Source organism: Amblyomma maculatum, chromosome 11 (genome assembly GCF_055883805.1).
Source record: "Amblyomma maculatum isolate TAMU_Amacu chromosome 11, ASM5588380v1, whole genome shotgun sequence".
In the NCBI taxonomy this organism is placed as follows: Eukaryota; Metazoa; Arthropoda; class Arachnida; order Ixodida; family Ixodidae; genus Amblyomma; species Amblyomma maculatum.
In genome coordinates, this window is record NC_139354.1 from 18,765,454 (window position 1) to 18,907,148 (window position 141,695).

Genomic DNA, 141,695 nt, shown 5'->3' on the forward strand with positions numbered 1-141,695 from the left:
GAAGGGTCAGCGATTATATCGCTGTTTTTTCACGCCGCGCGTGACCTAGACTTGATTGTGACGTCTCAGCCATCTCTCGGCTGCTGAAGCCGAAACAGGCGAGTAAAGAAAATTCGAATAAAAATTTTTAGCGACCGTAGGCGGAAACCCTGTAGTGATCCATATACAGAAATGTCCTACGCATCATTAACGAGAAGAAAAATACGAGAACCTATTTACGTACAAGCTCTCTTAGTGCAGCCATCAGTCAACCGTTTTCAAAACAATCTACAATTTCTCCATTTCGCTTTATTCCTGGAGCCAATCATTAAAAATTGTTGTTGTATATATAATGTGTAAATATATTTTCCCTCTTCGTTCAAAATCAAGAGTGCCTGACTTGTCATATTATTCCTTCGTCTGCCGAATCACCCTTCTGAACCTTCGGGATGCGACACCTATATTCATGACTGTGTCCCTTACAAGAATTAGGGCTGGGGCGGCCCTTATCCCGTTGATGGCTTGCCGATGGGCTCTGAGAAGGTACAGTGCCGAGCATATGCCCTAAGAGCCCAAAACCGGCAGCCGAGGTGGATCTTCGCCACCTTTTATGGACATGCCCAGGGATGCAGCCATCAAGAATAAGACGACTACAACAGGTTGGACTGTCGGCTGCTAGGGAAGAAGACCTGCGCTTGTGGCTAACGAACAACATTAAGCCGGAGCTTGCTCCGGTTTCTTGAAGACAATATACTCCATGATTATTTTAATTTAAAAACAGCCTCATTGTATGCCACATGGCATGTCTTCGAATAAAATTAGGGCTACGCTAGGGCTACCTCGTCGGAAGTGGTATCGAAGTCGGTCAGTTTCCACGGCACTGATCAACTTTTATGTTCACACCAGAGTGTTTACAGCGATATTTCAAACGGTAAACAACATCGACTAATCATGCGAGTATGCAAGACGAAATAAATCGCAACGAGTACTGGAAATGATTTCTGATATCACTTGATTTAAATTGAGAACACATATATATTTTTTTTAATATTGGTACAACTTAGCTTCGCACGCACGCACGCACGCACGCACGCACGCACGCACGCACGCACACACACACACACACACACACACACACACACACACACACACACACACACACACACACACACACACACACACACACACACACACACACACACACACACACACACACACACACACACACACACACACACACACACACACACACACACACACACACACACACACACACACACACACACACACACACACACACACACACACACACATCCGGTGTCGTTTAAGTGTCCAGGCTATAGAGTAAGTAGACCCTATAGTCGTGATACATTTTTACAGCAGCTTCAGAAATAACTTTTTCCACTGTTTTCTACGGGCTATAATTGTCATGTGGTGATGGTAATACCACGGGCACATAAGAACCGACAGGTGTAGTAGCACTGAAAGGAACTCTTTATTTGGACTTCAGCGGCGGCGGTGATAGCAGCAAACGTGCTCGCTGGTCGCTGAACTACCAATGCCGGTTGCACTCACCAGCGCTCAATTTAAAGTCGGCGAAGAAAAATTTAAATAACTCAGCAAAATAATAAGATCAAGTAGTCCTTTTTTCTGCGTTCCAAAGGAATTCCGAGAATTAATTATGTACAAAAAAAAAAACCGTGGCGGGGTGCTTGCGCACAACTGTTCTGCAGTTCTCAAGCGTGGGAATTTTGAACAAGGTCGCTTGCAACGACATTGTGGCCACGAGGAAACGACTGGGCGTTACGTCTGATACCTTAGGAGGACCCTATCGGTTAGGAGGATAGGGGAATGACAAGACGCGAGTGAGCATGTCCAGAATTTAAGCCGCACTCCTTGCCCTCTTAGCTCAGCTAGCATTCTGCGCGTGTGCATTGTCGCCCCTCAATTACCCTATCCCTCTAACCGATAAAGGCCCCCAGCTATTGTAAATCTCGCTCGAATGAGATCCTATATTACTGAAGCGCGACAAAGCGTCAAAGACTGCGAAAAAAAAAATAAATCACGGACGATCAGTGAGACTCATGCGACATACATGCGAGAGTGTTACTTTTCTACTGTTTATGTTATCGCCGATAATAAATGACAGACATTATCGGTTGTTTCCGAATATTTTTCTTTTTTTGTGCGAGGACAATTTAAATTTAGGCTACCAAGGCCGCACGCGATGTACTGCGGCCGCCCCTTTCTAGTGAAAGTTTCCAGCTCAGTTTTATCGTGGTATCATCATAGCCTCGTGATCACAGTAGTGGAAATTCCTATGCCGAGTCCCAAAGGCGCGTGCTAACGATTATTTGAGGCGGCGAGGCTTCAAACTGTGGGGAGGGGTAAGTGCATGCAAGGTTACCGTGTGAAGCATGAAATTTCTCCAACCATCACTTTTTTTATTTTACAAAACACGACATTTCGGAACCGGCTCGGCTCCTTCTTCAAGGGTGCATGACGCGGGGCAAGGATCGAGAGCGAGAAGAAGGGGGGAGGGGAGGGGGAGGTGAGATGGGTGTGAAAGAAATGAGAAGCAAGGAGGGGGGGGAGGGGGGCATTCCACGGGTTCCTTCCTTCTCTTTTTTTTTTTTCACACCCATCTCACCTCCTCCCCCTATTCTTCTCCCTCTCGATCCTTCCTTTACTTATAGCTGCACGAAGCCTAGCGCCATGCACCCTTGAAGAAGTTGGGTTTTATAAAATACAAAAGCGATGGTTGGAGAAATTTCATGTTTCGCACAGTAATCTTATGCACTTACCCCTCCCCACAGTTTGAAGCCTCGCCGCCTCAAATAATCGTTAGCACGCCTTTGGGACTCGGCATAGGAATGTCACGGTGCCGCAGGTGCAGGGGTGCTCGCTGGCGTTTTTCTTATTTTCTTCTGTGAAGTGGCCAAGGAGCGAAGATCTTGTAAGTATGCAGCAGGAAGGTTGCCCATTTTCTGATTGATATTATTTGCGCTCGACTGTATATGCCATGACTCGAGAAGGCGTCTTTTCCGGTAATTGGTCTCGGTCTCCAGGATGAACGTTTCTCCGAAATTTATTCTGTGGTCGGAATCTTTTGAATGTTCAGCTACGCGGTTGCATTCGCTTGAAAAAATTCGTACATCATTCTTGTGTTGCCGAATTCTTTCTTTTAGGTTTTTTGTTTCGCCAATGTAGCTAGCATCACAGACGGCGCAGGGAATTCTGCGGGCAATGTCTTGGGCTCTTTCTCTTGGCGGTCGATCTTTGGTAAAGGGTAGCACGCTCCCCAAAGTGTTTGAAGGCTTGTGCGCTACTCGAACTCCTTATTTTCCTAGTATAGGCAACCTGCACTGCCTGGGTGGCGCTGCAATTGTTCCTCAGCGCGCCTCGAAAATGCTGCTGTTAGCCACTTGGTTCGCGATAAACGACCGAGCATATTCAGCACTATTATAGATGCACGTGAGACAGATAACGTCCTTGCTCAGGCGCTCTCGATGTAGCCCAGTTATTTGACACGCGCCGTGCAAAGCTTCGACAGAGTGTGCAATCTGATCCCACTAAGTCAACGCACGTGGCGTAAAAACGGCCTGCGAGAGCGCCTTAAAAGTATTTGCTCTTCTCGCTAGGATATGCGTTACGGCGCGTCGATCGACACATCAAACTTCATTGCTGGCGCCTCGGACACAGGGAATAGTGACTTACTTTTGAGATGCAGTTGCTTGCTGTTGGTTATTTTCTTTCTGGGGCCTATCATTGCGTTTTTGGAGGCGAATGATTTTCCGGATAAAATGTTTTTGAATAGCCGTTCCTTGAATATCAGGCGTTTTTGTTTTGCTTTGTCAGGTTCTGTGGTGCAATGTGTTTCCATTCTTTGTAATAAGGTCTTTACAACTGGCGTTTCCGTGAGTGTATCCGTGAGATGGGTCGGTTGCAGCCGCGCACAATGCAAAATCAGGTGTTCAGTGCCGACATCCAGTATGCGGCGCCATCTATCGGCTTCAAGGGGGGCCGGGTACGCGCAGTCAACGCGCGGTGGCGGATCGCGGATCACGGTAAACTACGTCTACCATATCTTGAGAGAACGAAGGTCAAACTTCACATCCAAAGGTATGGTCGGAAACTGCTGGCTGATGTGAAATTTATATGCTTTGGTTGCCGTTTTAGTATGTTGTCGTTGTTGTTGTGGCTGTAGGAAGAAGGAAACGAAAATGCACGGGCCTGCTACTGGCTCTGTAGCTGAGCCACCTCCGCAGCCTCGTGCAGACAGAAGAGAAAATAGAGAAGAAAGAAAAGGAAGAGGGAGAGAAAGACGCGCGCCGCAACAACAGCCATCGTCTACCACCGAAGCGGTGGTGGGTGCAATGACGGCCTACAACAGATAAAAAATCGGTGGCAGGCTAGATCCCGCCGCAAGTGGCGGTGACCTACCTGTCCCAGCCCCATCATAGAGAAACATACATACGTAAGTATGTTTCTCTATGGCCCCATCAGGGGACGCTATAGTGCTCTATATCTACGCGCTGCAGTGGCTCAGTGGCTAAAACGGTCGTCTACGGTACAGGCGTGGCTTGGTTCGAACCTGACCTCGGTGGCCGCGTTATGATGGAGAAGAAACGCAAAAGCGTCTGTTTGCTAGGCGACGTCAGTATTATCCCTTGCTCGTATGTTGTTGTGGCTGCAGGAAGAAGGAAAAGAAAATGCACGGGCCTGCTACTGGCCCTGTAGCTCAGCCACCTCTGCTGCCTCGTGCGGACATAAGAGAAAATAGAGAAGAAAGGAAAAGAAGAGGGAGAGAAAGACGCCCACCGCAACAACAGCCGTCGTCCACCACCAAAGCAGTGGCGGGTGCAATGACGGCCTACAACAGATAAAATTCGGTGGCTGGCTAGCCTCCGCCGCAAGCGGCGTTGACCTACCGTCCCAGCCCCGTATGGCCAGGAACTGCCACCCTTCACCACCTCTCCTCCCTTGCTCATATAAATAATTCCGGAGTCCTCTATTACGGCACCTCTTCCTTCTTTCAATTCCACCTTCCCCTTCCCTTACGACGCGGTTCTCGTGGCAATCGAGATGAATTTGCATTTACATACTTTTCACTTAGAAGCCAATCATCAGCGTAATTTCTTGGCATATTCGCTATCTATAGATCTTTCCATGGGACGCTTATAGTTCTTCTGCAATTTATTGTCATATACGCAACCCACCGGTTTTCTGCGAAGCAAAGGATGCAAATACACATACAAATAATAGACACGGCACTGTATTTCTTGGGCTTTCTTTTCCAGCATGTAAAGCTATCGAGATTAAAACTCAAATTCAATGCGTGTAAGGCTCTTTTGTAGAACCGGGCCATCCGCCTAACAAGATTCACCGACAGAGACAACTTATCCTGCGATATCAAGTTGCAGGGAAAAAAATGTGTAGCCTCTTCAGGGGTTCGTATACTTTTCTTGTCGTTCCAATCCGCGGGTTATGCGGAAATGACATTAATGATAGCAATTCAAGAAGAAAAAATTCTGTGCGTACAGCAGAATCAACAGCAAACAGCATCACAGCATGCAAACACGTGAAGCACTTGCGTCAATGCACAGCCTATCTAAGAGCTTAGATACGTATGGTGTTCATACGCTGCATTGCCTTATTCTTTCCAACGCATACACTGAGGCTGTGTTCAGTTCTCTTCGCTGTGAAACGTGGCAAAGTTAGCGACAATACAACTCCTCTTGAAAAATAACGCGTAACAAAATATCAAGCAAGACTCAGTAGTTGATTGCCGTTTATTGCGAAAGCAGTCATCCAGGTATGCCTCTTCTCAAGGTCACCTTGTGTGCAATCGGCAGGGTCTCACCTAGCGACAGAAGGCGCGCAACTCTGACGTCAGTAGTCGCCATAGCAACTGTGATGCCAGCCTTGTCGATCCAGCGAAGCGCCGAGTGAGATGACGGCATGCGCAGCAGGTAGTACCTCTGTGGCAGGTACTGTACGTCCTCCTTCACTTCTTTCTCGTGCGCAATTTGATCACACTGAATCACTAATGTACTTTCACGTGGAGCCAGGCTTCCCCTCAAAATTGTGGGGCAACGACGTGTGTACTTTCAACTGTACGACAGCCAGCAAAATCTATTGACCCAATATTGGTACTATACCAGCAATATTGACAATATGGCAATATCGGTACTGTGCCCGCGCCAGTGCATTGTCAATGCAGTACCATGCATGCCGATGGTTCGTATCGCCTGGCCAAACTCTGTGCCAGTCCCTCAATGCTAAACCAACAAGACAAACCGTCAAGCGGAGTCCTTGGATCGTGAAGATGTGGCTAAGCGACAAGAGAAAACGTGGGAGACAGAAGATAGTACTGCGAGGTGCTGAAACACAAGAATAATGGGCTGCGATACTGGTACAGCTTTCGCACTACCATTAATTTAACCATGCTTAAATCAGCCTGACATTTTTGTTAAGACAATGCGAGTTGGAAATAACAATGACAAATTACTTTTCTGATAAGTCACATTTCAGGGGCTGTAAGTGACCGCTGCAATCAGGTACAGTAAAAACTCGTTAATTCGAACTTCACGGAATCGGGGAAAAAGTTCGGATTATCAAATGGTCTCGAAAAAAGACGAACTATTTGCATTAACGGTGAATGTACCGTGTTTAATAGCGTAATAAACCCGCCCAACCCCGACTTTTGCTTAAGAATTGCAAAAAACAAACATCCCATGCTGTCACATCAGTCGTTAGCGCTTCCCGCCTTTTCGCGCCGTCACTGTCCACGGCGCATTTCTTGGCAGTGTGCCAAGTGCTGCGCAGCGATAACGCCATGGTGTGTTTACCTTTTGCCTTTAGCTCTAGCAAGGGGGGAAGCGAACTTTACGGTAGAGCGCCAGTGCATTGTCCTGTTGTGCAAGCCTCGTTTTCAGTATGTTAGCCTTATCATGTCGACTGCTAGTGCGATAGCAGCAAACGCCTGTTGAAGCGAACGATGCTAAAAAGCCGGCGTCATGATCGCGGCTGACCGCGTGCTGCCGTTGACCACTGATGAGGGGAAGGATGGACGATTCTCGCAAAAAGAACAAAAAAAAAGTTTCCCTTTTTTCGCGTAATTCGTTGCGCCCGTCCGAAGTCATAGCCTTTCATGGGCGTTCGCTGGGACGGAGCCAACAGAACTTATCCGTATTTCTGAATGAACAGGGCTCGAATTAACTATTTAGTGGCGAGTTTAGGGGGTTGCGCTGAAGCTGCCACCGCTAAAGAGCCACCCCGGCTGACAACCTAGCTCTGCCCTCCGGCGCCGCCACCGCGGATGTGGTTTTTTCTTTTTTTTTTTTTTTAAGGGGGGGGGGGGGGGGGGGGGGGGGGGCTCGTGCTGTGTGCCAAGCCGCCCAGTCTCGGCTGTGCGTAGTTCGAATTATCCGCAGCGGAACCGACCCGCGTTAGAATTATCGGGCTTTTTTATACGCCATGTACTGAATAGGGCTTGGCCGGACCAAGTAGAGTAATTCGAAGTTCAAATTAACGAGTTTTCACTGTATACATTTCAATTGGAGTAATTGTAACTGCAGTCGGTTACTTACTTTCTTTAGCGTGTACAAGGCAGTTTTCAGGAGCAAGGCAGGATCACGCGCACTACCACAGCCTCCTGGCACTACAATAGGCAATTGTGCTTCTACGCGCCTCTCGCCCCCCAAATTGGCGGGCGTGACAATAGTGCGCGGGGGCGAGAGGCACTTAGGAGCACAATTGCAAGGGCTCCTCTGGAAAGTGAAAGTTGGTCCCGAAACGTCTGGTTCTAAAAAATAATTTGGTTGGTGATAAGTGTTTCTCAACTTTTGGTATTGAGTTGACAAATGCAGTCCAGGATTCTGAGAAGTCCGCCCCTGACAAGGGCCACTTCCACACTGGTTTTAGTTCTTGGGATGTCATGAGCACTTCTGTTCGACGAAAAGCTGCACTCTTTTGCGTTCGTCAACAATAGGGACAATTTCCTTGTGGTCACCCCGGCGAGCGTCAGGCAGGTAATTAGGTAGTCGTTTCCCGGGCTTCCGACCCGGCGAGGTGAATGACCGTCGCAGCACGTGGCGACGATGTAGCCTGGCGATGTTGCCGTAGCACGTGGTAGCGATGGCACAAAAGAAGTGTGTTCGTTTCCAACGGCGCGAACGCTTGTAAGTATTTTTTTAATTGGTTCGCAGAAAAGGAAAGGCGCAGTATCTGCCACGCTTGTTCCGCTGCTACAAAATGCACCAATTTATGGCAAGATCGAGCGACGTCAATGCGTGCATGCGTACCTAGAACTGGTAGTACAGTGTTACAGAGGGAAGGCGGGAGTGAAAGAAATAGAAAAAGGGGGCTGTAGAGGAAGGCTACGGAATAACTTGAAAATCCTGAGGATCTACAGTGTGCACTTTCATCGTGCAGCACACACGGACTCCTTTGCGTTCCAGCCCCCATCGAAACGCGGCTGTCGTAACTCACTTCCAACTGGACATTTGGCTGAGCATGTTGTAAGAAGTCTCAGTCACAGAGCACGATATCATTCTGCGTCGCCCAACAGCGATATCAAGATGCGACGTCGCTTATTAAGCCGGTGACTAAGACCGGTGCGTCATCGCACTGCCGCGCGCTCAAAAATCGTCCCGTCCAAGAAACTAGCCTTATCTTGGCGCTCGTCACTTTCTGCCACAACCACATGGCGTTGCTTCGCGCACTAGTAGAGCTCGATTGACAACCAATGCGCATCCCAGTGGTTCGCTCAGGAAAAGTGCGGTGAAAGCAGAGGGCGTTACTGGGCGTCATTTTTATTAGTCAAGCGCACGGTGATCGCGCAGATCACTTTGAACTGATCTGCAGAGGGAAAACGACGCTCCTTCTGCGGTCCGCACAGCTGTGAGCTTGCATCGCGCGCACAGCCTTGCTCGGCACCGCAGTATCGTTTACATTGTGTGCGAGGGATGCAGCGAAGTCTACAGTGCTGCATGCCGAGTGGTCGACGCCGTGCTCTGAAAGAAGACAACGTTGGCGCTACGCGGTATTGAACGCAGCCACCCGCTAGCAAGCGCCCGGTGCTCTACGTTCAGACGCCATCGTCGGTCCCGCCGCATGAGAGGATTGCTGCAAACGGCGTGATTGGGACAACCGGAAACGACGCCGCAAACTCGCCGAGCCTCGACAGCGCCGTGAAAAACACTGCGTTTAGCCGCAGTCAATGACCAGTCATCTAGCACTGGTCGACGCAGAATACCTCTTCGTGCTTTATGTCGACCACCATGAAACGTAAGAGGCCTCAGAAGGATCAGGTCGACCAGGAGATGAGGACGCCGACTAACGAGCGCAGTCTGAAGACATACTTCAGGCACTTCGACCTGGACGTGAGGAAGCCGTGCACTCACACTAACTTCTCCGAGACCGTGAACGGTGCAGGGCCGTCGAAAAGACAACACGGCTGCTGGCTTATCAGGAGAGTCGACATCTGGAACCACTTTTTCGAGAACATCGGCATTGAGCTCCGCCAAAGCCAGCCAGGTAAACTGTCAGTCTCCACGTTCGCCCCTCAGAGTGACCCGAGCCTCACTGACTATGGACTGGTATGTGCCACACTTCTGGGAGAGCTGCTCGCGATCCATCGGTGCATCTATTACGTGCACTGCGGCTACTCGGGGCACCTGTTCGCGCTCAAGCGGAGGATGGTAGACCACCTGGTCCCCAACGCCGCACTCGAGCAGTTTCACTTGGATGGACAGATGATGGCAAGGGATGAGGCATACGGCCTTATTAGGACCATGGTGCGCGGAAACCTGCTCGGCATCCAGATTTCCAACCTTCAGCTGCGCCACTGTGACCTGCCGATGCTGTCGGATTACGTCGAGTCGACCGCGTCGCTGAAGGAAGTGGTTCTGGTTCATGTCGGCCTCAAAGTGGTCGACATCGTCGCGCTGTTCAAATCGCTCGAGTGCAGCAAGACTGTGGAACTTATAAGGCTGGAGAGCAACACGGTGGGCATACGCGGTGCGCAGCAGTTCGCGAAGCTTCTGAAGCGGAACAAGGTCCTGAGGTCGGCGACTCTACAGAGGGCGAGACTCCAGTCCAAAGGGGCAATGGCCATAGCGTCTGCACTCACGGAGAACACCACACTGACTGCGTTGCGGATTGCAAGCAACGGCATTGGAGCCACCGGGACTCGGGCGTTGGCCGACGCATTGAAGCTTAACAACTCGCTCACGGTCCTGGACTTGCGTGACAACGCCATAGGCGCGGAAGGAGCTCACGCGGTTGCTGAGATGCTCACCGTGAGCACCAAGCTCGAAGAGCTGCACGTGTGTGGCAATGCTATCTCCGACTCTGGAATCGTTGCAGTAGCAGAGTCCCTGATGCACAACAAAACGCTCAAAATCCTGTCAGTATTTGCGAACGGTTTTGGCGAGAATGGAGTAGCCGCATTGGCTAGGCTGCTGGCTAGCAACGAGACTCTACAACGGCTCAACGCCACCCTGGAGTCCACCTTCGGCGGCAGGAGGCCCCTGGACGCCTTCGCAGATGCCCTAGCATCCAACAAGACCCTCCGCGGAATGCAACTCTTCGTCTGGGGCTCTCACGCGATGAGGCAACTGTCGCACACGATCCGGTTGACCGAAACCCTCCAGTACCTGTGCGTCTGTACGTCCGGCCCGGAAATCGAGCAGCTGTGCTGTGCGCTTGAAAAAAACCAGTCCATCCAGGAGGTCGAGATCAACTGCTACCTCAACATCGAGGGTGGTGTCGCGTTGGCGCGTCTTTTCGAGGCGACCACGACTATCAGGGCGGTGACTATCACCAAGAGGGTGACCACTACATGCCTCATCCGCATGTTCCAGGGTCTCGCAAAGAACAAGAGCATCTGGTGGTTCAGTGTCCAATGTGGATTCCTCAGGATGAGCGCCTGTACGGCCATCGCCGCCGCTCTGGAGGTGAACAGGACTCTCTACTACGTGACCTTTGGCAGACCGTCAGTCGACGAGGCGAGCATGAAAGTCCTCTGTGCGGGCATTGCGAATAACCCTGTGGTTCAGATGGTGGGGCTGGGTTATACGACTTCCAGTAGGGCGGCGTTCAAGATCAGGGAACGCCTCCGCCGCAACACGCACTTGATGATGCAAGCCATCGAGTTTGTGTTGGCTCACACGATTAGCAAGCTTGGAGCCGCAGCGTTCGAAATGCACAAGGAGAGCACCTTCTTTCGCCAAGAACTGGGCAAGGCTGGAGAAAGCAGGGGTCGTGAGTCGTCTGCACTGGCCTTGATAAGGGAAGCCGAGCTTTTCATTGAGGATAATTACTTCCTGATTACGGGGGTAGTGAAGGAAGAAATCGTGTGCGTTCGGCCAAAACGCAAAAGGAAGAAAGTAGCAATGTTCGATGTTCTCAACAGGGACTGCTTAAAGGAAGTGCTGTCATATCTACGGGTTTCTGATGTTATCTGATGTGCGTTCGTGAACCCCCTAGCGACCAAGCCGCCTACCTCGAGGAATCTTGAGTTTTTTGTGAACTGTGCCATATTTTGTGTTTTGCTTTTGTTACATAAATATAAAAACTTTCTTCCTTTGGACGAGTTTCATTTTCATGTAGCGCCATTAAAGGAATGAAACGCTCGAATCTTTTGTTCTGAAATTTGGCCTCTTTTCTTAGTCTTTGCACTATTTGGTTGTCATTCAATAGCTGCATTGTTGAGCGCGGCTTCGCGGGCCTCGATGAATCTTGAGTATCATGTGAACCTCGCCAGTTTTTGTCTATTGCTTTTACTGTTTTTTTTTCTTAAAGTTTATACGTAAGGACTTTGTTCATTTGGACGAATTTCATTTTAATGTAGAGCCATTAAAGGGATGAATCGCTCGTTGCAGCTTCTATTCTGAAACGTGGCCACTTTGCACTACGTTGTCATTATCATAAATAGCTGCACTGTTAAGTGCGGCTTCGCGAGCAAAATATCAAACACGTGACGACTATAGCGAGCGTGGCGGATCCGAGAGCACCGAAAGCGCCATACAAGAACCAAAACATACGGCGTCACTATCATCGCCATTTATGCGTTGCGCGGTCGTATACGGTCAGGCCAAGCCAATGCGTAGCAGGGGACAGGCAGGGCAGGCACGAACTGTAGCGCGCGTTGTGCTGCTTTGCTCGCTTTATAAGTTGTAAGCGTAATGATTTTGTCATGTCATCGGTAACATTTGGCCAGAAAGTCTTCACTCCTAAGCCGCCCGACAAAGGGAGTTTCCCACTGGATCACGAAGGTGAGAAACTCTTCCGATTCGTTTGCGCAGGTGAACAGGTATGGAACTGCGCCGACATGCGAACCGATCTCGAAATGATTTTGAATGACCATGTTCTCTGTGGATTCGTTCATTCTAGGCGAGTGCAAGAAGGGAGTCCTACAGTACCTTCTCTGCTTGAGGGACAACAACGGCAACGCGGAACCTTGCAGGCACCTCGCCCAGGACTATTTGAAATGCAGGATGGACAGGTGAGTGTTGCCGAGTCACTTGAGAAGATTCGGTTAAACGAACTCCGAATAACATAATGCGGAAAACATTTTGCTGGAGGTGCCAGAATTTTCTGGGGAGTGTGTGACGTAGGGGGGGGGGGGGGGGGGGGTGCTGGTGTGGCAAAAAGAAATGACAGTAAGAAGGAATAATAATAGGCATCAGGTAAGTGGCGTCGAAAAAGTTTTACAAAGCTTAGTGAAATGCAGGAAGTAAAAAAAAAGGAAAATGAGCACATGAGAAAACGCAGAGTAAAAGGCGTGACATCAAATAAAAAAAAAAAATAGCAAGGCCAATTCGCTTTGTAAAGTAAAACATGACATTTCATTTATTTTTCCCTGGCACTAGTTCCAAGGTAAATTCACCATGCTAGTTCCATTCTGGCGCGCGTACGAAGCGCTGGCTGAAAACTTTCCATTTCGCTTATATGAGATTGGGTTCTTGAAGCAAGGTGCGCGAATGCAGATTCGTAAACTACTTGCAGTAATAATGCGAGATTTGCGTCCTCCAGAATAATACCGGCGGCGAGCTTTGCTGGGCAGGGCATACAACAATGTACTACTAACAATACTGCCATTTCGCAGTGTACAGTCGTGAGCAAAAGTGGTATACAACACGCAGCCAATGGCGGAGCTCGGGAAAACTGCATTGCAACGCCATCAAGGAACAACTATCTGGGATTGAGACAATCTCGGCAGCGCCCATTTTATTGACATGCATGTGTTGCTGGCTTTGTCACTAGCAGAATGGCGTTTCGATGCAGTTTTCCCGAGCTCTGCCACCAGCTGCGTGTTCTATACCACGTTTGCTCACAACCGTGCCTTCAAATGCATGGGACATGATAATGTGAGCAGATTCAAGTGCATTTCACATTCTATAAAACACCACAACAGCTGTCAGCACTTCTAACGTCGTAACCATTACTCTGAAATACCCATTCTAGCAATGAAAGGTCTTAAAGGACTAAAGACACCAAATTTTTGGGCTCGTGTTTTAGCATTTGTAATGATGCCTAGGATATTACTTTACACGGATCACCATGTCACATTCACCTACTACTGCTGAATAATTTATAATCGAATTTCATTCCTCACCTGTTTTGGTTTCGGTTCAACAGCCAAGCTATGGCTCTGACGTCACATTCAAGTCTAGGTCAAGCGAGGGTTGAAAATACAGCAATATAATCATTGCTATGTCATTTGAATTCACTACAATGGTAAAGCCAGCCTGCCCTAAGAACAGGAATCACAAGTGAAGAATGAGCGATTATATCGCTGTTTTTTCATGCTGCGCATCAAGACATTATTGTGATGTCACAGCCATCTCTCGGCTGTCGAAACCGAAACTGCTGAGAAAAGAAAATTTAATTATAAATTATTTAGCGGTAGTAAGCAAAAACTGCGTGCAGATTGATATACAGTAATGACTTACGCATTATTAACAAGAAGAAAAATGCCACCAAAATTTGGTGTCTATAGTCCTTTAACTGTCCTGTGTGCTTCAGAAATTTCAGTCATTATTTGCTATCTCGGTATATTTCAGCCATATTTTAGGACTCCACCTATCATATCTTGGGCATTAGAAAAAAATTGGTGACAGAATTTAGACCTCAGTTATCAGGTAGTTACTGCACATAACTGTGAGGGTTGTGGTGTAGTGTGGAATACTTTGATAGTACTAGCTGTGTTGGCCTCTTTTTATTTGAAGGACAATGCCATGCTGAACCATGGATGCACGGTTGAACTCTGGCTGTGGCAGCCGCAATTGGATGGAAATGAATATCCATTTGCTGTATGATTTCAGTGCATACTAAAGAACCTTATATGGTCTAATTTAATCCAGATCTCTGTAATATTCCTTGTAGTCATATGCGGTTCTGGGGACGGCAAACCCCACGTAGCATTGTGTATGCTTCCCGAGTGAAATGAGCAGTAGAGATGCTTCATGCTGAACAAGATTCAAGTACTGCTAAGTGGCTGGAGTCAAAACCCAGCTTGCAAAGTTGAGCATTCATGAAACAAGCTTATATTTTTGTTTGATTTCAGGAACCTGATGGCTAAGGAGGAGTGGTCGAAGCTGGGTTTCAAAGAGTCAGCTGAGGGGAAGTCAAACTAAACCATGTGCGACGCAGAGGGAGAGGCAAAGGTGGAGTCGGGGTTTGACGAGCCAGAGAACAGCGACATTCCACTTCCCGACGATGGGGCGGATAAAGTGCTGTCATTTCAGGAAGCTATGGCCATCGCTGACAAAAAAATACATGCCCTGATCAGGTGAGGCAGTTGTTTGGGGTTTTCGTATTTTTATTTCTGTACATGTTTTATTTTAGTCCCCCTTCAGACACACACATGCACATGTTACAATTGTCGTCCTACTGTCAGTAATCTGCATTAGTGATTGTGCTTACCAGTAGTGTACAGCGATTCATGTTTGAAAAAGGGGCACTAAAATTTTAGAACATGATAGCCAAACAGGTCCGAAAAAGCAAACTGATAATTTGTTGGAAGTTTTTGAAAATTCCTCCTTTTGCACTACACATTCGCTCGAGTTGCATCCTCTCATTGCATCCTCTCGCGCATGTGATTTCAGCCGTGGAGACTGCTGCAGACTACTGTTATGCGTTCGCCAGCAGCCCCGCCGCAATGGCGCAGTGGCTAAGATGCCCGACTACTGTTCCTGTTTTTCTCACTTGAGTTGTTGTGTGAGTGGAGAGGGAAAATGCAGAGGCTACATCAGCGAGATCGAAAACTTTTGTGGGAGGATGATAGACGATTCAGTATTTACCAGTTTCATTGGCTTCTTTGCCCTCGCTGGATCCCTTTTAGTGCCCTTTTGAAGTTAATAATCCAACAAAAGCAGGGTGGTTGTCATGGTGGTAGTGCCTACATGTGCATTCTTTATCTGCCTGAACAACGTCCTGAACAACGTCCTGCTCAAAGTAATGTTATCTATAAAATGTGGCATGGCTAATCAGTGGATTCTCCGCATTTTTTCAACGATTGGGAAGAAGATCCTTGGCTGCTTTGTGCACGCTTGCCATGGCCTCGCTGGAGAGGGCTGAAATGCCTTGATGCGGAGCGTTTGGCTATGTGCAAAGAGGTGGTTGAAACTGTCATTGTAAAATGGGTGAATGGGGAAAATTTATTTTGACAATGTCAAAGCTGTTGGCTTGTTGCTTTCTAATCTCCCTGTCCACACTGTTCTCAGAAACCGCAGTTGCTATGTTCAACTGAGTGCCATCCAACATGAGACGTTAGCTATCTTGAGAAACTCAATGCAACTAGGTTCCTGGTGCGTCTGTACCCTCATCAAGTGTTCTGTCAATTGAATCATTATGCCTTGACTTGCTTATACAACTGAGCAATGCCTGACGGCATGTTCTTATCCTTAGTGGGTGCAATGGTTCTTTTCAGTCCCTTTGTATCTTTATCCAGCAATGTTGTTTTTTACTTGGCGCATAGCAGCGCTGACTTGACAGCTGATTTGGTGAAGAAAAAAAAGTGACTCTTCGTAATTATGGCAGTCTATGTATTCAGAGAGTATAAATGGTTTGTGCAACATTTGGTCTTTTGCGAGAGGTGTGGTCCTTGCTGTTACATTTAAGCTAGAGATGATTAAAGCTCTCAAGAGTTCATATAAGCATTGTTTGCGGTTGGCTGTGGGATGGAAAGATTGATAGACTGTCAGCAGTCCGGACTATCCCAAGAGAGCCTCAAAGAGAAAATAGTTCAAACACCCTTGTCAAAAAAGACCCCGCGCAATGCCAAACTCTTCATTGTTGAGGAAATGAAAGCAGTAAAATTTTAAGACATAAAAAATGGTCAAGCCATATGAAAGAATGCCTTTGGCTGCTTTTCAGAACCTTGGTGCTTTATAAAAGAGCTACTCCAGCTAGACCAAAGTCAACAGTATGAGAGTCTAGTTAAAATGTTTAACGTCCACTTTCCATTTACTGTTCGAAGAAATAGTGCCATAAATGTGAACAAAATATGCCCTAGGGATATCTTGGAAGAGTGTTCCAGTTGCTTGTTAATATCTCTGCCGCGTTGTATCACTTGCAGTAGTGACCCCCTACTCAACAACCTCCACCCTGAGGTGACCACCGATGAGCTCAAGTCCTACCTGGCACTCGAGCACGGCCAGGCCATGTCCCTGGTGGTGCACAAGGCTGACAACGACTACTACACGGTTGTGGTCGAGCAGAAAGCGACGGTGCTGGACTTGAAGAAGGCCCTGCGGCGTCACGTCACGCTGCGCATGGTACGTTCGCGGCTGCTCTCCTACTTTGCGCCCCTTCCTTAGCTGGGTACATCACGGAAAAGCAATGGTGAATACCCCTCAGAGGAGGTGTTCACCCATTGGCATGAAGACGCTGTTAAGCATGTCGTCTGCCTACGATGCCATACTAGCAGTGTTAAGCATGTCGTCTGCCTGCGATGCCATACTAGCAGTGTGAAGCATGTCGTCTGCCTGCGATGCCATACTAGCAGTGTGAAGCATGTCGTCTGCCTGCGATGCCATACTAGCAGTGTGAAGCATGTCGTCTGCCTGTGATGCCATATTAGCAGTGTGCAGCATGTTGTCTGCCTGCTATGCCATAGTAGCAGTGTGAATGATGTCGTCTGCTTGCGATGCCTTACTAGCAGCTGCAGTAGAGGCTGATGGCCGCGATGCCTGGAGGGCCTCCTCGGATGGGCATTTACCATGTCACTCTTCAGCCATGTCTGTCTATATAGTGTGTTTTTATTTCATTTTAAGCTTTTAAGAGCGTATAGACATCAAATTTTTGGGTCCGTGTTTTATCCTCTGTAATGATGTTTAAGACATTACCATACCTGCCAACCTGAACATTTCAAAGTTCGTAAAACCTCCGCGACCGGGAAAGGGGAGGGGGGGAGGGGGGGGGGCTGTGTGTTTTTTTTTCTTTTTTTTTTACTTTGCAAGAATTCATCTTTAGCGATACCCTTGCTCACTCACCCACAAGCAAAATACGTGTCCCGTAGAGTAATGAGCGAAAACTCCATTGTGTCACGATTTATATTTGCAACGCTTTTGCAGTTGCTGACTTCGCCTCCTTCAAAAACTTCTCTGTGAAGGCTTGCTCAAAGCAGGTGCCACTCTGGTGTCCTTTCACCATCAGCAGACTTTCTAGAGTTTTCTCGGAAACAGATGAGCGAAACTCCGTTCGAGTTTTGTTGACAGAGCTGAATATTCTCTCACATTCAGTGTTACTGTGGGGAATGGAGAGTATGCCCAGCACAACCATTGAGATTCTGCGGAATCTGGGCGAACCATCGACACCTCGAATGCTCTCGATCACTGACTTGAATGCGAATGAATGCTCTCGATCACTCTCGACATCTCCATCACTGACACTGAACGGTATGTTGTGTTCAACTAAGAACGCCGTGAAATGGCATTCTGCACGAATCACACCGAGGTCGCTGTCACTGCGATCAAAACTTGTCAGGCTCGGCTGGCTCTTTGCGGCTCGCACGTATCCTTGGTGCTTTTTCGAAGCGATGTGGATCTTTATGTCGGACTTGCCACCATGTGAAATGTTATCACAGGCACCACGTGGTGCAAAATCCGAACTTCTCTCCTTTCTTAGACGGCACGAAGCACGGAAATTCTGCCGCGTACGACTTCAAAAACACTTGAAAGTACTGTCGCGGCTTTGAGCCCGCCATTGCACTGCGAAACCGCTACTACTAAAACTTCAGAGTCGCACTGAGTCGGACGTGGCCGCAGATCACGCAAAAACAGAGGCCAACACCAAAGTTGTCCAAACACGTGACCAAAGGAACAGCCACTAGCCTGGCGGAGGCGGTATCGAGTTTTGAATATGGATTCGTGTTCCCCCGAGTAGACGATAGAAGTCACTACAACGTTTGCAGCTGCTGATGATGATATCACAAATATGTGTTGCCCTCTCATGGCCGCCAAACGTACCTTAATAGTGTTAACATGGCCTCCGAAATTACCTTTCCGCGCGTGTGGTGTTATCTCGGAGGCCATGATGTTAATAGATGTCCGCACTTTTTTTTTTTCCGAAAATAAAACATTTTCCGTAAAATTTCCCGCAGGATTCGTAAAATTGTAAGACTGGTCAAAATTCGTACATTTTACGGAAAATTCGGAAGAGTTGGCAGGTATGACATTACTGTACATGGATCACCACGTGATATTCGCCTACGACCGCTGAATAATTTATAATCGAATTTTATTTCTCATCTGTTTTAGTTTCGACATGCGAGCCATAGCTGTCATGTTAGGGATGCTATTCTCATACTTGCTTTGTTTATTGCCTCGGTATGCTTTTACATTCGATCTGATAAATGTGACATGACAACCGATAGTCTCTGACCTTCCAGACACTACAAATATGCCATTTTTCGATATATTTTTTTGCGGTGGAGACGAAGACAGCTTGAGAGTTACAGAAAAAAAAAAAAAAAGAGAGAAATAAAAATTATTGCCCAAATTGGTCGTTTTATTTTCTGCATCCCTCCTTGAACTTATCATTTTCCATTGTATCATTTTCTTTTTGTCCCCCCAGTTTAGGTTGAGTCTATTTCATTAGCCTTTAAGGTGGTGGACAGTATGTTGCTACAACGCTGTTTTCACTGTCAGGTGTTTTTTAGCTTGAGTGCTGGCATTAAGTGTGACAGTTTTATGAATGCATTCTCATGTTAATACTTATTTCTATCACCTATTATTCATATTTGTTGCTTCTCATTTATAAAACTGCTGAAGATTTTCCAGATGTGCAGTGCAGAACTTTGGCAGCCTTCTTTTTTTTTGCTTTGCAGCCATTAAATTTGCTTGCACAGAATGAAACAAAGCCTGCCAGCAGAGTTCCATTCAAGAAAGTTTTCAGGATTGCTCCCCAGTAGTCGGAAGTATTGGAATCCAACCAGTAGGCTTAGGAACATGCATCTTAGAGCATGATAGGTAGCTGAGCCAGAAGCGATGGCAAACTGAGCGGTGGAAGTTGACACCATGTGAACCACTATTCTTATTTGCCGATCTTTTTTGAGCAAAAACGTTACTTCACGACCAAAGCTGCAAAAGCCGGGTGAGGTGTGAAGCCTGACCTTGAATTTACCTTTCGAGCAGCGAGAGCTAACATGGAAGTGTAGTGGTTTGTATTTTGTACCATGCCCACCCATGAGCCAGCATAGTGACCATTGTCCACCATGGTGGACTAGACTGTTGATCCGCGCAACTCCTAAAATTTGACCCGGGTCTCCGGAAATTGACCTCGGCTAAGTTGTACCGAAACTGGTATGCGGATATAATGAACCGGATATAATGAATTTGGCCTGGGGTAACCGATAATTGACCAACATAAATGCACTGAGTGTACCGTGCTTTCCTATGAGTTACCACTGTAACCACGTTAAACCTCTGTTTTGTTTTTTTCCATTTGTCTAGGCTCGCAAGGGAGTGAAACGTGTGCTGAGCTGGAAGTATGTGTGGAAAACCTACTGGCTTTCCTTTGAAGGTGAATTACTTAGGGACGACAAGGCGCTTCTGCGGGACTTTGGAATCCGCAACAATTCTCAGCTGTCGTTTGTCAAACGACTGCGTGAGAGATAGGCATAGGATGAACTGTGACCCCATTTTAGTAGCTTGTGAATCTGCACGAGAATAAAGAAGCGTTCATGATCTCTGGTTTTGATAATGCTGGCCTGCTTTTGACGAACCTTTGTGTATGGTCCTGAAAAAGGCTGTTGCCAGTGACATATCATAGCGTATCAATCAGTGAAGGGACTCTAGGGACCCTCCCTTGGGAATAGCTCCCTAGAGACTCTAGGAGTTAGGGACTCCCACCTATTACTCCCTTCATGCTGTATAGCTTGCCCATTGAGAAGAAAATTACCACCTCGCATGCTGACGATACTCAGTAGTTGCTTACTCATAATGGTGCTTACAAGCATGCCAGCTGTGATGTCGCAGCTATCACAGTTATGTCAGCTCTAAAGTCTTCCTTCACGCAAGCCTTGTGTTTCGTGACTATTTTGGGCCAATGCTTTGGCCCATGTAGGAAAGGTGGCGAGAAATTCCCACCAGAGTCAGTTTCATGCACTTGATTTCATTACTTATTAAGTTTCCATGTAATTGGCATTGTTCTGTAAATCTGTTGGCATTATGGCTATCATTTGCCTTTTGCTTTGGCCCATGTAGGAAAGGTGGCGAGAAATTCCCACCAGAGTCAGTTTCATGCACTTGATGTCATTACTTATTAAGTTTCCATGTAATTGGCATTGTTCTGTACATCTGTTGGCATTATGGCTATCATTTGCCTTTTCATTGTCCAAAATACACTGGGTTCCGGACAGGCGAGTTCAGTGTTCGAACAGACCCTTGAAATTCTCTAACATCCTTGATTTTAGAAAAACTTTCAAGGGCATTTGAAACTTATTAAATTCCTTGAGAAATTTAGATTGACTGATTGACCTTTGCTCTGGCCGATTTTTAAAAAGTGTATTTGAAACTTATTGAATTCCTTGAGAAATTTAGATTGACTGATTGACCTTTGCTCTGGCCTATTTTTAAAAAGTGTGGTTCCGTACGCTTATCGGGAATGCCGCTTGGGGGAGCATGGGGGCTGATTGAGGATGGGGCATACACCAATGTGACTGCGTGGCACTTAGCGAGCCCTAGCTCAAGAGTTGCCAGCTTTTTTTCATCCCCCTTTGTGAAAAAAATTTTGAATAAATCAACCTGGAAGCAGAGCCTATCCTGTGCATCATTTCCTTGACTATTTTTTTTTTTTTTAAGAAGAATTTTGGGTGCCGGGGGTGCTTGGTTTTCCTAGTCCTCTCTCAGTCTTCCACTGTTCCCTCTAAGGGACACTCTCAACAGCAGTGACTCTGATTTTGAAGTCGTCGGGTGCAGTCAACATCACTGTACAGTTTTACCTTTTTGCAATGTGATGTATATTAGAATGCCATGCCAAGTTAAAAATGCAAATTTCAGGCTGCCGCCACCCGTGGGAAAATGTATCGTGTTTTAACGATACTGCTAATCTCACAGATGATTATTGCAGGATGGACACACAAGTAATGCATACAAATTGAAACAGAGTGAACAAAAATGGGTAATACCAGATACAAAGCAATGTTAATTGAAGCATTCAAATGTGAGCAAGGGGTGCGGTTAAATGCCAAAACTTTGGGAGTTACTAAGAACAATAACTTTCGTCATCAAGGCCCACAGTTCGTCAAAAGGTGAGGGAAAAGGATGCAGAGATGGTCATTGTGGAGAGGTAAATCGGTGCTACCAGATTCACCAACTATTTAAGGTTGTGCAGCGCCAAAGTACTCTGTATGGTCAGCTACGGCTTAGTTGCACAAGCACTGAACGTACTGCCTTCGCAAGATTAAGGTTTGAAACTAGCCCACTCATTCTTTACATTCTCAACTAATATGGAAGAAGCTGTCAAAAGATGACTGGACTCTTGTCATGCTGTCGCATCGATGCATGACAGCCCAGCAGGCAATATGGCAATGGCCAAAGGTGGCCCGATTGGAAAGTGTCGATAAATATGTGGCAATAACTGTTTTATTGTAACAATACATTACCTTACATACGGCACAAGCACAAAGGATTTCTACACCTGGATGTATGCAGGTTGCTGTCAACCCCACTTGCTAGGATGGATCGACAAAAATGGGTTCTTTATTAATGCATTGGTAGCATCTCCTGGATCATGACAAGGCCTGTCATTTGCACATTTCCTAGAAGTATACGCATTTCAGCCGAGTTCAGAATAGCTTTGCTAGATTTTCACATTTCAATGAGCGTGTAAAATCCTCTGGCAAGTAGCAGGACTCCGCAGAGGTATTCCCTGTTGATAGACGTCTCTTTGAAGTAGGCGCTCCTCAACTTGCCCTGGAGGTTCAGCGTCCCTTCATCAACCAGCTTCCTCAGGGTCTCCTGTCCAGATACTCGCTCGTTGCCAACGTTGAGGTCGAAAAGGTTTGTTATTGCAGACGACTTTACGGAAACCACCTGCGAGGATGAAAGATAGTTGGAGGGATGTCCAAGTATGACCCGAACTTTAGCATAGGCTGCTTTTACACAAGGGATGCAGAAAAATGCATTTAGGGAGTTCTCGGTCACATGGTGCAGTCAAATAATGAGTCTTGTGGATTACATTACGTGACCTTGCTACATTATGCTACTTCATGCAAATGACAACTACAAAAAATCTCGAGAAAGGGGGAATGCTTGCTTGCGGTATCCGACACTATAAAAGGAAAAGACTATTTATTTATTAATAATGCTTTTTAGAATGTATCAGCTGGCCTAGCTATTCCTCATCCTCGAAAAAAAAAAAAAAACTTGCTCAATCACGTGACTGAGACTATGAGTGGGCATGATATGACCAGGCAGTTAGGAGATCAGCACTGCAGACTTCGCAAACAGGCTTAAACTATCATTATAACGGATTTTGCAACTTGCATTAACCATTACACAAGAAAAGGTCTTCCATTGGCTAACTGTGTAAGGCATACAATGTGTTTTCAGGGTGCTATATTTAGACGTTACAACCCAAGACCTGGCGTTAACATTGCTGGGAATCGGCCAACGATTGGCATGTTTGAAACCCCGCGACAAACCTTACAGGACTTTTCTTAAACCGACTTGTAGCAACTGCCAAATAGAGTTACAGCAAAACTCTCACTCCAAATGAACATCAAGAGACTCAAGGAAATAGTTCATTAAAGTGAAAGTTTGCTAACCTGAATATTTGCTGAAATATGGAGCAGCACGGGGCATGATATGCATTAAGTCAACATTGTGAAATGCAGCTTAACGAATTATGTACATTAATTCATGTACTATGTGCATTATTAGAGCTACAGTTTTTACAGTGTAAGGAGTTGTGTACATTGATGCATAACAGTGGCGTTCCTTCTCATTTCGCAAAAAAAAAATAATTTTCGTTTCCACCTTTAAAGTGCAAAAATTAAGAAAGTGTCAAGCTTAGTCAGTTTTTTTCACACTTCCTCTGGCACAACTTGTTGCTAAGACATGGAATCTCTCAACTTTCCAAGGCATCCTATAGCCTCTGTTAAGAGTTACAGGGTCTGTTGCATTGTTCTCCATGCCCACTTTCACCGTACAAAGGGGAAAGGCCAGATTTGGGCCAGCAATTCCTAACTGTAGCTGGTGTTACCATGCCAGCGCTCTAGAGTACAAAATGTTAAACTGATGACAAAAGTAAGCCTGGGTCTACCGATCGAGTTAATTAAAACTGAAATTTTGCTGTTCAGAAGTTCATTTAACTGAAACATTTTGGGTAGAATTCATAAGAAAATTGCCAAGGATTTTTTCAAATTTCTTATTATGAAACATTCATCCAACTGCGAGTTTACTATACCATGTTTAAAAGGCCGCACTTTTACGTGAAAGCACAGTAGTCATGCAATGAATCATTTCAAAGGACATTTCACTGCATAGCTTAAGAACCTGGCATCAGTGTAGTGCATAAGACGGAGACTGAACAGTAGAGCCACAGGCATAAAGTACCTTATTTCACAGTGCCCTTTGGAGTAAAGTATTGAAACAGTCGCTCAAGTCGAAGAGGCTAGACTGTAAAATAGGCTGCCAGTGCAATGAAGCAGGTCAACTGGTGTTAAAGTTGTAGAACGCTTGCAAACATCCAGACTGACCAAAAGTAGGCAAGTTCTCTACTAACATAATCTGCCAGCTAGGTAAAGAACATTCAGAGAGGTAGGAAAGTGAAGGGATGGGGCCCAGACTAGATAGCCTGACCAATTCGCAACCTCTTCGTTTTCAAGAGCGCAGCTTCAAACTTGACTCACGTGAAAGTATGCCTACATGGGTCAGATCGCGAATCAAACGAGCATGCTTTCCCACTGCAGTCCGAAGTACACGAAAGCGATATCCTGTACTAAAACGACAAAATGTGGTGCCGACCAACTAGCACCAACATCTCGGTACTGAAAGTGGTAAAAAAAGTAACTTCAGCACCGGGCTGGTATTACAAGGACGGTAGAGCTAATTACAAGAATATTCGACTTTAAGTCCCTTGGACCAACTCATCCGCATGACAGTCGATAGTGGTGACTTGCCTGTGGCTGCACAAGCTTGCCGTGGCTGAGCAGTGCTACTAGCATGGCCTGCACGGTCAGCTGGCTCTGGCTGTGCGCCACCTCGCCGCTCTTGGGCCGCTGCAACTTCTGTTCTACTACGTACAGGCTTGCCGTCGGCAGCAGCTTCAGCACCTGCTGCACCTGAACAGCGTGCAGGCAGAGAACAATAACAAGGAAGCGTGAAACGCTTGCACAGTTGTGCTAGGATAAAAAGTAGGGTGATTAGGCGGCAATCATGTTCAAAGAAGCATGAAACGTAACTGCACTGTAGGAGAGACGATGTGGCGACCACAAGCTACGCCAACAAACTACACCTGGTCAAGCCTCTATCATTCAAGAATGAAAGTCATCCAGTCGTGAAGAGAGCTTTTTTTTTTTTTTTAAGTAATCCTATGTCATCTCCACATTGGACATCACACGCACACCTTCATACTTCTCGGACAAGAAAAACATACATGTGAGGCATGCGGTGAACAGCTGACAATAAACTACATTTTAATATTGCGTACGAAATTTGAGGAAATCTGGAAGAAACATTTTACGTGTCTCTATAATGAACATATCCAATTTCATCCAAGCCTCATGCTAGGAAAAAACGCCATTGCTAAAATTTCTTTCGCTTTCGATTTTTGAAAAGTAAGCCGCCTAAACTCTTATTTATAAGAAGGAACTGTTTTACCCCGAGTTTGGTGCATGATGGCCTTAGTTGCCTATGTGCCATAAAACCCAATACAACACAAGATCTCGGGAATAACCTGGTTAGGTCAACTGATGCTGCAAGAAAGAGAACTGTTTTTTACAGGATGAAGAACACATACCAGCACTCGTGCAACTATGCTTCAGTCCTAAACGCTGTCTTGTGCACTTTGATACCTCTTCCTTGACATATGATGTTACTTTATGTGGATGATGTTGATATATAGTTGATATATGACGCCACGATTTGACCTAGATGGAGGCATTTGCACGCTATTCCCTATACATCATTGCTTGTGGTAAACTCGACATCCTATTGATTACTGCAGTTGACTCCTAATTGAATCAAATGCCTCTCCACACACAATCTGAGGCACACCTATGGAAGTGTCCCTAGCTATGACAACCATTCCGCCCCAGAAAACACTAAAAACTGACAATGTGAAACATGGCCACACTAAACTATGCCATTAAAATCACCCTTAGATGAAAGAAATGCATATTGCGGTAAAGGCTTACCGCATCGTAGTAAGCGTACAGGTGAGGCCGTGCTTTGTCTTCTAGGAATTTGACCCTTTCAAGGGCAAGCACACAGTTGTCCCTGGTCACGTGCGTCCACGTCAAGTATGGAGGGCTCACGTCTATGGCCACTATGTCGCTGACGCCCTGAAAGTTGAGAAGTAAGAGTGGCCGCTGGTTATATCATCTGCAATGTTCTCTTTCGAATCATATTTAACTGGCTGCGACAGCATTAGTCGTGCTCCACATACGCTCGCTGACGCGCTAAATGTTGAGAAGCAAGAGTGGGCGCTAGTTATATCATCCGCAATATTCTCTTTCGAATCATATGTAACTGGCTGCGGCAGCATTAGTCGTGCTCCACATACGCTTTACAAACTTTAAGGCTTTTTTTTCAGGCCTCCAAAACTCTCGCACTTTACTTTCCTGGCTGAATGACGAAACGCAATAAAATCGCAAGCACTTTTTTTTTATCACGTTAAATAAGTATCAAGCGATACTTTCCCAATGATCTGCATTCAAGAGTGACTCTTTTAAAGTCCAATGTTTTTATGTGGCGGAAGACTGCGGAAATGAACTAGTGGAAAAAAGTGGTGCAATATCCTAAGCTTGTTTTAAGCACTAGGACAACAACAACTTAACAGACTAGTAAACAAATATCAACTAGCCATTGACAATACTGACAAATAAGTTTTTGGCTCTCATCTTCCTTTGTTAAGACAGAATGGACAAACTATGGTGGCTGTATGTGGGGTTTATTTAATATCTTAAAGCCATGCATGAGCTATCAGTGACACTATAGAGGAGGGTTCGAGAATAATCCTGAGCATCTGGTTTAATTTACCATGCACCAATGCCGTAGGTTGCACTGACGTGTTTTGCATTTCATCACCATCACAGTGCATTTATTTTGCTTCTGGGGGATATTCAACCCTTGGACATTTCAGCTCTTCAAGCATAGTTGAGCAATTGGACTGCTTCTTGGATCTGCATTCCGTGTTCGCGTCATTGTCGAAAGTGTCACTATCTCCCCGACCACAAGTCAGCTGATTGGTGGAAACGCCGGAACCGGATGTTGGTACCAATTCTGGTTCTGGCGTCTCCACCAATTAGACGACTTGAGGCCAGAGAGATAGCGACACTTTCGATAACGCTAACTCGGAATACCGACCTTGTCTGTTTAGGACAAGAAGCCTTATTGTTTCTAAGCCCACGAACTCACTGCCATATAAAAATTGGCATTTTACATTACAGCATTCGATTTCGATTTCAGCATGGCCACGCTTGCCCTGCAAGATATGCACATCAAGAGGAAATATGATAAGGCTTTGTCCTCACTGTTTTTTATGCTTTTCATAGATGATCCTTTATTTTGCACACTAAAGAAAAACTTTTGAAACACTGCAGAAAAAATGTTGCTTTATATAAGTCTCAGTGCTGTTATATTACCCAGAAACAATAAATAATAATATCACTTATTTACCATAAAACCCCATATAACTAATTAACCAATAAATATACGTAAAGCGTAACTAACCAACCTGCTCATTACAAAACTGTTATTAGTTGCAATGCAGAAAAAGGTGCAGTGAGGGTGACAGGCAGGGTGACTTAGTAACTGGATGCAATTAATAACATGCAATGCAATACTAGACAATATCTAAAGAACAAACCATTCAGGGACAGCCAGCAAGGCAACGGAAGCCAGCACTCATGACAGCAAATCTAGTAGTGGTTTCAACTTTACCTCATAAAGCACATAAATCACGTTTTCATTATGTCTGACAGCAATGATGCCATGTGTGCTTTGCCCTGCACTTCGGCTATCTGCTGCAGAGCTTATCAAGCCAGAAGATCCCGATTCAAACCCAGTCATAGCCAACAAGTTTCAACACTGGTTAAATGCATAAGGTACCTGAGCGCTGTGCAGTGCCAGTGCATGTTAAAGAACCCCGAGTGGTCTAAATCGATCAGGAGCGCTCCACTATGGTGTCCCTCATAGCCCATGTGAAGCTCTGGAACGTGAAACCACACAACTCACAATTTTTATGCCCTGGTCTTTATCAAGCTTGAAAAATACTTGTTAATTTTAAAACCGCTTCATATTATTTCGCTTAAAAAAAATACAAACAAGAAACTTAGTTTCAGTTGAAATCTATAGCATAATACGGCAAGTGGAGTTCAGTGTTCCAAAGCTGTATGTGGGCCGAAATGAATACCACAGGGCAGTGGATTTCAACCGCCTCTGCTTCTTTACCGTCCATTAACATTGCACAGCAAACAGAGTTTTCAGCTTTTCTCTATCAAAATGCAGCTTTCATGGTTGGAATTTAATCCCGTGACCACTAAAGCCGCTAAGTCACCATGGTGGGGTGCGCAGGGGTGCATCATTTTTTTTTTTTTCTTCCTGCTTACTTTTAAATCAATGTTTTCGTTTTTGTTTTGTTATTACACCGCGCTCACTTCTGGGCGCACAGGAGTGCAACAGCTGCGCCAACTGCGCCATTTTGATACAGCTGCATATTTCTGCGTCAAGCTGCACCATAATTGGTTAAATTTGCGCCTCGCCACGCCAAAATGCCCCGACTAGACGCAAAAGTTTGCCATTTTCAAGGGCAGCGTTCTGCAGCCATGATATGGACAATTATACATTTCAGACACTGCAGCATGCGTCACTGGCATTTTAGTTTTGTTTTGAGATGGCGTCATGCTGTTTTATCGCTTACTCATAGTTTTCTCTCTTGCATCCATGTGCTTCCTCCAATCTCCAAGCACGCTGAAACGCTGCTAATTAAGAATGCTTCACCGCACGGGTCACAGTACGTACAGTGAAGCATCCCCATAATGCAAAGGGGTCATTTGTAACGAGACGCCACTGCTACTGTGTCGCACTGCGAAAAGGGCCGTGGTGGTACTTGTGATTTTGAGGCAATACTTAAGCACAGTGTTTTAAGCGCCGCATGCTTCAATTGGATGTATTTCTAGTTTCTCTTTTTTTCTGCATTTTGCTGGGCTATTCATGTACAGTAAGGCTGCTTTTATGCTGTCTCGCTGATAGATTGATAGACTGACTTTCCCGTCGTCACATAGTATAGGAGGTGCATCAGTTATGGCTTCTATGGTTGTGCTAATATAACTTGAGGTGGTACATTTGAAATTTATTTCAGGTGTTTGCAGGCTGGGAAACATGCAGCAGCCTTTGATATTGAATTCCATAACGCCGCAGTGGAGCCCAAGATTGCCAAAATTAACATTCGGATGATCGAACATCGTAATACTATAAAGTCTGCTCTGTGCACGAAACATATAACCTAATATCCCCAGTCATCTCCAGAAAGGATAAATGACGCACCAACTAGCCCGGCAATACGCTCTTCTCAACGCACCAAAGACGCGCTCGCTCGTGTGTTTTCCTTGCTTACGACTTGCTTTCTTATCTGTCTTCAGCATTTGCCCTTTCACCTTTTGGTCGCTGCTTTTTTTCTATGCTTACCTTTGAATCAACATTTTGTTTTTGTTTTGTTTTTATACTACACTCGCTTTTGGGCACAGGCTGATCACAGTCACGGCTTCGAATTGGGCTCTTTTCTGGAACTGCCTTCACACGACACAAGCAGTGGATTTTGCAGACAGTAATACATTGTTTTATGAGTCTTGGGAGTAAGTCAAGATCTCGTGACTAAGATTGTCAAACCGCGCAAGATGCAAAAAAAAAAAAAATGCATATCCTCTAGCTTTTTTTCATATTTGTTCGGTCCCCTAAGTTTGAAAAAGTTTTATGGCTCGCATTCTTTCCTTTTATTGTGATAGCATGGCTTGCAGTACAAGAGAGAGAGAGAGAGATGGCAGAGAGGTTAACCAGGAAAGCTTCCGGTTTGCTACCCTGCACTGGGGAAGGGGAATGAGGAGTTTAAAGGAGAAAGATAGAAGAGAATGATAGGAAAGGTAAGGCGGCGAGGAGCACAGTCACAGTTTCTCAATCAAGTTTGTGTCTCTCATAAAATACATAAGTGCTTTGAAGGCTTTGCCGTTAGACGCCTTCTGTGGCCATGGGCCGAGGATTTTCTCCTCTGTGAAAGAAGTACAAGATGCTTATTTACAAGAATAGGTATATGCCAAGGTGGCCCTTGCTAGATTTCCTTTGGATCCCATTGATACGGTCCGATATACCCATTTCTTCATTTTTTTTGTACCGAAAGTAAGATTTCCTCCCATTTTAACAGCTCCAAAATTTTAATTCGTGCTGCAAAGTGATTTTTTTCCTGTGAGCTGCTCCAAATATGGATTTTACTGTTCCAAAACTAAGATCTTGCAGCTCCAAAAATTGCTACATATGCTATTTCAGCTTTTGCACCCCTGGGTGTGAGAAATCTAACAATGCTCCGTATCTCTCAAAATGCAATTTTTTTTCCAGACACATGCACAATTGTGGGACTGTTATTAGCTACGGTTAGACTAGGCCCAGCCCAGGCGTTCGATTTAATGCGAAGGTGCACTAACAAAATACAGAAGGGACGACACAAGGCGACACCCCTACGTTATGACGCATGACCAACTAAGCGTTGCTCTCCACTTACAGCAGCAGTCCTGATATCCAGTTCATTAAGTGCAATCACGAAAGGCGATGTGAAGCGGCACCATCTACTGCTTCTATTTAGAGTTTACGGTCATTTCCGCATCTGGCAGGAGGGCGCCCTTGCATCAGAGGCTTACCTGCATCCTCTCCAGTGTCAAGGGCGGGATGATGCTACTACCACGGTCAGGTAGCCTCTTCTCCTGTGGCTTTTTCCCATAAAGGATAGCCTCGCAGATGCGTGCTAGTCCCCGTGCTTGAATACCACTGATGGAGCCAACGTGGTCCATGCTGTTGAAGCCACAGTTCTCTTCCCGGTGGTGCAGGATGCGCATGACATTTGACGGGCCAATGGCAAGCTTGCGGAGCTCCTTTTCTGATGAGTTGTTGAGGACCTTCAGGATTTGGTCCTGCTGCTCCCGTGTGTACTGTTGACCGAAGGAGATCCACCGGACACTCTGCACATAGTGGTCTGACATTGAGCCACAGGTATACCAACCATTAAGCTGCAACATTGGCATGCAATAAATGCTAATTTAGCATCCTGTGTCTAGACAGTTGGCCAGATTGGCCGGTGTGTAGTTCATGGATGTGATGGATGTGCCTGACAGAGAGCCTGCCCCATCTATGCAATGAGAGTTGCTGCATCAAGAATGCTTAATATGTGCTCTCATAATAAAGACTTTGCATGAAATGAGATCCAGTAAGTGATACAAGTGACAAGAAGGATAGTATGAGAATAACAGCTTTGTACACGTTCAGGTTCTAGTAACAAGGATTTTGGGCGGTTTTATCAGTTTCGTTTCTTCAAGAAAGGCTACCTGTGAAAAAAGAAAATAAAGATTACAGGATAATGGCCGAAATGCAAAATTATTTTGTTTGCGCTCACTTCTCACAGCGCACTTGTATCAACACTTTCCCATGCCTGCGGAGCAGGTGTCTGGATAGAAGATGAACATATTGCCTAGCGCAGGAGCTTATACTCTTGAGCATTTATACGGGCAACGACAAAGAAAGTTATGCTGTGTAATTGGTGGATGAAAGGGGAACGAATTGTAGAAATAACTACGTCAACGCTTGACACAAAGCGCTAAAGAAAAGGCATCGCCCACGTCAAACTCTGCAACACGGAGGAAGGAATGGTCTGCAGTCTAGTTGTCAACACTCTTGCTAAAGACAGTGGTGCCAAGAAATGAAGCGAGATAATTCCACCTCTAGACAACCAGTGCCACATCACAGTTAGTGCACGATTACTCAGTCTTTCATATGTGAGATGAGAGCGCATTAGAAGTTTTACATCAAAAGCCCCATTAAGATTCCAACCCGTTCCAAGACAAGCACTTGTATAATGTCAGCTGCACTATCACCTCAGTTCCGCGTGACAAACTATGTAGTGAGAAACATTTGTACAGACCAGCATAAAGTCTTCAAGGTGATGTCACGGAACAGAACGTGAAGCAATCTAGTTCTCACAAAAGAAATAAGCTCCAGCAGAGCTATTTCTGAGAGCAGCCAGACATACTACCGAAGCATTTTCGCGGCAATTGATGTTCGCCGGCGATAACTGCATACGAACGCTGCTGTAATTGTCGATCACTCTCATGGGCCTTAAGTGTCCACGTAGCGGCATGTAGTTCAACGCTGACAATCAGAATTTTTAAACAGTTCAAAACAAATTATCACCCATTTTCAATTCATTCACACTCGCAAGGTCGTGAAGCACCGTTGACGACAACCTAAACTAGGTGCATTAATAAACGAACAATATGGTTTCCTTGAGAAAAGAATGGAATTTCGTAACGATCACTTACAACTTGAAAGATGCCGGCATCCTGAACTAATCTGGTCGTTTTCAGCCGGTTTAAGCGGTTAAAATACTGCGCTGGACATCGCAAGCTCTGCAAATACATGGTACCATGTTATTTTGATGAAAAAAAAGAAAGAAAGTTCTACTTCCGCCATGAGAAAGTGAGTGAGTGTGTTAACAATGTGGATAAATGCAACAATTTGCCTATATGAGTATGTAGTACTGTGCTGACATCTGTGTGCAAGAGGTCATACGTCCAGTTAAACCTACCACGTTTTTTTTCTATTGGTGCGTGTTTACAATGCACGCCTTCCTATTGGTTTTTCCCCAGACACGTGAATCGTTGCGTCATCAGGCGCGTGATGCGCACAGGCAACTGATCGTTGTTGCTGCACTTCGCAACCTAACAGCTGTTTCGCGGCCTTCAACGCTGGCTGAAAGGCGATGATCACCGCAATTTGAAGTTTCAGTGTTTGACACGCTATTACTCGGCGACGTTCAGTGGCCTCGGCGGACATGTGGGTCTTTGGCTACGGTTCGCTCATGTGGAAAGCGGATTTCCCATACAACCGAAAACTCGTCGGCTACGTCAAGGGATACGTGCGTCGGTTTTGGCAAGCCAGCGAAGACCACCGCGGTGTCCCTGGCAAGGTGAGCTTAACGATGTTTACTTTCACACCTAGAAGGTCGTGTGAGCTATCCGAGAGATTCTGGGTCAAGGTCAGTGATGGCTTGCAAACATAGTAGATGCAGTCATGCATGTGCACTGCAGCAATTATGTTTAAGCAGGCAACTTCAGTGATTTTATAACGAACCGTACACATGCTGAATATGTAGCTAAGCTCAATGCAGATTGAGGGTGAGGCGGTAATGTCTGTGATTATTTCAATGTGCTTGTGAACTGCGGCGGGAAAATGCGTGGCTTCGTGCCAGCTTTGCTAGTTTAGTTTTCTTGTGGATTTTCTTATCTGTAGCAGCAAAATTATAGGCAAGTTTCCTTCATGTGGGTCGTGTTAACGGTTTAAATATACATCACCCTTCCAGCCCGGGCGAGTGGTGACCTTGGTGCCATCGTCAGACCAAAATGTGAGCTATCTTTTATCCTTCGCTTAGCTAGCTGCAGTCTATTCCTGGCGTGTTATACACGCCTGCTTGTTGACAGAGCACTTGGCCAACGGTTTATTTTCTTTCTCGGCACATTCTGTATTTTCTTCTTCTTTCAGGACTGCGTTTGGGGCATTGCTTACGAAATACCCGAGGCCGAGAAGGACGAGGTGATAGGTCGCCTCGACTTTCGAGAGAAAGACGGCTACGACAGGGTACGAATATATTAATAGTAGGCCTTCATTCAGACATGACATGTGCAGAATGTACGGACAAGCGTACCATACACTCACTTCTTTCGACATGTCCTCTCACAGCGGTGGTTATGCATGGACAGTTGCTCTGAATGTGTCAGTTTAAAAATAGCCAACTACATGGGTGATAGAAGACTGCTATGGCAGGGTACAAGTGTATTATGAGTAGGTCTCTATTTCGACAGGTGCTGTGGCCTGCCCACTGGTTTGACCTTTATGTCAAACCAATCGTAGATCGGATAAGAAGTTTCTCACCAGACTTGAGCTGGTTGGCAGCACATTACCGAAAACTGATTAGCTTGCATTTTGGTATGACTCGGCAGTTTATTTCTATTTAAGCTAGCAACCTTTAACTGAACTTTGGTTGCTGCACAATACGGAAATACAATGCTACTGATAAAGCGAGGAAAGAGATGCACTAACTGTGTTGCTATGGAAGTTAGTAACCAAAATGCAGAATCGGCCCGCTCATCACAACAATGCTTCTATATCACCATTTCCACCTGAAAACAATAGCAGAATTTATCTTTTTTTTTTTTTTGGCATACAAGGCACAGCATTGACCCAAAAAAGAAAGCCAAACCTGGTGTTTGATGCAGAATGAGGAATGGTTGCTTTATAGAGAGGTCACCAGGTGATTAACGTAACACAGTAATGATGATGAATAAATACAGTAGGGACAAGCCAGATCCATGGTGCAAAACCAACACTTGAATCTAGAGAATACAACAAAATTCTTTGATTTCAAGATAAATTTTGCATACAAAGAAATAAATTCCTATTCATGTTATCCATAGCTTATTATGTGCATAAGATGTAAGCTGCTTGATGTCTTTAAAATAAAGTGCTTCATTTTTATGCTGCACATACCAGGCCATGTCATAGCACAAGCGTGTCAGACATTGGCTTTCTATGGCTAGTGCCTGTGTGTTTTGAGTGTCACTTATATAGTGCCTTTCTGTCCTTCCCTTTTTTAAAATGAACTCCCAAGACCCTTGCTGTGTCACCAATCAGTACATATTTCTATCAAGTGGGAAGATTCCTAAAACTTTCATGCTGCCAGTGCTGCCAAATAAGGGCCGCATTTTACCATCATGCCAAATCTCGTTTTCGGTCTTACTACCACTATGATCATTTTCTTAATCAAGCAATAATAGTCGGAAGCAGCCCAATCAGCTGTGTACCATGAAAGGACAGCTACGCTGCCACTGTCTTGATCATATATGAGAAACAATAAGTTATGAAACATTATGTGTGACAGGAATATTAGATAGCAACTGCGAGCTGGATATATACATAGACGGAACATGTAGTGAGCAAAACACAATGAGTGGTCTGTCAGTAAGGCAGTGTGAGCACCAAGGTAAGAAACGTAGCTGATAGCAACCGTGACTAATGTGGCCGCAGCTGGCACAATACTTGTTCGCCTGACGAAGAGCCAGAGTGTGTGTTTCTATTCCAGGGCTCACACTAACACCGTGACAATGTGTGTTCTTTCAAAAATGCCAAGGTAGGAGTAACTTAAAATCCCAACATTAGCAATAACAACATTTTGCACCACAAAAGAATGTCTGCACTGAAGTTGAATATGTTGTTTGGATATTACTGTTCACTGGAAAAGTATTTGAAACAAAGGAAAATGCATGCTTTCGCTCAGTCATACTGAGGAGATAATAACAAAAAGTGAACTGTGTTTTACTTTCATACTGTCACTGCCAGTGTACAGTTGACGCTAAAAGTTAACAGAAGAATGCAACCATGACCAGAATGATGCAGTGGGCTTGGAGGCATCCTTACAGCCACAATGTAACAATATTAGCAAGAGTAACCACGAGAAGAGAAGGAAGCCTCCTGGGGGGCCTATTGCAACCTCAGTACTGACTAGCACCTCCGCTCATCAGCACTCTCCCTCACGGCCATGGTAAAGATGGACTACGAACATCTCAAAATGTCTGTACACTTATACTGGTCTCAAACTTACGCTTACTGAACCATCATTTGTACAAACCAAGGCAATTGCCATTTTGAATTTCAGGTGGAGGTCATGTTCAACCCGGCCAAAGATGATGAAAAGCCATTCCTGCTCACCATCTATGTGGCACAGAAGGAGAACCCCTTCTACCTGGGCCCCGCGAGCGCACTGGACATCGCCCGTCAGATACACGATGCCGCGGGCCCAAGCGGCTCCAACCGTGAATATCTGTTGTCGCTCATCGAGTGCATGCGAAACATTGCTCCGCATGTGCGCGACCAGCACCTGCTCGATATCGAGCGAAACTTGCTCAACCTGGAGACCTCAGAAAAAAAAAAAAAGTCACCCCACCCGCAGGCACAGCAGTCCGACGACTATCAAAGGCTTCAGTGTGATGGCAACCGGCAGCGGACAAAGGTTGCGTGATGTCCCCCGTGCACGACAAAATTGCGGCAAGGTTGCGTCCTCTTGGAGCTGCCTTCTCTGGGTCCCTGCAAAGGCTGCTGCGGTGCATCTCCTCGAGGACCGTGGTGATTTCATCAGAGAAATTTAAAGGTCATTAAGAAACTGGTGTGAAACTCCGGTGCGAGGAGGAGTTATGCAAAACTTTGTGGTCTTTTAACGTGCAAATGTGCAATTCATTGACATCGCCCCTGGCAACTTTAACCGTGGAGTGGCTAGCATACACCTTCGAAATTAAACTGAGCTTACTAGGGCACGTCTACAAGGACTTGAAAGATTGAGTCTTGTCTGTAGTGAACCTGCTCTTGATGCACTGTCAAATTTTTTAATTAGTGAACTGCACTACACTTGCTTATTTGTAGTTCATTGAAAGGGTTCTTGTCCACTGCCTTTAACCAAACTGAATGGCATACCGAAAAATCATCACACTTGCTACGTCTCACTGCAGTAATCAAATGTTGCCTTTGGTTAAGTTGTCCATAGGCAGGGTATTTCAAAGAAACTAGCATAAAAAAAATTGCGGCCAGTTTAGCTTAGAGTTCACCAAATATGAAGTATGTGCGAAAATGTTGCAATTCATCTAACTCCCGGTCTGGTGCTAAGGTTTCATTGTCAGGCTTCAGGCAAAGATCGGTGACTGGGTATTTTAATGGCAGTGACCATAAAATCCTGAGACTGTTTAACGCACCTTAAGAGGGCAATGAGATATCTGTGTTTGGTTCCATTGTGCAAAAAAAAAAAAAGACAACATGCAATGCACGGAAATTCCTATGTTCGAGTTCCCTGTGACAGATATTTTTTAAAATTTCTGCGAAGGTCAAAGGCCACGGCTTCCCAGACACCTCACAGTTCTTTTTGTTTACACCATGAATAGCACTCTTTCACTAAAGGGCAGAAAGTGAACGGAATAAAAGTATACTGTAATAATGCTTTTTGTATGCAGCACTCAATGGAGTAGAGAAGATTCTTTGCAGATTTGAGGAAGAATAACAGCAAAAAAAAAAAAAAAAAGGCAGCATTTACCCACATGAAAATTTATGGCAAATACTGCATAGCGCTATGCTGTTGTGGAGCACTGAGGTGGGCCGCGGTTACGACCGATTAAGTTTAGAAAATGTGCAAAATTTGAGAACGCCAAACAAAAAATATAGCTCGCAAGCCCTTTTTTCTACATGCGAACAAATTGCACATTCTTCTTGCCTTGAAGTCAGTGTGCAAGTTATGCCTTTAGCTATGCAAGTAATAGCCAAACAGTGTATGCTTCCACTTATTACTGCCATTTGAAATGAAAGCATAGAAAATACGCTTGGTGACACAGCAGGTGCTTCTTGTGCAAGAACACAGAAGAAACAACAAAACGTAATGTAGATAGGTCAACAGTGTTATTCGGAGGTTGATGAAAGGTGCTTTTACTTTGTGGTAGACATAGTTACAGTGATGAGTGAACACACACTAGTGTTTGACGTTGCGTAGTCCTTGTTCACCTAGCGATGAACGCAGAATTGGCATAAAACAACTTGACGGTATGAGTCATGCTCAGACTATACATCATCTTTGCAGTCTAAGCAGTTTCATGGGTGCACTTAGGCTGATACTGCCAAACAGCAACATAAAAATAATGAATATGGCCGACTGACTTTTTTCTTTTTTTGCATCACAAAAAGAAAGGGGGGGTAACAGTTCTCCAAACAAGGCATCTAACAGGAGTGAAAATTACTTGAGCTACCAAATCGGATGCCCTTTCATATAAAAGTCAGACAACAGCTCCAATAATAATAATTGGTTCACAGGAAGGGAAGGCACAGTATCTGTCACACTTCTTTCTGTGAACACCTGAACCGCGCCGTAAGGGAAGGGGGGAGGGTGGAAATGAAAGTGGAAAGGAAGAAAGATGAGTCCTAGTGGAGGGCTACGCAGTAATTTCGACCACCAAGGGATCTTTAACGTGCGCTGACATCGCACAGCACACGGACGCCTCTTCATTTCGCTTCCATCGAAACGCAGCCGCCGCGGTCGTGTTTGAACCCGCGTACTCGGGCACAGTGGTCAGTCACACTATTGAATTACGAAACAGTGTTTCTGGACCCCTTTCAAAAATTGCCGCAGACAACATATGCTCTCTCAATCAATCCACTGAGAACAACTGAAGCACCCTTTGGCAAGTGTTCCAGCATGTACACAATTAAACCAAGGTAACACAGAGCCTTTACAACGAAGAACAAAATTCTTGCACACTTTTCATTGGAAGGCAGCCAAAGTGACAATTTAAAGTGCAGATTGTCTAGGCTACTCCTCCATACAAGCAGCATGTCAAGATGGACGAGGCAAGAGCTGGCCAGCACCCACGACAGTAGTGACCAAGCACAGTCTCCACACTGCCACAGGCGTTAAAGTTTAATTTTCGTCGTACAGTATGTTGAGCACACTGCAATGCGTCGGGTTACTGGTGCTCATTATTAGCATGTGCTGTGGCAAGTGTTCCAGCATGTACACAATTAAACCAAGGTAGCACAGAGCCTTTACAACGAAGAACAAAATCCTTGCACACTTTTCATTGGAAGGCAGCCAAAGTGACAATTTAAAGTGCAGATTGTCTAGGCTACTCCTCCATACAAGCAGCATGTCAAGATGGACGAGGCAAGAGCTGGCCAGCACCCACGACAGTAGTGACCAAGCACAGTCTCCACACTGCCACAGGCGTTAAAGTTTAATTTTCGTCGTACAGTATGTTGAGCACACTGCAATGCGTCGGGTTACTGGTGCTCATTAGCATGTGCTGTAAGATGCCGACTGCGCTGTGAAAAACGGCAAGAAAGATGCTTTGAATGAAAATCTAGCTTCTGTAAGTTAGAAGGCAAGAAATGAACTGGCGGTGTCACTGCCACCAGCCAGTTTCGAAAGTAAAATGTGACATGTTCATACATTTGTTTCTTTTTCTTTTTGTTGCAGATCCCATCACACATCACAGGGTCATTTTTGGTGTATTCAACAAATGTTTAAACTCATTGTGTGGTGAAAAAATGATTATATGCAATTTTCTCACCAAGAAATGCATCACAAACAACATAAACATACTCAGAAAGAGCCAGAGTCAGTCTTTGCTACAAAAAAAAAAAAAAAAAAAATTGTACGGCACAACACCCTCAGTATCTCTTTCAGCCGAAGTTCGGCCTACGTTCAGCATGCTCCTTACATGTACTACAAGCCCTTTTATTGCAGCATCTAGCTGACCTGTTCCTGCCTGCCAGCAAGAACCCCCTCCCCTTCCTTCATTCCCTCCGAATGTCATTGTTTGCGTGACATGATGGTACTATTATGAAAAAGCTAGGCCACACTGCAGGTACACCCGACCCGGTGGTTATCGTGCTTGTGCGCACGATAACCACCTTTCCCATGCTCTTGCGCCTTAGGTAGGAGTGAGCTTGCTGGGAGGTCAAGATTAAGCAAGGGCTTGGCCAGCTCTTGCATATTCCTGGAATTTTCACAGATTAGCTCCTCTGTAACGCTCAAAATCACAGAAAATGCGGTCGTCGCTTGCGCCAAGATTCGGACGGCTGTACATCTGACAGGTCAGGTAATGCATACAGCCTCTTTGTGGCTCTGCAAGTAGCTCTCACATTGACCTATGGCAGCTATAGGCTACTTGAATGCCCCTCCAATTATTAAACTTTACTCACTCTTCCAATGCATCACAACTGTTTCATCATCCACACTTGCGTTAGTGTCGAGCTGACTTGCAGCGGAGGTAATGGGGGCGGCGGAGGAGGTGGAGGTAGCTGATTTGCATTCTTTACGTGTGTTTCTGTTGGTGAGCAGCCATGGGTAAGTGACTTGCTGTCTTGTGGAGACGATTCACTAGCTTTGACATCAAAGAGTCTGAGGAACCTCTCCATGTGATCCATCGTGCCCGACACCTGAGAAAAACAAACGCACACTGCTGCAATTTTTGTTCAATGAAACTGATGGAAAGATCCTTTTTCTCCTTTTCCTTTTGTAGTAAAAGCTACACTGCGCTAGGTTTTCAAGCCGTCGACGTGGCACCTTTGCCTCTACCAACTACCGAGTTATCTGTCTTCTTTTTCTTCCTCCTCTTCTTCTCTCCCTCTTTCCTCCTCCAACTCCTGGTCCAGCTCTCGGTATATACCACATGACAGTTGCTAGGAAACGATCACGTGGCACGGTGCCACGTGACCATTTCCTAGCAACTGTCATGTGGTATGCCACGTGATCGTTTCCTAGCAACTGTCATGTGGTATATACCGAGAGCTGGACCAGGAGTTGGAGGAGGAAAGAGGGAGAGAAGAAGAGGAGGAAGAAAAAGAAGACAGATAACTCGGTAGTTGGTAGAGGCGAACGACAACAGCGAGTTGCTAGGACAGAAGGTTCGTTCGAACATTGTGATGTCGACACATTAAATCTAGGTGTCCTCAGAAAAATTAGTTGCAACACTCGCAGCTATCACCAAGTCCAAGCCATGCTTAAACCCCCATAATTTTTTTTTATAAAGTTGCTTCACTACAATTTAAACAATAATCTGGCAATATTCTCTGCAATTTCCCCTACATCAAGAGAAGCATTTTTCAGAAAGCATTTGTGAAGAACAACCTATCACAGAAACCTCATTATGGAAAGATGCCGGGCCAGTTGGTACATGACAATGCAAATACCACACCACAAATAAAATAATACAAAAACCTGTTTCTAGCAATATTATATAACAGCTGGCATCCTCATAATTAAAGTGAGAAGAACTGCAATGCTTGCAGAAAAAATGAAAAGGTTTGGAAAAGAAACCACAGCGCCTATTAGGGTAATAAACATAACTATCAAAGTTAATAGTTGAAAAACAAACCAATATCATTAACACTGCTCCATTTTGTCTACCAGCATCCAAGCAGCTTACGTTTTACATACAAACATGTGCATTGGTGAAAAAGAAGTGCTAAATAAAATTCTTACCCCACAGACAGGAGGACAAACTGTGTAACCAATACCCCTGTAGAACTGTTCCTTGTCATGAGTTGACAGGTAACACCTTGTGAAGCCTTTCCTTGAGAAAATACAATCAGTGACAAGTGTATGTAGGAAGGGACAAAGGCATGAAATTTAGACAGTTTGTAATTAAAAATCCACTCACTTGCGAGCATAATCTTCAGTCAGCTTCATGACTAGCTTGCCAAAACCTTTTCCCCTCTCCTCAGGTATGACTATAACTGACAGAAAACACTTGTCATTAATGCACAGTTTTCACAAAGACCTATTGTGTTGCTAAAAGTCTGCCATACTCTGGTCCATGAATATGTTATATGTCTCAGAACTGCAGTTAGATACAAGGGTGTGAACAATATAAAGGGAAATTCTCTATAATCAAGAACCAAATTTACTCTTGCTGAAACATCAAGCTTACAAGGCATTTTCTTTTTTTAAGCTCATCCTCGCAGAAAAAAAATTCAATCGAAAAAGCTAAAAAATTAAGGCTTGGTTTCATTTGGCTTGTGGGGTTTAAAGTCTCAAAGCGACTCAGGCTATGAGACGCCGTAGTGGATGGCTCCGGAAATTTCGACCACCTGATGTTCTTTAACCTGACTGACATCGCACAGCCCACGGGTGCCTGGCTTTTCTCATCCAGTGAAAAGCAACCACCGAGGCTAGGATTCAATCCCGCATCCTTGGGGACAGTAGTCGAGCGCCCTAACTACTGCGCCACCCCAGCGGGGTCAAAAATTGTGTTCACTTAAAGTCGGGAAGTCACTTCTTTTATCAGTTTAAGCAATCAAGAGTCACGTTCCACAATTCTGCCATTGTGGCAATAGAATTCATATTTTTTAATGTATCTGTGATTGCAAGAGTTTTTATGATTACGTGATTCACTTGAATGGTGTATACTCATATGATGCTCATAAGCCATCACACATCTAGCACTTATGGCCACTACATGAGATTCAGTGTCAATGAATTATCCTGAAATTCCAGCTTGGAATGAAATGGATAAAACAGAGCTTACAAAAAGAGGCTGTTTATAATATGCAATAGGGTCAACAGTCAGAGCTAAACCTGCATAAAATAAGTTGCATAAAATAAGTTCTCACTCTGTCTGTCGTCGTCCCTTCTTGTGATTCGCGCTGCAATACAAGTTAGATAAAATAAGTTTTATAAAATTTTTCACACTGCCATGTTGGTGTTCAGCACAAAACAACAAAGTTGCCGTGTTCACCCATGTTGAAGCTCAGCACTATTCCTGTTTTCCGCTGCGAGCGCTAGCTGTGTCTTCTATTGTCCTCATCTTGTGGCTACCGCAAGGAAAGGCGTTACTATAAACCTATCCCAACCAATTCAGAGTAACCTAAAATAAACTGCCAAGGGCTCTTATCAATGTGCATGTGCCCGTTTGCCTTTGGTTTGAAATATCAGGGCCAACCTGATCAATTTTACGGTTAAGCTCCGGCAAGCCACCTGCTCACCAGATTCAATGAAGCAGGCCTTGTCATCGTGCAGCACACGACAGAGCTTCGCATGGCCAATCACTTGGCTCTCTCGGTCATCTTGGTGCTTTATTAGCGCCAGCGAAGCCGGCAAGTTGCTGCTGGACTTGCTCAGGCTGTGAAATCTGCAATAAGATTGTCCGACACAGTTTAGTTAAATACTATATTTACCTCACCAGTCCTGCTACTATACGTTGCAAATCTATTACGTGGTTTTTAATCTCATAGCGGGGGGGGCTTATATATATATATAGGGGTGAGACGGGAAGAAGCGGTAGTCATATTAGTCACCCGCTCACCAGCCAGGAGTGTGGCTGCCCCTACGCTAAAGCCGCCCTGACGCCCAAAACATGGTGCTTGATGTGTGCATGCTAGAGGGGTGATTTTCCCTCGTGTTAACAGTGCTATCATCATCAGCAGCCTGACTATACCCACTGCAGGGCGAAGGCCCCTCCCATATTTCTCCAATTAACCCAGTTCTATGCTAGCTGCATCCACTTGACCCCTGCGAACTTCTTAACCTCATTCGTCCACCTAACTTTCTGCCGCCCCCTGCTACACTTTCCTTCCCTTGGAATCTAGTTTGTTACCCTAAGCGACCATCATTTATCCTCTCTTCGCACTACATGTCCTGCTCACGCCCATTTCTTCTTCTTGATTTCCACTAGAATGCCAGTAACTTGAGTTATTTCTCTGACCCACTCTGCACGCTTCTTATCTCTTAATGTTACCCCTACCATTTTTCGTTCCATAGCCCTCTGCGTTGTCCTCAACTTAAGTAGAACCCTCTTGGTTAGCCTCCATGTTTCAGCCCCATAGGTGAGTACAGGTAAGATGCAACTGTCGTATACTTTCCTCTTGAGCGATACCGGTAAGCTGCTAGTCATAATCTGAGACTGCTTGCCAAATGCGCTCCATCCCAATCTTATTCTTGTTATTTCCTTTTCATGGTCCGGATCTGCGGTTACTACCTGTCCTAAGTAGACATATTCGCCTACTACTTCCAGTTCTTCGCTACCTAACGTAAACTGCTGTTCCTTCCCGAGGCTGTTGAACATTACCTTAGTCTTCTGCATATTGATTTTCAAGCCTACCTTTCTACTTTTCCTGCCTAGGTCACCAATCATTCTTTGCAGTTCTTCTCCTGAGTTACTTAGCAAGGCAATGTCATCAGCAAATCGCAGATTACTGAGCTATTCTCCATCTACCCTTATCTCTAACTGCTCCCATTTCAAATCTCTGAATACTTCCTCTAAGCAAGCTGTGAATAGTACTGGGGAGATCGTGTCTCCTTGCCTAACACCTTTCTTTATGGGAATTTTGTTACTTTCTTTATGCAGAACTATGGTTGCTGTGCAGCCACTATATATATCTTCCAGCACATTCATGTACGGCTCGTCTACTCCCTGATTTCGCAATGCCTGCATCACGGCCGAGGTTTCTACTGAGTCAAATGCTTTTTCGTAATCAATGAATGCTATATATAAGGGCTGGTTATATTCCGAACATTTTTCTATCACCTGGTTGATGGTATGGATATGATCGAAAGTAGAGTACCATTTCCTAAGTCCTGCTTGATCCTTTGCTTGATTGCAGTTTAAGATTGTCCTGATTCTATTAGTGCTACAGCGCTATAGGAGGTCCATAAGGAACTATCATCCCTGACAATTTTTTCAGCAACCCCTAGCTGCGCTGCAGCAAAAAGAATGATATAGGCAATTTAATTCGGAATGCAACATGGATCAACTGATCACGGGTAGCAACCAAATGGGAGGTAAAGCGTTTCGAGTCCAATACCTGCTTCCTGAACAGTGACACCGGGACATGCCGAAACGTTAATAAGGTAAACTTACATTGTACTCGACTAATGACGCGGGTTCACTATTAAAAACAGCATGCCACATTGACGGTGCAAAGCTGCGATATCATGCTAAAATGGCGTACGTTTAGGTGGCCGTATTACTCCACAGTTACTGTAGTGATTACATCAAATACCTTCGAGCGATCATCTGTGAGAGAAAGTGTCGATGCGTACCGCTGCGAAATATATTGTACAAAAAATAGTGGCCGGCCATTTACTTTTCTTCTTTCTTCACAAGAGGACACAGGGTTTAATTAATTTAACCGCCTGCAGTTACTCAAGCTCAAATAAACAGATAATTTCAATATGCCAAAATCGGCCCTTTGACTGAGCAAACGCTTACAGAATATGTAAGATATTTTCAATTTTCTAATTGTTCGTACGAGCTCAATCCCGTTATTGTCAGCATTGCCAGGTTATAGCAATATTACTAAATCAGCGCCAAACATTTCGTACTCTGACAGGCACTGAACATGCAGAGTTGTTCATTTTCTTCAATGACATGAATTTAATTTCGGAGAATTGGCAACGGTAAAGTTTAAATCCGCCGACTTTCGTGACGTTCACGTACCGAGCTGCGTGGCTTCGTTTCCATTCGTTGTTTAAAATGTTACAGCAGGCGTTCATGTATTCAGGATGATCATGAAGTTCAACGAGTTCCATTCTCAATTCTCAAAGTGACTCGCGAATATGTCGCGTTTTAAAACTGCACGGCATAACCAGTGTCAACAGAGCCGAGTTCATACAACCTAAAAAGAGGCAGACGACGTAGCTAACGTAGCTCGTGTTTCTTTTAGAATGGGATTGACTTGACTTGACTTGAGTTGACATTTAGTCTAAATTTACTAAAAAAAACAACAATAACCAAAAAAAGTGCAGTAATTTTACTTTAAAACTTGTTTTTGCATAAAAAAATTAACTAACAGCGTTAATTGTCACAAGCCACGCAGACGTATGATGGTCATAGCAGACGTCAACGCTATGTTGGCTAGATTTGGTCATTGCCGAGTGCCTCCGCCTGGTTCCGTTTCACGAACCTCCGTTCATCTCCGTTTCACGAATCATTCATCTTGCAACGTTGTATTTATTTGTCTGCCACTAGAAACCTCGAAAAGCCGAAAGGGCTGATTGATAAAATGTCTCGTGAAAACAGCGCAACTTTGGAACAGAATGATATTGCCGCGAAACATTCAAATCTTTATTTGTTCTTTTTCGACAGCCGCTGGCATGCAATCATATTGGTCTTTTCATTGTGAATTTAGCGCGCGGATCAATTCTGTATTCTATTTGTTTGTTCATGCTCATTGTCGCGAGACGCAGCTGCATCATTTCCTTTGTTGCGGCATATGATCCGAGATGTATCTCGAAGGATTCCAGTCACGCGCTCAATTGTATTTGTACAATGTTACAGCTAGGCTATACTAGTCACTGTTCGCTGTTTTATATGGATGTTCCTTCGCCAAACGGGCATTCTTTGTTCGACGACCGATGAGCACATTTGCTGCTATCGCCGCTGCCGATTGCTCCTCAAACAACACACCAACTCACAGGGGCGTCCGGTTTAAATCCCTATCTCCCACATCCTAACAGGGTAATCCGCAGGACGTTCTGCAGATTACCCTATTAGGATGTGGTCGTACGTCCCTGCGAGCTCCCTTCTGGGCTATGTTCGAACCTCCAAAGCTTGATCTCCGTGGGAGGTTCCATTTGTCATTTTATAAGACCATGCTAAATACATTCCAGGGAAGTTGTAAGGGATCAGGCACCTTGTCACACGAAAGCGAGTGAACAAGTACCACACAAATTAGCTTGAAATGTCAAACAAAAGGCATACTAGTCGTCACTATAACTAAAAATTGGCGCCGTCCCTGCTACGATACTCAACAGTTGCTAAATTTCATTTGCATTTTTCCAAGAGTCTATGTTGGGGGTTGCAACTGATTGTTCATTGTGGTTTTTCAGAGCATACCAAGACAACACACATATATCCCAAGGACATCCCAGGGATTCTGATTATGGGGGATTCGGATGTCCTAGGGAAGTCCGGAGAAGTCCCACAAAAATCCCCAAAACATCCCAAATGAAACAAGAAATGACTTCCTCAGGACGTCCCAAACAATACCGAGGTGGGACATGTTTGGGGTATTTTAGGAGCTTATTGGGACACTGTTTAGGAGATTTTCTTCTGCTTGTTATTCTAGGCGGCCCTGTCTTGCAGAGGCCTCGTAAGAAGCATGCAATTATATGTTGTCTTCCAAAAATTGTTTCCAGTTCTCAAAATAAATCTCAGCTCATGTTGGTGTTATGAACAGACTCAAGTTGCCATCTTTAATTTGTATTGGGACAATTAGGGCAAGGATGATTTGGGAAGAATCGGAGACAGTTGAATTTCAATAGGAAAGGCAACTATATGCTGTAGTTCACCATTCTCAAGATTTCTAGTCATAATTATTTTGTTTAACTAACGATTCAAAACATATATAATATTTGGCTAAAAAACATTTTACGTACTCGATGAATGCCCATGTGCAAAGCAATACTCGGGGCGTTGAACACTGCATGCTGCAGCCTTACTATGCACGTTTTCTGCATATGCCTGGAAATATGGAAAAATATTTCCTGAAATAGAAACGAACATCACGCATAAGCGCATGCTTTCTTTTTCAGTACAGTTAAATAAACAATGGCTGCTACAAATGTATCAAGCACGCCGAAAGGTAGACGTTTAAGGTTTCAGCCTTTGTGTAAACGCCGCGGCACTATGCATTGTGCAAGTAAGCGTATGACCACATCTATTGTTTTCATTTTGCTCAGGGTTACCTACGAGGGTCTCACTGGTTTCACTGTGGTTACAATAGATACCGACTGCTGGGTAATCGAGTAAGACAAGCTTTCCCATGTGGTCCGCGAGGCGGAAGGAGTGTCGAACACCTATAGTAGGGTAAAAATTAAAAAAAAAGCAGGAGTTCCTAACTATGGGTTATGGTACGCGGCGTTTGTATTATACCTCTGAACACTACATAAGGTCAGTTTTTTTATATTTTACTACACGAAACAAGTCAGACGCGTCGAAATGCCTGTGTCAGAATATGGTCTGATAAATAGTAATAATAATAATAATAATAATAATAATAATAATAATAATAATAATAATAATAATAATAATAATAATTGGTTCACAGGGAAGGAAAAGCGCACTATCTGTCACACTTGTTTCTGTAGACACCTGAACCGCGCCGTAAGGGAGGAGAGGAAGGTGGGAGTGAAAGTGGAAAGAGAGAGAAATAGGAGCCGTGGAGGACTACGGAGCAATTTCGACCACCTGGGGATCTTCAACGTGCGCTGAAATCTCACAACACACGGACGCCTCTTCGTTTCGCCTCCATCGAAACGCAGCCGCGCCGAGGTCGGGTCTGATGAGAAAAGCTTTAACAGTGGACTACTTTCTGTCGAGGAAGAATTGCGTGTGGCGGTTATTGCGGACTTAAATTGTACATCCGACTGACTATAGTACTTGTTTATATTTCAACGTGTTCACTGCGCCCCCGTTTACACAAACGAGTCCATCGCCCTATACTCTAGATTAGCAGCCCGACTCGACAGAGCATACGTACCCCGGAGGTGTCACGTTTTTGTGCACGTCAGGTGAGAGATAACAAAGAGATAGGTACCTCGACGTCGCATGGAAAAGCCCCTCGGGATGTTGCCGCGTCCTGTGGCCCTGAAATGTATTACGTAACAATTGTTACCAGCCCACCCGTCGGACTTCCTAAGCGGAGCCAGTGTTACCGCTTGGATTATTATTATTTTTTTTTGCGCTTTTCTTAGTTCATGAGCTGAATTTAAAATGTCGTTCTGCGTAAGAACCGGTCGGTCTCTTCTTTCCGTGATGAGTGAAGCGTTTCCAAGCAAGAACCGTCGGCGCCGTGGCTTAGTTGGTTAAAGCGCCTGTCTAGTAAACAGGAGATCGTGAGTTCGAATCTCACCGGTGCCTGACGTTGCTTTTTTGCACTGCATACCTAACGGACCCTTTAAATAAAAGCTATGGGTCAATTGAGGGGTCCTTTCGAGGAGCGAGTTTCCGCTGGGAATACGTTGGCGCAGTGGATTGAAATCGTGATTTTGAATTTCGCGGTTTCTTATTCTTGTTTTGTTCTTCAATGGATATTTGTGCACCGAAAGGCCTTCAGGGCTTTTCAATAAAGGAGTTTCAGCTTGCGGTCCGTCGGCGCCGTGGCTTAGTTGGTTAAAGCGCCTGTCTAGTAAACAGGAGATCGTGAGTTCGAATCTCACCGGTGCCTGCTGTTATATGTTTTACACTGGGGACTTCATAGCGGTGTTCCTTGAAGGGTCCATCCCGCGAAGGACCCTTTCTGCGAGGAAACTTCGGTGCTGTAGCATACAACAGCTCAACTCAACAATTAAGTAAGATCATGAGGCTGAATTTGCGCTGCTTTATTTTTTTATTTTTATTTTTTACTGTACCACCAGGAAAACTTCTTTGTGCAAGATTGGTGAATTGTTTTAAATTTATGTGTTCAAACTTTCTGGTACTCAAGAATTCTGAAAATGGCCAAATTTGACTGGGATGAAAATATACCATTGTCGCCGGTATCATTTATATTTTCCTGAAAGGAATTTATAGCACCTGTAGTAACTCCAGTACAACAGTAAACCTACCTGATGTCTTGTTTTCTTTTTTTTTTCTTTTTTGCGCCTATGTACCATTGCATTCCGGTATGTACAAAAATGTCAAATGTATTTATCATTATCAAATGCTTTTCTAAAATAAAAAGAAATCCCACCTGATTGTTCGAGCATATCAAACACACGTGCAAATCCATAGACAGCCAATACAGTCTAAACAACACAAGACAAACGCTGTCTAAACACAAGCCGATTTTCAGGCAAAGTTTCACAATTACAAATATTGCAATCGGCTGCCACAGCATGCTCCAACATTTTTGCATAAGATAATACGTAGACTCGGGTAAGTATGTCAGCTGTCAATAGATCGTCGCTTTCAGGCATATGAGCTATGCGGCCTTTTTTCATTCAGAAGCTATTATTGAACTTTTATTATATCTACGTATATGTATGATGCCCAGTCTCGCAATGCGCATGACAAGTTTCACGCAAATAACTGGGTGTACGTTCCACTGCATTCTAATGAGTGGGTTCACAGCTTCCTTTATACTTGTCTTAATCTGATGCGGGTTATATTACCACCCACCAGTACCGATGTTGGTACTATAATACGTAGAATTCAGCAGAATACAGCACTGTCTAGTTACAATCGCTACTGCCGCTGGGGTCACCTGGTGAGCGAGCCGCCAAACTCGCGACATATCGATCGATGGACGGCGGTTCGATAATGGCGCGCTGACTCGGTAACCCGGAGAACGGGACAGAGCCCGGCCCGACAGAGTGGCGCCTGCGGGCACCTGCTGCCACCGTCGGCGCAAGCAACGAACCCGGGGCTCCGACGCGGGAGGCCTAAGCTTGCCACCGCCCCGCCCGGAGAAACCCCGCTGGAAATATTCGAGGTGGGTGCGCTTTTTGTAATGCATCTTGCGCTGAGAATCTTCTCTCATCGGTTTACTCGGAGAAAGTGGTCAAATCTTATCGAGAAAGTATACATGCGCCGATGCGCATTTACGCCTTTCTAGTACGACGCCAACGGCAGGTCAGACCGTTGGGTTAGGCTTAACAGCAGGCTTGTTTGTCTCATAGCAGACGACAGTTCGCGATGCTCCCAGATTCTGGGGGGAAATGACCTTGAAAGCACACAGGCACAGAGATCGTCTGCTATGCAAGCGTGCAGACGAGGAGCGAATAAATGCCTCGTATTAATTTTTTTTCTCGTTATATGTAGCGTGACGTTTGTTATGCGGTGTAGGAAAAACTGGAGTGAGCTGCGGCGCAGTTTAGCATTCGTGCTGCGTCGCGCAATGCCACTCCAAGAGTAATAAGTGCATGGGTGCGGTCATCGCTGCTTCTCTTTGCTCCCCGATTTCCTCTGAGCGTTTGAATATTTAGTTTCTGTGAACGTCGACAAATTATCACTGTTGACAGGACGTGAGAGGTCTTGAAAATGCAATTTCGGGGATGGTTTTTTTTTCACCCGAAACGCATTGTGTACAGGCGCGCCAGATAAGGAACAGTCGAGCGGAGCTATTGTCTTCGTGTCTCCGGTATAACCGGCCTTGAACCTGCAATTAGCGTTGTGCAATGTTGAGTCTGGGCGCCGTTCTGGCGCAGGTAAAAAAAAAAAAAAAGGCTAGTGTACAATGGCGCTAATTCGTCACTGCAATGGCCGGCCGCCATTTTTTTTTTCTTTTTTTTTTTTTTTTTACAGCAGAGTCTGAGTATTGGTCGACTGTACAGCAGCGATATTTAGGAATAAATTTTGGCCTAAACTGCAAAAGTTTATCGTTGTCTTAGCGTTTCGCCACCACCAACGGCCGCACCTCTGACAGCACTTTCCAACGCGAAATCTCTTAAATGTTCACCGTGGGTTTAAAGTGAAGTCACTGAACGGTATAGCTGATATAGCGCACGCATGATCCTCAATTACGCAGACTGGAACGATCAAACTCTAACAATAATCATTTTTTTCCCTCCCTACTTCAATCGTTTACCGTTTCTTTTTAAACAAATTTTTGACTTGAATACCATGAAAAATGCCGTGCGTCCTACAACGGCGCTGAGAAGTGCAACTTCATCTTGCATATGCACTAAGTATATGCACTAACATGATTACGTAGGAATCGCGTAACAGCTGATGAATGATAATTTCAAGCATCCACGTTTTCGATTGTGCTTATCCATTTCGTTCTGTAGTTGCCGACACGAGCAGACAATACAATAATTTATTGTTTTTCCGTTCATTATAAATTTCTGGAAAATTGTATGAAAGCATTATTTAAAGTTCGAACTTGCGACTTTGCATCCCGATGATGATATTTATAGCGCCGAAATATAACGTTAACGATGGACTAATTACGTCTTCAAACGCCGTCACTGCGTTCTCGCTTACACAGGCAGTCAATTTGCCGTAAACATGGGTTTCCGAGAAGGTCCTAGATGCGCGGATGCTCCAGAGTGTGTGTAGAGGGGTCCCTATAAAGACGCCATGGGGCGGAGCCTGGGAGCATTCACGACCAGTGCACGGAGAGATCAACGCGAGCGGTCGTGGAGGTCACGATGATCACGGTGCAGACAGCAGGCGCGTGACCGAGAACAAAAAGAGGCTTTGTGCGAGAAAAAAGGAACCCTCGTGCGTGCTGGGTGGACATGCTCTCGCCACCCCAGCACCTCAATGGCAGCCTTTCAGAAGCACGAGCGAGTAATTATTACGCGCCTCTTAAGACGGTGGACAATGAAGAAACGTGAGTCGTTCTTGTTCTTCTTTTTGTTTTCTTTTTGTGGGAATAACAAAGACACGCCCATCACACACCAGTCTGCGAACTGGGTATTGCCGCTTGCTAAGCTGAGACGCTTGAGAGTTCCTTGGACTGCCAGAAGATCAAATAAGTCGATATTGTCGACCATAAACCCTGACTGCTCATTGGAGGGTCAAATTCTAAAGTTAAAGCTCAGCTACTTTGGTTATCTGATGAGAAGAGAGGAGTCGCTGGAGAAAGATTTGATGTTGGGAAAGGTTGAGGGTCGCTGGAGAAGGGGTAGGCAGCGAACGCGATGGCTAGATGGCATCCTCGAGGCGCTGCAGATGAGGTTATGTGATGTTAGGAAGATAGAGACCGGAAAGCGTGGCGTGACAGCGCTCGTCTTGTGTTCCTTTGCTGTCGTGTTCGTCTGTCGCGCTGTTTTTCCATCCAATATGTTCCACCAACTCGCCCGTTTGACTATAATGGTCTATAGGGTCACGAAGAGTCGGACACGACTGAACGACTGAACTGAACTGAAGCTGAGAAGCCTGCGATATCCCGTTTCGTTCGATTGTGTCGGTAAAGTTAGAGCGCACCTAACTAGCAAAATTGTAGAATTCTCGTCTCATGTCCGGCCAGGCACTGTAAGTTGACGTTCGTGCTGATATGTACAACGTGGGTCCAAAGAGTTCGTGTGGTAGGGTTGCTCTTTACGGTAGTCCTAAATACCAGAAGCTCTTAAAAGGTGAGGCCGTGCCGGAATGTGAAGGTTGCCATCACTCTGCGCAGATTTAGCACACCACGTGGTACCATAACCTCCATACTGCGCTACTAAAAAGAAAACCATGGCGTCTGAAGACTCGGGCTGAAGGTGTTCATCCTCGTTTCAGTTGAGGATGTTGCAGTGAAAATCTTTCCCAGTGACCTCTGTCGTCGGTGTTGATGGAGTCTAATGTAGCAGTAATTATGGTTGGTCACCGATTCTAACTGATCACACTTTATTAGTTAAGCCGCCACAGTAAGCTTAGCAACCCTATCGCAAGAACACCTGTATTGGCGTCCATATTTCCCGTCATTGGGAATGCGTGACGTTTATGCTGAGTAGTAGTGAAGAAAATTGCGACGAAGCAGACAAAGTGTACTATTTTGAATCCTGTGCTTAGCTTTCTTGAAATGTTTTAGGTAGATGCACAGATGTAGAAAAAAAAAAGAAATTTAATGTCATAATTGTCGCCAGAACTAAGCCACAACTCTTATAAGGGTGTTTATAAAGTATGGTAACGAAGACAATGTAGTTTATGAATTAAAACATGCAGGACTAGGTTGTTTATGAACAAGGAATGCTAAACAGGAGACTACTATAGAATTTATATAGCTAGGTACCTGGTATGACTCTCAAAATAATCTCGAAATTAAACTGCTTTTGTGTACCACTTATTTATTCATATGATACATTTTTACATCTATGTGTTCCTTTTAGTTCGTGTACGCGCCACCGGGGTATTTATGATAAAAAATATTAACCTGCTAGAATCCTATGGGATATTTACCAAGAATAACTTTTCTTCCAGTCATTTTGTAACTTATAATGAGATATTTAAATGTGCACCTGGTTTAAGGTGCATGACTGGTTTCAGGTATACGTTGGCAGATTCTTAACCGCTTATTTTTTCGATTAAGCCATTCTGTGTTTCGTGGACACTTTATTTTTGCATCGTCATCGTTTGCAATTGCTTCCTAAAGCCTTGGCAGAAGTCAATGTGGAAAACAGGGAACTATACTCCGTTTCGCAAACTGTTTGTAGCACTACCAGAAACTGAGGGCGATCTGGGCCAATCATGGTAGTGCGCACTACATGAGTGTATTCTTACGCGCCTGTCGACAAAGGTGTAAGAATATGGGAGGAAAACGGTGATTCTGTGCGCGTCACACTAATTGGTCTAGCCCGCTCACAGACACTTTTCTTTTGCCTGCAAACGAACTGTAATCAATAATCATGCTGAAATTCCTTCTTTTTATTAAATTACTGCTTTAACTTGAAATAAAACGTAGTCGCTACATTATTGTAAGTGAATGGTATAGTGACGGGATATTAATTATAGGCCCTAATTACGCAAAATTGGCTATAATGCAATAAATTGGCATAAGTACTCCAGAGTAAAAATCGGATAAGAATGCGGTTTAAGGGTCGTGTTACAATTTAAATAAACTCAGTTCACATGCCGCTATGCAAGAGCTGTATGATAAATATTAAGTGACGTGTTTTATTTCTCCTACTGGTGGCGGCCAAAGCGTGGCGTCAGTAAATTTTTAATATGAATAATAAAAAAATGCGGCACCTTTACACATTAAGCCATAGCATATCCAATGGAAGAAGCTCACTGTTGCTCTAGTGCAAGGGTTTTGAGGAAAAAAAAAATTCTTCATGTGGACCATCCACCCACAATTCACCGCTGTAACGCCTTATTGTCCATGCTAAGCTAAGTCAGGCAATGTTGCCATTTCGATTCTTATTATATTCTGCACCTCTCGTCCTCATGCTTTTTCTTTATTCATATATTAACAAAAATGATTTGTTCGGTTTCATGCAACGGAAATCAATAAGGGCCGACCGCTCCCTTCAATCTTCGTAAAGGCTGGTGCTATCTCCTACCTCTGCGCTTCACTGTTACTTTTACGTCATACTGAAGGACAGAATGGACCGCGATACACTGCTCAATCAGGGGCAGGGAAAAGCGAGATTAGAACCCTGTAAGACATCTTTATAATTTTTAATTGAGAGTTTGTTGTTGAATCTCTGTGTGCCTGATCGGTGATCAATACATTAGATATTTCATCACGATAGAGGGACCATAGATTGATGTCAAAGAGGACGACCTTACTTGGACTACTATAGTATCAGCGCGTAGTTTTAGAAAACAATTATTATTGATTAGTAAAACCGTGCACAAATCATTCACTTTATAACGACCTTTAAGAAATGAAACATATACACCTATCTCACTTTTCATCTGGTTTCTGTGCAGGTTGACTTACATTGATCGGTTGGTTTTTTTAATGATGGGTTTTTATTTCAGACATTCATTACAACGCATTTTTGCAGCAACATATCTGGATCTCTAGCTAAAATATGTAGTTGGCATCCAATGAATTGATAGCCTACAGGTTATCATACGAAAATTAAATGAATAGAACGTCAAAGCATCAAAATGTGAACACATAGACACGTCATATACACACTGCTTTATTCGCATCGAGGAAGCTTTCGACCTAGACGAATGAACAAACAATGCAATTTAGATACGTGAACAGCGCTAAAGAATAGAACTAAAACTGCACACACTTGACACGCCCCACCCTCTATTATCTTCCTGTGATCGCACTTGCTTCCGCAGTCAATAGGAAGTGAATAACCGGGTCAGTTCCTGGAGGATGACCCCCGACCAACTCGTCAAGACACGACTTTGTGCGTCCCTTCTTCGCCCAACAAATAAAACTGCTCAAGCGCAGCTGCCTCTTTTCTTCGGCCGCATGCCAGCCAAGATAGGCGTGACCGCTATTTTGATGACCGATAGTGAAGCCGCACTTGTGTGCAGCAACCCTTTGAACAAACGGCGACAGGTACGCAAGATGTGACTACGCAGTGTTCGGTTCTACGTGAATGTAAACAACAAAAGGAGCTGCCACAAAATAGCAGTCCGGGGAGGGGAACGAGAAAGGTTCCCGCTTTTGTCACGACGACCACCACCGCGCACGATATCCGATTCGACCCGCTTGACCTTGGCGAGTGACCTCTTCCTGGGGCGCCATCTCTTAAAGGGTCACACCTGGACCGAATGTGCGCCAGTGGTCCCCGGACCACCAAGCGGATAAGAACCGTATACGTTGCTTGCGATTCGAGACTCCTTCCAGCTCTCTTTTTTAATGTCCAATGTGTTAGTTGAATTGATTCGGATAAGCCTTACTGGCCTCGAATCAAAAAGTTCTCTGGAAGAACCGCTAGAGGTTGGTTTAATTGGAGGTATACCTTCGAACCCATTGGATGATTTCAATGTTGTCTACGAGTGCGTAGCCAGACTACACCCGCATAGCCATGCCGGGAAGGGTGAGTGACCTTTTATAAAAGCCATCTGAGCAGCACATAAGAGCGAACGATGCTAAAAAAAAAAAGAAAAAACTGATGGTACGTTATGACAAAATTGGAGCAGCGTAGATAAGAGAAATGAAAGCTAGTACGCGGGAAACAGATAAAGTGAACCTTGGCGGCAGAAACTGACTTGGGGGGTACTTCTTTCGCGCTTACCGCAAAAGGGGCATCTAGCTGAATATCAAGGAGAGTTAAGCCTATCAGATGATTAACGAAAGTCAGAGGGAGCTACAAGCTTAGGTAATTTGCTGTAATAGAGTGAGCACTTTATTGAATAGCCGGGGTATAATGATTGAGATGGTGGCATTAAGATGACAGGATGTGGCGTCACGCAAGAATTTCATGTTCAAGCTGCCGCTGCAGGCAACAATGTTGTCTTGCCAAGGCCTTAACTTTGATAGTGATGTTCGTGGTGTTAATGCCGGGTTGTCCTGACATTGCAACTTGCAAACCAATTTCAAAGAGCTGACATATGCTCGTCTCCAGCTATCGGCACTGCTTTCTCTTACTTTGCCAAAGCTGTGTACCAGTAATTTGTTTGTAAAAACGCGTCTTCGTACTTGTTCACTTCCAGGTAGACAGGTCCAAGCGCTGGGGTGAGGCCACGGCGCTATCAAGGAAAGGGACAGCGAGGAGGTGAGAATGGCCTTTCTGTTTACTTACACACTGGTCTTATTTGTGAGGGGTAGAATACATAAAGCGAGAAGTTTGTGATTTTATTAAGTGTTGTCATGAGATGGAGCTGGGTTGCTGCAGGCCCATCACCGCGGTCCATTTCTATATTGATTCATGCTTTAATTTCCGTTTTATTTCCTCTGAAAGCTTTGAGTGTATTGAAACCAATAGAATAAAATAATTACTTACTGCAGGCGTAAACGCACATACTGATATGAGTGAGACTTTTAAAATGGTATTTATTATTTCCCGCTTTCAATACAAAATCCACTTGAGCCAACTCAATTCGAAAAAAGTAATGGGTGCGCAAAAGAAGTTTAAGTTAAAGATTGAGTCAGTAGCAGACAAATTTTTTATCGCACTTTATTTACTTTTTGAATGCTCTAGTAACATAGAGTTACGCTGATTTGGAAAAAAAAAACGAAAAAATAAACACTGGGATAGAGTCCATTGCAGATTACCTGAATTAACTTCTAGGTGTGCAGTCAGCTTATACATATTATGTTTGTCACTCTGTGCTGGAAAATACTAGTGCGGTGTAGTGGTGCTATCAAACACGCGCAGAAATTTAATGCAAAAATTGACGTATGAAAATAAATGCGGACATTTTTGCTCCAAAGAAACGAAACCGAAACTGAAACTGAACCTCGCGCTTTTTCTTTTTCTTCTTCAGAGCGTCGTCTGCTGCTGCATCTCGCGAGGCCCCGTCGCCGGCGAGACGAGACGAGAGGAGCGCGATGAGAGATGTCAAGATGGCTGAACTGAAGGTGGAGGCGCCGCTGGCTCGGACAGAAGAGTGGTCCGATTTCAGCGACTTCCAAAGCTCCGAGGATGTGGAGAACTCGAACGCGTCGACCAAGTCGACGCCGACCACGGACAGCAGCGTGAGCAGCGGCGGCGGCGGGGTGGCGGCCAACGACAACTCCTTCGCGGACTGCAACTTCAGCGAGACCTTTTCCAACTCGCTGGAGGACTTGGTGAACACCTTCGACGACAAGATCACAAAGTGCTTCTGCGACTACGACGAGAACGTGGAGAAGCTCGCACCCGTCCAGATACGAACGCAGGAAGAGATTCTGAACGAGTGTCAGTGAGTAGGCGCCAACATTTCGACCTTTCTCAATTTTTTGTTTTATGCTCTCGGATACTGGAGCGGAGGATGTCGCATCCGTGGGAGAACTCCCACTACGTGCCGAACGGATGCTGTCTTCTGATCAGCTGTTATTCGCGGATCGTTATCTGCGCTTCACGCTACTTACTGTATATTTACTCCTTTATACACAGCGCTATTAACCTCGTCTTCTTAATTGCTGAAGAAAGTATTATGTGGTGCGTTTTCGAGCATTCTATAGCTGTGAAGGGTTTTGTAAACGACTCTGAAACCTGCAGTCTGAAACTGAAACGTTGGGCTAGTCGTCAAACTTACCTGGAGGGACTGTAATTTCAGTGTGCTTGTAGAGACTTTATCGTGTAGCGTGTGGTGTTACCGGTCGACTTTTGCAGCTCCCACTGTTATCGTTTGAGTCGCATCGCACTACCGAAGAAATTTCTCTTCATAACTGCCTTGAAGGAACAAAGAAAATAAAACAGCCTTAGAACCTCTCGTCGCGGTGTAGTATGTCCGTCATGTTTGAACACCGGAGCTAAGTGTGCGTTATTTTTAAAGCTACCTATGTTTTACATGCCGTTTACATAATCGCCGCATGAAGCATTGTGCGCACAGGTAAGATATGACACACCTTCGGCGCACGGATTCATTGCTTCTTGTCTGCTGTACTGTGTGTTTTTATCTCTTTATTCTTAGCCTCCCTTTCTTTTCTAACCTGAGTTGGCGTGATTCGGGCTGCCCACTACATCCTGCTATGCTTCCTCGACGTCAGCTGTTTCACGGTGGTCGCGAAACACTGCCGTTTCGGCGTTTCCTTTTTTTTTTCCCCTCTTTGTGCTTCTTCCTCTGGTGCTTTATGTGTGTATATTTTCTTTAACGATTCAACCAGTGGTACGCCTTCAGGACGGGCTGTCGTGCAAGGAAGGGTTCAGGAAGAGACCCGTGTCTCACGCATTCAAGTCGTGCCGCTGCTATCGAACGTGGCCTGTTGTTCTTCGTTGTTCCCAGTAGCAGTTTATGGGTCTTTATTTTCGTCATCGACGTTGTACTGAGTATCGTCGTCAATTTTGAAGAAAATTTCAAGATAGTTAAGCGTGAAACTTTTGAGAGAGTAATTATATCGCTTCGAGAGATCGCGGCTTCGCGACGTACAATTAAACGGAACTCGGTGTGTATTTCTGCTTCAGTTATTCTTCGTGTTCGAATTGACCCGCTCGCATTTGGATTGACCCCGATAGTACGCGACCACCGTACACGACGTGCTTTCGAAATGGCAAAACAAGTTGGAGGCTTTGGTGTAGGGTGTCAGCTTCGCCGGGTTGTAGAGGGGTACGTGCCGTTTTGCAAATCTAGGGCACACGCTCCCAGCACGATGGGGTCGCGTTCGCATAGTGGGATCCCGGGTCTCGCTTAATATAGCACCGGCCCGGCCCGGTGTTTTTCCCAGGGGTATTATTTTGTTTCCTCATTGAATTGGGTTGCTGTCACCCACCTCTTATCGCAATCGGGGCTTCGGGGCTTGCAGTAAGGCACGCATGCCGAGGAAGTTATCGCATGACCTTGTGCTGACATTTTTTCTTTTTTCATTTCTCGATCGTTTCTTATCGGCGTTTTAGAATTGGAAATAGCGCCCCCTCTGGAGACCGTGGTGTTCGCCTGGGCGAAGACAGAATTTTTCATCCCAACATGCCTTTCTTTTTTTTTTTTCTTTTTTGCAAAGTAGATTTCTGAACGATTGTAGGGAACATAATTGGTATGGTCGGTTTAACTTGCACTTAGTTAAGCGTTACAGCGTGGCATGGCTGTGTTGATATCGTGGCCATATTAAACACAGTGTCGAAAACAGCAGTGGAAGAGAGCAGAGGCTAACTTGAGACCTAATTTGAAATAACTAGCCATTTATGTCATACATGGTGCTTTTAATCTTGCTGCTTTTGCTGTATAAGTAGAATGTTATATGGCAGCTAGTGCTGGCATAGGTAACTTCAGGTGAGAAAGTAGTAGTTTAGGGTAAAATTGCCTTTTTCTAAATAACGAATCACTCATACAGTGCTTACAGTAACAATGAACTGTAAACTTGACCTAAGTTCCACACTCCAGTGCCTTGGTATCATTCTAGTTAGCTTAAAATTTTAGCCACCTAGTTTGTGTGGTTTACCTGGTAAACCAGGATGTAAAGCAGGAGCAACATTTCCTGTGAACTCTTTTTGTGGGGTTTTATGTAATCTGGTTCAAGCAGCTAGCATGCTACTGTACTGTTCACATTTTTTCAGTCCAGATATCAGAAATAATGTTTCTTTATGAAGCTATTGGGGTATCAAAGTTGGCTTAGTAACGTCTTCTAAAGTATGACGTTTGTGCTGGGAGGTCCTGTATGGTTTCTTTATGGATAACTAATTCTTTAAGTAAGGCTGCAGGTCGGAGACATTGTGTAACCCATGTCTATCAGCAAGCCTCTTATCAGTGCCAAAGGGGGGGTCTAGTTTCCCACCTTTGACTCTTAGTGACTTATTTAATAGGAGTGAATTTTATCTAATGAGTGAGTAAAAGATAGGACATGAAAGATAAAGCCAGGTCTTGATCGTCCCCACTGACTGCAAGAATACACTGTAGGCGCTATTGTGCTGGCAGGTTCCTTTGTTCCTAAACTACGCCACTCTGCTGTCTCCTATTATAGCCATCGATCAACCTGTCACATGGAAGCTTGAACTGAAAGAGTATAGCTTTTCCACACAAGCTGCTTCCCGCCATTTCACGCTGAGGCTTCCCGCTGGGTCTTCTCGGTTGCGTCATCTCATGGCCTTCAACAATGAATGGAGAGCAATAGTGTGCCCTGTGTTGCAAGTCAGCCCCGAGTTCAAGCAGTCTTATTGTTTCCCTTTTGTTTGAAAGAAATGGGAGTGTTGCGGGGAAGCAATTATGACCAGGTTGCTGTTGTTTAGAATGTGTCTGCACTTGAAGTTGCTATGAAGGTATGTAGCATGCAGGTGTACTTAGGCTATATTAAACAGTCTTTTCATTATTGCACAGGTTCGTTAATTCCTTACAAAGGTGTCATGGGGCGTTAAGTGAAACCCACATTGTGGTTAGTCTGAAAGGTGCCTGTTCAGCACTAAGAAATTCGAAACTCTTGAATGTAGATTGATAAGGAAGTTGTACTGAATAAAGTTAGTGCATTTAGGATTTCTGGTTACACTTACGTGCAGTCTACTCAGCTACAATCATGTGCTGTCTTTCGTGATGCTGCGTGCAAGTCATAATATGACCAGTGTACCACTCAATCATGCACAATGCTACTCCTCGCTCCGGTGTCTTCGTTTTTTAAATTTTGTAATAGATGTCAGGCTTTGTGTGTGCGATATATTTGGCTAAGAATTTGCACAAAGCTTTGCGGCAGTTGTCAATATTGAAAGCTGATGTCCAGCTGTGAGCCTTCAATGGTCAGTTCTTGTATCAATGGAGATAATTATATTTGTGTGTAGCCGCACATAGTAGCATTTGCTTTGGCAGAGCGTTGTGATGCAAAGACAAGATTAATTGCACTAGTTGTCTACATCTATTAAGGGCAGTTGGACATAGTGATATTAAATGCTTACGTTGGAGCATATGTTGAAGGACTTGTGCATACGGGTGCTCTCAGGGCCTTTAACAGCATTTTAGGTGGTTCTTTTTCTGCAGCTGAGATAGAACCAGTTATCTCGTGTGTCAATATTTTTGATTTCCTTGTGTGTGGTGGCAAGCTTAGGACTTGTCTTTGTAACCGTAAACTTGTGTCAGATATCCTAGCCAAGTTTGTGTTAGTACATGAGTCTAAACACAAAATAATTAAGATCTTCATTTTTTCGTTGTTTGGGCTGACAATTCAGAAGGCTGTTTCGTCATCACTGTGCGTGCTAACTTTTCTCTTAACTGCTTATTGTTTGTTTCTTGTTTTCCTGGAATGAGAGCTGTACCTTTGACTGGCATTTTGTCCAGCAATTGTTTTTTAGGGTGGAGCTTATTCATTCATATTTATAGCTTCCTTACAAACTGACATAAAATGACTTTTTTACTTGTTTGAGACATGGCATCCATGATCTTCAGTTCTTTGTAACTTTCCTTAGCTCTTCTGGCATAAGTAACCTTGTTTGAGACCTATAACTTGTGTTTGTCGCTGTAATTTAAGTTTGCTATTCCTCTGTTTCGTGTGTGCATATACGTGGTACCAGCTGTATTCGTCTCCTCATGAGTATGTGGCTTGGGGCATGTCATGGCAGTTCGTTGCATTTTTTTTTTGCACTATGTCTGTTTTTACATCTTGCATTTACTTACATTGGACAGTTAACCACTTGACAAGTGTGCATGGATGCCTGCTCAAAGATGGTCCCTTGTTGTGCCCAGTTAATAGTTGATTATGTGAGTGCAGTAGATGACCATTTTGTTTTAGTTGCCATTTGTTCCAGTTTTCATTCTCTCTAATGCCTGTGTATGCTTTTGTGTTTTGTCTGCTTTGAGAGTCCTACGCTAGAAATAAAGTCCCATGTGTTTTTCTGCCTATTCACTGTTGTGGTTGCCCCTCTCTCTCGCATGTTGCTGTGTGCTTGCATGAATTCTTTTTTCTTTTTTTGTCTTTGCTAACTGGAAGATTTGCATGTGATTTAGCTGAGAGTACTTGTAGGCATACGACTATATATACACATTTGATTATCAGGTGTCATGCTGCAATTAAGAACTACGATAGTGTCCTTAACCTTAACTACGATAGCGTCCGCATCTGAAGAAATACTTGCTAGAGGCAGTTACCATTGATGCTTTGCAAGAAAAATGGCTCTCACCATCACTTAAGCAGGCAGAGGCAGTTGAAAATGTTTATAATGAATAAATCTTGAGAAAAAGGCAGTTCTCTGATGCACAGGCGAGTGTGGACAATTTGAACTTGAAAGGAACCTGTAAAGTCTCTCTGAAATATTAATTGGAATCAAAGAAAGCAAAAAATTTTTTTTGAAGAAATACCCTTGATATATAGCTTTTATTCGAATGAACTGGAGGTGTGAATTATCGACAGTCCACTGTGCTCTCATTTAGAGCGAGCCTGATCAGATGAACAGCACCATCCCGAACTTTAGTGAGTGTTCCAGAGAATCGAGGACTGGGTGTATATGTTGGCAGTGAAAGCCATCTTGTATATCCGTCTCTTCTCTCTCCGGGAATGGAGATCTTGAATCGCTTATTCATTCATCGCGCCGTCACGGGTGTTTGGTGGTCCCTTGCCTGCTCGCTCGTCGCCTCCGTGGTGCCGCTCTTGAATCGTCGTTTCTCTTCGGCCTGTTAGATTCGTTCGTTTCGTCTTTTGTGCGGGCGGCCTTGGCGTGTCGTGGGCGCGCGCAATGGAGCGCAGCAGACTACGCGGCGCGGGCTCATCGTCTGCTTAGTACGGCCTTCCGAGCGCCGCCGCGCAGACTCGGGCAAGCTGCCAGCAGCTGCCCGAATACAGACGAAACCATGTATTTTGCTTGGCGAAGCGTCTACCGTTTTGTCTCTTTGTTTTGCCTTAGTTTTAGGCCAGTTGTACTTGGAGGCGTGTAAGGAGGTGAAGACGTGGAAGTGTACGTGCACGCTGAGGGAAAGATTTCGAAGCATAACCGAAAAAAAAAAAAAAAAAAAGAAAGTCCTATCTAGCTTGAGCTTGTCGGCTTGGCCCACTTTGCTTCCGGGAATTTCTTGGCTGCGGTTTCTTCTCATCTCTCAGCATGCTTCGCCTGCAGAGTTTTTTTGCTGGGTTTATGTGCATGTGGAACAGAACTTCCGGTTTTCTTTTTCTTTCATTTATTTCCTCTGGCAAAATTAAGTTACGGTGGTAGTGGGGTGCGCCGTCTGGTGTGGGAAAAGTGTGTTATGCACCTAAGCGTTAGCTCATTGATCGTGAAATTTTTCTATTACGGCGGCCTCTGTCGCCTCCAGTTAGTGTTCCGCGCGGATCAGAGGTAAGACAGCTTTTGCACAGTTTGTATAATTGTCCCAAGAAAGTGTGTCTATCTGTGCATGCTGAAATTCAGGCCCAACAAATGTATAATTTCTTGAAGCACGTGGTACGAAATGGGCAGCTACGATTGGGGCGCCGTAGACCGGCCGCTGTGCGTACTACGAAAAGTTGCAACCTATTGAGACAATTCTCGGGAAGGTAGGCTTCAGATACCCTCCGCACTTAGGATGCAACGCGCATAACGTGCCTTACGGCGAAAAAGATAAAAAAAAAAGAATGGTATGGTGGCCTATTATACCCGTTTGGCCCGGTGACCGACGAAGCGTGGGATACACCAGCGCAGCTTTCCCTTTGTGCGCTGTCGGGCTTTCCGGTGTCGTTTTTGCGGAAGCACTTCGTTTGCAAGGGAGAGGGTAAAGAAAGCGAGGGTCATGCAATTATGTGCTCACCACGGCTGAGGAGAAAGCGGCCACGGAGGGGTGACTTTGTCTAGAAGAAAGCGTTGCTGACGGTCATTAGCGTTTTTGAAGGACGGAGGGTAATTCTTGAATATAATTGGTTTCATTTATTGTAGCCGCGTGCCTACGCTTTGTAAGCTCGCTTGTACTGTCGTAACATTCCGCCATTCTTTGATCCCGTGCACGCTCAGTCGGAATGTACTGTAGTTTTTGCCGCGTGCCTGCAAGTTGTCGAAAGCATATTCGTGGGCACAAAAAATAAAATAAAAAAATGATAAGGAGCTTCCTAGTTCACTTACAGGCACCAGTTGTAACTATCGAAACTAACTCTTTTCTTATTAGTTGCATGCAGTCGGCAGAGAGGTGTGCGAGCTAGATTTTCAAATACGAATAGTTTAGCGTCCCTGCCAAATCGAATACGGATCGAATATTTCTACTAATATTTGCTACCTTTTAATCAACGTTGCTTTTAAATTTCATACGAAACTACAGCGGTGGCGCCAGAGTTCGGTTCTAACTTGTGCAGTCAGAGAGCTGTTACAAGACTACACTGATTTTCAAAACTAAGGAGACAAAGGAGCCGCAACATGTATTCAGTATGCTAACTCTATGAGCATCGCGTAGGTAAATGAGCTTTTCTTATTGATGACGAGATAGAATAAACTAGAGAAGTTACGAGTCTGGCGACAGCTCGTATGAGCCATGGCCTCCGAGATCCGGCATCAGAGCAAATTTTTTGAACTTGCCTAAGCCTTCAATGCGTGATCCAGTGCTTTTTGAAGCCAGGCGTTCACATATACGAGCATTATGAACGCTGCTACAGGAATGCACCACGCGTAGAGGCACGTAACCCTACATCCCGCGCGCATACTAATCGATGTACGACGCGTCGGTGCCTGCCCTGTTTTGGTGCGTAAGCTGTACTATTCAGGTGCAACTTCGGATGTCGCCTTGCTGAACCGTAAGACCTTGAGTGGAGACAGATACCGTACATTCATTCCCCCCAAAACGAGCTTAAACAAACAATATAAATTGCGGGATGGAAAGTCGGTCGAAATTTCCCCCAGGTGGTCTAACTTTTCGGAGCCCTTCACTACGGCGCTTCTAGCCTGAGTCGCTTTGGGCCATTAAACCCTGTAAACCGAGCCAGCCAAACCAACCAAATGACCTTGACCTAATTAGGTGTAGGTGTCCACCCAAAAGTGGGACAGATACTGCGCCCCCCCCCTTCCTCCAAGAAAACAACAATACAATTTAAACAGAAATGTGTAGAAAGTTACCATAATTAAAAGGTGCTGTCGCAAAACAATACAATTTAAATAGAAAATGTGTAGAAAGTTACCATAAATAAAAGGCGCTGTCGCAAAACAATACAATTTAAATAGAACTTATGTAGAAAGTTACCAGAAATAAAAGGCGCTATCGCGTGTACTCTTGAGCGTTAAACGACCGTACTAAACCGCGCAGAAATAGAAAACCCTGCTTAACAGCTAGAGCTTTCGCCCGTATCGGTAGGTTCAAGCCGTGGTTAAAAAAAAACCCCACCATATATATATTTTTTGGGAACAGTCATCGAGCTTTTATTAAAACATCCTAATATTCGAATGGGTTGGAATAATTTCCAAAATGCGTTATTTGATTCGTTCGAATACGTGGGTATTCGATTCGGTATTCGGAAGTTTTTAACATTCGAATGCTCGCACAGCCCTAGTTATGAACGATACGCGCACATCTTATCACATGAAATATAGTACCTTAAAATGTAGAGTCCCTTTTGTAGTTAAAAACAATCGTGGTTCTTAACTGCAGACGCTTCTCTCATATTATTGTAGCTTCATGTTTGGCCCGCTTGAGCGTTTGAACGAAGCGAATTTTCAGGTCCTGTGAACGGTCCACTCCGCAAGGACCAGGAAAAATTGTCGTATGCATAGCCATCATTCAGCAGTCCTGTGCGGAGCGCAGATTGTGTGCAAGCGATCGGCAGACGGCATGCAGTACGTACGACTTGTACCGGCATTTAAACACAATCGTCTGCTTGCTGCGCGAATTCCTGCGGTGCACACGTAATGTGCGTAACATGAAGCCTTTTACGGAGAAAAAAAAAAAGCTTTCCAGACAATGGAGCAGACGACGTCGTCGTATTTCCTCCTGCAACGAAAGAACCGCGGATTCGTTTCTACGAAATATTTCGCAGAAAAGAAAAAGAAAAAAGGAAAAAAAAAAGGAAGAGAGATGAGGAATTCAAGTATGGGAGATGAATCGTACTGTACGCCAGAAAAGCTCCGGGGCACCAGGCAGCGCGGACACGAACAAAAAAAAAAAAAAAGAAAAAAAGAAAGCGAGGAAACCGCCTGCAGGGCAACGGCAGCTCAGCATCCGCACAGGCAGTGACGTCACTGCTGCCGCATCGATCCGTGGAAAAGAGGCCGCGGAGGAAGCTTCGTTGCGTCCGCTGCACAGGCTGGAGTGTCTCCCTGCTTTTGAAAACCGTGAAGGGCTGTTTCTAGACCTAGCCAGTCAGGAGGCGTGTATCGTGTGCGTTGGTGCAGTATACGCATGCGCACATACCTAAGCGGATCCGTCGTCTGCTTTCGCGATCGGAAGGAGAGAACGCTCTCTGATTCAAAAGGGAAGTTATAGGGATGCCAGTAACGAAATGGTTATATGCCTCTATCGATAAGCAATCGCATTTTGCGGACAAAGGCTCTACTTTCAATGAGAAATAAAATGAAGCCAGCGGCGCCACTGCTTCTAAGGCCTTTTAATTTTTCCTTTGCGGATCACGGAAGCTAGGCTAAATAAACGCTTCCCATTTCTATAGACGAGAATCGCGGAGCCTTTCGGTCTCGGTCTCACAAATCGAGTGGCGGGGCAAAGAAGTTGCCTTATCAAATGGTGCTGGCGAAAATTTATCACCTTATTAATATTATTCTTTATGTTGCCTATCAAAATCTATTACCTTGGAAGGTCCCACCTGCGGTCTTGTACCATGGGACCTCTCGCTGTATATTATTGTACCTTGTTTTTTGATGCAAAAATAAACTTTCAACTTCAGTTTCAACCTTAACTAGAAAGAGCCATACAATATTTTATTTATTTATTTATTTATTATTATTATTATTATTATTATTATTTTTTTTTTTTTACTGAGCATGTAATTTGAATAGAGTATAAGCCTATAAGCCTCAGTGCCTCCCACTCGTTAATTGGGGATGGAGCTTTTCAATGAAGCAAGGAAGAAATTGTTGAAAAATTCAGTAGACTGTCGTGTTTGAACGGTTCCTGTCGACCTCAGAAGTTTCCGGCATATACCGTTATGCAGCTTTGCAACGTGTTATGGAAGCGGACCGCGGGCACTTGCAAACTCCAGGCGCCGGCGACACGTGGAACTATTTTGGAGGGCTGACGGGGGAGGACGGGGTCTGGGTCGCGAGCATACTAGAGCACGTCACCGGCGAGGCGCCGGCCTGTGCCTGCAGAGGCGGGGGCGGATATGGACGCAAGGGGAGCACGCAACGATGAATAAGCGGCGGCCCTCTTCTCATAGCAGACGGCGCCTCTCGCGTGCGAGATCTCCCTTTTTTATTTGCTTTGTTTGTTCGTTTCTGCTCGCTTGCTGTGTTTTTTTTTTCTTTTTTCTTTTTTTCTGGGGCGTGTGATAGATGACCGCGTTGCCCTCCGCGTTGAAAACCGTCCGCGCTCTCTGTTGATTGATTCACGGAGGACATTTATAACGAGGAAGTTTAGGATTAGTTCCCTTCACGTTGGTATATGCTAAGACTTACGGTCTGGTGGGAATGGGTGGAACGCGTACGTAGTTTTGTGTGTTCTTCATCCCATGGAAACTTGAAAGGAAACTGAAGTCCGTACACTATCTCAGTAGCTCATTTCAGCACTACCGAAACAGCGACGAGTGCAGAGGTGACGTTCTAACGTTGCAGAATGTGTAGTGCTCAGTATAAGGTTTCAAATCGAGCCTGTACGTACGCTTACGTTACGTACGCTATTTCCCTAATTTAGCGTGCGTGGCTTTTCCGTACACTGAAATAGCGTTGCTAACATGGCGGCGCGTTTCGATGCAGGACGCCTCGCTTCGGATTGAACTCATCGTTGTCTTTGGCTTTTCCAGTACGGCGACTGGTCATAAACGACGCATCCAGCTTAGTTTGGCCTATCATCAATAGCAACACGAATTAGTTGACTTCATTTTTTTATTATTATTTTTTATTTAGAGTGATGGTTCAGTTGCTGCGAGGCACATGCGAGGCCTTGGAAAAAGAACGTTGACTTGTCGACAAAAATGATTTCACTTTAAACAACCAGTTGGCGCCACTGGTTTTCAGTTTTCTGTGGTTTTTATTTGCGAGGGCGCATATATTTGTGCCTACCCGTTACAAAGGGGACAGCCACACGCCATCATCATCATCATCATCATCATCATTATTGCATTGCGTCTGCATGTACGCGGTACACCTGTCGTTGTTCGCCGCCTGTAGAAACTCTAAAGAGTCGTATAATGTACGGTTCAGCCCATTTAATTTGTGCAGAAATGTGGAGTTCAGAACTGGGTTTCAAACTGCTCACTTATGTTGACAACGAGTGTACATTGCGCACATTTAATCCCCTCCCTTGGTCAAAAGAAATAAAAAATACTGATAGTTATTTTAAAGAGATTGCAAATATAGTACTCACATTTGGTGCAAAGCTAAGCTGAACCGCGCATGTATACAGCTCTTCAGTGTATAGCAGAAAACTGCAGACTGTTCCATTGCACAAACTATATGAAGCAAATCGCTGTTCATAAAGTAACAGTGCTGAGAATGAAGACAAGGTATAGTTAAGGGCTTTTCACAATAGGGCATTATTTCCGTTTTTCTTTGCACATGTTATGACAGCGCACATGCCGTTTATAGCCATCGTGAATTAATGCTGAGAAGGTGTTGCTTGTACTAGATATGGCTGTAAATGGCGTATTTCTTTGCAAAAAAAAAAAAAAGAAAAAACGAAAGAAAGGTGTTTTTTGACAGAATGCGTTTCTGTTTTTCTCCGGCATACGCCAAAACCTCGTCAAATCGATGAACTTGCATTCTTCGCTACACTTACATACTACACGCGAGCGTGGTGTACAGCGAAATGGGGGGCATCGCATTTGGCGCCGTCTGGCCCAACGTCCATCCTTAGCGCACTGCGCCGGGACCATCGACTGCTGTGCACCAGAGTGCTGTTAAGTTTGAACGCGTTCGCAGTGCTTCATGGCGAGTGGAGAGAATAAAAAAAAAAAAGGAACGGAAGAGCTTTTTACTGAAGTGACTTAGGCGTTTGCTGTGCAGAGCAGCTTTTGAGTAACAGTACATGATGCTAAATGTGTTTGAGGGACTTGCCGAGCTGGGAAAGAAACTTTTTCTTTTTAGCCGCACGCACGCACGCACGCACGCAACAGTAGAGAGATTTAGCACACCTTAATCCGCGATCCACTACCGTGATCCGCCACCGCGCATGCGCGTTCCACTGCGCATGCCCAGATCACTTTGATGCCGATAGATGGCGCCACATACTGGATGTCGGCACATAGACCTGCCGCATCGGAACCGCCCCGCGCCCACGAGCGGTAGAGGGCCACGGCGGCGGATCGCAGATCACTGTATGCTAAGTCTCTCTAGTTACACCCTGTCGGCAAGCACCGTCGTCCTTCAGTCTAGATATCTTGGACAGCTGGGAAACTTTCTGTGTAGGGAAGGCGTAAATGTTTCCAATCTGAGAAAGCTTTCGGGATTGTTGTTGCTCCAAAAATATGTGGCTGGCAGAGATTGTCGTGCCATATATATATGGTAGTTGACCGAACTGCTTTCGCCGATGAAGGGCTCAAGCAAAGTCTCGGAGTGCCGTCGTTCAACCGCCGCCACTGCCGGTGGAGCTCGTCGAGGTCATCGGAGTTCGGCAACTAGTTCGATCGCCCGGCCGAGCTGTTTGCCACTTATCCACGGCGCGTATATGCCAGCTTTTCTTCTCGAAATAGCCCGCAGCGTGTTGCCCTGTTAGCGCTGCTGCTCTTCGAGGGAAACACTGCCGTCGCTTTGGCGGTTCCCGAAAGGGCTGTTTCTGCACTTGTCGAGGATTTATTTTCGTAAAAGCAGCGTGCGTGGCTATCGAACGGTCTCGAAGCGCGTATTTGCGCCGTCAGCTATATGCCTTCGCTGTCTTGTGGGCCTGGCCCGAGCTTTTTAGCCTATCCGAGCACCCGCCAGAGCCGATGGACGCGTAAATCAACTGGAGTGGTCTGACCACGGCGTGCCAACGTTGCCATGGCAAAAGAAATGTTTGTGGCTTGAAAGCAGAACGTTTTTTTTTTTCGATCAGTGGTGGAGCTTTCTTAATTTAATGTCCCAGAAAGCTGGGCATGTACGTCATCTGGAAACGTCTTTTTTTTTTTTTTTTTTCGTTGCTGAACAACTCTGTCTCGTTTCGCAGTAGTGGTTTGCGGCATTCGAAATGTAGGCTTGGTTGGAGGTTGCATTAGTCGCGGGACTTTTGTGAAGCTGCCATAAGTGTACATGTACTGTCAAAATATCGCGGAGCCCGCCCCAGCAATGTGTCTCACGCGTACCGCAGAGAGAATGCAATGCTTGCTTGGGTCCATATGAGCGCCCACACCAGCGGCATGTGCCAACGTACCTGTAAGGTACCCCTTCGTGTTCTCTAGGCTGTGCGTGAGAAGTTTTTATCTCAGAGGGACTCTTCGAATGATTCGACATGCGGGCGAGATGCCAGAAAGGCCGTTTTATTATAGTTCCGTCTTTTCTGCGACTGGCAAGCCCACACGGCTTCATCTTTTTCAGGTTCGTTTGAGTTATTTTCCACCTATGTTTATATTATTTTATTTATTTATGAATTTAGGGAAAGATTTATGTCGAAAAAAAGGAGAAACGAAGTGTAAAACACAATTGCAGAGGGAAAAAATACAGGTAAATTAGTATAACAGTTACACAACAAGCGCCTAAAATCAAGAGTACACGAAAGGAAAAGAAGTAAATGGAAGACCGCAGTATTTTTTCGAAAGGCCAACAGCAACAACCAATTACAACAGCAGCAGCAATAAATAGCAACGCGGTTAGTGTGACAGCTTTTATGCTAGGCGAAGTCGATCTGTAATCTGTTATTGTTTTGCGTAAACGATGGGTGCCTATAATGGCGGCTGTATACGTCGCAGACAGCTGGTTCCACTCGTGACTCGTTCTTGGTGAGAATAAATATGAGCCGGTGAGTTTGCGCTGCGAAGGTACAGGACAAGTGGGGCCGAAATATTACGGAACACGCTTGTGGTGTTTGAAAATGTCTTACGCATTCCGCAAAAAAAAAAAAAAAAAAAAAAAGTTGTTTTAGTTTGGTTAACCCTAGTTGAATTGCGATAGCAACGGCGGAAGCTCATTTTCCCTGCTACATTGTTCCCCTGTCACGCCCGATCAGTGTAAGGTGCTGCATTATTGGGGACACTTAAGCTCATCCTTTAAGAGTATGACGCGACAGCGCATAAGCCCACATATAAATGAGAAGGGTTCAATGCTGCCCGTGACCGAGCGTTCTTCGCGGCTGTTCAAGGTCAAACATGGCCCTTCCCGGGACGACGCGACTGGCCGAAACCTGGCGCAGTATTGCTATCGCAATAAAAAGATACGAAGGCAGCTTATAAGAGAGCGTGTTGTCGGGCTAGTTGGTTCTGCATAGTATATAAGAGAAATGCGCAACAACTTCAACAGGACACAGGAAGAAACACACAAAACAGTTCACGAGCGCAGCTTGTGTGCTCATTCGCTCGCTTTTCGAGTACGTCCGCCTTCCTTGGCGCTACTCAGGTGGTACTCTTCCCCAAAGACCTAGAGCAGGCGCGAATGATAGCCGACGGGGGGAGAGTACTAAACGAGGGAGGGAGAGGGATTGGCCCTGTCTGGCTGCCATTGAAGAATGGAGGCACTGGTCGCCCGATGTCCTCGCGCACTTCGCATTTGGCAGGAATTGAAATGAAAATTTATTTCGCCCGGAAACGCAAGCGGTCAAGGGAGAACAGTGAGGGCATGAGTTTTTTTTTTTTTTTTTTCGTTCTGTCCTGAGAAATTGAAACGGGGCTGCTGCGGCTTGATTTGGCGGCGCAGGTGTGGCGGACTGGCGGTGGTATTTTTTTTTCTTTTCTTTTCGAAGGATGTGTAATCAAGACACAGGGAAGTCAGGATGGAGCGCAGGGCGTTTGATGAGGTGCAGACCCATGATAATGCCAGCGGCTTGCTGTACATTTTCTTTTTAATTTAAATTTCGCGCTTCTGCTTTGAGTGGGAAAGCGTAGCGATTCCTCGAAAGTGTGTATCAGAACCGCATGGTCGCTTAGCCCGTTTTTTGCGTTGAGGGTTGCGTTATGACTGTTATTGCAGATATTACACTGGGGTGGCTGGCATCTGGTTTACTTGGCTCCCGCCAGATGGAGGTGTCGTTTTTGGCGGGAAGACGAAAAGTGAATTTTGTATTACCTAACGAGGAAACAAACAAGAACAAATGGCGTAGCATAAAAGAACATTGCAAAACCATATGTATGCGTGTTTTTCGCGCACCATTTATTGGCTGAAAGCTAACCGGCGCCCGAGCGGCTCCCAGCATTGAATTCAAGCTTCGCGCCAAAACCGACACTCTGGCGGGAACGCGCTGCGGCGCGGCCGTGTGGGCTCACAGGGTTGTGCACATCGCCAATTTACGCATAAATGCGCTGGGTTTCTGTCGATGAACTCTTACCAAGAATATATACGAAGATTTAGTCGAGCGTCCCTTGGTGCGTCCGTGGCGCAATCGTCTAAGCGCTGAGTTTGTGTGCGGGAGGTCGTTGGTTCGAATCCCGGTGGCGACATTTGTGGATGTGCTTTTTCTTATATGCGGGAATGGTTGTTGCTCCCGTGCCGAGTTCGCTGCACTTGCCTTTCCAATGATTATAACGTACTTGTAACAACTGCTGTTCACATTCTGAATACCCCTGTGGATTAGTACGATTATGAGGAAATGGCATGTGCGCGAAGCTGAAGTTTTTCTTTCGCTGATAATTTTTCTTTTATTGCGCAAAACTATAGTGCCTAGTATATTCTAGGCACTATAGCAAAACTGTCGGGTGTATGTACCCCCCCACGCGCGCACTCACGCAGTCGTCGAAAGGGACGACGGCCTAGGGCAAACACTTTCCTGCCTCGAGAGTGGCTCGCAGATGCCACCTAAATTGCTTTATCTAAAATGCGCTCTGCCATGCTCTGCACACCTCCCTGTTACTGGTTAAAAATGTGCATTCATAAGAGGCCTGGCCTTCGTCGGGAGCCGTGTTTGATATCGAGAAATTTCATCTCGGGAAACTGCCGTTGCATAATATATTCGGCCTGCTGACTCGATTTATCTGAATGTGCTTGATTTCTCTCGCTTTGGTCTCTGATAATAATCGTCTCTTCAGCTGCTTGCTAGATAGTGTTTGACTGGTGAATTTTTGTACCGTCAAACCCACTTATAACAATATATTCAAGAAGGACTTTTTAATATAGTCGAACGCTGAGCTAGTTGGTCCCACATCTCTTGAAGAAGGCAGCAGAGCAGGTAACAACACAAAGCATAAGAGGTGCACAAACACGCAGCGTTGTCCTTGTGTGTGTGTGTGTGTGTGTGTGTGTGTGTGTGTGTGTGTGTGTGTGTGTGTGTGTGTGTGTGTGTGTGTGTGTGTGTGTGTGTGTGTGTGTGTGTGTGTGTGTGTGTGTGTGTGTGTGTGTGTGTGTGTGTGTGTGTGTGTGTGTGTGTGTGTGTGTGTGTGTGTGCGCGCGCCTCTTACGCTTTGTGTTGTTACCTGCTCTGCTGCCTTCTTCAAGAGAAAGGACTTTTTCCTGGGCCAGTTAGTGCAGCACTGCAAAAGAAGACACGGAGAACGCTTGTTCGTGTCTTCTTTCATGTGAATGTGCTGTTAGCGCTTCGTCCATTTCTGAAAAAAAAATAATAAAATAACAATATTGATGTGCCACGAAAATATCATTGTTATAATCAATAATTGTTATAAATCGGCTAAGCCAAAGCAACAAAGAAAACACGTGAAACTTGAGAAATTTTATTAAAAAGGCTTACGCTTTGCACTTATTTGTAGACAAAAATACGTAATAAATCAGCTTAAATTTAATTTGACTGCTTCATGCCAATATTGTTGCACTTAGCTGCGTGAAAGATATTTAGCACAAATGTTGACCCGCAGGGACTTGATCATTCTTAGGACTTCGTGATATGGTTTGCCTGGCATGGTCGCAGGGTTCGTGACATTTTTTTTTTTCTTCCCTGCTAGGGTTTGCACTCAGTGATCAAATGTAATGGTTATAACCAATAATCTACTATTGCAGAATTGTTATATGCGGGTTATTTTACCATAGAATACATGACAAAGTTGACTGTGCTACGGCTGTCCATTGTTATATCCGATGTATTGTTCAAAGCGGTATTGTTACAAGTGGGTTTGACTGTCTTTGTTTACGATACATCTTAGTTTATTCTGAACTTACAGTTGTATTTGTTTTCCACCACAATGTTCTGATATTATATATAGTATTGCTGTGAATGGACAAAAACGTAAATGGGGTTACTGCGTTGGCAACCGATTTCTCAAGGGTAAACGGTAAGACAGTGTCCGTTCGAAAGTATACGCGAGATGCAGTCGTGTCACGCGCACAAAACCACATCCCGTACAATGTGTGTTATCGCATATATGGGGTTGCATATCAGTCGACGAGTTGTCGCACCATACGTGGGTGATGTCTCTGCAAGACCACACTCTTGGACTCACGCAAATGTTTGCGCTAACCGGACTTGGCCAGTGCCGACTTAGCCCGACGTCCGCGTCGTTTATATAAACTCGGCGTCAGAGGTTAATGAACCATGAAACTTGTCCGCCCTCGGATTCAGGCTGCTTTGGTCGGTTTCAGGCTATGTTGAAAAAGGACTGCATTGAAAATATGTATATTTTTTTCCTTTTTGTGACTCATGTTGCGTCCCATTGTGGTTATATAACTGCTCTTATACAAACGAGGAGCAAGAATGGATTTTGTACGTGTTTTCGGAATGTCCCACCCCGTGATGAAAATCCTAACAGACTCACTTTTCAAACCATTTGGTACCGGAACTCAATTGGGATGATTTTCACCTGCGATGTGCATCGTCCTCCCCGAAGAAGGAAAAATTGCGGCTTTCGCTAGAACTCAACGGATAATCATTTATTTGAATTGAAATTGACGTTGAAGTAGAATTGAATGGAATATGAAAGTTGAAATTGAAGGTGCATGTGCGTACGTTTGCCGCGTACTAGACCTTCTACCTTTTACTGTCATTGGTGCTGATAGTGAGAACAGCATCGTATAAATTTAAGAGATTGCCTGCAGCTCAGGTTCTTCAGACAAAGTTCGGTCCCCAGTCGGTCCCCAGCCGGAACGTCAAGAGAAGTGTAGTGTTCTTCACTTCGTCTATTTTCTTTCAAGTATATATATATATATATATATATATATATATATATATATATATATATATATATATATATATATATACCGGGTGTCCCAGCTAACTTGAACCAAGGGTTACAAAATAATATATTTGAGGTAGGTCAGTGAAACTAATTGCATACAACTGCGAGCCTGTTTGCGCACTAAAAGCAATTTTTTGTTTTGCATTTACTTAATTATCTAATTATGTTAATTTTTCTAATTTATTAAATATCGACTCTAGACCAAAAATGTGAATTGGAAAGTTGTAGAGCACCTTCAGAAACCTCCATTCCATTAATTGCGATAAAGAAAGTCTCACGTGTATCTTTTTTTCCGGGCTCAGAAGAAAGCCCGCGAAATACAAATAATACCACGTGACTAGCGAATTTGTGCGCCGCGATAGTGGTGCTCTCAGTCGTGGTTTGAACGAACGACATAAGCTGCGGCCGTGACCCGATGGTCCTGTTGCAGCGGCAGGCAGAAATGTTGGCGATGGTTCGAGCGAGCTCGAGCTCGCCCGTCGCCACCGTGATTTTGGCCAGGCCGGCGCACCGCTGCAGCCTACATCACGACAAGCGGATGGCGATAAAGAACTGGCAAATGAAGGTGCAGCGCTAATTTTAGTCGAGTCACATGATGTCATCTCGCCCGTTTACCCAAGCCTGTATGTGCAGATTCAGTGGCTGATACCTTATCGCTCATTCGTTTGTCGTGACGTTCGCTGATGGGAGAGAAGGAGGCCTTGTTAGAATGTTGGTGGTGTCGGCTCGCCGCTCTCGTTGCTACTGCACCGTCACGTGGGCCGGTTGTCTTACGCGGGCGAAGAAGCCATCGCAAGCATATCGGCCTGCCGCTTTAACGGGGCTAAGAAGACACGGCCGCAGCTGATTTCGTTCGCTCAAACCACGACTGAGAGCACCACTATCGCGGCGCACAAATTCGCTAGTCACGTGGTATTATTTGTATTTCGCGGGCTTTCTTCTGAGCCCGGAAAAAAAGATACACGTGAGACTTTCTTTATCGCAATTAATGAAATGGGGGTTTCTGAAGGTGCTCTACAACTTACCAATTGACATGTTTGGTGTAAAGTCAATATTTAATAAATTAGATAAATTAACATAATTAGCTAATTAAGTCATTGCAAAACAAAAATTTCCTGTAGTGCGCAAGGAGGCTGGCAGTTGAATGCAATTGGTTTCACTGACCTACCTCAAATATATTAATCTGTAACCCTTGGTTCAAGTTAGCTGGGACACCCGGTATATATAATATATGAAGGAAAAAAGCCAACAGTCGGCGAGGCCAAGGAAAGCATTGGGGATTGTACTTTATATTTACTTCGGTAATCACATAAATTAGTAATGTAATCTGTCCAGGGGAAAGATAAACACAGAGTAGAAGGAAAGACAACGTGCCGATGGTGGGGACCGAACCTACGACCTCCGGATATCGCGTCCGGTGCTCTTCCAACTGAGCTACATCGGCCGCTGTCCCACCTGCTACTTTCTTGGGTATTGATGTTGTCTGTATACGAACCTTGAGAGTGTTGAGAGTATATATATATATATATATATATATATATATATATATATATATATATATATATATATATATATATAGCCACCGAGAGCAGTGTATCGGCGCTCTAGAAACCTAAAGGACATGTTAGTTAAACCTAAAACGACCGCCAATGCTAACCCTAACCCCGGATGTAAACCGTGCGGAAAACCACGCTGTAAAGTTTGCAATCATGTGCAGGCGACAAATATTGTAAAGGGCAACTTCTCTGATTTCACCTTTAAGATCAAAGAATCCTTGAACTGCGACAGTGCCAATGTGGTATACATGCTAAGCTGCGGTGTGTGCGGCATGGAATACGTCGGCCAGACCGAAACACCATTCAGGTTTCGTTTCAATAACCACAAGGCCCACGTCCACACACTGCCAAATCTCCCTTTTTCTAAGCACCTGTGCCTTCCAAACCACACTTTCGAAAACATTCGGGTCATTCTCCTTCAATCAGGCTTCCAAACAAATCGACAAAGAGAACAAAGAGAATCGTACTTCATACACAAATTTCAGACTCTAACCCATGGAATTAATGAAACATTGGGCAACTTTGCCTTTCTGAAAAGCCTACATAACTAATAGACAAGGCCTTTATCTCCCCCCATTTGCCCGCTCCTAAGAATTTCCTCCTTCTCACGCAAACTATACTGTTCGCTATTTAGCTCCTTGGCCTCCCCCCTCTGGTCGGTTTTCTATCCCGCAACAAACGTCTTTACTTAGGACACGCTCGCGGGAACCACTTGACCCGAATGCCCGGCTGCGGCATTGGGTTTCGGGTTTCGGGAGAGCGCGTCTGGCCGACGGCTCTTTCGTCGCCGCGGCGGCGCGCCGCCCTGGCTCCGATCACTGGCGTGTCGCGGGGTGGAACGACTCCGTCTAGAACACATAACTCTTATCCCAATGGTTTCTTGAACACCTGCACCGCTGGGGAGCGGGCCGTCCTGGTGTGCATGCTCGCGTTGTCTGTTTTTCAGTTTTTTTTTTCTGTTTTTTTTATTACATTTCTTTATTTTTTTTTTATGTTATTCTGAACTTTCCTTCAAGAGAGACTTGTCTTGCTTGTAGTGTCGTCTTCGTGGAAGCACGACGCGTATGTAACATTCGTCGGCTCTCCACTTTCTCTTTTTGCCCCTTTTCTCTCCCCCCCCCCCCCCCTTTTTTTTTATTCGTTTCTCTCTTTCTCCGTCTTTGTTGCATCACCAGCCAATAATCAACTGGAGCTTTTCGCCCTTTCTATCTATTCAGTAATGTTTGCTTCTCCAAAGACGGAGAGCGAGAATTCCTTCTCCCTCTCCTAACAGTGGCGTAATGTGCAGACTTATTCTCCATACTCAATTCTACCTTGAAGAAGGACGGTCCACCGTCCGAAACTGTTGGAATAAAATAGATAATCGGGAAAGTTGTGTGACACCCTGTTTGTTTATATATATATATATATATATATATTATATATATATATATATATATATATATATATATATATATATATATATATATATATATATATATTATTCTATCGCAACCTTATAAGCAGCAACATTCGGCGCGCAAGTATAGCGCAAGTATATTTGTGCCCCAGCCGATTTTCACTGATCGGCTCAAGCGATGAATTTGGACCGGAAGTCTAATCATGGTATACGCGAATTCGCGTATCGTCTGCGACGCTGAACATTATCAACTTACACACGGAGTTTTACAGCTCTTCTCTTTTTCGTATTTCTTTTAGTGACCGTAAGTTCCTGAATACAAATAGTCTGCAGCATTTCTTGCGGTGGTATCCTCCGGTGGCCTTGTTAGTCTGTCTTGTTTCGAAAGATATAAGTGGACGAAGTAAGAAGATATATAGTACATATGCTCGTGCGGCGAGAGCCATGGAGAGCGGATGCGTAGGCAGGAAGTGGAAAGGGCGAGGAGAGTACGCTTACTGCTGGTTAAGCGCAGAGTGCCGACCTTGTTTGCAAAGGCGCGAAGAATTCCGTCTCGTCGTCGTCTTTAGCGACTCTGTGCTGAACGCGACGCTGCGAGGTTGGAAGGATGCCGTAATTGTTTCGTCGCGTTATCAGCAACCGCATGGTTATCTCGGATTGTCTGTTACTTTTGTTGGGCCCCGCCGCGGTGGCGCAGTGGTTAAGATGCCAGACCACTGTGCCGGAGTACCCGGGTTCGGTCCCGACCACCGGCGGCTGCGTTTAGGTAGAGGTGAAACGGAGAGGCGTCCGGTGCGCTATAGCTGTGCGATATCAGTGCGCGTTAAGATCCCCAGGTGGTCGAAATTACTCTGTAGCCCTCCACTACGGCTCCTCTTTCTCTCTTTCCACTTTCACTCCCCTTGCGGCGCGGTTGAGGTGTCCACAGAAAACAAATGAGTCAGTTTTACCACGCCTTCTCCTTCCTATAAATCAATCAGTTCCCCCACGGCGCGGGTAGGGTGTCCATAGCAAAAGTGTGACATACAGCGCTTTTCCTTTCCTGTAAACCAGTTATTATTCTCTTGTTTGCTTTATATTGAAACTAGCGTATAGGTGTAAAATTGGTTTATAGGAAAGCACAGCATCTGTCACACTTCTGCGGACACCTCACCGCGCCATAAAGGAAGGAAAGTGGGAGTGAAAGCAGAGAAAGAGGTGCCATAGTGGAGGGCTGCGGGTTAATTTCGGCCACCAGGGGATCTTTAACGTGCACTGACATCGCACAGCACACGGACGCCTCTCCGTTCCCCCCCCCTCCCCCCCCCCCCCATCAAAACGCAGCCGCCGACGGTCGGAACCGGACCCAGAAACTCCGGTTCACTGATTCATCGAGCGCGGCTGGTTAATTTAATACTGAATTACGCCAGACTGGAACTAGCGGCGTTTCATCCATTCATCTGCTAGTGCGCCGTCGTGCTGATTTCAAGTCAGTAAAAGCCAGTTTCCCAACACCAGCTTAGAGATCAGCTGCCTGCATTCTGCTAGCACTCAGCCGGCGATTGCATCATTCTCTGGTTTGTTCAATGGAGACGGTGTAAAAATTCGGAAAGGAGGTAGCCGCGGCAGTTCTATGGCAGTGACTGTCTTGTCATTGACAGTGGAACCGGCAGTCTCCGCAGTCTGCGTACTCTATTTATAAAATTGCCATCAAACTGGTGAATGGGGAAAGGTTTAGGGAAAGGACGGTGGTGGCGCCACCTGGTGCGATTCACAAGCGGCGGCGGGTCGGATCGGTTTATGGACCGCGGTGGCCCCTCAATCACTAAGCAGCACTGCGTGTACTCTTTGCAGTCTCCTGTTTTCGTGGCGCCGTCCTACACTTTTGTTTCTAGCTGCTACCGTTCGTTGCGCTGTCGTTCCGCGCGACGCTACTGTGTGTGTGTGTCGCTTTACGGCGCCACGTCGGCGGTGGCGCCGAAATGGGTTCGATCGCCCAACGCGGCCCCTAACGATCCATCGTCCTCGTCCGGAAGCTATATATTGCGCTGAAACGTGCCATTTGTCAATTAGAGTCGGTGGTGTGTGGCTCTTAGGTTTTACTTATTTTTTTCTTTCACTCCCGTTCATTTGGACGGCGCCCTTCGTTCATATGCCTTCACCAACTATAAAGTAGAGCACATTGCTGCATTTATTGCGCTTTAATTTGTAATTGTATTTCTTTATTCTTTATTGTATAGTTTCGGTTTCACGTTGCCGAACATGTTTCGGTATTGCAAGTGAATGAGAGATCGTGTGGCGCATAGAAAAGCTGCAATATATTTGCTGCTTTGTAGTTTTAATTCTAGTAAGCTCTTACGCTAAGCTGCTCCAGAAGTCGGAATGACAGCAAGTGGGCAAAGAGCTGTTTAGTATATTACAGCTTTATAGGTTTCACGGGGTCTCATACTCACTTATGACATTGGAAGTGCCGTCTGCCAACCTGAAACTGAAATAAAAAAAATCTGTGGCAGAATAAATTTAGTTATAAATTGTTTACTGAGTATGGAAAACTTTCATGCTGCGATTCATGTTTCCTAAGGTTTTACGCATAATTCGAGCAAAAATGCAGCAAGACAATTTTTTTTGTACCCTTTTAAGCCAAGTAGCAGGCCTCCTTGCACGTCTCGAATGTTTGTAATCCGGTAAGTGACAAGAAATCTTCTCCTCACATATTCCAGTAATGCTTCCAGGAGCCCTGTTACAGGGCTTGGAACGGAAATCCCTGCACTATATAGACTATTTTATGACCCCTGGAAAAACTTGGAGAAACCGGTTTGACTGGGCTGTTAAGGGGAATTCGTCAGCACTTTCCTGTGCTACGAGAGCAGCCCAGCTCCCCTATATGGCAGCACCCTTCATCCCTTTGTGAAATCGTGTACATAAGCCTGTGGTATTGCCCTAGCTTGAAAAAAAAAAAATCAAACTCATGCCATAAAGCTTTCTATGGCAGTATATTGACAGCACTCATTTTCTTCCCCTCTGAAAAGTTATGCATGTTTCAATCTGCTTAGTTGTTCTGTTTTGCTTTCCTTGACGGCAATTCCAGAATGCAAATTCATTTTATTCAGTTTCAGTGTATCATCTAATGCTAGTCTGATAAAAGGTATTAAGTACATAAGGTGTGGGCTGAATAAAGGAACATGTTTTCAATAATGCACTGCTGCTTTTAATGAATTTAGATAAACAGGTGACAACTGGAACAATGCTTGGAAGGTCAGTCTGGTTTCCAGCTGTAAGAGGAAATTAAGGCAGAGGGAACTTAACATTGTGTGAACATAAATGAATAAAGGAGCATGTTTTCAATAATGCACTGCTTTTAATGAATTTAGATAAACAGGTGACAACTGCAACAATGCTTAGAAGGTCAGTCTGGTTTCCAGCTGTAGGAGGAAATTAGGGCTGGGGAAACTTAACATTGTGTGAGCATAAATTGAATCCCATGGCTGACTTCTACTTTACGTGGCCCATTGATGGTCTCTGCTTTCTGCTAATTTCATGGTCTGTTTGTACCCTCCCAGGACTTGGTGGACGATCACCGGCAACTTTGGCAACATCCTACCCATCGACTGGTCCAAGTCTTACGCCAGGAAGCTGCAGCTACCGGCACTGAATCTCAATGAGCAAGCGGTGAGATGCGTATTACCGTATTTGCTCGCGTATAAGATGCATTTTTTCTTTTATAAAGTTTTGGTGGTGTGTCCTATACAATGGTGCATCTTGTGTGCATTTTTATTTTTGTTTTGAGGAACATTCATAGGCAAACTTTATCGCGACACGGTGGCGGTAGCGACTTCTGCTATTACAATAGCTGTGTTCGCCTCACAGGCGCCTACAGCATTACTGATATAAAGTGACCAAAGATGACGACATCTTTGCTCCTTGCACTTTCCACACTGCCAAGACAAGCTGGAGCAAGTTGGTACACTTTTTCAATTACGATTTGCAACATTATTTGATGGCTACTGCATATGTGTTTCCCAATACCTGCGTGAACTTTGTCGCATGTAGAGTGCCCGGGCACAGCGACAGTCAGTGCAGTGATTATTAACGTGAAGAGAATGCCTTAGTGCTTCCACAAGAAATTGGCGTGCTTTTCTGGTAGCAATCCGAAAATGAAGCCTCTCAAGAATTTTAGCAACAATAAAGTGTTACTGCTCTCACTGTGTGAGATTACTTTCAGGCATGAGGGTTGCCTCTGTTCTTTTTTTTTTTTTTTTTTTGTCATTAGCATGTAACGAGTTTACTTTCTGGCACAGAGTGTCTTGCAGTTGTCGCCAAGACCTATTGCCCTAACCTGGATAAATTGATGAGGCACGTCTTACACAAGGGTGCATCTTATACACCAGAAAACGCAGTATGTAGAGGCTGTGAAAGTGCCTTGAACTGTCACTGCTGCGTCAAGGATCGGTGTTGGCAGGTAAACTGAAATGAGGGCCCGGGGCTGTTTCAGAAGTCGGAGCGGCTGGACGGGCTGGACGGGTCATCGGACGACGAGGAGGAGCTGGCCAAGGACTTGGACCTGCACGCACTCATCCTGTCCAGCCTCCAGCAGGAGCCCATCTTCACAGCCGAGCAGGTGCTCGAGGAGATCGACGAGATCATGCAGGTCGGGGGATGAGGGCCGCGGGATTTGGGGCAGAGAACTTTTCTCCAACCACCTGCTGTGGTGGAAAAATCGCTGTAACACTTTAATACCAGCAGGTTACCAGGTCAATGAAGCAGTTTCTTTGCTAGAGGATGTTTGGTTTCTAGGTGACACAAACCATCAACCCAATACTGGGGGTATGATGCCAATTACTGGTCCAATGTTTGACAGTACACTGCCAACACAATACCGATATTGGGCCAATTACTTTGGGTCACAAAGCAGCGGAACTTTTCCTACACCCCTCTTACTACATCGTGCTACTTTGTGCTGCTCTTCAAAACATCAACAGGCTATTCTGGCTTCCTACAGTGCTGTACGAATAGTGTCCCACATTCTCTCGAGCACCCCGAAATCACGAGATGCAGCTGTACTAGAATTCCAGCTCGCGTTTCGAAGAAAATTTGTAGGATGCATATGACACAATGCAAGCCTTTACATAGAGGGTGTTGCTTCATTGATTTTGAAGCAGAATTTAGTTGTAATGATCATACATAATAAACATACAATACAAGAGGCTTATGAAACAGATGAGGCCAGACCACTTGCTAATGTTAAGGGTGGTTGCAGTGTTTACTGGCTTATGTGAGGTACTTTTTAGGAAGCCTCAGTCTAGGAATTGCACTTTGCGTAATGCTTACAAAACTGTTTGGCCCTAACAATTTCTATGTTTAGGAATTACGGGGGTCATTGAGATTTTGCAGGTCACATAACTGCTGTGGAGCACATTCTTTTTTTATTTTATTAGCCAGAAACAAATAGGCAGGCAGCAAACCTTGTGCTAGAAGAGGACAGTAAGATCAGTACAGGCTCTGAAACAAACCCATAAATCTATAGGGAATAGGAATGCCTTCGTGTTTATTTCAAGACAATGTGTGGTTATATAACATTTCGGCACATAATGTTTACTATCTTTTTTGCGCATAAGACATTAAGCACTTCAACTCCATGACAAGCTTGCATTTATTTATTGACTTTGCTCTTTTTGTAGCTGCATTGGCAACAAGCTTCAAACTGTTTGCAGACAGAATAAACAGGCCTTAAACAGAATTTGTAAAATATGTAGGAGCGAGCACTGCTTAATGTCTTTTAAACTGTCTTCATGGAGAAAAATGCTAGGCATGGGTGCCAGGCAGTATTTTTTTAGTTACAACTAATTTAAGTATGTCTCCATTCAAAGTGATCAATGTTTTTCTGTACAGGAAAATGGCCCTTCTGAAGGCGTACCATCACCTGATGCCTCCCCAGAGAAAACGGCCAGTGATGCCATGACCAAGAACGCTATCTCATCGCTCGTGTATGGAGAAAGTGAGTGATTTGATACAACTCTTTTTTTCATATGGGTAAATTATGTGTGAGGCATGTGCAGTTAAATGTTTGTAAACCCGCTAGCAACATTGAATTCCATGTGCATCCTGAAACTGAGTTCATATTTGGTGTCCGGGGGGGAAAGAAGGTTATTAATGTAACATGAAGAATGTTGGGTAGGCAGGGTATGTAGAAATGCTACCTTAGATGTGGAAAACAAAACATAACTGCCAAATACAAGCCCATGGTGGGCCTGTCTTCATTTTTTCACTTGCTGCTAAGAGCCTTACCTTTTCTGTGACATGCAAACAAGCACTGTGCAGACAAGGTTTTTGCTTATTTGTGCTTGTTGTGCATGCGTGTTTACCTTTGGGATTCACTTGAGAACCGTTAGAATGGCTGTTGCTGACTGCTGTGAGTGGCACTTGGGTATAATGTGGCAAGGTCCATCAGAAACTTCAGCCAGTGCAAGAATGAAAAAGAGTGAAATGGTGGCTGCCAGCAGCTGGTCGGTTGGCAGACAGACTGGGTGCCTCAGTTATGTTGTTGCGTTAAGTGCAGTCTGAAAGGCAAAATTAGGCTTAGTGCTGTAGATACTAGTATATAAAAAAATTTCAGCATATTGGAATACCATAGAATTGTAAAAGATAATAGCCTGTGGTTAGAACAAATTCTTCCCAATAGAAGTGCAAAAGCACTATGCTCTGTACTCTCTGTACTCTGTACTGTCCCTTGTGTTGGCATTTTCTGCCGATTCCTCGGCACTTTTTTCTTTACGAATGACATCTCTGGATGCATGCTTGTAATACAGAATTGACAGATTTAAAAGTGAGGGCTGAGAATGCGCTCCAACTATAGTGGAGAAGAGACATGTCGTGGGTGTGCTGAGGTTTACGTCCTTGTGGGCACCAGGGCTCAAGACGCTGTCGACGGCTGAGCTGAACGAGGTGCTGGTGGAGCTGGAGCGGCTGATCCGCGAGCACTCGGAGACGCTCATCCAGGAGCTGGCCCTGCGGGACGAGCTGGAGTTTGAGAAGGAACTCAAGAACACCTTCATCTCTCTGCTGCTGAGCGTGCAGAACAAGCGCCGTCACTTCCACATCGACCGCCGGAAGGGGCGCCCCACCAACCATGGCACGCCTGAACCCAAGGTTCGTTATTCACTGTACTCTCACATTGGGTTTGTTGCTGTGAAAGCAGCGGAGGCTACGATGCATGAGATGCCAGTTTTTATATCAGCTGCAGTGAGCAGAATGCCTTCCAGTTGAGCCTTTTTTGCCTAAGAACTGCAAACGAAGCAGATGTGGAGGAATGAATGATGAAATGATTGCGGCCATAGTGACAAAAATGGTCTGTGTGAAAATTCCTCAATTTTATTGCATTGCAGACAGTTGTAGAAAAATGTAGCAGCTCATGTTTCATTTTTTTATGGTGGAGGGCAAAGAGGTGGTAGAGGTAGCTGGTAGAGGTATGTAGATTTCAAACACCAGCTGCCAAGTGCCACGGTGGGGTTTTCTAGTGTGTCGTGCACATTGGAAAGGAGGGCAAGGAGGGTGATTACATCTTTATCAAAGTTGCTAGCATCACTGTTTTCATGCTTTTCTTGTGCGTGATTCAGCATACTCGGCATACATCTGCAGGTCTCCCTTTTCGTTAGCTATATTGCAGCTTCTCTCTAATTACCACACTGTGTTCATGATTCCACGTCGTTGTGCAAGGCCTTACGTAGTGGCCTTTAAGGGTTAGCATGTGTTGCTGTTTTCGTTCATGATGATATTGATGAGCCACAAGCTGTGTATAGCGTCAGTAGACTGTCGAACCATATGCCGTACCTTTCTGTCCAGTCTTCCCTCATCTTTGTCAAGACGTTTGTTTTTTAATTGACTCCCCAAGACAATAAGTGAACTGGGCTTGTTGCAAGCATTTAGAGAATTTGATGGCCTTCTCATGAGGTGATCACACAAGGCTGTGCTTTCCCATGTTGCTGATTAGTTTGAAGAGAACGGTCACGGATGTTTTCCTCTCTCCTTGTCTACCGTACCATATCTCACCACAGTAAATCCATAAGAGTTGAAAATTTTGATTGAGGAGAGCACTTTCTGATGCTTGCCTCTTTGTTTTTTTGGTTGGCTTAACAGTATCTCACCACGGTGATCCCTTACAATGTGGACAAGGGCTCGCCAAGCAATGCCTCCCTACAGATCCTCATCAAAAGTGAGTCCTTCAACTCTTGTGCTGCTCGTCAGGTTGCCCCGTTACGAAATAGACACTCTTGTGGCCTGTCGCTAGGATGGCTGCAAATTGTTTGGACCTTTTGTAGGCTGAATGCTAAAAGTGGTGACACTGATACACATAGCTGAACGAAACAGGTGGAAAGTACCATACAAAAGTTGGTTTCTGTTCTGTTGCACTGCATAAGCCACGAACCATCTTAAATTCTGTGTGTGCTAGTTCTGCCGGCGTGACGTTTGTTTGTTGGATTTGTTGGGAAAGAAACTGAAAACTCTTGGGCATGATTCATCGTGGCTTTTTGGTTTGAAGCTGAAAGTACAATGTGCCGGTTTTCTTGCAGTTCTCCACGCCATCAATGATGACAGCCCAACAGTGCCGACGCTGTTGACAGATTACATCCTGAAAGGTGAGCTGCCAATCTTGTAGTGACCAGGGTCTGGAAGGAACAGAATTTAGATGGCAAGATGAAGGTGTTCAGAGATTAAAATAGTTTGCTGCCTTAGGTGCAACTGCTTGGAGCTTTCAGGCACAGTCATACAATGCGGGGATCTTGTGTTCAAGAGCGGCTGCACAGTGCAAGCCCACATTATGGTGTGTAAAGATGTAATAGGACGAACATCTCATATTTACGGCGGGAGGTCTGTTCATGCAAAGCATCTAAAAACATGAATGCCTCTATTTGGGGCCAGTAAATTGTTTGAATTCTAATGTACACCTTTGTTGGTTTTGGGCAAGTACCCTCATTTCTTTTCTGTTCCTACCATGGACTTTTGGCCCTTGTGTGTTGATCCTGGTCGTAGCTTGTGCAACTTTGATGCCAGTGTTGTTTCTGCAGCAGCTGGAAACCACAAATTGTACTGCTTCGTTACCAAGCATGTACAGTATGGTTCACTGTTAAAGGGAACGCTGTATCGTGTGGCCTAAACAGTTTGCAAAGAGCTGCAACCGACAACTGGCGAGAATGGGCAAAACTGTGTGCATGCTCGGGAAGAGCAGCCGGCCATGCTTGCTGCGCATGTACTTTGTGCGATCATTTGTCGCTGGCTCTCTCGGTAATGCTCTGTAAAGTATGGCAGCTATGCAGTCTTACGTTCCCTTTAACATTGGACCTTACTGTACGTAGCTGATTAGGGCTGTCAAACATGGTACTGGCAGTCCTTTTGGCTTGGACCATATGCTTTGGTGGAACCGTGCCAGTTCGACTGTTTAGTATTTGGCGTCTCGACCAGCTTGTGCAGTTCGAACGTGGCACATATGTGTTAAGGCAAAGTTAAGGCATGTGGCCATTATGTGCCTATCTTGATAACTGGGTAGGTGGTAGTATAGGTAGGTAAACTGGGAAGGTGTTATTTGCATGCATTAGGTATGGGAAGGCACACTCATCACCTGAAGTTTACTACGGGAGGTGACTCAGCCAGAAAAGCTTACTTTCTTTGCACCTGATGCATATTGCTTAAAATTAAGTGCTGCACTAGTCACTCTCACATCATGCGCAAATGCCAGGTGTGCGAAGTGAATGCAAGTACAGTTGAGTCCACCTATAACAATATTCAAGTGCCACGAAAATAGCATTGTTATAACCGATAATTGTTATAAGCGGTTTGCACGAAAACAGCATAACAACTGCAAAAAGGGCTCACGGACAGCAAGTGACAAGCGGTCTTCGCCGAGGCATCGTTTTGGTGGCCCCGAAAGGGGCCTTGTAAAAAAAGATGAGAAGGCTGCCACGGCCGCCTCTCAGCTTGAGAAATCCCCAAGTAATACTGGGGTGAAGAGAGAGAGGGAGAGACAAAACTTATATTTAAAAGCTGCCACCTGGCCGGAAGTCCACATTGTTAATTAGCAGGGCAAACTGCTTCGTCTTTGTGGCCAGAATCGACCCAGTAATAGGCAGGTTCTGGGCATGGGCGCCAAGAAACCACTCGTAGTGGGCTTCTTCCACCTCCTTATAGGCACTTGTCGAATGCGTTTGCGCTCACTGTCAAGCGAGGACTTTTCTTTGTCGAACTTCTCAGCGGAGCGGATGATCGTCGACACCGTCGGTTGCGATAGTGCGTACTTCTTAACCAAATAACACACTTTCTTACCCTCTTTGTAGTCCTTTGTGATACTGCACTTCGTCTCCAAATTGATAGCCGTGTGCTTTCTTTTCACCGGCAGCGTCGTCCGATAATCAGCTTGGCGGATTAGCCATCTTCCGTTTCAGTGGCGATTCAAATGAGACGGAGAAACTATGTGGCCACGAACGACTTTGACGCCACCAACTAGCACAAACAACCAAATCCGTTGGCAGAGCTGCGCAGAATGAGGGGCAAGCGAGCAGATGAGCACTGTCGGCGAAGTCCATTCGTGTTTCGGAGAGTGGCGTGGCATACCCATAGCTCTATGCCACGATGCAATTTTTTTTTGTGGTTATTAGTAATGGTTATGGTTTTGAAGTCACGCGATTTCTTTACTGCAGTGTCATTTTGCCGTTTGGTTTTTGAAGTGCCAAAATTTAAGCTTAAGTTATAGAACTAACTTTTTTTGGTAACAGAAAACAGTATGTTTTGCGCTCATTAAACTTTATAGTATGTGATTTCAGAGCGTTGATGCCCTTATACTGAACCTAAAAAGACTCTCCTCTACTTGCACTGGGATGCAAAAATAGAAAAAGACGCTCTAACCTGTCATCAACAGTGCAAAGGAACTTTAGGCCTAGTAGTAATTTTTTGCATATGCACACCACTAGTTTCCTGACGTTTCAGGTTCTGACTGTTTCCAGGCGTTTGAAATATAGTGGAACACTCTCGTGGTTGTTCAATAAAGGTGTAAAAAAAGGTGAAGACAGGAGAAAGAGAAAGGTTTCAGGAAATGGTTTCTAAAACTGGAGACCTTGATCTTTCTTCTTGGCAAATAATGTGGACACAACAGATATGTTTGGAAGTGTGAAATGTTCAGAGAAATATTTTGTTTAACTTCTGATAGGTCTTCTGATCATGATTTGTTAGAGAACAACTTTTGCTCTCAGCAAAGTTAATGGCTGCTGAAGAGGACAAACGAGATTTGATTGTGTTCAATTCACGTCCACCTGTGTTGACATGGCACCTGAAGGGGATGTTGTACACGCTGTGTCATCACTTCCCTGTGATTCACCTTTGGATTGTGGAAACTGTGCAAAAAGTTTACTCAACATTTTCAACTGCTTAGTGGGCAGCGAAAGCCTACATGTGATCTCTTTGTACAGTTAAGTTTACTTAACCTTTAAGTTAAGTAACTTAACCTCATGCTCAGTCAACATGTTACATTGGGACCGTTTCATTTCCCATTATTGTGTCTAATTTTTAGTTTGGTTTAGGGTGTTTAACACCCCAAAGTGACACAGGCTATGAGTGATGCTGTAGGGGAGGGGCTCTAGATGATTTCGACCACGTGGGGTTTTTGAACATGCACTGATATCACGCAGTACATGGGTGCCTTGTGTTTTGCCTCTATCAAAATGCAAGGCATGCTTATTTTTTGTGATGTCAATGCATTTTTAAAGGATACCTGGTGTAGTAAAAATCATCCAGAGCCGTCCAGTGGGAGACCCTGGTTCGATCCTGACTGTCGCAGCTGCATTTCGATACAGGCAAAGTACAGGGCACCTGTGTATTGCGCGTTGTCAAGGCATGTGAAAGAATGCCAGGTGGTTTGAATGAGCTGGAGCCCTCTACCATGGCGTTTCTCATGTAGTCGCTTTGGTATGTTAAGTTCTTTATAAACCAAACCAAATCTAAAGGTAGACAGCATAGGTACTGCAACCCTATCGGAAAATGAAACGCACCAAAATATGAGATGCCCACTGTACATGAGGCACACTTTTGCGAGAGGTTGCGAGATGTTGCTGCAGGTGGCACTGATGGTACTGTAGTTTCATGAATGTTGGCTAGATGGCATCACCTGGTCTTCCTGCATGCACACCTCGTTTTCTGAATAAAGGAGGCTAACTTGCACTGTACGTCTATTGCGTGCCTCTGTGCTGCTGCCCCCTTTTTATGGGGCACACTGTCACAGAAACCCCCTTTTTTTATTATCTTGCTAAAACCCTTTTTTTATTGCTATACTTAATGTACTTCTATGGTGCATTGATTGAATTGTCTGACTGCATTTCTTTTTCGTGGATTTTTTGCAGTCTTATGTCCGACGTAAATGGAGGGAGTCGCTGACTATCACCCCCTCCTGGGTTGCTTCTGTTGGCGGCATTCAAGTCTTCGCAGCAAGAGGCCGGTGTCCAAGACCGGCTCGCAGCTATGGCCTGCTGAAATCCCATGCCATAGCAGTTGCTATGGATAGTAGTATCTTGGGAAAACTGGTGGTTGCTATGGTTGCCTTGTTTTAATTTTTTTCTTTCTAGTGTCGTGTTGTCCAGAGGCTTATTTATTAATGGAGTGCGCTGCTTGTTTGGTGATATGGCTCACTGTTGTGGCTAGGATTACACCTTTTTTTTTTTCTTTTTTGCATGTGAATAAGGAGAGATGGGACCGTTCAGAGAAACTTTTTGTGGCTTAGCTGGCATGCAGCGAAAAGGTAGAAGCTGATGTGACACCATCTGTGAAACTTCACTTTTGAAAAAAGGGGCTAAAGAACCAATGTGGCAAATCTTTCTTTCTGTATTATTATCTTTACAGAGCAAAGTCCATGACTTCTAAAAAAAAATGCTAACTAAGCTTCTGACTGTGCCTTGTTTGCAATGGCATTTATGCACGGCTGTCGATGTTCTTAACTTTTTGACGATCAAATTGTTTAGAAATTTTTGTATCACTGATGCGCGATCATTAGCAAGAAGTGCGATCCATGTCTTGCTTCACAGAAGGGAAAATTATTTGCAGGCTTCATTAATGAACACTATAGCTGATGAACCATTCTGCCTTGTCTTGCAACACCTACTGCCACATAAGGTTCCTCTGTGGTCACTGAAAAGCTGCTGTAGTCAGATGAAGCTTGAGAACGAAGCAGTGAATGTCCCTTAAGCAGGCTCTTCGGCCTATGGCGTTGACCGATTTTCACGACTTCGTGATTAATCCCCTTGCACTCTCTAGCATGACATTACAGGAAGCCAGCAGGTGCAAGGGGAAAGTTGTTTAGTTATCCTTTGCACAATACTAATGGTTAATTTCTTGTGGGGGTTCTTCATATCGTGAGTCACCTTGGGATGTTAAAATCCATAAACTAAACCAAGCCATTTTTTTTTAGGGGTGTACGAAATTTTGTACAGAGTGTCAAAACATGTGAAAACAGCCGCGCCAAAAAGCTGTCACTTAACAGCTAAGCACCCAGCGAATAGTGAGAATAATTTCTGTTTGGAAGGTGCTCATTATGCTTGCAATGCGAAAAAAAGAAATTGTTACTACTGGTAGCAAAATATGTCTGCATACAATTGGCGACCCCCGCTTACTGTTTCGAGAACTATTTTCCTATGCTTGCTATATGGCATAGAGAAGCGACCTTATCGAAGACGTGAAATTCACCGTCACCATGGCGTAACAACGGATGAGTCGTGACACCACGACACTTGGTAGACGCCATTGGTTGCAGGGGCTGTTTGCGACTTCATTCTTGAGCTGCATCTGGCTGTACCATTATCACCCAAACAGAGCTTGTCATTCAGTCGAAGCTTTGGTATTCTGGCAAAACTTCAGCGAACTGGCAGGGATAATTCTTTTTCCACTTGATTTGCTAGTACGGATCTTAAAAAAGCCCCGATATGCATCTTGTCAGCGCTTTCTCATTTATTATTTTTCCCAGTTGCGCACTGCACCTCATGACTTCTGTCATATGAGAATAGCTTTTGCTGCAGACGTAAAAGTGCTGCTACAGCCCTGTCGAATATGAAAGGGAACACTCCGTTATAGTGCACTCAAGCAAGTAATGCTCAGGTATAAGTGCAAATCACACACTGTCTTGTTTTCTAACAATCGTTTTACAGTTAATGAAATAACTTGGTGGTGATTTTATAAAACCGTTGAAGAATCTGAAATAAAACATGGTCCCCTGATGACAGGCAAGTGTTCCCTTTTGTATTTTTTTAGGCTGTACTATACATGGGTGCACTATCAAAATAAGGAGGAAAAGATACAGCCAGACAATGTATGATTGGTTTAGCATTGCAAACATTGGTTGTGATGCATGTGACTGGAAAACTTCTAGAAATGAAGAAAAGGTTAGCTTTGGCAGGAAGTATTTTGGGGCTTCTTTAATGGCTGCTCTGGCTCATCTCTTACGAGTTAAATTTATGAATGCCTGATTTTCGCCACTGCATCTGCACAGTCTTAGTCACTCAAGCCTTCTGACTCACGACAAACTTATTTTATGAAGTGTCTTTCATGCTTGAGCTTGTTTTAGAGCTTGCACTCCCCTTTTTTTACATGTTCGGGGTCTGCTATGTGAGGCATAGTTTATTTGAAGTGTACAAATACAGCCGTCTTTATTTTAATTGGTGTTGTACTTTTACCAGGGTCTTTTCGTTCATGTTTTGTCCACATTGTTCAAGTTCATCATTCTTCCACAACTTGTTGCTAAGCTTTACTATGTCCTTTTTGTTGTTGCCTCGACCTTACCTAAATGCATTGCAGAGTTGTGAAGGCTCGATGAACCCACTTTTTCTAGGTTTTTAATGACACCGTACAGGGACATCTTTGGCTATCTTTTATCGTGACATGGGACATTGATTGCACGAGTTGCTTGCATGTACACCTGATGTCATAAGTTTGTGGAATATAGCTTCAGCAAACAAGTTTGGTTTGTTTGCGTCCAGTATGCACCACTTGAGTTTTGTTGGAGCTCTGTGCGATTTTCACACACACATTTAGGTTGCTCTAATCGATTCCATGCTGCATGCAAAAATGGGGATGATATCTGAATTTTTTTCCTGGTATTACATTCCATAAACTCTTGACTGCGGGTGTACAAGAAATTCATATTGCTCTTGTAATTTTGCCAGGGTTGCCTGCATTTGTTGCTGATCAGGAATGCCAGTCATTCTTTTTTTTATTGAGCAGTGTTTCGAAGCATGTATTGCCATTTGGGTTCTGGGTGTAAAGTTGAAACTGCCCTTTTTCTGTGTAAGATACGAATGCATTTTAAGATGCTTAATTTTGAAGGATTTTGTAAAATGTAAACTTTAAGCACAAGATGACTGCTGGCGTCATTTCTCGTAATTGCTCCAGCCGTTGCCAGGGGCACAGTTTGACGATTTTAATTTGGACATTTTAGGGTGTTTGGCCGTCATAATCACAAGCCTCTAGATGCTTTGCTGTACCACCAGTATCATACGATAGGCTGTCACAAACAATGCACTTCTCCTTATCAATTTTACGATGATGCACTATATTGTGGCTATTTCTCCGATAATATTAGGGTAGCTTGGAGAACACTTGCATTGGACAAGTGGTTAGCATTTTAAATGCTTTGAGGGCTTTTTAGTATTTCGGCAAATAAACTGCATGCAAAATGCTAAGTCAAAAACTTTTTCAAGGCTTCTTGAATGGCTTTTGAAGGTCTCATTGGAATTGGCAGCGTTGTCTTTCAGGGAAATTTAACTTTTGAAAGGAAATCATGTTAAAACCCTAAAAGAATTAAAGTTGCAGATACATCTTAACTGCCTCCAGTGGTCTCCTCTTGTCGTCTTTGCAAAGGCCTGATGGAAGGTTTAACAGAGTTATGATGGTGACAGTGAATATGCCTTTTTCTTTTGCAGCGAAACTGCTGATTCATGTACAGTGTCTGAAAATAATTTTTGAGGAAATTGCACTTTTTTTTGCTGATGTCTGTCAGATGGTACTGATTGTGTGCTCGGCAAGAGGCTTTCTTTCTTCTTTTAATCAATCTACTTATTGCTGTAAAGCTGTGTTCTTGTTTTGGCATGTCTCAGAACAAATTTACATTGCCATCCTGACAATGGCTAGGAACTTTATTTTGCGCATATGATCTTCAGCTCTTTTATTTTGTGCTCTTGGTAACATAATGGCGTGTTTATTTTTAGAGGTGATATTTTAACGTGCCAATTACGTGCAGTTTACAGTGAGGCATAGTTTCTTGTTCCAGGATTTAGACGTGCATTGGTTCATGTTCGAAGATTCGGGCTATGAAAATGCACCTCTCTCCTGGATAATTTCTTGAGACGACATGCATACCTACAAAAAAGGAGCTCTTGTAGTTTGCTTTCGAAAAGCACAGATGCCACGTGACAATTTAAAAGCCAGTGGCTTAGGCTCAATATCTAGGCCTTTCGCTGCATGGCTTGTGGACTTGATGTTACAGACTATAATATCTCCCTGCCGTACAAAGGCGGTTTACGTTCAAGTCGTTCAAGTTGGCAGAAGTAGTGATCTTCACTTCAGTGTTGTCCACTAATGGATGCCTCCAACTATTTGCACAATGCGCAAGACCAGAGTCGGGGAGTTCCTCGCTTGCAAACGCCGTAGATCAAAAGCACGTTTGACGTTATACAAGTGAATTGGAGCAGGGAGGCGATGTTGCGATGTTCTTGTGTTCTGCGACTCATATCGTTAAGCGTTTGCTTCTAGCTACGCTGCATAGGCTGGCTAAACGAAGTGGGCACACGTTCAGGCAGGGGAAAAGTGAATCTCAGGCCTCATTGAACATAAAGGGCATTGATCTCCTATAGCAGTCGTGTGGTGCGGAACGCTTCTTTAGAGCATGGTTAGTTCGAGCCTACTGTGTAATACAAGGTTGCATTGGGAATCTGCATGGAAGGAGCGTAAAAATGTATTAGGGTCTTAAAGCATCAAAAATTGCATCCAAGGGATAATTAGATAAATGAGTTTCTTTCAGAAGGCACTCTTTGTTAGCTCTGTTGCATTAAAACACTTCCAGAAGCTCATTTGTTTTTTTTTCCGCAGCTGCATTCACGCCTAAAATAGAAACTACTGGCAGATTGATCGATGTGTCAATGACATTGTTCTTGCTGTGCAAAATCGCATTAGGCCGTTTTTATTTATAAACCAGTTATAGACAGTGTACGTACAGTATGTAGTTTACATACAGTTTGTGGATACTGTGGGTGCGTGTACACAATCTATAGTCTGTAAAGTCTACCGGCAGTCTGTAGGCACTGTAAAGGAAAATATTGTGAAGTCGGGAAGAAAGTGCTATAAAAGGCTCAGTGACCCTTCATGTTTCAACTGCTCAGAGATTCGTGTGCGCTGTCTACCTGCTGTACACGCTAGTGTGACAGTAGAAGGGACTGTCTTGCATCGCCGACTCACTGAACTACTTCCTCACAACTCACAGAAGTCGCTGCAGCTGCAGCTTTGCGATCATGTTGATGAAGGCACCTTTTGCATAGCTACGCATTTTCTCAGCTGGCGACGCGGTTACCACGCGCGGCACATGAGTTTTTGTACAGTCGACTGCCATGTGCAATTGCTTTTCCTGTAGGGAGTTTCCCGAGCGTATATGTATGTACTCTTCCATAGCTGATGAGAAGTTTGCTTCGGTGAAAGCTTTTATTATTATAGCAGATTCGTTGTGCCATTGCTGTACCTTTCTCTTGCAGCTCTTAGTGTTTGGTTTTGTCAGTAATGTATTCATAACTTCCAAGACATTTCGAAGAATGGTATTGATGTCTGACCAACCTCTTAATGGTTCAGTGGTGTTGTGTTTGCAGAGTTTTGTGAACAGTCATGATAGCTTGTAAGTGTGAGGAAAGAGACGAATGGTGTATGCAGGGTTGCGTATAAGTTGAAAAGTGTATGTTGTTTTGCGATGCAGTATCGGGCGTCTATTCTTTGTACATAACACGATGTCTTGGCAGTTCAAGTGTTTAGTGCATGTGTGCTGGCATATGTGCATGTGTGCTTGTGCATTGCGATTTTGTGATCTGTGTAAAGAAAACATTGAGTATACAGGTGATGCGTTCTTCATTTAGTTTCAGAGTGCAGCTTGTTGCTAATGCTGTGTAACCGCTTGTGAAAATCAGACAGGGAGACAAGAGTTTGTCATTGGTGAGTTTCTTCAGCACTGTGAATTCTTCAGTAATGATTCAGTCCAGTTCAGTCCAACTTGCTGTCAAGGTCAAAAGTACTCATTGTGCAGGCCCGAATTGGCGTATGGTGAAGAGTAAATTTTTTTTCTCTATCCTGGCTAGAATGAGCTGTAATATGGGCTATGTTTCAGCAGATTGTTAATGAAGGAACTCTTAACAATAAATTTGCCAACTTGGTGGCATTCACCATGTTCCTAACGCTACATCCTTCTTTGCAGTTGGCTTTTGTTGTGTTTAAGGGTGTGTTTAACTCAGGTTGGTGATATTGTTTTAATTTTTGTTAATTTTGTTGAAGTCGCCAGGCATGCTTGGACCTTCATTAGTTGCGTGAGGTGTGAGTGCGGGAACTCAAAGTTCTGACTAATGCATAGTTGCGAGGTACTCTAGCTTGTGCTATCCTCGTGCACCATTTGCAGCAGCAGCAGAAAAATTATGTACGCCCGCACAGGGCATGAACCTTCAAAGGCAGCAATGAAACCAAACGTAGATTTAGCCGTGTGCGTGTTCTGTCATCCCATCTTTCTCCCTTTCCTCGTTTCCTGTGCACCCTCCCCCATTTCATTCTTGGAGATCACGTCACAGGGTTAGTTCCACAGGAAATTTTCCAGCAGCTGGAAGTGCCATGGCTGGACCAGTCTAGGTTTGATACGTTTGTTTGATTTTAGCAGAACAGGACTTGAAAAACAAAGTTGTAAAGCTTTCGTGTGTTCCTTTTAACACAGCTGGTGCAATTTATTCTGTTCCTAGCGACTGTGTCGCAAGTAGTGTTTGGATTGTGACGTCACTTGTCCTTGCACGTCAGATGTGTAACGTCAGCTTACGGTTTTATGGCACTTTGCCACATGGAAGTTACGGGACAGGTGTAGGTTTCACGTCATGTGCAAAGCTACAGCCGTCGCCATAGCTTTCATGTGGATCCTGCACAAAAGGCAGCTAGTTTGTGCTGTGAGTAAAAACAAAAGTTTGGAACCACGTCATAACACAGTGAGGACTGTATATCGCTTCATAAATTTCCCTTCTTCAGCACCCTTGGAACTCCTTGTACAGCACTTAATGTGAAGTGTACGCATGGTTACATCAAGAGCAGCTTTTGCGTTGCAGTGAGTCGCTTGTCTACTCAGCATGGTCTTGACCATACTGACAGCTCATTGAAAGGTCACAAACTTGTAGCTATACGAGAGTTGCCTGTTTTATCGCAATGGCTTGCTCTAGTTAGACTGCGTTAACTGCGAGAAGTGCCCAGTCTGGGCATTTTTGATTGATTGTGCCAAGACAGGTCCACAGCCAAGCAGTGAGGGCATGAAATGTCCATTATGTCCTCGCTGGTATTTTGGTCATGTCATCGAGGCTTACTATAAGATGCGTTAGTGTTACTAGGCAGGATCATGGAGATGACCTATGCTGATGTCATATTTTTGACTGTGTTCATGAGCCGATACCTGGAGTGAAATCCTACAGTTATCGCAGTTTTGCAGGTGCGAGCCATGCGAATGATTAAGTCATGCTGAGAACCGTCGAATGTATTGTTTGTTTTTGGGGCACCAGAGGGCACTGGCTTGCAGCTCAGCATGAACTTATGCTAGCATAGCGCTGTTAGTGAACTTGAGGATGTCCTTGGAGTCCGTGGATATACTATTGTGAACTGATGATCCCCCTTCAAAGAGAAATAAAAGTATAACTTTATCTTGAATTTATGTATTTTGTTGTTTTTTCGCATTTCTATTTGTTGCAGACTTTGCACTATTTTCAAAATACTGTTGCTGTGGCATGAATATCAATGGCTTGCACTTTATGCCTGAAAAATAACGTGAAATGACATAGAAACCATATTTTCAAGTATTTTCGTAAAGTTCAAGTTGTGTGCCAGAGGTATAGAAGGGCTGCAGTAACCATCATACACAATAATTACTCTGTGACAAACCAGCTTGCTGTTAGCTTTTCTTGTTACTTAAATAAAAGGCTAACCGTCAGACCAAATTATAAGCTCAAGAATTTAAATTAAGGCTTGTTTGCTATAGTCAAATATGAAAAACTCTCTGCTTACAGTTCAATGGAGTAATATACACACAATAGAAGCTAGAAGGTTTTCCTTGCCATGAGTCACTACCCATAGTTAGCAACTCCTGTTTCCTATTATAGCCCGATTGGCAGAAAAACCCCCCTGAAATTTGAGCAGGGTAATGTAACTTCAACAGATAATGTAATTTTTAATTTTGAAGTAGACATTGTATGTGACAGAGTATGTAAGTGCAGTTTTGCCATTTGCAAGTGTTCAATTTGCTCGTTTTAATCATGCAATAATATTTTAAAATTAAATTTGCTAGCTGCACCATTCCTGGACTGCACGAGTATCATCGGTGTATTTGAATTTGACTACTTTTATCTGAGTATTGTTTGGGTGTTAATGGGGTTAATATGGGCATGGAAATGCTTCATGACATCGTGTATCGCTTAACAGTTGCCTTTTTTGTCTGGTTGGAAAGTTGAGCATATGTCTCAATCGTCCACCTGTTTCCATCACGTCCCAGTGAACTTATGACGGCTTAATCGACTTTTGCGCACCATATGGCTGTCCACCTCACCTCCCCTGGCAGTAGGTCACACGCAACATGCCAGTTTGCAGTGCGTGGGACATTGCAGCCAGTCACGTACAGCAAGTGCCAAGCTTCGCTTTTTCTTTTGAGCATTACCCTGATATCGTAATCTGCTTCAACGGCACGCTGGTTGTGTCCGAAAAGGGGCACGCGATTTAGCATGCGCAGCAGCAATGTTCAGGGTTTCGCATTTCTCCACTGCAGATTCTGCAGTGCTCTTGGAACTTTTTGGTGCACGAAGACATCCACTTTTAATAGACGTGGTCCTGTATAGGTGTCCGCTGAATTTTATTATGGCTGTTTGTTTTTTACAGCAGCTTTAGAAAACGCATTCTGATCTATCGTTTCTTCTCCACTGCTCTTCATTACATTGGAGGTTTAGCTGGGGTCACTTGCACGCGGGAAGATCGTCGGTACAGCACCCGCGATTTCAACCGCAGTCTGCTATGCTACTCGCGACCAAACTCCGGCGTCAGAAACACAATGTATTAGTAGCACAGTCCCACGTGAAAACCCTTGAGCAGGCATTGAGATGTGGGACCAATTGTGAGGCGCTGGCTGCATGAACATGCCACGAACCTCGATCCTTGCTTCTGTGAAATATATGCGTGGGGAATCCACGTGTTGCTTTTCGTCCAGTGAATCGTGAATTCCACATCGACTACTACCAATTACTGCAAGGAATGCATTAAGTGCAAGCTATAAAGCTATTTAAAAAAAATGAGAGCTGACGGAGAGGCGCCCGTGTGCTGTGTGATGTCAGTGCACGTTTCCTCCCTTCCCCATGCCTTCCCTACGGCACGATCTTCACAACAATCTCCGCGCTTTCCTCGACCGATCGTGATAGTGCGTGTGTGTGTGTGCGTGCGTGTGTATATATTAGAAAGAATTAGTGACAACTGATTAATAAATTTAAAATCAATCACCAAGAGTTTAAAAACATAACGGTGGATTTATTTCGACGTTTCGACCGTGGTCCGGTTTTTATATATATATATATATCCTTCGATCGTGTCATAATATAAGATCGAAAATCGACTTTTGTGCAGCGCGCTGCTGATGAAGCAAGGTTTGCGTCTTTTTAGTAAAACAAATGCGGCAAGAAAAATATTTTAAATAATTCTCCTTAAAGTAAATGTTCTGTATATTTATTTAGTGCAACATAATGAACGAAAAAAGTTTGGTGTGCAAGCAGCAGGGCCCCAAACCTTCAACTTTTTGAAGTGGCAAAAAACGACGGTACACGATTTTTTTTTTTCAAGAGAACTACTGCATATCTTGCAAAACTAAGGTTCATTCCTTTGTGTCGATACATTTGCCCATCACATATATAAATTTAATTGAAAACAAAAGTGGTCATGGGACCTCGATTACCGTTATCTGGACACATGCATATACGTATAGTTAAAATTTAACCGTCCTTTCGTCCTTATCCTTGCTGTGTGATGGACACAATTTTGATGTTGAGAAGAGCTACAATTAAATTTTTTTGACATCTGTGAGCATGAAAAATCCCAGAGTGGTTGGACACACATAAGTAATATTTGCAGTTCAGTTCAGGCGTTCAGTCGTGTCCGACTCTTCGTGACCCTATGGACCATGTCGCGCCACGCTTTCCGGTCTCTCACTACCTTCCTAACATCACATAACTTCATCTGCAGTGTCTCGAGGATGCCATCTAACCATCGCGTTCGCTGCCTACCCCTTCTCCGGCGACCCTCAACCTTTCCCAACATCAAATCTTTCTCCAGCGACTCCTCTCTTCTCATCAGATGACCAAAGTAGCTGAGCTTTAACTTTAGAATTTGACCCTCCAGTGAGCAGTCAGGGTTTATGGTCGACAATATTGACTGATTTGATCTTCTGGCAGTCCAAGGAACTCTCAAGAGTCTTCGCCAGCACCACAATTCAAACGCGTCAATTCTTCGGCGGTCAACCTTTTTCACAGTCCAACTCTCGCATCCATACATCACAACTGGAAAGACCATAGCACGGGTTATACGGATCTTGGTTGGTAGACTAATGTCTCTGCTCTTTACTAGGCGGTCAAGGCTAACCATTGCTCTCTTTCCCAGAAGCAGGCGTCTCCTAATTTCATGGCTGCAGTCTCCTTCCGAGGTAATCTTGGCGCCCAAGAACAGAAAATCTGTCACAGCTTCCACTTCTTGTCCATTGATGCTCCAGGACTTGATAGGGCAAGACGCCATGATCTTCGTCTTTTTAATGTTCAGTTTAAGCCCAAACTTCTCACTCTCTTCTTGTACGCGCATCAGAAGTCTCTTGAGTTCCACTTCACTTTCTGCCATTAAAGTGGTATCATCCGCATATCTAAGGTTGTTGATACGTTTTCCAGCAATCTTCACTCCAGCTGAAGACTCGTCCAGACCGGCCTTCCTCATGATGCACTCTGCATATAGGTTAAATAGGCAGGGCGACAGTATGCAGCCTTGCCTCACCCCTTTCTCAATCGGGAACCAATCAGTAAGGCCATGCCCAGTTCTGACTGTGGCCTCTTGTCCTTCATACATGTTCCTGAGGAGACAGATGAGGTGAATTGGAACTCCCATCTCTTGGAGAGCTTGCCACAATCTGCTGTGATCTACGCAGTCAAAGCAGAAGTAAATGGGTTTCTCGAACTCTCTTGCTTTTTCCATAATCCAGCGAAGGTTGGCAATTTGGTCTCTAGTTCCTCTGCCCTTGCGAAACCCAGCTTGCATGTCCGGAAGCTCCCGAACCACATACTGCTGCAGCCTACCTTGCAGGATTTTTAACATCACATTGCTAGCATGGGAAATAAGCGCGATCGTGCGGTAGTTGGAACAATCTTTGGCACTGCCTTTCTTTGGAATGGGGATGTAAACTGACCTCCTCCAATCCTGTGGCCACTGCAGGGTTGTCCAAATCTTTTGACATAATGTATGCAGTGTGTTAACAGCGTCGTGGTTGAGGTTTTGAAGCAACTCAGCTGGAATACCATCAATTCCGCTAGCTTTGTTCTTAGCAAGGCTGGCTAAGGCCCATTAAACTTCACTCTTCAGGATGCCCGGCTCGAGATCAGTAATCACAACCGTCCTATGTTGGGTTTGCACATCCGGGTCCTTCTTGTACAGTTCTTCTGTGTATTCCTGCCACCTCTTCTTTATCTCTGAGGCTTCAGTGAGGTCCTTGCCTCGTTTGTCCTTTATCACGCCCAGCTTAGCACAGAAGCTTCCTTTGATATCTTTGATTGTCTTATACAGAGCTCTTGTGTTCCTTAATTGGCTGTTGTCCTCAACTGCTTGACACTGTATGTTCAGGAAGGCATTCTTATCTCTCCTTGCTATTTTCTGAAAATCCGCATTGAGAACCTTGTATCTTTCTCTTTCCCCCATACCTTTTGCCATCCTCCTTTCCTCAGCTATTTGCAAAGCCTCTTCAGATAACCAGTTTGCTTTTTTGCATTTCTTTTGCTTTGGAACTACCTTAGTAGCAACTTCTTGTATTATATCACGAACATCAGTCCACATCTCTTCGGGCTCTTTGTCTTCTAGATCTAATTCTTGAAATCGATTCCTCACTTTCACAGCATATTCTAATGGAATCTGATCCAGATCATACCTGAAAGGCCTTCTAGTTTTCTGCGTTTTCCTCAATCGAAGCTTAATTTTGGCAACAAGAAGCTGATGATCGGTGCCACAATCGGCCCCAGGCCTTGTTTTTACTGCTTGTATAGCGCTTCTCCATCTCTGCCGGCAAATAATATAATCGATCTGATTCCTGTACAGACCGTCCGGTGAAATCCATGTGTACAGGCGCCTCTTGTGCTGTTGAAAATGAGTATTCGCTATGGTCAGGTTGTTTTCTTGACAGAACTCTACTAGCCTCTGCCCAGCTTCATTTGGCTCACCAAGACCGAACTTGCCTGTAATTCCGGATATTTCTTCACTCCCGACCTTAGCATTCCAGTCTCCTATGAGAAAAACGACGTCTGATGATGGGGTGCGGTCTAAAAGGCATTGTAGGTCCGCATAAAATCTCTCAACGTCAGCTTCTTCAGCAGCAGTGGTCGGTGCATAGACTTGGATAACTGTTATGTTGAAAGGGTGACCTTGGATCCGAAGTGAAATCATTCGGTCGTTTTTGGGGTTGTACCCTAGCACTGCTTTGCCCATTCTTCTGTTTACTATGAGAGCGACCCCATTCCTTCTCTTGGATTCGTTCCCACAATAAAAGACATAATGGTCGCCGGAGTTAAATTCTCCAATTCCGGTCCACTTGAGCTCGCTGATACCCAAGATATCAATGTTCAATCTGTCCATTTCTCGCTTGACGATATCCAGTTTACCTTGCGTCATAGATCTTACATTCCATGTTGCTATGTGATATATCTCCTTGCAACATCGGACTTTCCGGTCGCTTCCCGACACATCCACAACTGAGCGTCCTTTTGGCTTTAGCCCAGCTGCTTCATTCGTCCTGGAGCTACTAGGAATCGCCCTTTGTTCATCCCCAGTAACATGTGGGACGCCTTCCAACCTGGGGGGCTCATCTTCCGGCGCCATATCGATAATGGTGTTGTGACTGGCCATAGGATTTTCTTGGCAGGAAATACTGGAGTGGGTTGCCATTACCTTCCAGTGAATCACATTTTGTCAGAACTCTCTGCCGTGACCTGTCTATCTTGGGTGGCCCTACACAGCAGAGCTCACGACTTCATCGAGTTTCGCAAGCCCCTCCGCCACGACAAGGCAGTGATCCATGAAGGGGAGTAATATTTGCAGTCAAACATTAAAAAATTCGGCTTGCTCAAAAGAGAGCTTGCAAGAACGCCTTCAGATTTGTACCCCCGCATATGCATAGTTTAGGTTCGGAACCAAAACTATTCAAGGGATGCTTTAGATAAAACTCACAATATGACCCGCATGTTTGTCTACTGCAGTATTCCATGCAGATACCGTATTTCAATGGCCATCTGAATACAAGCCCGTCTGCCTACATTAGCTATTCAGCGAAGGACGACTTATTTGACACTCATATTCCCACTTTATAATGACCGTATCAATTAATTAGCGAAAACGATTACTTAAAACCTCTTAACCGCCACGCCAGCAGACGAATCACAGTAAATGCGTTCGGCCGTTTCTGTCGCGGTGTAATCAGCCGTATTCTGTGGAACTGTTGAAATTTTGTCCGGTGACATATATATTATTCAAACCCAATCTGAAGTTTCATGTCGCGTTTGGAAATGCATTTGCTATATTTACTCGAATAGTACATTTTGTTATGGCTTATGCTGATAAAAACCACGACTGCTTAGAATCAATATCGTCTATCGTCTTTCGGTCTTACAAATATAGCTGTGTTGGTTTTCTTAGCATTTCTAACACTTTTTTTTTGCTACATTGTTGCGCATGTTTTAATGATTTATTTATTTTTGTCTGCCCTCTCCTTGTATCTGACAATTACAGTAATAATGCATAATAAATAAACAATGATAGCATAACAGCCGTCATTACAACTTGCCTTCGCCCACCTTTCAGGCTAATCGTTGTCGATGATATTTCATATGAAATGATATCGGGTACTTTTTCTTCGGCAAATTATGTAGCACATGATGACGAGGTGTGTGAGCAAAGCGAGGCAACGAATACAATGTAAGGCTGGCGCTGAAGCAACAACTGTTAGGAAAAATCATGCGCTGGCACTCAACAAGCGGAACTGCCATATGGAACCGCCGCAGAGGCGGCAAAACTCGATGTTAAGATAGCTTCAAAAAATAAAGTTGCACTTCTCAGTATTTTATTCACGTTACAACACATCACATATTTCTTTCTATACTATCTTTAACTGCGAGATATATCTTCACAGTGATGAGGCGTCTGTCGCCGACTATCGCAGCTACAGAGGACGCCGCGCTCGTTTCCTTCGAGATTCGTTGTTTTACATAATCTCGGAGGTGGTGGTAGTGGTTGATTTATTATTTTTTAAAATAATCAAAAAGAAGGAAAAGAGTATTGCCGGCCGCGGCAACTGCTATCTAACAAACTGAAGCACTTGAGCTGCGGAGGCTACACAGCTTTGCTACAGTAGCTTTGCTTTCAAACTGTAAGGCTTATCAAGAGATGGCGCTCGCTACCGTCGCAGAATCCGCAGATTGGGAGTTTTCATGTTGCTACGCCGCCCTATCTTCGCATAATAGAGGAACATAAAGGAACTAGTCAAGAGTTTTGAGAAGAAAAGCTAAAATGCAGAGACGGGTCTGTGTAAAACAGAGGTACAGTGTAATCACTGGAAAGGGACAGAACACTCAAGAGGAACTAGACTGCACGGCTGAACACCTGATAATTTTCTGTAAACTTTTCCGCCCAGCAGTTCAAAACAGGGTTGATTTAGCGATTGAAGAATTGCGGCTTAGGAGCAATGGAGGGAAAATAACTTGAACCGATAGATAAGTTACGTGGGGCACCAAGTATCCTTACGTGCTATGAATACGAGATCATTCGGTCATGACGCCATGTTACATCATGGCGTCATGACTTGGTAGGGGGCATGTACCATATATGACATCGAATTGGTAACGTTGTCGAATGACTAACATGACACCATGGCTTTGTCATGTGACCATATAGTATGGCATCGTGCCTTGGCCACGTGACCGTCGCGTGCCACATGACATCATGACTTGGTCATGTCACGATGTAACGTTGCGTCATGACTTGATCATGTGTCGGGCTACCAAATGACATTGATTTACCACTATCTTATTTATATACAACTGCAGAGTCACGATGACATATATGAGACACTGCTGACTTCATGGCGATTTTTGGTACCATCCATTGTGAATGAACTCTGGATGTTTCGACTCGTGAGCCGAATAAGGATTTCGCTGGAAGTTATCTGATTGGTAGCTAAAATCAAGGCAATAAAAGGCACAAAATATATTACTGTACATATTACTACTATACCAGTGATCATTTGAAGTATTTAACCATCGATCCTCGTTCCCCCTTCTCCTTCTTTCTCTTCTATCTTCGCTCTTCGGACAGGCGCTGACAGGCACTGCGAAATGGCGAGACTGTGGCCAATGTAGCTCTTGGAACAAAAATTATAAATGGTTTAGCGGCCGTAATATAAGCGAATGTTGTCTGATGATCTGTTCGACGCATTATGCGTTATAACGCTTTACGCAATCACGAAGGCATGCTACCAAAAGTAGGCGTTTGTATTCTCCTTTCCCTTTCCAAAAAGTTACCTGCTCTTCTTTCTGCCATCACCGCGTTTTTAGGCGTGGTTCGACGAGTCCGAGCCTCGCGAGATGTGCTCGTCGCCTCGCCTTCGCAGTTTGAGGTGGCTGCAGCAAACTTTATTTAACGCGAAAGCGTTAAAGCCCCGTTTTGCAGAAAATCAGGCATCTGCGTTTCGAGCGAAAAATTGCGAGCATGTTTGTGACAGGTGGTAGCTGGCAGCTGACATCCCTAGTGAAAAAACCCTGAGTCACAATAACCTCATACAAATTATCATACTAAACTCATACTAATCTCATACTATTCTCATATAATCTCATACTAAACTCATTCATCATATGAGAAATATGTGAGAATTAATGAGATATGTATGAGTTTAGTATGAGAAATCTGTATGAGGTTATTGTGACTCATACGGTGTTTTTCACTAGGGATGGTCAGGAACAGATTGATCGTATAGGGTTGTGCGACATCGGCATGGCCGATTTGGCAGGACCTAAATCACATGTGAGGCTGAATCAAACCTTTTCCAAGGTCCTATGTGATTCAGATGTGACCTTAAAGACCTTTAGGCTTAGCTAGGACTGTTAGGCTTACCTAAGCCTAATTGTAGTCCATGCAGGCACGTTCGGCTTGGTTGAGCGGGGCTTTCTATCTGCATGTCTGGTGGTCTTAACCATAAGTGGTAGCCTGCGACTGCTAAAGAGTATGCGTGAGATGATATAGGAGGTCAAACGGGTAACAAAGTGCCTGCACGTGAACGAGGAACCGCAAGGCGCTCCGCGAACGAGGCGTTAACACTGTCGCGTCACCACCCTTAAAGGCAGGGCTTAAGTGTCCCTAACAATTTTTTCTCCTTGTACTGCGTAGCCGTCTCTGACGAGTTACAGGTTGACAGCGTGTCACTCCCACGGCTGTGATACGGCCACACATCGTTGTCTTGTTTTATTGGAGGGATGGTGCGCTTCTCACGTCTTGTGACACCGCAGGTTACCGCTGGTGACGACCTGTGAAAGGCCGCAAATGTTTCGTGACGGGAATGCGCTGTCGAGACTGTTACCGTTTGCATGTTTATAAACATAACACAGTGAAGTGATACTTCTCCAGAGTGGTGCAATAGATATTTGTTGCATCTTTCTCTGATCAAACGTCACCCAAAGCAAGCGACGCTGCCGAGGAAGCTGGAGACAGCTCGGGCCATATCATCGGAGAAACTACGTACGGTCTAGACGTATTTCGCCCTGTCTCTGCAGTACAGGGCCCAGTAGCGCAGTAAGCACCCGGCTTAAGTGCCTTCGAGTCTGTCCTCAGCAGCGAGGTCACCTCAACGGAATCAGATTTCTGTGGTATTATATGAACAAAAAACGAGATAGCTTGTGAGTATGAATGTGAAAGCTTATAGACTCACAAATAAAATTTTTTCGAGGGAGTTTTTCAAAATGTAATAATGTTCTTTTTGCTAGTACTGTACTCTCTCTCTCTCTCTCTCTCTCTCTCTCTCTCTGTGCGTGCTCGACGGAGACTGTCATGCTTCACGCGACTTTTGGAAGCCGCAATAGCCTAAACCTGAGTTTGAAGACATAGGATTGGAGGTACTTATGTTATCGGTTCGAATCTCTCTCACAAACTAGCCCCCAGCTCTGCTACCAGATATGTGTGCTATATGCAACGAGAAGTTGTATGTCTCAGTCGAAACACTGTATGACGAATGGTTGCTTCACAAGTTTGATACGAGAGTCGTAAAAACTGCGTTAGTATTAACGACATGCATATAATTGTCCGTAATGGCGATTCCAGCAGTTGTGGATGGGTTTGTGCCCCGTGATCATGACGTCATATGTTTGTGTCATACGTCCGCTTGATGACGTAGTTTATGGCTATAACTATCGGGCACGGACGCCGACGGCTTTTCTCGTAATGCTACATATAGGTACAATATGTTCCAAGTCCAAAGTCAAGATTGCGAACAAGGCTCCCGCGTGGCAGCGGAAGCGTCATTTCACCTTTCGTTTGGTCATTGTCGTTTATTTTTCGTCAGGGACACACATTGCTTCAGCATTAAAACTAATGCGTATGCTTTCCAACAAGGAGGATCAGATCAAGGCCGGTCTCGAGGGATACCGTTCTTGCTCTGGATACCGACCGTGTTCATGTACACAGGAAGAGACAGGAGTGCAAAAAAAGGCACACGGACGTACCCTTCTTCTACTACCATCATGCGCCCTTTCGCTCTTCTGTGTATTCCTTAATATGCACTAACACATCCAGCTACATGTATACTTCTAGCGTTCATGTATATTTTACTAGGTCAGTTGATATTAAGTTGCTTTCAGTTAGGGCATGCTCAATGCAATGCTGCAATGCGTGCAGTTTTTCCGCGGTTCGTCGATGGCATACACCACACATACCGAAACTTGCAGAGCTCATTAAGGCTGTAACACGATTATTGGCTAAGTTATTTTGTCATCTTTCTTCATGTGTTATTTTCTCTCTTATTCAGCGCGTACACAACACAGTACAATAGGCTTTAGCTGCAGTATAAGCTCTTCATAATGCACAAATACATATTCGTGTGATAAGGGAGTAATTGCTCATTAATATCCGCTAATTCGCAGCAATACCCGGCTACGAAATATTTCACAGAAGCACCGGAGTTCATGAATAATTAATCCTAGCCCGTGTTCCTGGACCCCGAACCAGGAAGAGTATTTCAACTACGAAAAAGCTTCCGTATATAGCATTGTTTGCTTCCTTTATAGCTGCGGTTTGGTGGATGCTAATGAGTAATTACTCCCTTGTTATAAATCTACTCCGCCTTAGGGGGTTCACAAGGATCGACTGTTGGCCTAGTTGGTACACGATAAGAGTAGATATACGGCGTAAATTGAACAGGGCGTATTTATCGTATATAATGGACCAGAACGTGTTATAACTTATAATAGACAGAACGTGTTTGTCTGTGTTTAATCTTTGTTTCGTCCTGTTCATTTTGCGCCGTGTATATATACTCTTGTCCACTTTAGAGGATTGCCTTAGACTCTGGAATATATAATGTGTAATTACTATATAGTGGATGCCACGAAGAAACGGCATCCGTTTTGGTTTCCTGGAAGTGCCTGACGAGTTTTTCTGTAAGGCAGCATGGTTTTCAAAACGAAGTCGCCAGCTTCTGCAGCCCCTGTTTTATAGTTTGTTCCCACTGAATTTCTACATAAAACACCGCATTTCAAAGAAAAGCAGAATTTCCGGAACTTAGCTCGTTTAACAGTAGTTCGAGAATGCGAAATATTGATTGGAAATGTTTTCGGAGCTTTTGTGCGTTGTGACACTGATTTTACTCAGGCATTGCAGAGACAGCAGATTTATGGTGACTTCTGGAGAACCTAAGCGTGAAATGGGTTTTTCTTAGACTTTATTTCAGAAAAAAGCATTTTTCGTGAATGTTTATAAAAACATTTCGCTGAGGAGGCAGTGACCGCCACATTGATGTGGATCGCGTCGACAGCAGTTGGCGGAAAGAGATGCGCGATCACAACGAAGGTTGATAAGGTAAAGAAGCAAAAAAAAAAAAAAAAGACATTTGTACAGGCCACATGGCATGCGGCAGCTATCAGGGCAACCAATCCAGTTGCTAAAAAAAAAGAAAGAAAGAAATGAATAAAGTAAAGATGTCCTCTGCGTACCCCTTTATATGCGTAGGCCATGAGGAATAATAAATAAATAAATAAATAAATAAATAAATAAATAAATAAATAAATAAATAAATAAATAAATAAATAAATAAATAAATAAATAAATAAATAAATAAATAAATAAATAAATAAATAAATAAATAAATATTGTATCAATAGTATCTTTCCCAAATGCAGCACATCTTGAAATACATCTAGGACAGTCGGGAATCTTCGCATGTGGCACGCCGACCCAAGCTCAATCGCTGACGCTGAGGTGTTTGCGTGTATAATGCATATATTCACTTTTACGAAGGTATACTCGACGTTGCTGATGGCAGCACGTCTCATTCGATTCTATTCCCCGGGCCGCGCGTCCTCGGCGCTGAACAGCACGGCGTCCATGCCGACCAGCTGGCCAGGCAGCGTGCCCCAGGGCTCCCAGCAGAGGTCCTCGTCGTCGTGGCTGTGGCCCGGACAGCCACCCTTCATGACCAGCATGTCCTTGCGGACGCCGCGGGACTCCTGGCGGTCTGTGCATCCGCCGATAGCATACACGTCCTGCCCTGCGGTTACGTTAGGTTAGGTTAGGCAATGGCAAACACTTGAGAAGCATTTTTGATGCGCGGGAGGGGCTAATACACCTCCAGTTTGCTGTATTATTTATTGCTTCATATTGCTATGCTCGGGGAAGTAGCTGGAGAGGACGGTAGGAGTGCTCTGTCTTAGTTCTGATGCCAAATCGATCGCCTCCATGAGTACCCCAAGAGCGCGGCCTTATCTATGGGAGCGGAGACATGGTGAGCATCTCCGGACTTGCCGCCGGTTGTTCGCGGAGAAAACGGACGCGCCGCATGCACCAGCCAGTAGAAACAAAACCGCTGCTGACAACGCTACTGTCGAAGGTGAACCCACGGAAAGAAAGCAAGGCTTCCATGAGGGCGGAGCCGCGATCGACGGAGACGTTTTTGCGCCACCACTAAGACTCAGTGAAGAAACGAAGTTATAGCGTCTGGAGGCGTATTGGAGATGTGCCACAAAAGATCTCTCAGAGTGTGTTCCTGCACTTGTGCGAAATTTCGCTCAGGAGCGGTAGCGTAGAATGCCCAGCATACAAATCTTTGAGTGCAGGCACAGTCGAATGTGGTCCACACGTCAGTGATCCGCCCTTCTCCCATGAAAATGCCAGAAATAGCGAGTTTATTCAATTTCAAGCTATCTTCAACCCTGCCAGCAAGCATAAAATACATTATAAGCATTGAGAGGGCTTTGGATATGGCATAAGATAAAATGTAGCTAAATCCAGCAAATCCCAAGTCGATGTTTTGACATCTACTCCTTAGGGGAAGTCATAAGCACTTCTGTAGAATTAAAATATGCGTACATTTCTGTATTTATTCTCATATTTTTAGTTTACATAATGCAATACTTATAGTGCTTGATATTTATTAAGTATATGGGATTGTTTTTAAAAGATTTGGATAAAAATTGAAGTTGGGGAAGTTTTTAAAATTGAATGAAAATTGTCTATTTCTTATATTTTTGAATTTTGGCTCATTTCATAATATTATGGAGAAAGAACTGACAACTCTAAAGCTTCATTTCAGAAATAAAGAACAAGGGATATATAATATAGACAAAAATTTCAGTAGCAACATTGTTGAGTCGTGCCAGAATGTAGGGCGGATTATTGCCACTTTCAGGACAAGCCCTCAGTATTATATCTTTATAATTTTAAACAATATAATTCAACACTTCTTAGTCCGTGATATTTCTGAAGTAGTGATGATACTTGGGAGGGATTTTAATAAAAATCGAAGATGTTGATTTTTTTAATGTCAAAGTTGCACTTTTTTGCTGTTTTCAGATTTTGGGTGATTTTGTTGCCTTGTAGAGAACACACCTATCAATCTGGAGCTCCAAATTTGGTGTGAAATTAGGAACGTAACCCGCATAATAAATAGAAATAGATTTAGAACAAACAGCTTAAGGCATCATGCCAGTATGCAAAGTTGAAAACGAACATATTTGCAGCGCGTTGCTCCTGAAACAGTTAGCAATTTTTGACTAAATCAACGGCAAGAATAAAACGAGTTTCTAATAGCTTTTATAAAAGTAAGAGTTGCATAAAATTAGTGAGTAAAAATAATAGATGACAATATTTTAGTGCAGATGCAGCGGGTCTCCAAACATGCAACTTTTTGAAATGACAAAAACGGCGGTTGCTACCTCTAGTGCCGTTTTTGTCCTTTCAAAAAGTTGCAAGTTTGGAGACCCGCTGCATCTGCACTAAAATATAAAAAACGGCGGTTTCTACCTCTAGTGAGGTGGTCCTTCAATTCTACTAGGAGACAGTTATAGGGCTGTGCCCCCCCCCCCCCCCCCCATTTATTCACATTCCTTATTTCCCTCCAACAAAAACCTCAACCTGAAGTCTCTAGTGATACACGATTTTTCCCGAGAAAATTAAGCCGCATATTGTAAAGTTAAGTTTCATTCTTTTGATTCGAAACATTTGTCCGCCACATATAAAACTTTCATTGAAAACAAAACAATGTTCAAATTTACTTAACACTGACTTTAGACAATATATCATTTGCAAAGTTGGAGAGCACTTTCAGAAGCCCCCATTTTATTTATTTGCGATAAAAAAAGTTGCACACGTATCTTTTTCCCGAGCTCAAAGAAAGCTCGCGCAGTACAAAAATGATCACGTGACAAGTGCAGTCGGGTGCCATGATTGTGTTGCTTTAGTGCAGCACAACTGGGTTCAGAAAGATGTGATGCTATCTAGTAAAGATTTCGATCAGAGCCGAATGCAGGATTTCTTGAAGGGTAATTAAATTATTATAAGTCTCATTGGCGCTGCCACTTATGGAAAATGTTTGCTTTTCAGCTTTATTTTTGTACCTTAAGAACAGGTATTTGCCGCTAAGGTAGTGAAACCTTGAGAAGAATGTGCCCCTGGATGTCGGCAATATTTAATTTGCGCACTAGGGGGTGTATGAAACGAAATTACGTTATGGGAGGAGCTGTCATTTATATATATATATATATATATATATATATATATATATATATATATATATATATATATATATATATATATATATATATATATATATATATACTTGGAAAAAGACGTTCTTGGCTACAGAGGAAATAAATAGCGAAGATGATTAACACTTAATTTATTCTTCGTCGACGTTTCGACCGGGGTCCGGTCCGGTATATACTTTTTCAAAGCAAGGGAACTCTTTATGGGTGGCGCCAAAACAAATACACCGTGCTTTGGCTCTCGCTTTTTCATATTTGTGATGGTCTCCTACGTTGGGTTTCTGCGAAAAATAGCCCGCACATTATATTGAGTCTCTTTTGCTTTCTTGCCTTTTAGAAAAAACAGCGGGTACCAAACCATGTAGTTGCATCGTACAAAGCCCAATGAGTATATGATAGCTGTGTGTGCCGCAAAACTGAGAATATCCGAAAAAAATATTTTCGAGGCTGAGTTCGGATTGGAACAGGGGCCAATTTGCTAGGCGAGGCTTTCAACATTGTGGTTGGTTCGGGCAGACCGATGGCGAGGACGTTAAACAGGTTATAACATGTATGTGGTCACTTCTCTGGGACTTTCAAGGGCGTCCCATATAATACAGGTCATATCAGATGGACAGCCAAAAGATAAATCAAGCAACAAAATTTTCTGCTGACTGGAGAACAGTACATCTGCTTTCTAATATTGGCAGACATTGTTTCACAAAATGAAATCTTCTAAAATACGGCCTCTAATGTCGGTTTGTCACATCCCCAAAACGAAGAGTGCGCCTCAAAAATCCCCAGATACCGCATATGGTTCTGGTAGCTGTTTTAAAAGTTCTTCCAAATCACGAAACGTGATTCATAGGTGCAGTTCGCAGTAAATACAACATATCGTGATTGCTTTATAATGAAAAACAGTGACTGGAACGACGGACTTCGTATTTGGTTTTATGATCAATTTCGAGAGTTGCAACATTACACTATGCGACAGCAGCGCCTATAGAGAACCTGCCTTACTGCTGCTAGTTACAACGAAGAACTTTATGCTTTTTAACAAGTTTTTTTTTTATTGTGCTCCTAAGGTTGTTGTATACATAGTGCTACCGGCGAAATTAAATTAAAAAATCTGTTAGCTAACTGTGGTTTTCTAAATGTCCTCAAGAGTTCAGGTTTAGTTTGTGAGGTTTCGTCCCTAAACGACTCAGGTTATGAGAGACGCCTAGTGGAAGGCTCCAGAAATTTTGACCATCTGGTGTTCTTTAACGTGCACTGGTATCGCACATCGCACATATGCTTGACCAACTAGCCCAAATCCTGCCATTTGGTCGGTAGGCAACCACTCACCGACGGAGACGATCAACGCCGCGTGGACCCTATACGGCGTCGGAGAGAGCTTGGTCCATGTCTGGTCCACGCCTGGACGTTTCAGGAGGAGCACTTCGTCCATGCTCCTGTAGCCCTTGGGGCTGTATGTGGCGCCGCCCACGATGATGAGTCCGCCGTTGGCCAGCCTGGCCATCGAAGCACTGAACCGGGCCGAAGGGAGCTTCGGCAAGTGCTGCTCGCCCACGCCGGTTTCTGGTCTGCAGGTAAGCGTTCGAACCAGTCTTTAGGCTCGAACTCCCGGACGGACGCATAGGTGTTGCTATGCGCTGAGAGCCTGACCCTCATTATCAACCAAGTTCAGTGCTTGACGAAAGTTTGTTTTCAACCCCGAGTGCTAGCTTTGGCTTGTAGAGTGGCCAAGGATGTTTGTCAATGCCACTGAGTCCTGGAGCAACATTATGGTTTCCAAACCAACGATTCTGGACTACTGATCTCACCGAGGGCAGCCATTGACCTCAACTCTTGGGAATAAACTTATTCTCTCTTTATCTATTTCCCAAAAACCGGCGCTAAAAGCTCATTTCTCTCTCCTGGTTTCGTGAATACTTTCTGGTCAGTTTTCCAGTTTCTTTTCCGCTACTGGGTCAACGATATTTCGACACAAGGGAATACTTTAGCTGTCCACCTATTCTCACCAGATTTTTACGTAATATTTTAATCTGAGTTGTCCGCGCTTCCAACATTGACGAGCTCATGTCCCCCTGTATTTCTACGTTCGAGGTTTTGTTGTTATTATTATTATTATTATTATTATTATTATTATTATTATTATTATTATTATTATTATTATTATTATTATTATTATTATTATTATTATTATTATTATTATTATTTATAGCTGCTGACGGCCTCTATACCTCCACCATCACAATAAAGGCTAGTCCAGTCGTTGCAGGCAGAGTCGTTCCTCTCCACGCATGTGTAACTCATTGCCTCGTGCTGTCGCGTCTGAAATTTCGCTAATCCTCGCATCATGAACACACGAAGCAAAACAGTAACAATGCTTAATTGTAACTCATTTCCTTAGTCTCGCCATATAATGTGTACCAATAGGCACAGAACTACAATCAAAAAGTATGTGCTTGCACCGTCATCCCTTTCCATATATCCCTCAGTACCCCAATATGAGAAGCGCGCTTTCTTCTGCGGGAAAAGAGTCGACAGCGCTACACGTGGAGACAGGCGAAATAGCTTTATCACCTTACCCCGCTGGCTTTAATCCACGGCCAGGAAGAAGCCGATCCAGTCGGCTCTCCATGAAATCTATATCGCCGTTCCTCTGAGTCTGATGCCCAACTAAACCACCCCGATCCGGCTAAAGCCGAATTGACGTTGCGGGACTCCGGAAGGACATCAATTATTGAACCTTTCGGAGTCCGAGTTTGTTGTACGCTCAATGATTCAGAGCGCTCCTTCTATCTCCCGCTGAATGACTCGCGAAGCTTCTTTTCCGCTTTTTGTGCGGATATGTGTAGTACACTGTGTTGCCAGAGGATTAGCCACAGACAGCTCGCGAAGGGGTATCTTACATCCACGCGCTGCTTAAAATGTGGACTTGGGAATGAGATATCGGGCTGCTGCGAGAGGTGTTGAAACAGTCGCATTGCGGAGTAACCACATAGGCCCCGTGCGCCGCCTATATAGGGGCGCCACTGGAAGCCGCCTAGCGGTCGTTTTCAAAAGTTCTTCCGGGATGCGAGTCGCGTCGCTGTGAGAGTTGCCGACGTTCGCGACGGCGATTTTTGTTTTTCTTTTCTCAGCTCCTGGCGATTTTTTTCTGCGGCGGCCTGAAGCATAAAATTAAGGTAATGCGTTGTGTAGAGGCGAACACGTTGATGATGCTGCAGCCATCTGGTAGAAACTAATGTATACAGGTGTCTGGTACCTCTTACGAACAAGAACCAAATGACCAGCTGCAATGTTGACGGCCCTGCTTTATTGTAGGTATGGTGCATAAACTCATAAATATCTTCTACAGTATATACATTGTTTTCTTTTTTCTTTTTCAGTTACCCTGCTTTTGCTTTGGAAGCTCTTTTCACATTAGCTTATGGGTACGCGCTTGACCCAGTTAATGAGACATTCTGCGCCACATGCCGTTACATATTGCCAACACCGCTCTTTTACAGACATATCCCTGCATCAGCAAAATTTACAAAACTTTAATTCGATGTTGCTACGGGTCCCGTGTCGCAGAAAATCCGGCGTCATCGTCGTTGGCCGTGAAGGAAAAATCCCGATAGAAAGTTCAGGAGTTTGAAATGTTCAGATTAACGCTGAATTTAGCAATGATGTTCAGTAACGAAAGGACGACGATTGAGCAGAAATGAAAACTGAGTCAACTTCGGGTGGGGGTGGAAGTCGAACCTAGGACTTTTGTGTTGCGAGACAGACACACGCTCAACGTCGCGAAGGCTCGCTGGCTCAAGATAAATAAAGGTAGACCTACTGCATTCATGACGCGAACAAGGTCCGACAAAGCAATCGCTTTGTGATCTTATTAGACGATGCTTAATTATCTTCCACGGGCCCTTAGTCTTGAATATCGTATCTCGATTGCAGCGATGAGACGTTTCGTAGCGTGTACAATCGGAAATGGGCGAGAAGTGATAAAGCGACCATTTACAACCTTCGATAAATTCTAAGCCTCTTAAAGCTCATACGCGTAAAATGACAAAATATTTACACATTCGGCTCTTGACAAGCTCCGCTTATAGGCCATTAAATGCATATACAGTGCGCTTGGAGCACCGTGTTTAATTTATTAAATCTCGCGCGTGACGCACATCATATCCATCTTTACTTTGCACTCAGGAGCTATGAAATGCCTTGAAATATTAAGGGCCAGAAAAATATGCAGCGTTAAATAAATCACCTATTACAGGTATACGCAGTAACCAGCATATTTTGTTTCCTGTTCCTAAAAGTGAATGGTAGCATCGTCAGAAAACATTACTATGCGCCGATATTTTTTCAATTGCTTTCACATCGAACTATAAGATAGGAATCACAAGCGGCTTCTTAAAGCGAAGTAAACTCAAACAGTATACACTCTGAGTCGTATTACTTGCCGAGCTGGGACGCATGAATACAATCGTCAGCCCGTTTTTTTTTATAGCTTTCGAACATTTACCCAAGCAAAAACTATTGTTGGAGATGTCCCGTTGTTTGTGTCACAGTGAATTTACAGCGGATGCTGTTTATGCAGCGATGCAAACGCCGTGGGAAAACAAATTCATGGCGCGACGACTGCATAGAAACACACGGCTAGCAGACGACGCGGCCGGCTCCGCTCCCGGATTTACTTACTAACTTCGCCACCAGCGGCGCCTTTCGTCATCATGCTAGCATAAATATTGAGTAATGGGGAGGGGGCGCATGCATTTTGCCATTGGCATTTAGTGTTTTTAGCGCCAATCTTAAGCAAGTTCGCACGCGTCGCCGATCATGTTGCAGGTTGTCGGTTATTGAAGAACCAAATACACATAATTTAAGCCTAAATTCGGATTCGGTCGCTTCTTTGTGTTTTTTAGAGGGTATTTTCCTCAGTTGCCGGAAAAGCTGTTAACACGGAGTGATAGCGGTGCACTGACCACTATTACTCCGTCCAAGGCGGTGTCGTCGTCTCGCACCGACTTATATACTCGTCATAGGCGGAGTTTTAGAGATTTCGCAGCATTGAAATTATAACCGTGAGCACGCAAGCGACAGCTTTAAGTAAAAAAAAAAAAAAGTATGACGTCCGTTTGTCTAGTCGGGCGCATGAAGTTGAAAGATCCCCAGATGAGACATGATTTGACTGTTTATTCTGTGGATAAAAATAAAGCGCAGCGGGCCAGCGCGCGAGGTGCAGATCGGCGCTATGAAGACGAAGCTTTTAGGGGCTAGAATAACAATAAAAAAAAAAATCGAAACACAGGTGCTGCCACCTGGGGAATACTTTCGCTAGTAAAACACCGTTTTTTTTTTTTTTCATGGATCCCGGAGGCCACGCATCGCCACCATTCACTTCAGTACGGTGATAACACATCAATTTAGGCAACGACGTCGTCACGACACAATTTTGAATCTCCAGAAAAAGGAGGGGGAGGCGAGACGTCTGTGCGCTGTAACTGTTTATTCCAGACACACGTTGCGCTGCGGTTGGCTGCAGTGCTAGGCCTGTACCACCTAAGCGAGGGCGAAAACCGAGAGAGGAGGAGGAACGCCAGCTAAGAGAGTGTTGCATCAAGGCAACATCCCAAGGTCGACGTTCACCACCGTTCACAGCGTGGGCGGTGGAGGCGAGGGAGTTGGACGAACAGAGATTGTTGTGGCTGGTGCCACTACAACTCGCCTGGCGGGAACATACTTAACTCCAATTTTCTCGATTGAAAAACCGTCTTGCTGCCGTTCGAACGTCAACGTAGTAAGGATTAGACATAATAGATCTTTACTGAGAGTGTAATTGGATGGAACTAATGCACCTTCAAGGTGGCGTAAATGTATTCATTTATCCGGTATAACCACAATTTAAGGTACTGACGATCAGTGCGATTGTTGCGGCAGGGTATATCAGGAGGAGCTGCCACTGCCACTTGTTAAGACAGTGCGAGTGGGTGGCGTGATCCTGTCCGCCAATCACCGTGTGAGACGCCGTCCTCCGCTCCACTGTCCAATCGAGTCCAGCAATTACCATAGCACAGCGTTCTCCCTCTCCACTCTTCGCCACCTGTCGCCCCTTGGTCTTCACTCTCCCTCTCAACTTTCTTCTGAAATTGGAAAGGAGGATTCCCCCTCTCTCTTTGCCACTTGCCAACCGAGGCTTCAGACAGATGCACGGACAGGATTTTTTTTACAAATAGTGGTTCTAATTACAAAGTATTAAAACTAGTTTTAACCGTAAATGCTGCAATGGTTCCCTTTAATTTTTAAAACTTTGCAACACCAGAGGAGACACGGGACAAAGATTTTGGATGGGACGAGTGCTACCCATATATATATTGGAATCGAGGACTTCGCCGGCACACTTTATAAAGGAACCAAGAATTGCCAGCTTGTTTACGCCTCATATTCCCCATAGCTTTGAGAGGGAGACGGAAGAACGAAAAAGGCAGGAAAAGCGGCAAACCCTGCCCGTATGAAAAACAATAAAAGAGAAGGAGGGAAGAGAGGAAAGATGAGTTCGTCATATACTGGAACCGCAATCACGATCCTGGATCCAGGTGGCTTGTAGGGAAGAAGTGTTAGTTACCAACCCGGAGAAAGTAAACAGGGCAGAAGTATTCGCGCTGTTACCTGGCTCGCTTACCGCAAACCGAATTGTTATCTACGCGTCGTTAACCATGAATGAGACCAATAAAGTTGCGCGCAACGTCATCTCTGACGCAAAAGGTGTGGACTCACGCAAGTAGCGGCAGCCGGAGCACTATCACGTCGTCGACGAGGTAAGCTTTCTCGATGCCCCTCAGCGGACGCATGGCTCCGCCGGCGAGCACCAGGCGGCCGTGGTCCAAAAGAGCGCTGGCGGCCGCCAGGCGAGGGCAGCACAGGTGCCCGGACAAGGCGCGCCATCTGTCCGTGGTCGGGTCGTAGCACTCGGCCGACGATAGTGCGCTGCGGTTTCAGGAGACATCGGCAGAAGCCGGGAACAACAATGTGCATCTACGCGTGCTTTAGGATCTTTCCCACAGTTGATGCATCGGAAGCAGGGTTTGAAGCCTTCAACCTTCTAGGTTAAACTAAGTGCCAGTTATTCAAAAGAGGATCAGAATGGGCGAAGGAGGTGGCTGTGCCAGTTATTCAAAAGAGGATCAGAATGGGCGAAGGAGGTGGCTGTGCCAGTTATTCAAAAGAGGATCAGAATGGGCGAAGGAGGTGGCTGTCGCGAATAAGTCGGCTCACCTGTTATCGTCTCCCAGTCCACCGATGGCGTACAGCTTGCTCTGGTGCGCCACCAGGCAGTGGAAGACCCGCCCTTGCAACATGTCTGCCAGCCTGCGGGTCGGGATAGCGATGCGTTCCTAATAGTGTCTGTAATGTAATGTACCGACCTTACGGACAGCACTGCTATCATGCAGTGGCGGCGCCACCAAACACACACACACACACACACACACACACACACACACACACACACACACACACACACACGCACGCACGCACGCACGCACGCACGCACGCACGCACGCGCACGCACGCACACACACACACACACACACACACACACACACACACACACACACACACACACACACACACACACACACACACACACACACACACACACACACACACACACACACACACACACACACACACACACACACACACACACACACACACACACACACACACACACACACACACACACACACACACACACACACACACACACACACACACACACACACACACACACACACACACACACACACACACACACACACACACACACACACACACACACACACACACACACACACACACACAGGTAGAGCCTCGTAATTTTTGTAAAGATCGATGAGTACCACCGGATTCGCAAGCTTCAAGAATGAGGACGAGTTCTTTTGACTATCAAGCTATTTGGAACGCTGTATATAAATCACCAACCGTACCTCATTGCCCAGAGAGACTAACCCTTTGGATGCATATTTTCACAAAGCCTTTATCGAGCTATGGCTGCTGCAGCCGGTATTGGAGGCCATGGTGACGTGGCTTTGTGGTCAGCGGCAGAATACCACATTTCCTATGGCAGAAAAGCTTAGACAGCAGTTCGCCAAGCACATTCTGTCATTGTGGTCAAAAGTAGTGCACACCAGGCGAACTTGATCTACTTTGCCGCGGCAGCGCCTGTCATCGAGACACGTGAGGAATTGATCATTTTTATCTGTTCGTTCATACTAATCCGTATATCCCCTCCTGGCAAAAAAAAAAAAAAACGCTGAAAAGGCATAGCTATAGCAGCGCGTACACCTTGAGACATGGTGTCGCGTACTGTTGGCGAAATACCCTTTTCTTAAGCATTTTACCCCAGATTAGCCGAGCACCATGACCGGAGGAAAGCCTGCACTTTTAGAAAACCAGCGAGGGTTCGGCAAAAGCCATCCATTGCCCCATGCGAGGGGAGTGCTTAAACTACAATGCCGCAGATGCGGTAATCTGAGTTGGGGCTAATGCAGGGGATGGTCATGTGACCTCGCTAAACTTATGAGCACATCCCGATATACCTCCCGGCGAAGGCCAGTTTCTTATGTCCGCATGCAGTCTTCGTCGAACGGTTAAGACTGACGCTTTGTGTCTGTGAAACTCGGATGGTCGCACCGATGTATGTCGCGAGGAGCTAGGCTTCCAGTCAGGCCGTACAACGAATCTTTAGAATAAAACTAAACACTGTTCTGAACTGAGCATCCTTCCAACATGCTCATTTTGTGGGTTGTTTGCGTATGTAAACAGAAGAAGGAGCTATTAAAAGTACCTATTCCAACACAAGAAATTCGTTTTATTGCCAGAGTCTTGCTTAGACACCCTTATACCTAAGCTACGTTGAACACGTCCCTGAACACACTCCGTGCCGAACATCCGTGGAAAAACCCAGAATTGTCTTGAAAATCCTGTGGATACTTATTCTGGAGCCTCATAATTTTTCCTCGAAACCGCTTCTCCAGCAATCGGGCACGTGATGCAACTGTGAAGGTTACTACGGAAATTGGACATCAGAAAATCGTTTCTACATCGACAAGCTATATCACCAGGATCACTGCTATGGTGTCACAATGAATTAAGCTGAAAGGACAGCGTTAGAGGGGACTTCGTACAATCTGATCGATACGGTGGAAGCATGTTGCACAAGAATAGTAAAGATCAATAAGAGCGCCTTCTCTTAAACTTTGTAAACTGCCCCATGATGGGTGGTGCGGTGACAGTTAGTAGGCTCATATAGCATGCACCCTGCGAATCCAAGAGGCGAATGAAAGACCAATGACACCAATAGCCAATAGACTTCACTATTCAACCCGTGCTGGGATCGACCACGACTCATACCATAGTTGGCTTGAATAGCTTCTCTTCCTATTCCTACTAATTCCAGGAGAAGGAGAATGTGCCGAGCGCCAGAAATAGCTCGTTCCAACGCTGGCGCAACCACTAACGGGAAGTGAGTTGCCTTTTGTTACAGCACCAATCCTATTTTTCCTTCCGTAAGTGGGACGAGTGAGACAGAATGCCGGCTTGAATGAGTCTACTCTTATACAGAGTACACATCTCTGCCTATATCGACCCGCGACCGGTGAATGCCGGAAATCCATAGGAAGGCATCGAACAGGTCGTACCGTTGCCGATCAGTAGTGGAGTGAATAATTCGTGTGGTGGCCGGGTCACTGTAGCATATAGGCTAAGAGAAGGGGCTGACCTCATCTGCCTTAGAGTCTTACGCTCATTGTCTGCAGAATATATATTTGCAGAGGCGGTCGGGTAGTTTGCTGTTGCGCGTTCCAAGCGTGCTACATAGAGGACTTCCGGCCTTTCAGAATGAGCTCAGCAAGTGAGGTCCTCTAGCGAGACTGCTCAGTAAGGCAGACTTGCAGCTGTGACGTAATCGTTCTGATTTCTTGCGCAACAAACGGAGGGGCACGCCCACTGTATGTTTGATGCAAAAATTTCGTTGTGACGTCACGCGGGACATAGTTCGATAACGCTTCAAAAGTGTGGAGTGTATGGCTGTGCCTACATGTGCGATGGACGCTGCGAGGCAGGTGTTATGTTACAGTCGCTTCCGAGCTTAGGGCCGGAAATAATTATCAGCCTTGTCATGCACTATGTTCTCATCAAGGTTCTCTTTTATCTACCGTTTTATTAGTATATAAGGCTCGACGACAGCCCAAACTGGAAGCTGTGTGAACGGTGATAGCTGGCCTCATGGACAAAAAAAAAAAAAACGTTTTCTTTTGCACTGTGAAAGATTTCTCGGAGCGTCGAATAAGCCTTTATCTTCGTGGCAACGTTGATGTCGGTCGCTATCCCATCACGCTGCAGTTTTGAACAACATTATTTGAACACTTACCGATAGTTGCCGTCTTATACTTATGATGTTTGAGCCGACGTACATACAATTCATTTTTGTGATCCGAATCCGTTCGAGACATGATGTCTTTTCTTTGTGCACGAAGCACGAAAACTGGTCCGCCATAGATCTTCAGTATCTCCACCGGATGGAGGGAATAATTTAAGGATTTATTATGCCGCCTAGAAGAACTGCAGTCCAATTTTTCGCTAGCCTAACCTATTTTACCGTGTTTCCGTACAGAGGTTTTATTTTAGTCTTTGGATTTATTATCCAGCAGTTCCAGGCCATCTCAGCCTTTTCCGCGCACACCATGTAAACACCATTCATATTCTGTTCCCCGCGACGGTTGTTCTATCACCTGCTCGGACTCTAGATAATATATTCGTAGTAAGAATTTTCACCGAAATTTAAAGATCACGTGTTGCTTTACTTAAATTTTCACAACTTAGACGGCGTGCACTAGACATTGGTTGCTTCAGGGAGCTACACAAAAGGACGCTGTGCTATACTGTCACTGAAAGAATGAGCGCTGTGTGCCGTCAACTGAATGTTTAACTGCAGGCCTCGGGGAACGTCATGACCGAAACACTGTGGCCACGTGGGTTTAGCGTCATGCTTTCTTCATGTACGCACTTTTCCTGTCAGAGCGCACCTGAAATATTTTCACGTGGGCAGGTCTTCATGCCGGTGAAGAATTCACGTATTAAAGCTTCAGTAGACTGGAGACTGGGGCGTCAGGGGGCTTAAATGGGGGGACGAGATTAGAAAGTCTGAGGGGATATAAGGCGGCCTCAACTGGTGCGAAGAGACCGTTAACTAGAGGCAAACGGAAGAGGGACCTTTTTTCCTGCAGTGGTGGTGGCTGATGACGATGATTATGATGAATGGAGAAAATGGTCGCTAACATGCTGGCCACATGCACCCCGTTTGATCGTAACATTGCCGCGTTGTTCTGGTATGTTCACGTTTACAGCGCTGGATGTATGTATAACATGTTTCGGGGCTATATACGTACAGTTCAGCGCTGTGAAGTGATCGCTTTTCAGTACGCCAACGTGACGATGCCTATCATTATAGACAATATCGTGGGCGTAAGTTACCGTCCCTGCTCACGTAAATCATATACGTGGCAGTCAGACGGTTTTTCTCGATTTGTTAACGTTAAGCATGTTTATACCTATAAAGACTTGAACACTAAGAGCGGAACGGCGAAATCAACAATAATTACGAAGAAAGCTAACGAAGTTCAATAGTTTTGTAAGGAAAGAAAAATTCACAGCTGGAGGGGAAGCATCAAGATCTGTCGTGGGATGCCTTTACTTGGGCTGCTAGAAACCGCAAATGGAAACCACAATAGCGAAGTAACTAGTAGAATATTATTGGGGCGGAATTCACTTGACAGGCTTTTTCAGGTCATAAAAAGCAGCTTACTAATATACCTAAGAAGGAAATAGCAGTTGCTTCTTGCCACTGCTCACACTATGGGCGTAAAGCTTGGAGCCTTTTTAAAATGCTTGAAATTAAATTGGTCAGGACAACGCGGTAAGATATGAAAACGATGATAGGTGCAGCTTAAGAGACTGGAAGCGAGCAGAGTGGGTCGGGAAACAAAATCGCCCCCTTTTCTGTGCTTGTAACTAACACCCCCCAGAAAGGGTGCATCAGATCCTCAATGCACCCCTTGTGGAGGGTGTGAGCTATAGAGAACGAAATGCACCTTTAAGGGTGCGATTTTGATTACAGTGTCGGTCAAGAAAAAAACGCGAGGCAATGATACGCGAGTCGAAATCAAGTTGAAGAAATGGGTATGGCCTAGGGATGTAATGCAAATGAGGGTAATTGGTGGTCGTTAAGGGTAACTGAAGAAATAAAAAAATGGGACGAAAGAGGTGGTGGAAGAATTTCAGGTCTGCAGATGAATGAGGAAGTTCGTCGGCGGTAAATTGTCAGCAGCTGGAACATCACAAGTGGAACTGAGGAGATTTTTAAGAGAGGGATTTGTCCAGCTGTGGGTGAAGTCAAGCCGTTCATGATAATGATTGGGATAATTTGCTGGAACATCACAGCTGCTGCTGGCGCAGCCAAGACACTAAAAAGAAGGACATGAAAGAACAGTGCTCAGCAAAACAGCATGCCCCAAAAGAGGTCTATCGAAAAAAAAAAACACAAAACAAAACAACCTGAATCAACTGGAGACTAGCCAGAATTATCTGAATCCTGTTTTTAGACTCTGTAGATAATTAAAATAAATTTTATCTGAGTTCAGTTTTGCTTTGGGTGTTCCGAGTGGCTTTTTCTGTTTGAAAGAACCGGAATAACGGTAATGGGAGATTATTGGGAGAATCCTTAGTCCCGAAGCGAACCTTTGCTGTTAAAGGTGAATACGACGCATCTTTGCACGCACCTCCGCAGTGCAGTTGGCATGAGAGCCTCGCCATTTTCACTCAGTGCTAAAAGCAAGTTTCGCCGAAGGGACCGACGAATCCTATCTCCGGAAGTGCTGGCTTATATGCCATCTAGACGATGCGCCATCGACCAGGTTCTACTGATGGTACCCCCCTGATATAGCTTTCTCTTATTCTTTAATGCAGTGAACCTTAGACGCACACCTCCCTGCTGTTGCCAGGGGGACAGCTGGGAGGCCTAGACAGATATCGCAAAACTTTCGGGTTCTTGGATATCGTGCGAAGACAAGAAGACATACGCGTCATTCACGAAGTGCACTCGATTTGTCGTTTTCCGGCGCCATCTCACGTAATCTGTGAATCGTGCTGCGATGCGAACGCAGGATTGGCAGACAAAAACCGATAGAAACACGTAAAAAATTGATATAACGAAATTTGATCCTCGTCGGGAGATTTGAACAGCATCTATCGAGTGTCCCGTTTCCTTTTCGTTCTCGTCTTGCACAGTCTTCGTTTCTACACAAAAGGGGGGAGTAAATACTGGACGTTGTGGAAGGAAAATCTTTATGCACGGTATGGTAATAAGTGTGTGTCTGTAATTTCTTATGGTATCACATTTTTCGAATTTTCATTAATGCCGCTGTCATATCTCTTTACTGCAATGTGCTTTGAAGCGACCTTCAAAGCAGGCTAGGTTTTAACTTAATGAGAAATTACTTGGCACATTAAAGGAAGTTATGGATTAGGGGAGCGATTTTGCGAATAGTGATGAATAACTGTTTCCGTTGTGACCTTTTTGTGCCTGTCTCCTCCTCCTCCTCCTCTCATCATCATCATCGTCATCATCATCATCATCATCCACCCCACATTGTAGTTTTTCATGCTGCTGCCGATTTTTATTTTTTTTTTTCAGGTCACGCGATCACCAGTTCCAACATTCCGAAGCAACATCTTTTCGCTCCTAGCACTACTCCCCCCCCCCCTCCCTCCTCCAACCCCCTCCCTAGCTTTTCTTCTTCGGAAGCAATACCATATTTAAACCTCCGCCAGTGGTGATTGCGCTGCCCAGACGAAGACAAGTCCACTTGTCGAAACGTTGGCTCGGCTTGCGAACTGATGTTCCCCCACTACCCTTCTTCAGTGCTCTTTCATACTGTGTAGCCATCTTCTTTCTCTCGTTCTACCCAGTTTCTAGTATAATCATTATTATCATCCTCAGCTGCCTCAGCTGCCAGAAAGACAAAGGGCCCTTCCAATAACCTCCAATAAACCCTTCGTGGCGCCGTAATTGATCCCTTAATTAAGGTTAAATAATGTCGGACAACGATATCAGTCTACCAGGAATTTTAATCGCAATGACCAGCCTCACCGACTAACAAAAACTTCCATGTCCATTTTCAGCTTGAACGCAATTTTGCTCAGCACGCCATAACGAACACCTGGCCTTGGGTGGAGGTGGATGTAGATTAGGCGCTCCTTGCTACGTGCTGCCATCTATGGGCACGGAAGGGAGCAAATTATGTGAAATTCTAGCAGATTTCGTTTTTGCACCACATTTCCGTGAAAGTTTTCTGCAAGTAGACCGCGTCGTGCACACGAAATGACGTCATCACCACGCGGTCAGGTCGCAATAACTACGCGAGGAGCGCCGCCGTCGTGGCTTAGTGGTTAATCCTGTGTAATATGACATTATTTAAAGAAAATATAGGAGGGTAACATTATTCTATTTCTGGTGGTATAGGCTTGCACCACGGAGATGCAAGCTTAATTTGATTTGCTCTGTTTGTTGCTGTATAAATTTAGTCTGAAAAATTAAATTTGCAGTCAGGCAGTCATTACGCCACACATTTGTCCAGTACACGTGAGCCATGGTCATTTCAAATAAATCCATTATGCAATTTTACGAGGTCGCTCTTGTTTGAGTGCTCTTCATCTCGCCCTATCAAAAACCAAATTTCTCTCGAGCGTTTTTAAATTGAATCCTCTTCCTTACCATCTTGTTAGCTCTTCCCAAATAGTTTTCTTAGCCTCTTTCTACTCACTCGATCTTTTTTTATAAGCATTTGGCTATATCTGTCGCCCTCTCTCATAACATGATGGTGACATCGCATTGAATTTTTCATTGTGTCTCAGCACTGACATTTGTGCAATTTTCAACTTTCCCAACGTGGTCTTCTTTATGGCTATCACTTCAGAACGATGAAACATTGCTGACTAGACCATTCAGCTGAACAAATATATTTTTGTCACAAATCGCTTCCCCAAAGAGCCCTCTTCTTCCATCCTGCTTGCAATATGATAACAGTAACTTATTTTTTCTTGATGAATTGCTCAGCCACGACGTACTTAAAACGCACTGTCGTTCTGACTGCGGTGTAACGAGTTATGTAACCATTGCTCTCAGTGGGTTATTTAACTTTTACTCGTGACTAGGGCCACCTTGATCACGAGTAAATGTTACATAGGCCACTGAGCGCAGGTCACTCAGACCACTGGGAGAGTGGTCAGGTAGAGGCACCTATTGCCTTAGCTGAAGAAAGCAGGGACGAGACGTGCGCGCCGTGAATCTTTTTACTAGAAGAATTAATCATCGGTTACTAGGTCAAAAGGGGTTGAGTCCTCGACTCACCTTCGCCACTTCATGGAGGCCAAGTCCAGGGCGAAACAGCACCTCGATGGTCGCTTCACTTTGAGCGCTGCCTGGCGAAGGTCCAGTCCACCTGTGACATAAACAAGGCAAGTGGAGCGCCCGGGGGCCACGGTAAAGTGGGCAGGGAACTTGTATATAGTATTCAAGAAAGGCGCAGTAAGGAATACAAGTTAGTTTTGTGTAAATAAAGTAACAGCAGTTGCCCCATTCATCGGCGCACGCGTCAGCCGCTGCCGTCGGGGAAGGGTTGGGGGAGGCAGTTAAAGGAGAATGAGAGAAAGAAGTGCTGTGGTAATGGAGGAGTCCGGAATGATTTAGATCGCCTAGGGTTATTTAACTTGCCCTAACATCGCACAAAAGACGGGCGTCTTCTGCACTGTGCTTACATCAAACTATCCAGACTAATGACTACATTCTCGGGCTGATCAGCTGAGCGCACTTACTATACCGTTTCAGCTGATTTGAACACATCGAACGCCTGTTTTTGAATATCTATACGATCACAACGAGCTTGTCTATGAACTCCTCACCGTGTTGGCATTTGTGGGGTACTTATCAGGCTCTGTCTCCTCTCCGTATCCCAACTCGCTCTGAACAATGCCTCCAGCTTTGCCTTCTCCATATTACTATTATTTTTTGTTTCCAAGAACTGGTCTCTGGTGATTTGTTGAGTACCGCGGTTTCATGATTTTTTTTTTCTGCGTTTATTCTTGGAAGAAGATTGGCCTGAGGATGAAGCTTAAATAAGTCATCACCTGGCTTTCCGAGGGACGTAGTACAGCCGCACGTGCCGGCAAACTTCACGTCGGGGCTTCCGTGACAGCGATAGAGAAAGTGAACACACAACAACAGCCACCGTCTCGTCTCGGGATGCAGTAGCTCAAAGGATTGCCTCACTGCCTCCTGCGGCCACCCAGAGTGCTTTTTTATTATGTACGAAGTCGCCTTCGGCCGAACCGGAGGCCGTTTCCTCGTCGGCGGTGCTCCATAGGATCGTTGCCCGCTAGTCGTTGTTGAGACATTAACGAGACTCCGCGTGATGGGAACACCGCATGAAGGTACTTGGCTTTCATCGAAACGAGAATAGTAATAATAATAATAACAATAATTCAAAAAATTATTCTCTTCCCCCTTTCCCTTTACTCACCCCTCCAACATGCGATACCTTGAGGCTTTGCCACAGACGCTACTGCCGGCTACAACGGCGTCCTCTGTCAGCTGTGGCGTGACATTATGAGGACGCCAACTTTACGATTATCTGCCAAGGCGCACATATTTAGCATGGGCTTTGCCGAATTTTCGCATTTTCCGTGGCCGTATATTATTCACGGCCGGTCAACGCTACCGTTATTTTCTGGCGCAGGTGTCGCACGAGATACTTTAGGCTTCGCGCGAGGCGAAGGGTTTTGTCATATACCGCAAAGGCGAGAGATTGTTGTTTGTGTGAGGCATTTGGGGTGTGCGCTCGTGCGTGTGTGTGCTCTGCTTTAACGCATGCGCGTCTATCTGGTCTACCTCAAACGAGCTTCACACGTGCTGTGAGTAGGATCTCGACCCACGCGCAGGTCATGACCTTGACCTCTGTTGGCATAATGTAGCTCTCTTTTTTTAGACCCTGGGTAAAATTGTCTGCTTTATAAAATTATTACTCAAATAATTTTTCATTGCAGTCCCCTTCGGTTTGAAAAACGAAGCTCCCCAATTGCTTTATTTGGTTTCATCAAGCGTTGCCGTATTTCATGTTCACTGATTTTTTTGCACCGGTGTCGCCGATTCCTTTTGTGCAACTTGAAAGGGGGGGGGGGGGGGGACGTCAGCTACATCATGATCTGCTAGCGACTTCAGCGCCGCCAAAAACTATGTCAAGCTCACCATGCGTGGCTGCTTCATGGCCCACCTTGGTGCGGCAATGGAATGATACCCTTGCTCGGACACTTGTTCCGTACATTTCTGTAGTTTGATTGATCGAACGTCCTTTATTGAATAGGAAGGGTACTTTATTTTGTTCTGTACTTCAGGGCCGAATGAGTTTTTATTTAGCGATTCACATACAAGTGTACGTTACATCAAATGTTTACATCTTTCCGCAAATATTTCAAATGGTTGCATCTTTTTGCTTATTTAAACAATTTCCAGGGTTTATGAGCTAGCGCTACAGCGTCCAAAGGCACACAACCGCTGCCGCTTCCTAGGATGTCGCGGCAGTACTTCATGTTGTTGGTAATATACATTGCCCGAGCACGAGTGAGCCATCTTCGAAGGTATACGTTTTTAGCTGACAACACTCACCGACCACGTAGAGGGTCCTATTGAAGCACACGGCCCTCAGGTGGTACAGCGGACGTGGAAGGATGCCGAAGCGCTTGAACAAGGGGCTCTTCTTAGGATAGAGTCGTGCCATGCATAACCCTGGAAGGAGCAAGAAATATTTAGTCGATGACTAAGACCGAATTGCAGAGGTCAGTGAGAGGTGACTCTATTACATCGATTCTCCCTTTTTTTTCACCAGAAAATCCGGCTTCGGCTTTGTGAGCGAAAAACTACGAGCAAAGGTGCTGACAGGCTGTAACTGGCAGCTGACATGGACACACGCTGACTGAACCACGGTTGGTCTCGAAGGAGACCGGCCGTTACTGGACGTAGGGTTGGCTGACGTTACGTTTGGCAGGAGCTGTCAATTTGGGCCTCTCCTTTCTCATAGGAGGGGGGGGGGGGGGGAGGGATATAATATTGCCGCGAAACCTTCAAAACAGTATTTGTTGTTTTTTAACAGCCGCCGGCATACAGGCTTATCACTCTGATTCTGGACCGCGTATCAGTTCCGTAATCTTTGTTTGTTAATGCTCGATGTCGCGAGTCACACCTTTATCAGTTTTGTTGTAGCGCAAGATGCACCGAGATCTGTCTCGAAGGTTCCGGCCACTCGGGTGTCTTTCCACAATGTTCCAGCCCATGCTGGTAGCTGTTTGCGACGTTATCTAGATTGTTCTGTGCAGCCTTTAAATTGAGGGTTGACGAGTGTGACGAGCATTCTTTGTTCGACGATCGACGAGCACGTTTGTTTCTATGGCCGCCGCCGAGTTGCTTAGTTCTTTTGCAGGCGCAAGTCAGCCCAATAAAGAGTTTCTTCAGTGCAATCATCGACCCTTCATTTGTGTCGTCGACCTTGTCACCCCTACGTGACAATATCAGAATCCGCCTTGCATTCACGTTACCCCTAGGCCACGCAGACACGTTCATATGGCCTGTTTAAATTCGGGCTTTATATGTGGGGCAGTAACCTACGCAAATTTCGCCTCATACTCTTAAAGGCGAAGCCTAAGTGTCCCCTATAATTCTTCTGCCTCCTGCTTCTAACCTCCTCAGTAATTTTCTTCCTTTCCGAGTGTACTGAGAATGAACTAGAGCGAGAAAAAAAGTCAGAAAATGAATTATGGAAACAAATGTATTCTTAGTGATGTGATTTTGAAGATTGACATTTTTTTTCGAGTTACAAGCGGCTCGAATTAAAAGGCATGCTATTAATTCTAGTGATATTCAACGGACCAAAGCGCAATTTCGAATGAACCGGGTGTTTGAATGATACGAGTTCAGTTGATGAGAGTTCGTTCAAGAACCAAGCCCAAGAAAGCTTCCAAGCGACCTACCTGCACTGTTCATGATTTGGAAAAAGGGTACGGCGTTGTAATATACAAACACGAGAAAAACGGCAGGAGACGATCGCTGCCGTCACCTGCGTTGGTTCCAGGATTCCAGTTTTTGAGGAAACTGTTGGCTATTGTAAAATCAGGTGTGACGAGTATTTCTGCCGACTCACCGGTGGCCACTCGCTCAGGCCTGTCGGGGTCGGCGCCTCCGAGCACCGCAATGACAGGCTCGCCCGCGGGTGCCCTCAGGCGGTCGCTGAAGCCCACCTGCCGCCACGGGTGGTCTGTCCACTCGAGCCGCCTCTGCACCGAATAGCGCCGTTTGCCGAACGACCGTAGCACCGGTGGCAGAGAGCCGGCCCGCTCCGCCTCCTGGGGGTCCTGGCCATGCGAACGCAGCCGGGCGAAGGACAGCACGCACACGCTCAGCCGAATCCACCCTTTTTGGACATCATTTTTTTTTCTTTGAGGTAACCGCGGTATACCGTATTATAGAAATATTGATGGAAAGGTTTCATCTTTCCGTGTCCAGCAAGATCAAGCTTGTACTTCGCATGCATCGAGTAGTTAATGTTGCCACCATTTTCGGCGATAGCAATAACGTTACTAGCGATAAAATACGAGACACACTAGGGGTGATGTGGGGATGTATTACTGCAATCGTGTGGTTTTACTATATTGGGAAAAAATTCTTTTTTTGTTAATTCGCTATTTCAGGCGAAACATAGGACAAGGTGTAGAGGCACATTAAACAACAGTGTAAAAAAACCGCCCTCATATACAGCATTCGTATTGGAATGGCACTTACTGAAGAAGCTTACTTGTAGGAGAATTAAGAGATACCCGCACGCAAAAACAAGTGTAACAAAGAAAAGAAATACAATGCAATGTCTACAGCCCACCGCGTTGGAGACAGTGTCATTAAAATCATCCATCGGGTACAAAATGACGCGGCTGCGCATCCGTAGGAAATGACGAATACTTATAGACATTAATTTGAGCAAAAGATAAGTTCGATAATGTCATGCTTATGTCGTGAATTTCTTAACGAGTGTTTAGTTATGTTTTCTTGAGGGTCAGTTCCTAGTTCTGAATAATATAAGCGATTGAGAAATAATTTGGAGGTTTTTTTTTCTGGGTTCTCTGAGCCAAACCAGATTTGCTTGCTTTTAATAAAGTAAACCTCGTCATGTTCTGATGCGTGCGTGAGCCTACTTTCTGTTCTGTTCTGGTTAATTCATGGTGCGCTCATTGTCTCAACTCTCTATTTCTCTCTGTCTAATAAACATGCCTAATAAACATATGTGCACTATATTGTGGGCAGACCGGCTCACATACCGGCTCGTAGCAGTGCAGGTTGATGAAGCGGTGTCTGTGGAGCAGGGCACTGACCAGCGAGTACAGCCGCGACTTGGGTGGCACTGCATCCTCCCCGTGGTGGCCGTCGCACTCTCGCCTCTGCAGATAAGTCTCACGCAGGATGTCCAGCTGTAGACGGACCTCGTCCTCCGTGTCTCGCGGCTCGGGGAGCGTCTGGAACCCCGCCGGAGCAGCGAAGAGCAATGGAAGGGAATGACATATCGACGAATAATAAAAAAGGAAGCATTCTTTCACTCCCACTTCTCTTCCTTCCCATACGGCGCGGTTCAGGTGTTCACAGAAATAAGTGTGACAGATACTGCGCCTTTCCCTTCCTGTGAACCAGTTATTATTATTATTATTATTACTATTATTATTATTATTATTATTATTATTATTATTATTATTATTATTATTATTATTATTATTATTATTATTATTATTGTGTTCACGTACGAGAATCAGGCTTATTTTTGACGTTTTGCATAAAGCTAGGAAACCAAATCAAGGATCATGCTGACGGTTGAAAAATACAATAAAAACAAAAATAAACGGGTATATGTTTCGCAGCCACACTTGACGAGTGAGCGTGGAGTTATCGAAAAACGTGTAGTTTGTCACATCACTTCGACGTGCATGACGCGAATGCGATCCTCGATATCTATTAGGGGTTCAGATAGCTTCATTCTGAGAGAATCACGTGACAGATCTCACAGCCTATTCGTCTTATTCTTTCCCTAGGAGTGACAACAAAACCTATACCACTCACCTCTTCCATCAATCAGCGATATATCATATGGAATTAAATCGGAAGCCCATATTGATCAGGCATGGTTGAATGGAATCCACACGGCAACACTGTACACATTTTAAAAGCGGCCACTGTCGGTCAGCATGTATATTTCCAGGTGGGATGTATAGTTTTCTGCTAGGGCGGACCGGGAATGTGATGCAAAGGAATATGTGAAATAAAGCGATGGTAGCACAGAGACTTCGGCGCAAGTCTTCCTTGTAAACGTCGCTTTAACGATCTTGTTTGATGCAGCGCATAGGTGGTGTCACTAGTATTGTCACGATGACATCCGCACTCTGTAACATTTTGACAGCAAAATCCGCCTTTTCACAGGGCCGCTCTGCGCATGCGCGACTCTCCTTTGGTTGAAAACAAACCACCAACCCCAGCTGCGCATGTGCAATTCATGGCCTCCGCGATTGGCGCAGCTGGTGTTGATCTCGGAAGCCATGTGCAGTTAATATTCGTGACAGGCGTATGCGCCAGATGGCGGTAGCCGTGAAGAACACTCATCGCCATTTCGCTGGCATTCATTCATTCATAAACCTTTATTCATGAGGATGACCTCAGGTCTAGAGGGGAAGGGGGTGGGTTAGGTGAGGTTGAGGGCGCCAGACTCCGACATGACGTCTAGCTGCGTCCCCTAAGGATGTTTTCAACTACTCCCAGAGGGCGCCACATTTTGTGAAAACTGCGGATTGTGCGCCGTGCGAATGGCATCCTACGCATGAAAACTGCCTCGTTCACTTCAACGGAAGGTGGCGAGAGAGCGTGCAGATTTGCAAGCTTTGTGGTAACATGAGCCGCCTGCGACAGCGCCTGGGTCGGTCGTCGTGAATATATCGTTTTGTTTTCGGCGAGGTTCACAGCTTCCAGAGTTTACACAGAGAGGGGGCGACATAGACGTGGTTCCGGATCCGCGGCAATTTAATGCTTCGCGGCTCTGATGAACCCCTCAGGGCTATGACCCTTACAGTAATCCTTATTTCGAAAATTCATATACATGCTTCAAGCTGGACGAAGTAGGAAGGCTACCGCATTCACTACTGTCGCTCAAGGTGAGGTACTATCCCCTAGGCCCCACACTCCACCGCTCAGCAGGTATGTCCTCTTCATACAAAGTGTCCCGCCCCGGTTTTAGAGAGCATTTAAATCCGATTTCATAACCATAAACTAACACACAATTTTTGCACACTACTATAAGGCCAGAAAAAGGCAAAATGGCGAAGGTAAGCTCTCCACGGCAGGATCGGTGCTGTACAGGCATGACACGCGCAAATCGCGCTGTCCTGCATACAGAAGGAAGAGGTAACCAAGCAGAAAAGGTCCCTCACCCAGAGGTGGCACTTATGGCGTCCACTGTACTTGCGAGGCTTTGCTGCGTACTGAAGGAACAGATGGCTGCACTGCCGCTGTTCAGCGCAAAGGTAGCTGCGAACAAAGCGGACAGTAATGCGCTGCTCAGTAATGTGTGTTCTCGCAGATGTATGTCCTCGAAAAACCGTCGTTACCTAACGTCTCAAGACTTAAAGAGGCAAGCCAAACCACCCCATATTGAAAGCCTTCAAAAGTACAAAAAGCTAAGGCGTTTGTTTGCGGGCAAAACTTCCTTGATCGTTACACGTCGGTAACGTCTTAAATCTGCCGAAGGTAAGATCAATTCTACTACTCGCCCCACAATGACGTAGGAGCGGCACGAATGCTGCAATAGTTCCACTACACGGCCTAAACGAAATTCCCTAGTACACTCGCAATGTTTCTAGAAAACTGAACACGAAATGGAAGGTAAATGCAGCACACACAAGGGAGCTACCAAGAATTATCTCTCATTCTGATTGTAACGTCTTGCAATTTTTGTCGTGTTCAGGGAGACATAAGTCTAATGTAACGACTGCGCTTCTCACTTTCAAGTGTATGACTCCACTTCAGAGGTTTATTATTCAGTCGGCCATGTACGAATTAGGGTCCCGGAACTGAGAGGTCTAGTTTTCAATTCTCCTCTAAGCTTTTAGGATACTCTATTAGCCGCTGAGCGGGGTGAATCGTGAAATTTTGGCGATAACCTCAGGTACTCGCTATATTTGCATTATGAAAGATGGCGAACTGAAAACGGAATCAGGCAAGGCGCGTGAAGTGAGGCATTGAAGCTAGCCTGCCTCGTTTAAGGTAGTTTGCCTCGCTGTCGCCTGGTATGAAACACGGGCTGCTATCCTTGGAAGGGTGGGACAGAGTGGGAGGTTGGAGTATGAGCTTGAAAGGAACCAAATAAGTAAATCCTTGTCGCTGTACGTTGGAATAGGAATAAACCATGAACACACACCAACATCCGGCCAGCAGAAGCTCCTTGACTTCCGGTATTTCGACTACTTCCGGGTGCAGCGGCGGGAAGAAGCAGTGGATGAGTTCGTCCACTGACATGCGTGCGAAGCGGACGCAGCTCATCAGCTCCTTGGCGTATGCAGACCGTGCAGTGTAGTCCGCATGCAGCCACACCAGCGAAGCGAGGAAAACGGGTATCTCACTGCGGAAAAGCAGAATCAATCAATCAATCAATCAATCAATCAATCAATCAATCAATCAATCAATCAATCAATCAATCAATCAATCAATCAATCAATCAATCAATCAATCAATCAATCAATCAATCAATCAATGCGTTTAATGGTCGGCTTAGTTTATAGGAGATAACGTCCCAAGCGACTCAGACTCTGAGGACGCCGTAATGGAGGGCTCTGGATTATTTCAATTAAGTGCGCGTTTACATTGTACTTCGCCTCTACCGAAACGCGGTTGCCACGGGGAAATCGAACCCGGGGTTTAGTAGTTGAGAGCTCTAACCACTGATGCACCACGACGGGGCTGGTCGAGTAATATGGCTGCATATGCAACCGAGAACACAGGTTGAAGGGAAAGCATATGACGTCACAAGTGTAATCATTTCAACTTTTTATTTGAATGTTTACATATCCCGATGTAGGGCATAAGGGGGCAACGGAGACAATAAGCAATAACGGAATCGCACCAAAGTTTAAAGAGAAACTTAGAGGCACTGCAGAAACTGCACTGGGAGAGTGCGAAAGCATTAGCATTGCCTCGAAGTTGACTCCTATACGACGGATTTCTGCATCTATTTACCAGCATTCTTCGATATCCGCTATCATCACGCGATGATGCATATTTTTTTTTGAGACAGACATCGGTGTGTCGTGCCATTCAGGGCATAGTTTGAAGCAACCTTCTAATTGACTGGCGGTGTGACGTCATCAAACAACTGACGTCATTGGTTGTGACGTCACATATCCTATCAGTCATCGAATTATGGTTCCGCATGACCCACGATGTCACAAGACTCAACTTATGGAATTTACTCAGTGACGTCATCAAACTGCTGGCGTCACATACCATGGCGGCATCAACTCATGATGTCGCCTGACTCAACACTTTTTAGGACTCTATGGCGTCATATGGAATCACCAGATACCAACTTCTGGGGACACATTTCGCGAACAGATTTGCGGAGACGATGTTGTGAACATAGACATCTAATGTTTTGGCATTAATAACAGGTGCAAGAGAATCGTGGAAAAACTGCGCGAATCAACGCACGTTGGAAGTCCGCAACAGTAACGCCCTAAAGACGAGAACAAAGTCACACAGAAAAAAAAAACAACACACAAGATACACATAACTTTACGTTATGGAAATTTGATTATAAATGCTAAAAAGCAACTCATCACATAGCGTGGTACTCACATAAAAAAAACAAAAACCTTGCTCGCCCCCGGGAGGGCTCGAACCTCCAACCTTTCGGTTAACAGCCGAACGCGCTAGCCGATTGCGCCACGGAGGCAGGGACGCCAACGGAGTTTTAACATGCTTTGAAATTCCTGGTCTTGGAAGGATTTCCCCTTCGCGTTAAGGGGTTTTACGTTCAAAAGTGACTCAGCCTATCTGGGACGCTGTAGTGAAGGGCTGGATAAAATTTTGACCACTTGATGTTCTGGAATGTGCATGCATCACATAGTACACGGGAGCCTTGAGTCTCGCTACCACATGAACGCGTTCGCCGTGGCGGGATGCGAACCCGGGTACCCTGGCTCAGTAGTCAAGCGAAATATTTAATGAGCCACGACAGCGGGGCTCTTCTCAGCTTTAGTTATTCTAAAAATTACTGTTATTTCGAACATATTTGGTTATGCAGGCAAGCCAATGTTTCGAAGTGGTGATATTAGGTTTGGTTCGATTTTATGGGGTTTGACGTTCCAAAGTGACTCAGGCTGTGAGAGACGTCGTAGTGGAGGGCTCCGGAAATTTTGACCACGTGGTTTTTTTTAACGTACTCTGACTTCGCACACCACATGGGAGCCTTGCCTTTTGCCTCCATCTAAAAGCGGCCTCCGCGGCCAGGATTCGATCCGTGTTCTAGGGTTTAGAAGTCGAGCGCCCTGACCCTGATTCACCGTACTGGGCGGTGATTTAAGAGTGTTTATGTAAAATGTAAGGATATGTTATATAATTAGAGCACATTTTTCGTTCAGGTGTACATGACGCTGGGTTTCAATACTTGATTTTTCCTTCCTATATGACGGGATCTAAAATCCGATGAAGTACAGTGGGTTTCGAATGCTTTGACTCCACAAAAAATGCGTTTCTACGAACGATCCTCTTGCCTAGCTCTCCGATGGAAATATTTCTTCGGAGCAGAGATCTGTGTATATGCGAAGCAAATTCGTTGCATGTGATCTGCTCTGAGGTCATCTTCAAATAGCTTAGCTTCCAGAAAATAAATGTGCGTGCTTAGGTTACAAACGCAAAACCATGGCAGCAATAAATCAGAACCCTCCAAGCAAACTTCTGACAATCGACTGAGCGCAAAACTAGTAATCGCACTTTGTCCAGTCTGTTCCTCCTTGCGCCAAGTTTTCCTTGAAATGTTAAGACCACTTCGGATCCGTGTTAAACTAATGAATTCCAATCGATGATCCGAGCGTTTTCCGCATGTCTAAGGAGTCTAGGCATCGCACTATCATGCGCAATCAGAACTACGGATCGGAACATAGATCGCTCATGGGTAAGAGCTCTTCGGTTTCGGCGAGCAAAAAAAAAAAAAAAATTGCTCTGAATCACCCATTGAAAATCGCCATAGATCATGGAATCATTCCTTGAGGCCAATTGCCTAGCCGCTGATCTCGGTCTAAGAACCTGCTCTTCCACTGTGAGGAGTTGCGTGTCTTAGTAAAACAAAACAAACAAACAAACAAACAAACAAACAAACAAACAAACAAACAAACAAACAAACAGCACGAAAGTCTGAAAGAGAAGACGTCACTGACATTATTATTAAATTTAACTATAGTGAACAAAAAAAAGTTGTCATTTTTCTCCCAATTAGGATAGTAGCTCTATTCCGTGTTGTGTTCAACCTAGATGTCAGTACCTCTCACTGGACACGCCTGTACTGTTTGGTCTTCTTAGGGTTTTAACACAGTTTTCCTTCGCTAATGTCATGAACCAATTAGTTCACAAAAATCTTATCTTGGGGAAACGTTGAAGCTAAACCTCAGTCGGATACACTCAAGAATGAAGCAGCAAATACCTTGATGGATGCCTGCCCTCTGAAGGTATCGGCCTGCTTATCGATTCCGTTACAGGGGATAAATCACGACTTGGTGTTATAGATTAATCTCGATCCCATGGCTATCATTCATCGTCGCTGGCTTGAGACATTTGTCACTTCATTTGTGATTTTTACCCGACTATAAAAATGTGCCGGTTACCATGCCAATATGTCTAACTGCCTTTCTACATACCAACAGGTTTCCAAATCGTCTTTCTTGAGATGCTGGATGATGTCGTCGGGCACGAGATCTCTTATCCACTCTGGAGCTAGCTGTTTGAAGTGTGCCAAGACTATGTCCAGGAATGTCCGAGCCGGAGCCGAAGGCGAAGCCAAGGAAAACTGTTTTGGCTTCTCGTTCGGCTCGTCTTTTGTCCGGCCATGTTGCAACGCTGGGGCCGCAGACTGAACTTGCGCTTGAGACGTGGTTGGACCGATTACTTCCTCCACGACCACTTTCTGGACTTGCTTACTCGGACCTTCTAGAGGCGCTCCTGGGCGTACCAAGGACCTTTTAGGCGAGGCAGTTCTGGAGCCAGAGATGTTCATCGGGGACCCCGGTTTGACTTTTTGACCTTCAGCCGTTTTCAGCATCGACGGTATTGGCACTGTTTCTGCTGGCGGTGCTTTTTGTTCTGCGGTCTTGGGGCTCGCAGGCTTACCGGTGCTCTTGTAGGTGTAATCTTGTGACTGGGCTGATATCGGCTTCAGCTGGGGCGCGATCCTCAGTATTCTGGGAATTTCCGTCTCGGGCTGCGTCTCTGGAACTTGAACCCGGTCGTCCTTTGGTTCGGCGTCGGCTGTATCCTTGGCTTGGGGAGTGGATTCTGGAGGCTGCAATGGCGGTGGTGATTTGGGCATTTGGGGCTCCGGTTTGGGTTGGCTGTCAACCGCAGCTTCAGGCTTGGAGGCGGGCATTATCTAGACAAAGACGATCAATGAAATAAGTTCAACACATCCTTACCAAAGTAGAACTGAATATCGGTCTTCTCGCAACAAAGGGCTGCTACATGAGAATGTAAATGCTCTCTAGCACACTGGCCACTACACTTAGCCGCACACGATTGAGGGACTACCATTTATTCCGTAGACCCATTTCCTTCATATTTGAATTAGAAAGTGACACCTAATTAAATTAGCTAAATGGCGTTGTTTACGAGAATGGGCGTGTAATTGGACAGGTAGCTCCGACCTGTTTATCACTGTCTTGAGTATCATCTGGCGCCTTGACTTTTTGTTGGGCACCTTCAGGCGCAGGTTGAACGGGTTCCGGCAAGCGTTGGCTGTCAAGCACAGCCTCATGGCCACTGTCCGGTGGTACCTGAATAGAATGTGGACAGTGTGCAGCAGTATATAATGCGCTCCTTAACCAGATAATGTTTGACATGGAATGAATAATCCAT

At 44.8% G+C, this 141,695-nt stretch overlaps 9 protein-coding genes and 3 non-coding genes across 15 annotated transcripts; 7 read left to right on the forward strand and 5 right to left on the reverse strand.

Moving 5' to 3' along the window:
- The first annotated feature begins 8,786 nt into the window (after positions 1–8,786).
- LOC146172974 (uncharacterized) lies at positions 8,787–11,637 on the forward strand. The gene has a single exon (XM_084584008.1). It carries the CDS (start codon positions 9,252–9,254, stop codon positions 11,448–11,450), a length of 2,199 nt encoding a protein of 732 aa, XP_084440134.1. The 5' UTR covers positions 8,787–9,251; the 3' UTR covers positions 11,451–11,637.
- A 428-nt stretch (positions 11,638–12,065) lies between these two features.
- LOC146172975 (cytochrome c oxidase assembly protein COX19) lies at positions 12,066–14,692 on the forward strand. The gene is made up of 3 exons (XM_084584010.1): positions 12,066–12,260; positions 12,379–12,490; positions 14,555–14,692. Exons 1-3 carry the CDS (start codon positions 12,182–12,184, stop codon positions 14,622–14,624), a joined length of 261 nt encoding a protein of 86 aa, XP_084440136.1. The 5' UTR covers positions 12,066–12,181; the 3' UTR covers positions 14,625–14,692.
- On the forward strand, positions 14,628–20,177 carry LOC146172976 (U11/U12 small nuclear ribonucleoprotein 25 kDa protein-like). The gene is made up of 3 exons (XM_084584009.1): positions 14,628–14,779; positions 16,568–16,766; positions 19,944–20,177. Exons 1-3 carry the CDS (start codon positions 14,628–14,630, stop codon positions 20,106–20,108), a joined length of 516 nt encoding a protein of 171 aa, XP_084440135.1. The 3' UTR covers positions 20,109–20,177.
- A 1,881-nt stretch (positions 20,178–22,058) lies between these two features.
- LOC146172977 (transcription elongation factor, mitochondrial-like) lies at positions 22,059–32,397 on the reverse strand. The gene is made up of 5 exons (XM_084583894.1): positions 32,237–32,397; positions 30,566–30,883; positions 25,853–25,999; positions 24,617–24,778; positions 22,059–22,526 (listed from the first exon to the last, which is right to left on the reverse strand). The coding sequence occupies exons 1-5, from the start codon at positions 32,333–32,335 to the stop codon at positions 22,302–22,304; spliced, it is 951 nt and encodes a 316-aa protein (XP_084440020.1). The 5' UTR covers positions 32,336–32,397; the 3' UTR covers positions 22,059–22,301.
- A 179-nt stretch (positions 32,398–32,576) lies between these two features.
- Positions 32,577–36,772, forward strand: LOC146172978 (putative glutathione-specific gamma-glutamylcyclotransferase 2). 2 transcript variants are annotated; one of them, XM_084583898.1, is made up of 4 exons: positions 32,583–32,883; positions 33,277–33,318; positions 33,456–33,551; positions 35,626–36,772. In XM_084583898.1, the coding sequence occupies exons 1-4, from the start codon at positions 32,749–32,751 to the stop codon at positions 35,986–35,988; spliced, it is 636 nt and encodes a 211-aa protein (XP_084440024.1). In that variant the 5' UTR covers positions 32,583–32,748; the 3' UTR covers positions 35,989–36,772. The 2 variants fall into 2 exon arrangements, with proteins under 2 accessions (XP_084440025.1, XP_084440024.1); XM_084583899.1 differs by lacking the exon at positions 33,456–33,551 and having other exon boundaries at positions 32,577–32,883.
- Positions 36,773–37,095: 323 nt separating this feature from the next.
- Naa80 (N-alpha-acetyltransferase 80) lies at positions 37,096–45,156 on the reverse strand. Of its 3 annotated transcripts, XM_084583896.1 has the most exons (7): positions 44,939–45,156; positions 42,486–42,631; positions 42,114–42,146; positions 41,162–41,237; positions 40,984–41,074; positions 39,702–39,938; positions 37,096–38,814 (listed from the first exon to the last, which is right to left on the reverse strand). In XM_084583896.1, exons 1-6 carry the CDS (start codon positions 45,028–45,030, stop codon positions 39,714–39,716), a joined length of 663 nt encoding a protein of 220 aa, XP_084440022.1. In that variant the 5' UTR covers positions 45,031–45,156; the 3' UTR covers positions 37,096–38,814; positions 39,702–39,713. The 3 variants fall into 3 exon arrangements, with proteins under 3 accessions (XP_084440022.1, XP_084440021.1, XP_084440023.1); XM_084583895.1 differs by having other exon boundaries at positions 37,096–39,938; XM_084583897.1 differs by lacking the exon at positions 42,114–42,146 and having other exon boundaries at positions 37,096–39,938.
- Positions 45,157–48,287: 3,131 nt separating this feature from the next.
- Positions 48,288–48,361, forward strand: TRNAT-AGU (transfer RNA threonine (anticodon AGU)). The gene has a single exon. It is a non-coding gene; the product is annotated as a tRNA-Thr (tRNA).
- A 233-nt stretch (positions 48,362–48,594) lies between these two features.
- On the forward strand, positions 48,595–48,668 carry TRNAT-AGU (transfer RNA threonine (anticodon AGU)). Its single transcript has one exon. It is a non-coding gene; the product is annotated as a tRNA-Thr (tRNA).
- A 1,067-nt stretch (positions 48,669–49,735) lies between these two features.
- Unc-76 (fasciculation and elongation protein Unc-76) lies at positions 49,736–97,856 on the forward strand. Its single transcript, XM_084583532.1, has 10 exons — positions 49,736–49,913; positions 56,480–56,541; positions 57,254–57,670; positions 82,169–82,277; positions 83,101–83,256; positions 84,498–84,603; positions 85,516–85,754; positions 86,742–86,817; positions 87,176–87,241; positions 90,989–97,856. Exons 3-10 carry the CDS (start codon positions 57,318–57,320, stop codon positions 91,003–91,005), a joined length of 1,122 nt encoding a protein of 373 aa, XP_084439658.1. The 5' UTR covers positions 49,736–49,913; positions 56,480–56,541; positions 57,254–57,317; the 3' UTR covers positions 91,006–97,856.
- Positions 97,857–110,710: 12,854 nt separating this feature from the next.
- LOC146172983 (kelch-like protein 34) lies at positions 110,711–128,869 on the reverse strand. The gene is made up of 5 exons (XM_084585097.1): positions 128,856–128,869; positions 120,662–120,754; positions 120,164–120,373; positions 114,737–114,975; positions 110,711–110,919 (listed from the first exon to the last, which is right to left on the reverse strand). Exons 1-5 carry the CDS (start codon positions 128,867–128,869, stop codon positions 110,711–110,713), a joined length of 765 nt encoding a protein of 254 aa, XP_084441223.1.
- Positions 128,870–129,756: 887 nt separating this feature from the next.
- On the reverse strand, positions 129,757–134,660 carry LOC146172984 (uncharacterized). Its single transcript, XM_084585098.1, has 5 exons — positions 134,652–134,660; positions 133,862–134,056; positions 132,694–132,904; positions 131,166–131,285; positions 129,757–129,779 (listed from the first exon to the last, which is right to left on the reverse strand). Exons 1-5 carry the CDS (start codon positions 134,658–134,660, stop codon positions 129,757–129,759), a joined length of 558 nt encoding a protein of 185 aa, XP_084441224.1.
- Positions 134,661–138,451: 3,791 nt separating this feature from the next.
- Positions 138,452–138,525, reverse strand: TRNAN-GUU (transfer RNA asparagine (anticodon GUU)). Its single transcript has one exon. It is a non-coding gene; the product is annotated as a tRNA-Asn (tRNA).
- Between the last annotated feature and the right edge of the window lie 3,170 nt (positions 138,526–141,695).

Coding starts and splice junctions, on each gene's coding strand:
- LOC146172975 (XM_084584010.1), top strand. CDS start 12,182: ATGTCATCGGTAACATTTGGCCAGAAAGTCTTCACTCCTAAGCCGCCC. Junction 12,261..12,378: donor TTTCCCACTGGATCACGAAG/GTGAGAAACTCT, acceptor CGTTCATTCTAG/GCGAGTGCAAGAAGGGAGTC. Junction 12,491..14,554: donor TTGAAATGCAGGATGGACAG/GTGAGTGTTGCC, acceptor GTTTGATTTCAG/GAACCTGATGGCTAAGGAGG.
- Unc-76 (XM_084583532.1), top strand. CDS start 57,318: ATGAGAGATGTCAAGATGGCTGAACTGAAGGTGGAGGCGCCGCTGGCT. Junction 57,671..82,168: donor GAGATTCTGAACGAGTGTCA/GTGAGTAGGCGC, acceptor GTACCCTCCCAG/GACTTGGTGGACGATCACCG. Junction 85,755..86,741: donor ATGGCACGCCTGAACCCAAG/GTTCGTTATTCA, acceptor TTGGCTTAACAG/TATCTCACCACGGTGATCCC.
- LOC146172978 (XM_084583898.1), top strand. CDS start 32,749: ATGTGGGTCTTTGGCTACGGTTCGCTCATGTGGAAAGCGGATTTCCCA. Junction 32,884..33,276: donor ACCGCGGTGTCCCTGGCAAG/GTGAGCTTAACG, acceptor TCACCCTTCCAG/CCCGGGCGAGTGGTGACCTT. Junction 33,319..33,455: donor TGCCATCGTCAGACCAAAAT/GTGAGCTATCTT, acceptor TTCTTCTTTCAG/GACTGCGTTTGGGGCATTGC.
- LOC146172984 (XM_084585098.1), bottom strand. Junction 131,286..132,693: donor GCCTGAGCGAGTGGCCACCG/GTGAGTCGGCAG, acceptor TGCTCCTTCCAG/GGTTATGCATGGCACGACTC. Junction 129,780..131,165: donor TAGGACCCTCTACGTGGTCG/GTGAGTGTTGTC, acceptor GGGTGGCCGCAG/GAGGCAGTGAGGCAATCCTT.
- Naa80 (XM_084583896.1), bottom strand. CDS start 45,030: ATGGAACTCGTTGAACTTCATGATCATCCTGAATACATGAACGCCTGC. Junction 42,632..44,938: donor AAACGAAGCCACGCAGCTCG/GTACGTGAACGT, acceptor ATCTTATTGCAG/ATTTCACAGCCTGAGCAAGT. Junction 42,147..42,485: donor GGCCTGCTTCATTGAATCTG/GTGAGCAGGTGG, acceptor CTTGTATTGCAG/CGCGAATCACAAGAAGGGAC.
- LOC146172977 (XM_084583894.1), bottom strand. CDS start 32,335: ATGTATTTGCAGAGCTTGCGATGTCCAGCGCAGTATTTTAACCGCTTA. Junction 30,884..32,236: donor ATGCCGGCATCTTTCAAGTT/GTAAGTGATCGT, acceptor CACTATGTGCAG/AGTGTCCGGTGGATCTCCTT. Junction 26,000..30,565: donor TGACACTGGAGAGGATGCAG/GTAAGCCTCTGA, acceptor CTCAACTTTCAG/GGCGTCAGCGACATAGTGGC.
- LOC146172976 (XM_084584009.1), top strand. CDS start 14,628: ATGTGCGACGCAGAGGGAGAGGCAAAGGTGGAGTCGGGGTTTGACGAG. Junction 14,780..16,567: donor AAAATACATGCCCTGATCAG/GTGAGGCAGTTG, acceptor TATCACTTGCAG/TAGTGACCCCCTACTCAACA. Junction 16,767..19,943: donor GTCACGTCACGCTGCGCATG/GTACGTTCGCGG, acceptor CCATTTGTCTAG/GCTCGCAAGGGAGTGAAACG.
- LOC146172983 (XM_084585097.1), bottom strand. Junction 114,976..120,163: donor CTCCGGCTGCCGCTACTTGC/GTGAGTCCACAC, acceptor GCTTACCTGCAG/ACCAGAAACCGGCGTGGGCG. Junction 110,920..114,736: donor GGCGTTGATCGTCTCCGTCG/GTGAGTGGTTGC, acceptor ACGTAACCGCAG/GGCAGGACGTGTATGCTATC.
- LOC146172974 (XM_084584008.1), top strand. CDS start 9,252: ATGTCGACCACCATGAAACGTAAGAGGCCTCAGAAGGATCAGGTCGAC.